This window comes from Pezoporus flaviventris, unplaced genomic scaffold, assembly GCF_033815535.1.
Source record: "Pezoporus flaviventris isolate CSIRO_AGI_PZ_B2104156 unplaced genomic scaffold, CSIRO_AGI_Pfla_v1 ptg000016l, whole genome shotgun sequence".
Taxonomy (NCBI): Eukaryota; Metazoa; Chordata; class Aves; order Psittaciformes; family Psittacidae; genus Pezoporus; species Pezoporus flaviventris.
In genome coordinates, this window is record NW_026892564.1 from 839,055 (window position 1) to 960,950 (window position 121,896).

General features: G+C 36.2%; 1 protein-coding gene across 4 annotated transcripts; it reads right to left on the minus strand.

The window, feature by feature from the left end:
• Positions 1-5,819: 5,819 nt before the first annotated feature.
• CFAP54 (cilia and flagella associated protein 54) lies at positions 5,820-120,339 on the minus strand. Of its 4 annotated transcripts, XM_061454555.1 has the most exons (69): positions 120,089-120,339; positions 114,769-114,874; positions 110,324-110,470; positions 108,023-108,194; positions 106,168-106,226; positions 105,186-105,329; positions 103,327-103,440; positions 103,126-103,227; positions 96,829-97,027; positions 95,661-95,744; positions 94,390-94,502; positions 94,047-94,219; positions 93,317-93,398; positions 91,202-91,336; positions 90,368-90,518; positions 88,419-88,477; positions 86,472-86,600; positions 85,643-85,790; positions 84,872-84,949; positions 84,667-84,788; positions 82,748-82,921; positions 79,264-79,356; positions 76,696-76,881; positions 75,563-75,705; positions 72,975-73,122; positions 71,443-71,598; positions 69,726-69,848; positions 67,449-67,589; positions 66,044-66,140; positions 62,926-63,015; positions 61,707-61,833; positions 60,769-60,838; positions 59,528-59,652; positions 57,562-57,792; positions 57,028-57,161; positions 55,172-55,350; positions 54,237-54,464; positions 52,650-52,873; positions 52,419-52,554; positions 50,622-50,736; positions 49,434-49,583; positions 48,730-48,927; positions 47,660-47,747; positions 47,000-47,206; positions 46,017-46,083; positions 44,218-44,400; positions 41,957-42,043; positions 40,833-40,955; positions 38,345-38,398; positions 36,812-37,022; positions 36,353-36,459; positions 35,200-35,369; positions 30,303-30,405; positions 28,728-28,866; positions 27,619-27,776; positions 27,239-27,421; positions 25,875-26,001; positions 24,346-24,501; positions 23,683-23,791; positions 21,803-21,908; positions 20,957-21,049; positions 20,300-20,441; positions 18,459-18,659; positions 17,003-17,211; positions 13,953-14,102; positions 12,055-12,161; positions 11,076-11,265; positions 9,650-9,727; positions 5,820-6,354 (listed from the first exon to the last, which is right to left on the minus strand). In XM_061454555.1, exons 1-69 carry the CDS (start codon positions 120,244-120,246, stop codon positions 6,235-6,237), a joined length of 9,411 nt encoding a protein of 3,136 aa, XP_061310539.1. In that variant the 5' UTR covers positions 120,247-120,339; the 3' UTR covers positions 5,820-6,234. The 4 variants fall into 4 exon arrangements, with proteins under 4 accessions (XP_061310539.1, XP_061310542.1, XP_061310541.1 ...); XM_061454558.1 differs by lacking the exon at positions 95,661-95,744; XM_061454557.1 differs by lacking the exon at positions 9,650-9,727.
• Between the last annotated feature and the right edge of the window lie 1,557 nt (positions 120,340-121,896).

Genomic DNA, 121,896 nt, shown 5'->3' on the forward strand with positions numbered 1-121,896 from the left:
TCACAGCCCGACCCAACAGCCCCCGCGCGCCTCCGCGTCCCCCGGCGGCTACGGTGGCCGGGAGGGGAAAAGTAGCAGGCGGGCGGCGGCGGCGGCCTTTCTCGCTTGTTGGGACGTGCCCTGAGGCCATGCATGGCCGCGCCCGGGCAAGGACCTGGCGGGGGTCTGGCCTTGCCGAGCGGGCCTGCCGGAGGCACGGCCTGAGCCTGGGTGCCTGGATGGGGTGCCGGGTTTCCCGGCTTGGGCTTCTGGGGAGACGGGCACTGGCACCGAGCTCCCCCCCCCCCCCGGAAACTGCTGGGGAAGCGTGGAGCCGGGCACATGTTGGGCGACGAATCCATTCTGGTCTCCGCTATAGGACAGGTTTGAGTGGCACCGAGTGTGGTACCGGCCACGTCTTAAATCGTCACCTTGGAGGCAGGGGTGTGTGTTCAGTACTGAGTAAAAAGCATCCAGCACAGCCCACCCGGTCCTTATTCTTCACTGGGACATCTTGGTGGCACATCATATTAATTTATTAATTAAAATAGTATTATTAAATATTAGTTATATACGATATCAGTTATACCTATTGTAATTAATGCATTCCAAACAGAAGTTTCTGCTCTGAACCTGTCAGCTCAAGTCCATGGAATGGTTTGGGTTGGCAAGGACCTTAAGATCATCTAGTTCCAACCCCCCTGCCATGGGCAGGGACACCTCACACTAAACCATGTCACCCAAGGCTCTGTCCAACCTGGCTTTGAACACCACCAGGGATGGAGCATTCACAGCTTCCTTGGGCAACCCATTCCAGTGCCTCATCACCCTTACAGTAAAGAACTTCCTCCTTATATCCGATCTAAACTTCCCTGTTTAAGTTTGAACCCATTTTTAAGTACAGCATACTAACACACCTGTTTGTCACATACCCCGCTGCGCCCTTTGTGTTTACTTGCAGTAACAGCAAGTAACTGAAAATTGCAACATCTGTATCTTGACTTGGAATACAGCTGTTACTCTGGTCATGCGGAACTTTATAGAAGGAGTGGTTTTATTATTTTCATCTGGTAAAATAAAAGCACTTCCTCAAAGCTAATATGTATTTTCACTGCTTCTGCTTCCTAAAGCTAAGTAGAAAATTATTCCGTAGAAGATTGTCTTTAAAGGAATATTAGACATGAAATCTGTAGCAAAACTGTTTCTACAGAGATCTGGTTTCAAATAAGTCTTCACCTTGTGTACCCTCAGAATTGGTAGATCCGAGATACCCCTTTCACTTTCCTTTGCCAATGAAGTTTTGATTTCCCAAGTTCATTTAATTTCTAGTCTGTGTAAGTGAACTCAGAATCAGGGAAAAAAAAAAACTTCTTGTCATTCTTATACAAAATACCATTAGTATTTCCCTACAGCAAGGAGGTGCACATACTTATTGCATCTATTAATCCTTATTAACCAATCATTAGTCATTTTTAGATCATCTATTATTTGTTGTCTGAGTCTTAAGGGATCTACAGCATTCCTGAAAGTCTTGTACCCCCACTCCACTTTACTCGCCTGATTTGACTTTAAACCAAACGTTTTACTTCTAAGGCCAATACTCATTATTCTGTTCTATGTTCAGTACACTGAATGTAAAGCTTTTACTTTTCTGTAACATTATCCTCTAGCTTTTTTTCTTCTCACTGTGGAGTGTAGCTGTGTTTACAGGCAGGTAGATGAGTACCTGTCTTCCAAGCCCTGAAACCTTGAAGTTGAACAATTAATGATTTTCAGGTTTTTAAGTAAACATAACCAGCATTTTTTTTGCTTATTCTTTACCTCCTCAATTAAACCTAGGACTTCTGTTGCCATTTTTTATGCCAGTGACTGCAGTATTTCTTGTTGGTATTTATAAGAAATCACTGGAATACCTTGGTGTATCATCTTCGGGGAAGGCACCACAGCAAGAAGCCCAGTTCCTAAAGCAGAGTTGGTGCTGTTGTGGTGAAGGGTGAAGGCCGCCTGCGCAAGCCAGGGCATTCCAAGCAATTCCGCAAGGCTGTAATCGACAAAGTTCCCTGTGCTGACCTCCCCAGGCCTCGGCAAGGAGACACATGACTGCCAGGAAGCAAGGAGCTTTCCCTAGAACACTGCTGGGTTTTGGTGGCTGCTGAAACATTCTTTTCAATTCTGGATGTCTGGCCAGGAGCTAAACCCGCCCTGAGGGTGCACGACTCTTCACAAAGCTTCACCCTCCTTACAGCTGTCCTGAGCACAACTAGGAGAGACTACAGAGCCAGGCCCATCACCTTGCAATGACTTCTCATGTAGCATATGCTGGTTTTCCACTGTGTGACACTGAGATTTTTGTACTTTTTTTCCTTTGCACATTAAGTAGAATCCTAAATCATGTTGACATGGGAGACAAATGAGAATAATTCTAATTATCTCTGGGGTTTCAAAGTGGAAAATTAAATTGCAGTGGTAAATATTTGACTTCAGCACTTGCCTCTGGACCCTTTCACCCACTCTATTTTAAAGATTAACCCATGCTTCATATTTTGACTTCTCTCACTTGATGATGTACTTGGTATCTTTAACTCAAAGAAAATCTTTGGCAAACATAAATGGATCTCTTTGCTGGCTTAATTAGTTCAGCATATTAGCCTGTAATTCCAACAATTAATTCTAGTTCCATCATTATTCTTTTTAAAGATCTTTCTTCTTGGATTTCAGTGCAAATGGATTTGGAAACAAATGACTATCCCTTTTACATTCTGTCTCAATTGAATAACAACTTTCACAATAATTCCCTGCATCTTTCATTCAAGGATCTGAAAATATTTTCTAAATGTTGATGCAGAAAACTTCAAATACCTCACTGATGAGGGGATTACTGCTATCTTCAGATAAAGAAACTGAGGCATAGTGAGGCTAATTAGGAGGATTATTTTGTTAGATTGATGTCATCCAAAAACTGGATAAATAGTTAGGCAAACAGCAAATGAGCATGAATTGGAGCTGTAGTGGAATTTAAAACCCAGTAATATACAAAGGAATAAATCTGTGCAAAATTGCCAATTTCCACATCATAAAATTAATTTAACCAGCAATAATTTCAGTTTGCTACATATTTGTAGGCTTGAGACAAGTACCATGAGTGTCTTGAATATACAACTCTCTACCAAGGCAGCAATATAACTTAAAACCATATTGAAATAGTATTCGAAAAATGAAGTATTCTAAACCCCATTCAGACCTGTCAGCATTAAACTCCCTGTTCCATTTCAGTTTGAGCCTTAGCACATTCTCGATGATGCAGTTATTACTTACAGGACCAGAAGCCTTTTTTTGTTCTCAGGATGCTTACTTCATTCAGTTCACAGAACAGACAAAGCCAAAGAAATTTAAAAAAAAACCAAACCAACCACCTCTTTTTACTGTTTTTTAGTTCCCTGTAGGATCTTTCTCATCCCTCACCCAGGGGATGCACTGAAGATAAAATATCATTCATTTCAGAATCCTTTCAGTTTGTCTCCACAGTGCTGCTTCTCTCTCTCTATTTCCTTTCCCCATCCCACAGTTTATCAGATACCCATTCCTTTCACAGATGTGGAATAGAGAAATATTTCAGTTAAAATTTGAAAAGACTTGGTAAACATGCCAGTGGTTCAAAGCTGTCGAGGAGGCATGTAGCCCTTCGGTGGTGGTGTACAGGGCAGATCACTGAGCAGACCTTCATGTACATTTCAGACTGAAATCCAGAAAGGTGCCTTTCCCCTCTTCCTTTTTAATTTTGGAGACAGTGACACAGATGAGTCTTCTATAGAAATATAATTGAGCATGGTGCTGACACATATTTATTCTAGTCTCACATATTGAAAGCTTCAGTCTGCTTTGGTTGGAAAGGAAAAACCCACCCAAACTACTATAATACATAAACCAAGAAGCAATTTACTTTGCAATTAGGTGTATTATTTTTTTCTGTGCAATTACTGGAGACATTTAGATACGAGCTTCCTTTCTTACAGACAGATTTTAACTAAAGAGTTTAATTATATGCAAAAATAAAAATGCTTTCTTTTGAAACCTGAATTGAATACTGAATCCCATGTTTATGTTTTAGAGTAAAATCTGCTGCTATGGATACAGTGAGGTCAACATTTCAACATTATTATTTTACTGTGGTGTGTTAAGGGAGATGGGAGGATACTATTTTTGTTTCAACAAAAATATCTTAGAAAGTGTAATGTATTTTAAATGCATATGTAAAGGATTTTATTTAAGATTTCTCTTTCAAGTATAGGAATTATAACAAGGTCCAGACTGGCAGCACTGAAGAAACACCTCATCTGTAATAGAACTTTACTTCCATTTTCACCTGGTGCTATAGGGTGTTTTACGAATACTAATCAAGCTGCATAAAAGTCCTATGATAATCCTCAAGGTGACCCCAAAAATCAAAAGAAAGGTTTATACTTTTTACAAAGCACAAGGAAAGATTGCAATTTTCTACTTGTTCCTTGTAAAATTACTGATGTCAATTTTTATCTTTCCTGCTTTTTGAAGACCTGCAGAAGAATAAATTCTTTTAATTGAAAGAATGATACTACTAAGGAATATCTTCTCCAAACTGGCTGTTAGGCAGTTGAGTTAAATAACTATTCTAATTCAGTTTTAAAATTGTTGACAAATATGCCTTCCTTATCAGTTTCTCAGTTTTCACTTTCTTTTTTTTGTTGTATCATAATCCTTCTAGTTTTTCTACTACCTTCAGCACTCCAGAAAAGGCTACACAAAATAAAAAATAGCACAACTTCTAAAAAGCTGCACATAACACAAATAATGCATCCAGTCTTCTTTCTTATATAGGAATAAAGAACAGAAAATCTCACCCCATTTCTTTCTGCTACTGACAACGGTTAAGATAATTATGCTGAATCTTTTACCTCTCCCTCTCTCTCTCTCCATAGAGGAAACTTCATTGAATCGGGTAATATTTCTCTGAAAGCCCAAGCCAAGGTAAATCTGCAGTTTCCAAATAGCTCGAAATATTTTACTGTTGTATCACTGGGCTACAGCACAGGGAGGGACGGACTGAAGTGAAAGGGGCTTGCAGTTCAACCCAACTGTTTATTTTCCACCAAAACTGAGCCCAGGAATGGTTAACTATTCACTATTAAAATCCTGGTTATTCATGGCTACATAGAAGCATAGTTAATGACAGGACAATTTTCACAGGACACCTGCTCAAACATCCTGGGTGGTTTTTTGCTGTCTGTTGCAAACAAATTATTATAACTAGTGAAGGAGTGCCTGGCCTTGTGATGGGAGCAAAACCAGAGGGCATGAGCACTCTCTTATGCAGGCTTGTTAAACTATCTCACTTCTTTGTGTCAAATTCCCCATCTCTAACACTGGGACAAGCACATTACCTCAGGTGGCTGTTGTTAGGGCTCATTAGGGTTTTTTCAGCATTTTAAAATAGCATTTAAAGCATTGACAACATAAACAGAGGTTTTGTTAGCTTTTTAGAATGATGACCAAAAATGTTCTATACTGTATCAGGTTTATTTTTTTAAACTGGATTTGTTTGTTTGTTTGGTTTTGGTTTGGGTTTGGTTGTTGTTGTTTTTTGGGGTCTTTTTTTTTTTGGGGGGGGGGGGGGGGGTTGCTGGCTTTTTTTTCCCCTCCAGAAAAATGCTTTGAAATTATGAAGACATCTGAATGATCATTTTCACCCTCGACAACATGCATTGTGTTTAAGATACAAAATTCTGAAGTGCCAGTTTCCAAATAGAAGTGTAAAAGAGCAAACTCAGTGATGAGGCCGAAAAAGAAAATCATTCTCAACCTCAGAAATAAAACCAACTTTTAATAACTGCAAAAGCAATTAAATTGCTGATGAGAATAAAACCAGGGAAAAAGCAATATCTATTAGCAGATGCTGAAGGCTACAAGCCCATGCAGCTGTTCTAAACAATAAGAAACTACTGAAAAGCTAGAAAACCCCCAACAAACTCACTTAATTATAGATGATTGAGTAAATCAATTTTTTAAACCTCTTATTAAGGAACTACTTTTAATACACTCAATTCCTAAAAATGTATTTTAATTTTTTTAACTATTAATTTTAAATCATTAGAAATGAGATAAAAATGAAAATTATAAAACACAATACCCTAGTGTGATTAATGAGGTTGTTTCATTAACATAAGAAGTTAAGTCTAAATCTGTAGCACTCAGCAACTGATTAAACTGCAAAAACAGAATTTAGTGAAACAAAGAAATGATCCAATTGAAAATACTTTCTTCAGTTATTATACAGCCATTGGCAGGATCAAACATAGCTTCCAAACTTGCTATCGATTGCAAAGTAACATCAAATGGGATCTGGGAAAAAAAAAAAAAAAAGAAAGAAAACAGGAAAAAAATAACTATTAAGCTTATAGTTACCAAAAAAGTACATGTATACAAATATCTCCATATTAAAGCCAGATTTCTGACCTAAAGCCAACGAATAAGTTAGAAATATTAATTCCCTCAACTGAAATTTGTAGTTAATGAATCACAGAATCACAGAATGGCTGGGGTTGGAAGGGGCCACTGGAGGTCACCTAACCCAACCTCCCTGCTCAAGCAGGGTCTCCTGGAGCACATTAACTCAAGATTGTGCCCAGGCAGCTCTTGAGTATCCCCACTGAAAGAGACTCCACAACCTCTCTGGGTAACCTATTTCAATGCTCAGTCACCTAAATGATCTCTCACCCAGTCCTCCTCAAACAAGGGAAAGACTTCCTTTCTCCGGACCTTCTCTTGGGTCTCTTGGGTCAGGGATTCCTGAGGGCTGGCTTTAGCATTAAAGACTGAAGTAAAAAAGGCATTCATTATCTCTTCATTCTCTGCATCCTCTGTCACCATAGTCCCTGCTCCATTCAGTAGCAGGCCCACATTTTCCCTAGTTTTTCTCTTATTATTCATGTATTTGAAGAATTGTTTTTGACATCCTTAGTCAGATACAACTCCATGTCCATGGACATGGAGAACTATTGAGCTGATTTAGACACTAAGGAAAACTAAAGAAAGGGAAGCTTGGAACAAGCCATCTCGAGAGGTTAATTTTTAATGCAAGTATTTTATATATAAAACTAAAATTTAAGATTGGAACTTCCAGACAGTATACTTTATTATCTCCCTGAAGAAGATAACTATTCATGAAGTAGCTTTAAAAACAAGCCAGCTGATCAATTTTTATTCTTAAAAACATGAAGAGTCAGATAATTTTAAATGAATAATTCAATAAAAATGCACTTTTTCCACTTTCTGGATCAAAAGCACTGTAGAACACACAGACAGAAAAAAAAGAGAATCAAAGAAGAGTAGTTGGAAACATGATAGGAGTTAAAGTGTGACAGCTCAGAGAATGAGAAAACAAATATCATAAATTAGAACTGACTTTGTCCAATTAATTCACAAGAAGATGAGCAACAAAAAAGTGCATGTGGGGAAACATGATGTAAAGATACATAAAAGCAATGTATCTGCTGTCTTCTCCTGCATGTTTGAATACAGCGGAAATGTATTACCCTGTGGTATTTATAGTGCCACTTTGATCTTTCCACCTTTAGCCAAGAAGACTGGGTAATGCACACAAACAACTTGCTTGGAATTTTGGAAATACTACGTAGAAATATGCTATACATAATGAAGTGCTGAGCTGTCTGCAAGTCCTGTTGGCATCAGAGAAGAATGAAGATACTCAGTGTCTTGAAGGATTAGGCTTCCCTTGCTCAACTAAATATGCCATAGAATCTCATTTTGAAGTCTCTATCTGAAACTTTGTGATGAAAAGCCCATTGTTCCATCTGTTGAATCATTTTAGCTTGTTGTGGCATTTACGCTGAATAAAGCAGTGCAGTTAACATTGTATTCTTATTGAAAGTACAACACTAAATCTGCTCCTTCACTTTCATCGTAGACCCACAAATAGAAGCAGGCAAAGTGAAGAGGGATTCACAGGAATTTAAAACAGGTCCAGGAGACCCATGTGATTCTAGGAAAGCTGAGCTGTAGCTATCCCTAGGTATCTGTCAAATCTCTTACCATGTAAAATAGTTCTGTGGAACTGTGAAAAGTGTAGCTTTGGAGAATGAATGTGTCTGTATTTTTATGCATTGATAAATCCAGATTGAGTGATATGAAGGTCTGGGAGTCATTTAGGAGAGACCTTCAGGATGGATAACAAGGGGTAACAAGAATGGTGCAATATGCATAAAAGGGAAGTATGCACTCCTAGGTACCAGACTGCAGGATGCACAGGACAGCATTACAGATAGGCCACTACCCAAACTGTTCCCAGATAAAACTCAGGATTCTCTTGCAGCAGGAAGAGCTGTCTGACTGGAAGACTACAGTGTATGCCTTATGCATTATAATTCCATTGTGAACAATTACAGGCAAGATGTTTGAGGATTTGTGGTGAGGGGGAAGGGGGTATGATGTAGGATCATAGAATGGTTAGGGTCAGAAGGGACCTTAAGATCATCTAGTTCCAAATTCCCTGCCATGGACAGGGATGCCTCACCGTGTCGCCCAAGGCTCTGTCCAACCTGACCTTGAACAGTGCCAAGGCAGAGCTTTTACCACTTATTTGGGCAGTCTGTTCCAGTGCCTCACCACCCTCACACTAAAGAACTTCTTCCTTATACCTAACCTGAACTTCTGTTTAAGTTTAAACTCATTACCCCTTGTCCTATCACTACAGTCGCTGATGAAGAGTCCCTCTCCTGGATCCTTGTAGGCCCCGTTCAGATACTGGAAGGCTGCTATGAGGTCTCCATGCAGCCTTCTCTTCTCCAGGCTGAACAGCCTCAGTTTTCCCAGCCCTTGTTGAACTTCATGAAGTTGGCATTGGCCCACTTCTCAAACATGTCAAGGTCCCGTCAGATGGCATCCCTTCCCTCCAGGATATCCATCAATACACAGCTTAGTGTTATGGGCAAACTTCCTGAGGGCACACTCAATCCCACTGTCCATGTCACTGGGCAGTGTGTAACATGTCACAGTGGATTCGAAAATCTTCCTTGGAGTTCCTTGGGCCCTGGCAGCTGTGGTCCTTTCCTGATCCTCAGGGTGGCTGAGAACACTGGACACTATTGCTGCCTGCCATGGTTCCCATAGTCTCCTCTGGGATACTGACTACAATTTGGTAACAAGAATACAACAGCACAGACAAAAAAAATGGCATGCTATCTCTCAGGATATGTCATGGGCAAGGCAGAGAAAGCTAAAGAAAATGAAAAGAAAGCCTGAATAACTGTAAAATCACTGGTATGGAAGGAAATTACATTTGGCAATTGTACCATGGAAATTCACTACAGTCTGTGCAAACAATGACCAGAAAATGGTGCATAATCTAGATGAACCCATTGTGAGTGAGATTAATTTTTAACAGTTTTATATGTATAAAATGGTAATCCTAATGAACAGTGAAGATATTCATAGTTTTGCAATCATACACATTTGTATTTCATTTATAAACATGAAAAAATAAAACCCAAATGGAAAGCCCAACAATGTATGAAAAAAAATGGGCAGATAACATAACGCTATAATCCATGTTTTAGTTTAACTGAACAACTGTTTTACTTCAGAAAACAAATTTTTACTGTTAAGGAGAAGAGCATACCTCAGTTACTGGCAAGGACAAGGCTGGAACAATAGACAGGAGTGCTTTGACTTCAGATAAGCACTTTTTGGCCATTTCCTAGTAGTATAAAACAAGACAAATCTAATGTTGTACTATCAGTTTCCTCAGATAAACTAACAGATTATTCCTTAGCTTTACAACATTTTTCAGAACAATCAAGTTTTAGGTTATTTTAATTGAATTTACCACAAAATAAACCTTAGCTGATGAATATAAATTTTCTGCAACACAAATAGCTGGGTTTGCTATACAAACACAAATGCCCTAACCTTGCAGTTTCAACTGAGGCAAAATTGCCCCTGGTGCAAGTATTAAATCCAGTGAGTGAGCATACTTTTGCTATGTGTTTACTAAAAATGTTATAAATAAACACTTTGATGATGATATTTATATGTGCATAATGCATGGCATGTGAATTTTACTAGCATTCTAAACATTGTTTTTCCAATTACTGACGTATATTAATGAAAGTTTGAGCAAAACCCTTCAGGTAATCAGAAGAACCCACTAAAGGATGGCTCTGTCTACCCTCTTGAAAACACTGTGATTGGCCAAAACATTGTTTGTTCTCCAAGCTGGTCAAAATACAGCCTTGTAATAATGGCACAGTGCACAATTGTCACTGGTTCACAGCATCCATCAGACAAAATGACAGCCTCTACATCATTAATCATTTCATATAATAGATATAAAGAGAATCCTGTCATATGATAAATGTCTCCCACTTTGAAAATAAACGTCTATTTTGCCTTGGCATTTATCAAGCAGCAGTTATGCTGTGGCAACATTCTATTCCAATGACATTATCTCAAACAGACCACATGGAAAATTCTGAAATTACCTCTTTTGTGTGTGTGTATGTGGGGGGAAGTTATTTGGTTGTGGACCATATGCAGCCTTGCTAATAAAAAGAAAAGAGGAAGGTGGCATAGAGAAAATGAAAATAAATTCACTGCCAGTTTTAGTCCTGTCTCAATAACGTTATTAGAAGGTTCCTATTTCAGAAACCGTCACTGCCCATTTTGTATTGGAGATGTGCAAATGATTTTTAAAAAGCACTTTTGGGTTGATCACCATACTAATTTAACACTCTGCCAAGCATTTCCAGATGGGGATTATTTTAAATTAGGCATCAATTTTCAAATCTACTTGAAGATGCAGCCTTTATTTTCAAGTGGAAGGTTGAAGATGCCTGACATTTTTGTAAAGTGACAAGCAATATACAAGGAAAAGAAAGAGTTAAATATTAAATGAAAAGTGAAAATACTTCAACAGTGCTTGAAAGGGGTGAGGGAATTTTAATCTTTTATGTTTGCCTTCTAAGTTACCTGTCATCATTTATTTCACCAAACAGACATCTTGAATAAAGTCAGACATATTTAAGAACAGAGCTGTTCTCACTTACTTCTGTTTTTTCATCAAGATGCACTTTTGTAAAATTCATTTTGGGGGGTTTTGAAGGAGTTGTTTCCAAAGTTTCACTTTGTTCAAGGAAACATGTGGGTTCTGAAGCCGAAGACAAGCTGTTAGAACTTTGCATCAACACCTCAACTTGCTGCTTCAGATTAGATAGTTCCCTCCGTAAGCAAATAATTCTGAAAGAAGAGAAGATTTTTCATTGTTGCTGTTATAAAATAACAATATTTGATGTTTGAGGGTTATAATTAAACTGACCTCGCTTTTATTACATATTATGTTCTACATTTTCTTTCAAGACTAAACTCATAAATTTACAAAAAGAAGTTTTCCATTAAAGACAGTGGAAATATGTAATGCATTCACTTTTTGCATTAAAAATTAAAAGAAGAAGTATTTTCAGAATGCCTTGTTAGGAAAAGATTTTCTCATCCAACCAGCACAAGGGTGGCAGGGTCTCCAACTTTTCTTGCCCCTTTATTCCTTCCCCTCCATCTGATTAGCATTTCCAAAAGTTCTGAGGCTAGATGAATGACAAGGAAGATGTAATGGAAAATGTCACAGGATATAAAAGCAAAGTCTAAGTCTAGGATAAAACTAAGAAACATTTTTGCATGCTCAGAGTTGTAATATGGGATGGAGATTGTAGCTGATCCAGTGAGAGGATGGGAATGACTGCTGGGGTTGCTTCTTACATTTGCTAGCGTTCTCTTAAGTTTCTATGCCAGTGTAATGTAATGAGCCTATTTTACTCAGTTCTTTAAGAATCAAAACTAAAATGATCATGTACTGAAAAGGCATATGTTGGATGGGTTTAATGCTGTGTACAACACCTTAGAGTTTTTATAGTGAAGAACCTCTGAAAAGCAAAAATGAATGTTTTTAAGGATTCACAGCTTTTTAAGTCAAGTGGTTGACTGATCTTTAAGATACCATGAAATAAGAGGATAAAGTCAGTGATTATTTACCTAGACAATGGAATCCACAAGTGGCCGGAAAATATAGACATTGAACTGAAATTCTTGATGTCACTAATCTTGACAGGCTCTGTATTATAAGCATAAAGCAGCAAAACCTGTAAAAGAGATGGAATCAGTGAGCTGTAATGCAGTAAGGTATCTGTCATAGACCTGAGCTATTTCATTTATACTAGATTACAGTAACTATCAAATACAGTGTACTGATGAAGACTTAGATAACTGACCTTCCAAAAACTGGAGAGTGTGGACTCACATGAATTTGTGATATCATCAGTTTTAATAGGTTTTTAAGCAATTTAATTATGGTAAAAAAATTTATATGGTTAAAAATTTAATTATATATATTTTATATATATATAATTATATATATATATTATATATATAATTATACAATTATACAGAGTCACCATCAAAATCCCAGTGTTATCCTGATCCTGGTCAATCAATTCCACTTATGCTCATGTGTAGAGTTCTAACTTCAGGTAGGCTGAATTTCCCAAGGCCCTGTGTAGTTACTTAAATGTGCTATATGGCCTTGTGCGTGGCTGTCCTCATACTAGGTTTAAATCACATAACTCACCAATCTAAAAAAGCTGTATCGATATAAGAGCACAAGAAAATGAAATTGAATGTTCTCATCTTTCACTGAAATAGTTTTCTATTATGATTGAAAATATGCTTCTTTGAATAATTTGACTACATGGAGAATGTCAAGAGTACAGCATTCATGTATTACATGTTTTCATGAGTTCTCTCTGCATCTAAGGATCTGTAAGGTCATGATAAAGTAACCTGCAAAACTATATTGAGAAGTATCTTATATGCACTAATTTCACAGGGCTTCTATCATAGAATCACAGAATCACAGAATGGTTCTGGGGTTGGAAAGTATATTACAATCATATAGTTCCAACCCCCCCTGCCATGGGCAGGGACACCTCCCACTAGACCAGGCTGCTCAAGGTCCTGGCCTTGTACACTGCCACAAATGGAGCATTCACAACTTCCTTGGGCAGCCTGTTCCAGTGCCCCACCACCCACACAGTAAAGAATTTCTTCCTTATATCTAAGCTTTATCTCCCCTGTTTAAGTTTGAAGCCATTATCCCTTTTCCTGTCACCTGAACTTCTGTTTAAGTTTAAACTCATTACCCCTTGTCCTATCACTACAGTCCCTGATGAAGAGTCCCTCTCCTGGATCCTTGCAGGCCCCCTTCAGATACTGGAAGGCTGCTATGAGGTCTCCACGCAGCTTTCTCTTTTATAGGCTTACTAATAGAGAAGAAAATGGTCTAGTAGAAAATTTGATACTGATCTGATCTGCCCAAAAATTTGGAGACCATGAATTTCTACTGCAGTAGCAGAAATTTTACATACATGCTGTTCCCTTGTTTTAAAATAAATTCCATGTTTTAGTCTGCTGCCTTTTTCTGTTGCTCAGATCTCTCTCATCTTTCATGTTTAGTCTGACTTTTTAGAGAAATGAAGTTTACAAGATCCCATTTTCCCTGTATAAATATATCTTTAATTTTCCAACAGTTTCCCACCAAATAACATTGTTTGAATGCATCTATCAGTTCTAACCAGACTTAACAAAGTGGAGGTCTTAAAGACATCATGAATCTGCAGCGGGTGTAAATACAACATGGCCTGGAAGCATTATATGGTCAACAAAGTATTTCTTTGGTCTGCCACCAAAAAAACTGTCCAAAACCCCTGCATTCTGTTTGTCCTGCATACCAGGTTTGCAGCACAGCTGTTGTCCAGTTTGCCAATCAGCATATGTATAATTCAATTAAAAAGCTGATCAGTCATAACACAAATATTCTTTGGAAATGAGACTTTATTTGTTCCAATACCTAAGGAACTGTTTTGGTGCAGTTATACCTTAGTCTCTGTATGGTTGGATGGCTTTGCCAGAGAAGGAATGTACCACTGAATGTTAATTTCCTTATTTGGAGCATTTGCTGCCCTACTCTCCATCTGATGCTCTGCTTCTGCAATGACAGAAGCTGGAGAAGATATTCCTGGAGACACCTGAAACAGGAGAGGATTTTGAGTTGTATTTTTTCTAGTGTAACATGCCAAATCTGTTATAATCTAGTGTCTACTAGAATCAGTATGACTTTCACACCCACATAAATGCATGCTTATTTAGGTAAATGGGTAATTTTAAAAGGTGCCAGGATGCAAGTTAATGCTTTTCAAAATTCACGAGACATTTCAAAGGTAATGCAAAGGACCTCTGGGCTGACTTAGAGACACCTACAGTAAGAACAATTGTTACCTTTGACTTATCTTCCTTATGGCATTACTTTTTCTGCTGAAAGACAATATTTGACATGCTGACCACACAAAATGTAGTGCTGAAAAAGTAATTTTTTGGCTACACATAATGATAATTAAAATAGTAATTGGAATGTTAAACTAATGCTTTATTTATATTTACCTATTTGTTTTCTTATTAGCTGTGCAACTAACAAAGGGTGATACCTAACTATTCATCAAATAGTTCCTGTTTGGCTGTCATTTACCAGGGAAGTAATGGAGAAATATTGTAAACCAAGATCTACTCATAAATAACAGCTTTTATTAAAAAAAATAAAATATTTGATTTAAAAGCTGAGCAGTGCCATACTTTTCCTACTTTTTCAAGTGTTAAGTATTTCTGCAAAGAGCAGAGAAGTTCAGAGTGACAACGTGGGGCAATGCTGAAGTATATGAAAACGTTGTTAATGTCTCCATGACTGGTTCCAAAATGTGGGCTGCCTGGGCAGTTAGTTCAATTTTGAATGTTCATTGCTGAAAAAAGCTGGAGAATTTTAACCACTTCATTTTCAGAAACTACTGCTCATGACAGAACACTAAACCCAGGTGGTGGATTTTTCACAGTGTCATAATCTTACTTGTAAAGCCAGTTCCCATCTCACATCAAAATATAGAAGTGAAGATAAATCTGAAGTCATGAATGGTGAAGTCATGCATTTGAACATAAGGATATTCTTCTAAAGGACAATTAACTGGGGATGATCCATGCCACAGACTCAAAACACTGAAGCAGTGATAACAGCAGCCATAACCTGTGGTATGCCATGAGGTATGCATGGCTCACCCATCCACTACAAGGATCTTCTACATTCAGGATCTTTAGTTTGGCAATGAATCACCCACTACCCTGCTAGCATGGAATGTGAACAGAATTATGAGAAAGCACATATATGGAGGTGGGGATAATTGAATTTATTCCATGCCTCTGAACTAGAGCTTTTAAAAGTGCATTTTATGATATATATTTCTTTCTAAAACCTGTAGTATGTTTTCTTTTTCACTAAACTGCATCTTTCGTTATTTACATTATAATGAATCTTCTTGAGGAAGGATATTACAACTCCTGTTGGCAAACTGGAGGGTTGCTGAATGAAGTACAAAAATATTTATCTATTCAACTTTCTCAAAAGCCTGAAAACAACAAACTGTCTTAGTTGTTTCCAGTACTATGTACTATCATGAAGTAGTATACAAAAACAAGCATGCAAAATGCAACAGGGCACACAGAGCTGAAAAATACTTCAAGATTCAAAAATAGAATTACAAAGACATGTGCAAGTGAAACAACCTTTTACATAAAAATCATTCTTTCAAAAACTGTAACTGTACTGTTAAAAATCCTAGTATCAAATTACAGTAACATTTTTAAAATAACACAGCCTTCTGAATAAAGCTTCTAAAAATGTTGTGATAAAAATCAGTGAAGCTTAGAATAAAAAAAAAATAAGAGCTTTATGCTTGTTAGCTGTCTGCAACAGTGAAGCTAACACATGATTATGCAGCTTGCACCCGTCATGAATATGACAGTGAGCTCTGAAGCTTATTATTCTAGGACAGTGTAATACTAATTATGTCCAAAAAAGACTAGACAGAGTAAAATAATTTTTGATATACGATGGCTTCTATAAATGTCACATACCATATATTTACAATTTTTTCAGCATCACAGTCAGCTCTTTGTTGGGAAATGAGTAATGATATGCTGTCCAACATGGCAGAAAGTTCACCAACTCTAGAAGAGCTACTTTCACAAAAGTATTTTAATTCATTTTTATAAGATATCAAGTTCTCACTCCTCAGGGCTCCCCTGTATCTATCTAATACTGAACATAACAGGTAAAAGATAAACCATAGAGAGTAACCAGCCACTTTAATTTTTTATTATTAGGATAATTATTAATGTGAGAAGTGGAATGGAGAAACTTTGAAGAGAATTATTTTTACATTGGATCTTCAAAGACAAATTTCATTCAAAATTCAAAACATATTGCAGGGTCACAGTAGACTCCAGAATTCCAAATCAAGATTTCTCTGAGTAATATAGTGTGAGCTGCCTATATTTGAAACCTCAAACAGGCTGTTTGCAAGCCAGAGATCTGAAAAGATTAATTTTCTAGGCAGCTGACAGTCAGTGAAAAAAATTGGCACACACCAAGTTTGAGGAAATATAGATTATCTGTTTTTTAAAAATCATTATAGGCCAAATTAGTAATACAGATACTATACATACAAATGACATTGGGAGGACATTTTTTGGTATGAAACATGGAGATCTACAGGATTAAAAGCCTCAGTCCTATCAAATAACACAGCCAACTTAATTAACTAACAAAATCTTCTTAAATATCATTCTGCCTAATATTTTAGGGTCTATATACACTGGGAATGGGATAGAGAGAATTTTTGCAGGAATGACTTAACACAAGGATATTTGCATTTGCTATGACCCTCACTGCTTCCTCAGGATTTTGGGTTTGCACCGATCCTTTGCATAATGAATTTCATTCTTCTATAGGGTCCTCAGAAATCTCACCATTGGAACTAGCAAAAATCTGAGTGAAATGCAAGTATAATACATATTTTTGAAACATCAGAAAAGAAACAAGTACCTTTGAAGAATCAGCTGGCCTATCAAGTGGCAATTCTACATCATGTAACTCTTCTGGGAAGTTCTCAAGACAACACACTGAATAATGAACCAAATGCTTTTTAAGAAAGGAATGCATTTCTGCTATGCGTAGAACAATCCCTGTGTCAAAAACAGAACTAAGGTGTCCATCTCTTGCAGAAAATGATCCAGGTCCTGAGTCAGGGGCAGCTTTGAAAAGAGATTTTTATTACATTATCATCTGCCATTAAAAAGTAAAGTTTCTACCGCTACTCAACATTCACAGATTTTGAAAGTGTAGTATAATATGTAAGTCTATTCAGTATCAAATAAATGCATTTCCAACAAGCATACTGATTGTTCTTAAATATTACAAGGTTATGCTGTTTGCATTGCAGTTTTTCAGACTGGAGATCTGATTAGGAAACAAGCTCTGTCTAGGTGTTATAAACAAGTATAAAATGATAGGTGCAGTTTCAAGGTTTTGATACTTGAATTTGGATGTATAATCAGCAGCATATTCATTAGATGTCTAACCCCCCATTAGAATAAATGCATATTTATTCAATACAGTCAAAAGAAGTTTTAAGAACTCTTAAATCTCTAATTTAGACAGCTAGTAGCTGATCAGTTGAGTTGCTCCATAGGCTCCATGACTGGTTAACTTCAGCTGAGATACACATGTACATTTTGACACCTACTTGTAGTTACTTTACTGTACTTATAGTTCTGTAGTAAGGTAGAATTCTTCAGTTTCATTTGTTGCTGCAAGGAAAAAAAGCCAAGCTTTTCTGAAATTACTACTTTCAGATGCCAGGTTTTCTCTCTAGGCAGCACCTGTATGCAGTCTAGTTCTGTTCTCATCTATAAGGTCATCATTTGTATATACAGCAGCTGGCCATCAGATGTAGATGGATAGTATTAGGGCCCTGAAATCCATGTATTCTTACTCTGCTTGAAAGGTCCTATCCATTACCATCTTTTGTTTACAGTGAAATAAACCAAGTATGTACATAACATCTGGGGTTTTAGTCAAAACATATTCAATAATGCTCAGACTTCCCATTTACACTACACTGAATTCTCATAAACAGGACTCCAAACTGAACAGATTTCTTTCTGATGTGACTTAAGTCTGATGTACCTAGAACTAAAAATAAATATAGATTATGACTATTTTTTTAATGCTTCAGATATAGTGAAAGAAATTAAGTTTTGAGAGATGTTTTTCTGGTAGCATGATGGCTTATAAATAATTATTAAAAAAGTTATTATCTTCACTTCCAGCACTTGTAAACTGACATAAAATCAATCTTGATTTCAGTAATTTTTTCGCATTTATACAAATTAAAGGAACTCAAAATGAGACTATCTCAGACGATAGCCTTTGTTCTTGTTGGCCCCAAGAACAATAACTTATCTATGGCAGTTTTCTAGAAGAAAGAAAAAAATCATACCAAATAGAAGATTTGTATTATAAAGTCTTTTTAAATAGTTGTGGTAGCGAACTAAGTGAATCCATGTTATCGTCTCTTTCTTCTGTCTGGCCTTGGTGGCAAGACTTTCTGTTCCTTCACTTTGGCTCTGCTTGTCTTCTATGATTTGCTCGGTTTCAGTAGAAAATGCTTTGGGACTTTCAGAAATAACATTATATCCATCTGCAAATCCAATAACAGTTCAACATTAGACATTAAGAGAATGGTTGCATTTCAAAAGCTATTTCTGCATTGTGTTGGAGTTGACTAATCTGTAATTAAAAATGTAGCTTGTGAACCTCGTTTTAGTTAAGAGGAAAATTCTTTCTATTCTGCTTTAATATTAGTTGAACTGGTAAAGAAATTATTTCTCAAGGCTGTTTTTTAAGAAGCTAGAAGGGGTGGAGAGCAAGGTGCTCTCTCTTGCTCTTTGAATTTAGACTAAACCCCTTATTTCTATATATTGTTCAATAGCAGATATTTACTAAATGGAAACTGTAGTAACAGTTTCCCAACGACAACAGTTAAACTTCCTAATTATTTATAGGGAGTTACGTACTCTGCAATGTTTTTTGTTAGCTTCAAACCAGCCCCTTCTAGATATTAAGGACATTATTAAGCACATTAAGCACAATGAAATGTTTTCTTAAGTATGGACTTTAAAAATTAATGTTTGGTTGCTGGGGTTTTTGTGTTGTCTAAAAGTTACATTTATGAAAAAGAGGAAAATATATCAGTAATAATCACTATTCATTTTTCTTTTCACTGCATTAGTACACGGCTCCTCAAAAGCCTATACAATTCTCATTCCAAACTGGACAAACATTATGTTACAGTAATTCCTAATAGTAAACTTCCAGAAAGTAATTATGTGTGCTTCTACAAAATCTGAATGCCCCCATTATTCCTGATATTTAACTGTCAATTGTAAAACCAGAATTCGTTAAAATGGCCACATTGTTTATAGATGAAATTTAAACAATGTGTTTCACAAATGGTTTTACAGAAAATATTTAGCATGCTGTGCTGATAATTTCCATTTCAATTTATCTTTATATATTTTGGCCTAGTATTGCTTTCCTACATTCTCTATTCTTTTTTGCATTGCCTAACAGAACTATCAGGAAAAACACCTGCTGCATTTGCTAAAAGAAAAAATGATCTGTAATTACAAGCAAATGGAGCTAGTACAAAACAATCAGATTGATGGAAAGTCTTAGCATATAACACTTGTTCTCATAAACCAATCAAGACACATATGTTTGAACACTGTACAGTAAGCTGACATTGCTCAGCTTTGCCAGCAACAGATTGCAGAGCAATTCAATCTTTGTCAGTCACTTGGGATAACTGAAATTAAGCCACTAAACCAAAATTTTATCACCAAATTAATGGTTCCCAGTTTAGACACAGATATTGTGTCTTAGTGTTTATATAACATCTGGTAAACAATATCCCAGAATTCCTAGTTCGACTGGTTTATTTTTAAATCAAAAGCTTCCATTTCATCAACCCCGTTAGATGTAAAATAAATGCAAAAGTTGGAAACAAACTAGGCAAAGGCAAAGTTCTACCAAGCTAATGGAAGCATCTCTAGATGTTAATCCATTGGATAGGAAAAACAGTGATTTTTTTATTATTATTATATAGACTTTGAATTTTAGAATACAGTATCCAGGCAGATAACTTACTTTGCTTTTACTTTCTAAATTTGACTTATAAATTTTCATAAATGAAAATTATATATTAAAGGTATTACTAAGTTACATGACATATATAATTTATTAGTTAATGTTCAAATATTACTAAATATAAAGGAATACCAGACAAAAAATCTCTGTATGAAGCAAGAAGATCCATAGAAGCAAATTCTGGGATTTTCTGTTGCACTGTATCCTTCATGCTGTGTTCTTTAATACTCTTCATTCCAATTAATAGCTGAGAATCAAGTACAGCTTCACTGACCTAAAAATAATACTTATTTTATTCAGAACCAGTTCATTACAATATTTACGTAGATCTTAAAGTCTGAGAATAGTAAAATGGTGACAAAAAATTAATTAACTCCATATACCATATTTTTAAAAGTCAGGAAAATACCCTATTTCTCTTTGACATATAGTACATACTAAAATAAATCATTACTGCTGACAGCTTAATTATTGCATAAATGATTTCAAATCAGATATCCTCATCTGGATGCCACTGCTATCTACCAGCATGTCAAATACATGTATAGACATATCAGGCAGGGTGCTCTTTTATTTGCACTGAATCAAACAGAGCCAGATCTGTCCAAGAGAGATTAAATGTACTACTCAGACCATGTAAATTTTAATTTCCTCAAATAAGACCCATGCCAAAAAATTCAGGAAACCTTAATTCTCGTTCTTGTTTGCATTGTCTTGTTTGCTTGTGTAAGTAGCATGAGATAAAATTCAAATAAAATAAAAATTACCTCTTTAGAATATTATACCAACCTGTGTAGCTGCTCTTACTGCAATCCAGGCTTGTATTTTGTAGCCTTCTGATTTTGGAAACTCCTCAGGAGAAAAAAGCTCTCCAGAAGAGATCTAAAATTATACATCAGTTCATAATTAGGATTCTAACTGTATTATGGTAAAATATATTTTAAATACAGAAAAAAAAATCCTTCTACTTACAGTATTATTGTTTTATTTGCAAGTTATAAAAATAAGCACTGATTGTAAATCTATGATTAATTGCTAAAATTGAAAAATATTATCCATAGCATATTACTTGACTGCTACTTGTAAATATTCTCAGAGCAGCTTAAACTATACTCAATACTGTACACAGTTTTGCTATAATTTTCCATTTTCTGGAATCTTAATTACCTCTTATGTTACACATTATACTTTGAATCTATAGCTTGTAGCCACTTCAGCGTGGCTTTTATATTCCTCATGCTGTCATACAGATTTGTACTAAAAACTTCAAATCTGGTAAAGTATAAATATTGGCACTTAAAAATCAGTCCTGAATGATGTTTTCTTTGCAGGGTACAAATTAATTAGTACATAATCAGAAATGAAAGCACTGTTGGTTCTGTTTCTTATTATTTTATACAGAAAATATATTAAATGTCATCATTCAATGCAATAAACATGAAAAATAACATCAACCAAGACAAAATTCTTCTGTTCTACTATACGATTTCTTTGTGTGATTTTTCTGGTAGGATTTTCAGCATCAGTATGATTTATAAGTCACTATAAGTAGAAGTTTGGCAAGATACACGATGTTTTAACAGAAATATACTTCCTGCTTTGAAGAGGCAACTACCCAAAAGATAGAAAACATACGTTTGATTTGGAAGGCACCATCTTATCTGTAGGTGACACATCCTCGTTATTTGCGGCAAAATGCAAATATAATAGTGCTATTTCAAGGTATGATCTTCTTATTAACCTTTAAGAAACAACACACAGATCAATCATTGTTACTATCAAAGTACGCACTGCAATGATACAGACTCCTGCATAAGACTAGACAGTCTCACCAAATAAATCATTCATTCAGCCCTCATCATCTACTTAAAGTGTATGTCAAATGTAAGTTGCATTATGTGCAACAAATATTCCATGAATAAATAGCAAATGTTTAGTAAGAAAACTGTAATTCTGCAAGGGAAATGATCTTTCTGTACAGAATCTGTACAAGTTCCTCTTCCTTCTTCAAGTTAAGGTATATACCCATTGACCTCATTTCCCTGAAACCTGTGTGGCTGAAATTGGATATGGGTTTTCAGTCAAGCTCTTTCAAGAATGAGTGAAAATATATACAGTGATCCGCTCCAACAAGTCCATGTCTTTCCTGTACTGAGTACTCCAGAGCTGAATGCAGTACTCCAGGTGGGTTCTTACCAGAGCGGAGTAGAGGGGCAGAATTACTTTCATCAAATTGCTAAAAAACACTACATCTGGAGAACTTCTCTGTCATTTCTATTCCCTATAGGTTTATAAAATCCTTTTTATGCAGGCTCCTCCTGGCTTTGGAGATCTCTCCAGATCTCCCCTATGAATTAGCTTTCCTAAGTGTAGCAACTAACTCCTGCTCATGTAATTACTATTATTGACAGAGTCATATTGCACAAACTTGACTGTTTACATAGTACAATAAATTCCAGCTTTGGTATGATTTGTGCAAAGCAAAATGCAAAAGCCAAAGAGTGCTGCACAGTTCAAAATAAGGCAAACTAAATGGGAGGATAGTGAGTTCCGGACTTGGTGACAATTTAGTTACCTTTCTAGTCCTGCTAACAATAAAGGATTTGAGACATGAAGAAACAACTTTAATTAAATAATCCCATAGATACCAGAGAAGATAAGGATGTTCAGTTCTCTAAAATAAGAAAGCCAAGGTCCATTGATGTTGCTGTACGTTCTTTTAGGAAAACAGTAGCAAATTAAATAAGTGTAGCAAATTAAACTTGCAAAACATCACCACAGTCCATTTCTGTACTATCTTCCATCATGCTGACTGTTTGTAGAGGTTTATTACTGTGCTACTGCTTCTGCGTTCAGAGTTCTGGTTCATTAACTTAAGTAACAGAATACCCAAACAAGCAATGTAAATTGCTGCCTTTACACTGTCTGTAACCAGACATGGCACATTAGTCATTAAGACTGGTCAAGAAACTAAAAAACTGAAGTCCACTGTATCAAAGTTGCTTGACAGAATTTATTGGCTGGCTTGGCTCAGCTCTTCAGGCATCTACACTGATAACTAATGCCAAAGTCACTGTCCTGCTATCTGTTACAAACACATTTTCTATGCTCCTTCTGCCTCTGTTCTTCTGACTGTTTCAGGCTGCTAACCTTTTCAAGCTGGATTTCTATTATCTGGAAGGGTGCAGACCACAGCTCATCTTCTGAAAGATGAATAAAATCCCTGCTTAATTGATAACTCTGTTCCTGGTGTTGACAGAGAGGGCACAAATTTGGAAATAGAACAGACAGCTATAACTTTGTATCCTCTAAAATGTGCTTTTAAATATTCTCAGCATTTGTTTTAAATAAGAGAATAAATAAGTAGCTCTTCTATACTGCCATAGAAGAAAAATGTCCAGAACATAAAAGATGCTTCATAATAGAATTCCCACACCAAATCTCAGAAAATGGTCAAAAACCTATATTAATTTGTGATTAAAATTATTTTGTAAGTTATATAGCTAGTTTCTTACTCAAATTTTTGATCATGTTGCTGGCTGAGTTTTATAGCTTCCATCAGGGTTTCAACAGCTCGAGATGACTTGTTATTGCTTGCTTCAGCTATCTGGCGTTCTACCTTACCTAAGAAAGACATAGAAAGCAGATTTGCAAGGGGTTTTTTATATTTTTTAAGACCCAACATGTTTTTTACCTCCAGAAAAGCTGAACAACTTAGTGTATTACCTATTCTCTTCCCAATAAGCAAAATGTTTTCTGGCTTGTTAAAAGGTAATGCATGATGCTTGAATAGCAAATCACTTCATAGCTAAAATAATCAGCCTTTGGAATCATAATGACTCCTAAGATGTAGTGATCCTAACTAGTAGACCACTGTAACTAGAAGACCGCTGTACATGGAGGAGTCAATGTACAGGCACAGTCCTGTTCTGTGCTGCACTATGCTGCACATACAGTATAGCCATCAGGTGGGAGAAGTTCTGCTGCAGGTTTGCAATTATTTGTTGCATAATGCATCCTGAACTATGCTGCTGTGATATTAAACACAAGCAAGAGAGGGTGAGAAATATCCCATTCTGTTCTATTTTTACAGTAAAATGTCTCCTTTTTAAGAGAGGCCACATGCATTAACGCTGCCTAGGAAGACTATCATGATGTACAAACAGGGTTTTATTTACCTATCTGAAAAAGAAGTTCAGCTTCCAGATCTATTCTTTCAGTTGCAGATGCTCTGCAAAGCTTCAATGCTGATTCTAAATGTTTGAGAGCACCTAGCCATTGCAGTGGGTCTCCTCTTGCAGGTGTACAAGCTACTTTTTCAGCTAATTTGTGTCCTAAGGAAAAGAAAATTAGAAAAAAAAAAAAGGGACAATTCTCAGTAAATTATTTAATAGAAAACCAATTTATGCAAAAAGAAGCAACTTTCTTAGAGCAAATACTGTTAAAGTATTTTCTGTTACAAACCAATTCTCAAAAATCCGAGTGATTGATGGATATAAATACAGAGCTATAATGTTGTTTCACTATTTCACAAACTATCTGGAAAGAGAAGCAATAAACCACTTTATAACTCTATTTGACCTGGCAGTTGCAGGCAAAACCTAACCTCTCTGAGCATTTCTAAATTCCTTCTGTGCTAACCAGTTCTAAAGGCATCTTTGATGCATTGTATCCCTCTTGTACCACACTCCCAAATATTCATCTGCATTCACAGCATCTTCCTAAAAATGTGGATTCTGAAACAGGAACTGGTCAAACGTGGCCAATACTATGAGTAAGGCTGGCCATGCCTGCACTGATAAGCAGTAAAGCACAATGAGAGCGGATCTCTAGAGCAAACCAGCTGATGACCAGACAGCCACAGCAGATTCATTTCAGACTATTTATTTTGGACTACCTTTATTCTAGTCCTAAGGGGTGAATAAAAAGTAACAGTTGGGGTGCACCAATATGCTCCTCCCAGAGCATATATTCCTGAAAAAAGTCAGAGCACTCTGAGGATGCTCCACAATGCAAACCAAAGTGCAGTAAGTGATTTCTAGATTTTTTTATTCCATTATAACTTAGATACACACCTAATTAAGTTTAGCAGAACGAACGTTGAGGCAATATCCCTTTCCCTATATTTGCTATACAGCAACAAATCTCAGACAGATCTTAAAAGTTTTTCTTATGTTACTATTCAGCATATTTCCAAGTTTCTATATAAAGAAACGTTAGCAAGAAAAGTTATTAAAGGCTAACAACCATAACAGACACTATTTATTCTGTTGGGATAAATAATTATTACCACTATTCCATGGTGATTGGTAAATACTAAATCATTAGTTAGTTCCCATGTAACTGCTTCCAGAGAGATGGAACTTATACAGGAAGTTTTCACAGAATGAACATTTTGTACATAAGCTGGCAAAGTATTGTTAACTTTCACTTTTCAAAAATTAAATTTACCATTAATTTTAGCAAGCTATAACATACATATTTAAGCCTTTGTTGATCACAGTTCCTGAAAGAATTGTACCTTGCTTACACACATTGCATAGAGCTGAACAGCCATCTATTCTTAGTTTTTGAAATATTTTAGTTGTGTAACAAAAATTATTTATTACATCCTTTAATAGTTTTCATGATCAGTTTATCTGCTGTTGCATAAAATATGAGTGAAAAGTAATGAAAAAATAAAATTAATGACTTGCATTTTTCTTACCTATTCTCATTTTGACTTTAGCTAACAAGTTCATGTGTGGCAAGTAGATATTTTTTGTAGGTAGGACCAGGCAAGTCAAGGTACTGTCATCTATTTGCTGTTCAATGGGTACTCCACAAACAAAAATCTATGAAAAGAGTATACTTTGTAAAATCAAATTGCAGACAGCAAATCAAATAGCAGCTTAACAAAGTAAGTTAGGCATGGCAAAAACCTGGAACTCAAATGAGTCTTGTAAAAGAGCATTAGAAAAGGGCTTGAAACTCCCAAACTCATTTACTTCAGTTTGTACTTGTCTTCTTTGCAGAGGAGTTTGGTAACAAATGAGTAATTTCAATGAACATTTGATCAAATTTATCCATGTTAGGCTTTGGTTTCTAAAATCAAACTCCCTCAAATCAGTCTTTAAACAATAGATCTCCCAGGTAACCTGAGCCATCAAAAGAAATTGTCATTTCTCCAAAGAAATCTGACATCCAACAAAGGCCAGGAAAAAAAAAACATTTATGAAACAGTCAAATTTTCATTCATGGAAATAAGGTGGTGGGGACCTGCTGTAAAATGTTAAATCGCTTGAAGGCTAGTAAGTCTCACAAGTGGATTTCTGATATTCAGGTTATTCACATGATTCTTTATTAGCTGGGTAAACAAATATTTCAATGGATTAAACTTCTGTATTAGGAAATATAAGGAAAGAATTTGATTCAAAAGCTTTTCTTCATAAACTGTATCAAGAACTAGTAAAGACTGCAGAAGTGTATGTCTATTTTTGGATCACCAAATAGGTAAATGGTTTTACCATACAGTCTCCTCACAGATTCCATGTCTTTAGATTTGCTTTTTTATTGCATATATAAATTTTTACATGGAAATAATTTCTTCATACTTATTACAACAATCTGTCAATATAAAACATCATAAACAATAGGCTGCTTTATGTAGACTTTCTAATTCAAATTATTCTAAGTTAAGATACAATTTTATGAGATGTGTGTCCTCCTTGAGGTGCTGAGTATAAATATATCCCACATTTCAAATAGGAAAAGGGAGTGTTCCACATCTCTTTAAAAGTTGAACTATGTATTCCAGTTATCACATACGGAGGTACATTTTGCAAGTATTCAGTATGTTCAACTTGTATGAAAATACCAGACTACATACATGAGTATGCATGATGAATATGCATAAATAAATTTGTCAAGATTAATTACTTCTTTTTAATTACTACTCTTTAATTACTATGTAATCTAGGGAAAACTGATCAGTTAAAAGGAATAGCCCTTTTTAATAAATCACTAAAATAGTTTCCGGAATAGATAATTGAGAATTTGCAAATGCTGTGTAAATCACCAACATATACTCACTGCTTTAATGGTAAGCTTGTGTGCCAAAATTAGTAAGTTTAATGGTTCCATTGTAGAAGAGCAATGTTCTGTATCTTCTGTTTGCAGTGTTAGTATGTCTGCCAGCAGAAGCATACTTTTCACAAGAGTCAAAGACGCTGGAGGGGAAATTAATTTATCCTCTTGGAGTAAACTGATGATACTCTGTTTGGACATGGACAACATAAACCAAAGCAGTTACTACTTTTGCTGTCTATTTATGAGGACAAATCACACAAAGTGAAAAAAAACATCTATTTTAGAGTCCCTATTTCAAGCTTATTTAATGCTGGCGTCAGCTGTTCTGACTACATGAAAAATACTGCAAAGAAAAGCAAACAATTTCTCCTTTGTGCTCAAACCTCCACAAGAAGTTTAATGTCTGCCACAGGACGTTTTTCTTGCAGGTCAAGAATAGCAGCTTGCACCATCATTTCAGCCTGAGTCTCAGTATCACCAAAGGCTTCTGACTCTAGTATTACTTCTTTTAGCACACCTCTGCGTTCAGCCACATAATTTTCTAAAATAAGAGAATATATGAATAGTAAAAATTCAATAGAAAGACTTGGCAGTTTCTTCTACCATGCTTAAGAAGTTACTTTCATACTAAAACTTTACAGAAAACCTGACATTATAAATTCCAAATTTACTACTTCATTAATCCTGTGCCAAATTTACTTCAAAATGAAAGGAAAAAACCCTTGGTTTTTAAACTTCACTTGGTTTAAATTCATCCAAGTGCATTCTTTATATTTAAGCCACCAGCATAACTAATTAGATTTTGTAGATCAGATGCCATTCTCACCCATAAAAAATATTCTACATATTCACAAATCTGATCTTAGTTATTTCAAAATAGTAACAGTGTTCACAGGAATTATCCAGAAAAGATTAAACAAGAGTTTGGCTATAGAGCTAAACTGTGATTTTGATACTTATGTGAGCATCAAAGTTAATACTAAGTTCATAGAACTAAGGAATTAAAAACACGTCATTCATACTCAAGCTGCAATATTGCATTTTTAGTATCTCACTAAAATTCTAAAAAAAAAAAAAGGGATCTAGAACATTTTTAGAACATATAGGAACATTTCATGTATTAGAGATATAAAAAGTGAAAAAAAAACCCTTCAGAGACCTTTGAAACTGGAAGCATGTAGCAACAGTGTTTTTTAAAACAAGCATACTTAATTACATCAGAATGTTTGAAACTTTTCACGCAAGTGATTTATCGAAAGTAATGATCATTAAATGAAAAGTAATACAATGCTTTGCATTACATGCTCTAGGGAGAGTTTGCACTCAGAAATGTATTTTCCTTATTGCATTAGCTTAATTTAATACAAATCACTGCTCAGTGATAATACAGCCCAGAATTAATGTTAATATTTTATTTTTTAATGAATAAGAATTGTTTCTGAATTTGCCAGGATCTAAATTTACCAAAGGTCTAAACCAAAAATGGTAATACCTTCCATATCACCAATACCATGTATCTGCGCTACTAGTGCAGTCACTAACGTTGTACGACACCTTAGCCATAGATGTACATTTATACGATCTTGTGCTGTTACATTGTGAGGCAGTCGAATGTCTTTGATGTAAGAGTCCTAATAATTTTCGAAAGCAAGAGAAATGTTACTTTCTAAGTCAAGTATTCTGCTACAAACAAATCAACAGGGCAGCATCAGTCCAAAATAAATTCAATTAATACAAATATATCACAAATAATAACATCATTATAACCAGAAGTTTATTTGAAGGACAGATACATATTTTTTTAACAACTGGAGGCCATTTATTATTCAACTTTTAACGTATAGGAAAAAAACAATTGCAGCAAATTAAAATTAAACCAGTTTTTATGAGAGGCCCCATGAATATATCCATATACTGTATGTGTCATGGAGAATAATTCTAGCAGTTTGGACTTTAGTCCTCTCAAGCAGGAGCATTACACAAAACTCTAAGGCACATAAAATGTCTAATTGTAGAGTAGGATCAATACCAAGTTCTGGTACCTCACTGGTGATTAGAAATAAAAAATTAATGTTTTATTTCTAGTTTTTAGTATTTTGAATGATTAACGTATAGTACTGGGAGTGTTTGGAAGAATGCTCAACTCTCTGTGCCATCATCACGTATTATAAATGCAGAATTTATACAGAATATAAAAATAGTCCTATTACCAAAATTTTACAGTCTATGTTTGAAAGATTTGTTCCACCAAGCACTAAATGGACAGTGCACAAGCTGTGTTGTACTTATACAAAAAAAATCATTGCTTGCATTGATGCGAATGAGAAAAAAAAATAATTGCTATAACTCAGTTACTGGATACATGGCAGTCCCAAGAAAATGTAGGAGCAAGTGAAGAAAGACAGAAGACCTTGATAAGCAATAAGACAAAATAATTAAGCTGCATTCAGGAAAGTCTAGTTTCATGCATGTCATAAAATCTGGCCTCACTGCTCAATTGCTTTGTTCATGTAAGTCAGTTTGATCTGCTGTGTGCTCAAGAATAAATGCATGGTATATTGCATATTTGCTTTCCAAAGTATACGTTGGTATCCCTATGTTTTAGACAGCAGAAGTCAGCTGAAATCTTGCTAAATTTGGAACACAGCAGTGATGTGAACAGCAATGGTTGCTGTCCTCTTTGAATGAGGATACTCTTATGTATGTTTTCAATCAGAAAAAGAAAAATACCTTAACTGAAGAATACTAAATTTCCACCTTATAGCTATTTTTTCTACTTTCTTTTTGCTTATGGAGAGTTAAAAGATTCCCATTGTTGCCAATTGAGAGTGTACGAATAAAAAATGTAATTCCAAACCATATGTAATTAAAATGATGATTACAGACATATTAAATATACTATAGGCAAGCAGATATCTAAAATACGTCAATTTTCTCCCCAGGTTAATGGTAATCACATAATGCAGATGGCTGCTATGTTCTAGTAGCATTCTGGAAAACACTCCGCACTCCGTGCAAGACTTCATATACTAAGAAGAAACAGTTTAATACAAATATCGACACATACCAAACACCGTTTTTCATCATTTTCTTCTTTAAAATGTGTCTCTTCTGTCCTAAAAATTTCTGCATCTTGAAGAAGTCGAATTGCAGAAAAAGCCAAAGCAGCACTGTGACACAGAATGACATTATCAAAAAATACTAACTACATTTGCCATTTTGTGCTTTTATAATGATACATACTTCATTTCTGACTAAGAGATGTCTTTCAGCAGTTACCAATTTTTGCTTCAGTAGAACAAAAAAAAAAAAATGCATTTGGATTGTATCCTGAATCTGTAGACACTGCAGTATGAAATTGAGAAAACAGCAGTAAAAGTTTTGCAAATAGCAGACATAACCTGATAATAATGGATAAACCAAAATATATCCTATCCTGTTGGAGCAATTAGAACTCTACTATGACTTTGAGTTACGTATATCTGCCTTCAAGAATGGGCTTTTAGAAATTAGAATATATAAAAATAATTCAAATGACAAAATATTAGGAGAGTTCTGTACCTAATCCACAACTAGAGAGGTAAGAAAACATGTTCCTTAAAGCCTTTCCAGGTTATATGCTAATCCTTCTGTTAAAACCACATGATAAAGTACACAAATGATCTTAGTAAACACCATCAACCAAAAACTGAACTAGATGCCATCCTGGCAAAACCTCATCAGTAAGAAATAATATGGCACTGACTCTCTGCCCCCCACCCCCAGTCATAAATCCTTTTCTGGAATTTGCTCCCAACAGCATCTAGAAAGATACAGACGCTATTAGGTCTGGTGCAGCATTCAACCACACATTTCAAAAAATTGTGAGTTGGGATCTTAAAACATTGTCAGGTTTCTTAAAATATTATCTAATAGTTTGGGTTTTTTTCTTTTTAAAGCATTCAGATACACTGTAAAATTTTCATGACATTTATAAAAATGTATATTTATAACAGCAAACCTTGTGAATGCAATTATATTCATTATATGAAGACACTTGCAAAACCAACATATTGAGAAGATCCTTTTCACAAGAGGATTTGTTGCTCAAAGAACACACTACTTGAAATAGAACTGCCAACACCAATGTCTCAGGTCTGTTTTCCATCTCTAATTGTACATTTTCCCTTACATCTCTACTTTCCTACCTCTTCTCTGAAAATTTTTTGGGCTTGGGTTTGGTTGGTTTTTTGTTTTGTTTTGTTTTTTACAATCCTACTTATTCTCTACCCACTGAAACGTGTTCCTAATAATGCAGAAGTAGTGTAGGGTATCCCTAGCTCACCTCTTAAAAGATTTTTCCTCAGGTCAATTGTTAAAAGTCTATAACCAATATTCCTATCTATGCTGCTCTTTTACATGGAGAGACTCTTTACATGAAGACTGGCTGCTCTGAAGCACAAAGAAAAAATAATTTATGAACACCTTAAGTCCGTTTTACACTGACAGAACACTGTAAAGAGTTTTTAATGCAAGAAAGATGCAGTCTCTGTGAATTTACTGCTGTTGAGATGTTCTAGACTAATTGCTGTAAACGCAGAGTTCTTGATTCATGCTCAAAGTCAGAACATGAGCTGCACTACTCTGAAATTACTCACATTATTCTGCCAACATATATCTAAGCACAGGATGGATAACCTCCAGAGATGAGGGTAGTTAAAGTCTTCCTGTCATTTCTGATTCTAGCCTGCTTGCTTGTTTTGTGATGTAGACCTGGATGGATTACACCAATTCAGCAGAGATATACCCCAAAGTAACAATGAGAACCAAAACCGTTAATATCTTGCCTTTCAGCTCTCAGAATTCAATCCTTATGAATCTCCTTCATCATCCCTTTACCTCAGTTTTATTCCACAAAATGAAACCAGAATCAATCAATGTTGAATTTGATGATAACTTTCTCTCTAACAGTGGAAAAGACAAAACAAAATTTGCTTATAAAAGCAAAACAACAGTAAGGATAATGCAACGAAATATCCCCACTGCATTTTCATTCTTTTTATTAAGAAGAGTTTTCCCCTGAAACCAGGCATCAATGTTAAATTTACAGAAAAAACTGACATTTTTCAAAAGATTGTTTGGGATGCTATGGCCTAATGTTTCTCAAATAATTTGGAGAAGGTGCAGCACCCAAGAGTATATACAGCCTTTTAAGAATTATTAACCTAACTTCCTGAGCACCACTGCCTCCAGTTAACTGCTGTTGTCAACATTTAGCAGTTCTGAAAATTAGGCCACTTTCACCTACATGCTTACATATAAATGACATGAATAAAATGTAGACCACAAACCCAAATATTCATATATGTATTGCTTTAAGCAGTAATGTGTTCATATAAGCAAACAAGCACATATTTGGGTAATTAGAAAGCTCATATACTTAGGGGGGGGCACCATGCAAGTAGTCTCCTTGAGATCAACAGAATTAGTCCTATATGTAAAATTATTCTGGGCACAAATTTTTTTGCAAGACAGAAGCTGTAATGTAGAAGCTTCCCTTGATGAAATTTTTGTGACCCTCTTCTGCTGTCAACAAGAGTGATGTGTCTATATATTTCCCTTGACAAAATACATATCCTTTTATCAGCTGAATCAGAAAGTGACAAGATGATCAAAATAGGAAAGTACAGCTGACTATAACAATTTCACCACTAAGTCATTTGCCAAAGGAAAAAAATGATGAATTTCTGTAATAACATGCAAAGTTTGATTTCTAGGCTGGCAGGCAGGAAACATTCAGCTGTCTGAAGGAATGTTTCATTTGTATCTAAGGCAGATATATCAGCAGTGTCCATGGATGGCAGGGCAATAAAATTGTAAAATAGGTTAAAAAAATCCCAACCAACCAACCCTTTTTTTTGTTTGTTGGTGTTTTTTTTTCCTGCCACTCTTAATATAAAAGGCCCCTTAAACACCTATCAAAAATTTCAATGTTCTCAAAAATGATCCATAAAATGCTTGACATCCACTGGAACCCGTGATACTCTAAGAAAGTTTCTTCAATCTGAGACAATTTATAAACCAAAAGAGAAGCTAAACTCTAGATGCAACTGCATGTCAAAAAGAAGGGTGCTGTACTGAAGATGGCTTGCATACTGGAACGCATTTAGCAGGAAGAGAAAGTTTTGGTGTGAACTCTACTAATATGGGTTTTAAAAAGCATAGTATCAAGGTAAACTGGGTTTGTACACAGGATATTTCATAAATCTGCATACTAGTCCTTAGTTACTAACGTGATCATTTTATTAAATCCACATGGCACTGGAAAGCACAATGAGGTCACTGTCCAGTGATTTGTTTTTTTCTTTGCCAAATTTATAGCAAATTAATTTAATTCAAAAGGCATTGAAATAGATTAATATTTCAAGATGAGAAATGTCCACAAAGAGCCTACAAGTTCTTGTTTCACATCTTCACTAATGACATTACTTTGAAATTATTACAGTCCTAATACCTGAACTTTGGGGAAACTTCTACTTTTTAAAATAACTTGAACAAACCCTGAGTGAAAGACAATACTGCAGTACTATTTTCAGTTCAGTAGTCTATACAGCACTTTGAACCTCTTGCTCTTGTCATTTTGCTTCTTTATAGCTGTGCCATAGCAGCTAAAAGGAGATTGTGCTGTTTAAAGGCTATCTGATTTGGAGGTTTGTTTATTCACCTAAGACAGCTGGGAGAAGGAAGATAGTTTGCTTTTGACATAGAAGAAAACATTTCTATCTTTTAATTGGGTAAAAGGAAACAAAACACTGCTACAGGTGGGCCTGCTGAATCACCTACAACTTCATCACCTACATACCTTGATTTAAGAATGTTACAGAAAACTTCACCAGTATTCCAACAATAAGAAATGTTAATTTTGCTTTTTGCTTGGCACTTATTATAATGTAAGATTTAATGTAACACTTTTGGTGTGTTTAGTCAGACCTAACAATAGTTACAAATACTGACTGCAGTCTACCTAATCACAATATAGTCTGGTGACAGTGTTACCAAGGCTGTGTGCTGCATCTCTAGTTAACAACTTGTACCCTCAAAGATTTTTCAACCTAATAAAATATTAGATAAAAAGAGGTTGACACTAATAAAAATTATGTAGTGTTAGACTTTTATCCTTCCAACAGAAATTAATTTAAAATTACAAATATGCTAAACAGAAGAATCCTCCTAGCTAAAAGATCAAAACTATGTTCAGAATTTAACATCTATGAACAGTTAATATATTTCTGTGCATCACATATATTCAAAGAACAGCACAACTGTAATTTCATGAAGTTCTCTGAAAGAATTCAGAACCTCAAAAAAATCACAGAATTTGGAAATTGCAATTGGGAGAAAATATCTGGCAGATCATGTAAATACAACAGTATTTTAGACATTATCACTAACAATATGCCTCCTAAAAAAATATTTTCTAATACGTTAAAAGTTACATTTTACATTTTAATTTGACACCAATAAGTACATCAAGAAGAAATGTTCTTTTAGGATAGTAACATGGGCATTCTAGAATAAAGTAGAATACAGTAGTTCAAAGATAATATCAGTGCTCTGCTGTACACTTAAAAGTATAAAAAATGCATTATCTAACATATCCAGATTTTACTTTAACACAAACAGTGAACATTGCAGCTTATTCTTGGTTTTTTGTATACTATATCAAAAATCCCACCACACAGAGAAATCACAGACCAATAATTGATGATCTTTTAAAAAGTAAAACAAAGTAGTAATAAAAAATGAAATGCCAGTGTAACTTACATTTGTAGATATACTATTGGGGTTGTTATGGCTGGTTACTAAGATTTAGAATATTAATGCAGACATAAGGATTCAAAGAAAAAATGCTGATTTTTTTTTTTTTTTTTTAATCTTTGGTAGTCAAGGGTGTGCAAGATAAAGTTGTTTTTAATATTACTTACCTGAAAGCTGCTTGATGCCATTGCTGAGAAATAGCAGCAAGCTCAAGTTTGGCCTCCAGAAGAACCTCTAAATCTTCAGCAGAACACTGAGATACCTCCCCGTCATATTTGTCATGTATGTTCTGCACAAGATGGCTAAGACTTTCTTCAGCTTCTGTCAGTAGAATCCCCTAGAGAATAAAACAACATTGTATGATTAAAAAAAATAATGAAAGGGATAAAAAAAAATTCTTCAAAGGTATTTTATTCAGATTTTTACAATATGCCTTTTCTATAAATAGCAGGAGGGATTAATTTTGCCTTTTTTCAGGTTTAGAGATTCAATGTATTGAAAGTAGCAACATCTTAACTGCCCCTGCACTATTACAATTTAGCTTTACCACATATTTTAGGGCTTATAAATATTACATGATAATTTTCCATTCTTCATTCTTATCTTGTAGCTATACTTGATAATTTTGTACTATACTTCTTACTATACTTAGTAATTATAAACAATACAATACACTATTAAAATAAAACATTAAAGATGCTGTAAGTATATTCTTTTCTACCTATATTTTGATAGATCCTTGAGTGAGGTATGTATCCTGAAAATTCAACTGTAATTTACGGTCTGTCTAACAAACAAAGCTGTAAGAAGCTGAGAACAGCACCAACCAAACCCCCTTCAAACAAAGAAGCTAATAAGATGGGGTTATATTTTCTCCAAAATAAAGTATCAGAAAGAGAAACATGAAAACATCTCAGACATTTCACATAAATAGGCAATGGTTTTCCATTTTTTTTTTGTAGAGCACACTGTTCATCAAAAAGTCTCTGATGTTCTCCTACACCACCGTCTGAAAGATTATTTTACCTTGAAATCCCATTCAGTCTTTTCCCTTGTTGTTGAAACAGTCATACCAAGACCTGACTGTGACATTTCCCATGGAGACTGTTTGAAAAACTGCAGCAAATCACCAAGACTTGATGTGTGGCTAGTAAGATTACAGTCAGATTAGAAACAGAAATGTCAAGTCCTCTTATTCATGCCATTCTCCCATCATAATTTCTGTTATATTGAAAGCATTAGCAATGTGTTTGGAACAAACTCAAGTTTCTTAATCACTTTTCATAAAATAAAAAAAAAAAGAAAAAAAAGGCAAATTACCTTCAGCATGGCCATATTTAATTCATCTTTACAGTCAAGAAGCTGCATCATTGTGCTGTTTTGCTCCTGTTGTCTTGAATTCTTATCAGCATTCTTACCAGCATCACCTGTCAAATACATTTCAGATGAAATTTCAGATAACAGATGCAGAGCCAAACCGTTCTCAGATACTCTTCATATTTGAAGAACATGCCCTTTTCTCTCTATTTATAATTTGGACTTTCAATATCAAAATAAATGAGGAAGAATGGAATACAGTTCTAATGATATTTGGGATATTCGCTAAAAAAAAAACCAAAACCTTGAAAAATCTCAGTACTTATTATTTCAATAATGACTGATTTTTCTATCAACATTTAATATGAATATTGTTTGTAATATGAAAACTTCATGCATATGCAGTTAAAAGTGGAAACAAGTTGTAGAAGAAATGCACTTTTCCACCACCCTTATAATTACCTTTTGATGCTGTAATTGTGCTTGGCTCCTTCAGCTTGTCGGTATCAGCAAAATAGATGTGTTTTTCCACTTTTTCAGGTATATTATTTATTGTGGCAGAAAGGCAAATAATGAAATGCATTTTGGCTAAGGTTAGTTTATTCATTGTGTTTTGGTTGCACAGTGGCACAATTGTTAAAGACAGATTCCGATTAAATATGTCCTCCAGCACCTACAAGAAAGTTAACAATTGGGACTATCTGAAATGACATATTTTACACTTTTCTTGTTCAAAGTATATTCTGCCTCTATTAATAATTATGTTTATCAACAATTAATATGAATATTAGTAATATGCTCTTAGTCATAATGGATAGGTTGCTCTTTTCCTTTCCAAACTTCATTCACCCCTTAGTAGAATATGCTACAGTCCCAAGTGATCAGTTTTCCAGTAGAAGGTGCACCTTTGGAATTATAGATATTACTCTGCGAGTTCTAGTTTTCTGCAGTGTCCATAGCACTCTTTGAGCTAAGGTGGTCATAAAAATATGTAGGTAAATCTATAGTTAAGAAATCTCAACTCAAAGAAAAGTCTGTTGTTATAATTCACCCTAACTTGAAAGAGTAAGCAAGGAGAACTTGTATCAGAACCCCTCTAGCGTTTTCCATAGGATCCTTTTGTTATTTATTATAGCATCCTTGCTTCATCTTGAGTTTAATATTCTCACTTTAAATTTATGAATTTAGAAGTTGAAGGTCTAGACAGCTTTGCAAAATCATAAGGAGACCAATAAGAGCCCCATATAGACTGTGAAGTGTTGAAATCAAAAGCTCAACTTCAGAATAAATCTGAAACTGGTGAGATCAAAAGCTGTCAAGATAGACATCTCATTTCTGTTTTCTAATATAAATTGTTGTAGGAGACACACAAGATTACTGTAAACAAAAGAGAGAAAAGCAGAGGCGGAAAGGGGAAGGAAAAGGAGGAGAAAAGAATGCTGGTTCTTTTTTACTTTATCAATTTATTTTAATGGTACAGTTTCTTTTCCACATCCTATTACAGTTTAGCCCTACTGGCTCAATGAATTCATTTAGGAATATGTGATTTTAATTAAAATGAGAAATGACTCACCTTTACAGACTCACTTTTTTGTTTTTTTTAGCTCCCCAGAAATGGGCTGAACCCCAATCTAAATTAGGACAAATCTATGAAGACAGCTCTGATTGATAGGAATTACAAGGCTAGATAACGCATTTTTCTCAGTATTTTAGCAGGATAAACACCAGACCTTACAAATCATGACAAAACCTGAATAATTCAACTAGCATGTTTTGCACAAAGTCATAGATTGGTATATATTAGGTCTCACATCTGCCTTGAGACATAAAATTTAAATTTTAGGAATTGGTAAACTGCTGAGGAGAATGTTTTCTATTTACTGTTTTTTACTAATAACAGGTGTATTGTCTGAACTAAATAATCTCTAACTGATGTCAGATAAATAAATATATATATCTAGCATAATTTTTTTAGCTCTTTCAGATTTTTTTTACCTGTAAATTTGTAACAGTCAGGAGAGATTCTGAGGAGTCGAATTTCTGTAAGGCCTGTAAAATGGACAAACCAAAAAATATGTATTGTGTTACAATATGAGTATAAAATAAGTGAGTTAGCAGAGCAGTGGACAAGTATAGTGCATTTCCAACTCTACTTTGAGGGCTCTAAAAATACCAACAATTACTTGGCTTCTACAAGCTTTACCTGAACCACAACCTGAGACCCAAAACTAATCTCACACCTTCTATACTACTCAGTAGAATTCTTCAACTTAAAGCAAGGCAAGAAAAAGACATAAACCAACAAAAGTCCTATTCCAAATTTTAGGAGCTCTATGGACAGCAACCATCAATTGCCTTTATGTTCTTTATTTCTAATTGTGGACTTAGCACATGCCTCCTCTGCTGTTCACCAGAGCACAAATCTGTAAATGGAATGGAAATAAGAGCTACAAGTCAAGAGGAACTTGAGACCTCAGCCTCCTTGAGGGCTCTTAAAAAAAAATATTTCTTCACTTATATGTGTTCCCATTTTCTGAAACCTGACCCTAATTCCAGTCCTTACTCAAAATCCCTTTACCTTTTCATCAAGAGAAAAATCAGTCAACTGAGAAGAAGGAAAAAGCCGGAGGTAAAGATAATTTCCAGCCTTTCTTATAACTGGGAGCCCTACATACAACTGTCACTTGGGTTCTACATGATTTTTATTAAGTCTTTTATTAATTCTATACTCCAGATTTAGCCCTCTGTCATCTCTGTCACTCCCTGGAAGATGAGTCCTTCTTATTCTGAGAGCTATTCAAAAGTCCAGCAAGCACTTAGCTTCTAGATGTGTCACACCAGAGACCTAATGTTGCACCTCCTCTGCTATTCACGTGAACCCAGTTAGAAGAAGACAAGTGACAAATCAACCAGACCTCATCCTAACTCTATGAGCAAAATAGGCCTTAAAAATGCATTTTAATCTGGCTAGCATCAGTAAGGAGTAAATGCATTCTGCTGTAGCCATGAAGAGGGAAGCTTTGCAGAATCAGCCCCAGTGAGGATGCTAATAACTCTTGTGCCAAAAATGCTGCGGCTGCTCTGTGCTGGTTTTAGCCATTATGAGGCTGCAATGTAGGGACAGTCAGGCCTTGGGGCAGCTAGAAACTCCCTCTCAGGGTTTGGTGAGGTAGGAGGGGGGAAATCAGCTCATTAAACTCAATTTTCTCTGTAGTGCCAGCTTCACTGTCTACAATATAGAGTAAGGGAAGCAAATGTGAAGTCATGGAGGTGGAATTCCCCTTTCAACATCAGCCTGTAATTATCACCCGATTAGAAATATCATCCTATTGCATGTACAGAATGTGGCTTTACAGTCAAGTTAAACCCTACTGTCAAAAGGGATGTCCCTACCTATCCCACTAGTGCTCTACTGTTCTGTCATGCTGGCACACGTACTTTGTCATGGAGTGACACCTACCCAAAAGCATCACTCATAATTGGGAATTTGATGGCATACAGCCAGCAGTAACTCATTAGGTTATTTTGGTATGTGCTTGGAAAATAAGAAAAGCTATGTAATTGTTATGGGGGAGGCTTGCCCAATAGCTCTGGACTATATCTGCCTGCACAGGTATGTTCTCAGGTAAGACAAACAAGCCCAGGTCAATTGTTAATAGCTTCATAACCTTGTAGCACATTAGTGATCAAAGGTGAGATTACTGCTTGGCTTTACGTATGGAGAAGATTGAAATGATTGATCTGCGCTGATGTGACTATCAAGGCTCTGAGGTTGCCAATATCTCTTACTGCCCAGCATCTCCTGGGGTTGCCCCCACCTTGCCCAGGTCTCAGGACCCTATTTCAGGCCCCTGGGGCATCAGCCCCTGCCCAGCAACACCACAACAGCGCTGGTCTCCAGCTCCCTACAGCCCTGCCCTGCCACAGGCCCCTGAAGCCAGGCCCACCCATGGGCTCAGATCCTGGCCCAGCCTCAGACAGATCCCATGGCCTTGGCAGCCATCCTGGGGCTGAGCCTCCTCACCAGCCCTGATCACAACATCCACCTGCAGGAAGATGTCCCAGCAGAGCCTCAGCCTGTCCATGGCCCCAGAGAGGTGAGTCATGCCCTGGGCTGGGGTTACCCCAGCTGCCCCTCAGCTACTGTGCCCCTGGCTGGGGTGGTGGGAATTTTGCCATTAATGGGACAAGAAATCTATCCATACTTTTTATGTCTACATATAAAATCACGCATTATTTTTTCAACAGTATATTTGTCATTACTCACTGTGTAAAACAGACAGCATGTCCATTTCAATATTTATTTTTGTTCCTTTTGTTCAATGAGAGGAATTAATGTCACTTCAATACCTATTATTTGACCTGCCTATTGAAAGAAATTTAGGAATTTTCCAGGAATGTGTAATAACTTGCAGGAGTATGTACAGTTTAATGAACAGAACTGAATATTAATAGTTTGATGTTGTACTTTACTGGTGTTTACCATTATTTGTTCAATTATTCTGTATCCTGCAGGTATTTTCCATGGAATTCTCTCTCCACAGTTAAGCAAAGACAGTTCATGAAAGGCCTCCGTAAAAAATCCTAGATCTGTCAGTACTTTAATCTGTGAAAAAATAACAGAGCCTTTTATTTAAATAATTTTCAGTTATACCATTTGCTCAAAAAAAAAAAAAAATTCAAATATTAATTTTCAAGCAGATTTGGCTTCTAGAGCAGTACATTGATGGAGAACATTCTTTCATGGAAACAAACCTTTTGCATTTTATTGTTAATAAGTGAAATGTCAAAGACCAGTGTTTCACTTTTAAAAACAAAAATGAGCAAAAAGAAAGAAAAACATATTTTTTAAAAAACTTGCTCCTGACAAAGGAAACTTCATACATTTGGCTAGAGATTTGAGTATTAGTCCAAGATCAGCCCCTTATCAAAATCTGTTTCACAGATTGCACTCATCTTACTCTCATAGTACTCAGTTACTCTCCCTAACCATATTAGCATTTCCTGAAAATATCTAAACCCAATAATATATTGACTGTTACTACAAGTTAGATTCCTTAAAAAACAAAACAAAACCAAACCAACAAGAAAACATTAGTGAAATGACAAAAGTCTGTTCCCAGAAATCTGCCAACCTAGTTCCACACTGATATTGACAAAAAAATCCAGAAGTGAACATTGTGAACAAAATATCATTAATGTTCTGCTCTTAAAATAACATTTAAAAGATTGGTGGAACAAGATAAAAAATGCCAGGTACGAAGTTTGGATCTAAGAGGGATAACCTTATTGCAATATCTTTAAGGAGAATGCTTGTTAAAACGAGAGTAGGAAGAAATGATGGAAGTACTTAACAGTCTCTGTTAGACATTAACATTAAAACTGTATAAATAACCATATATTCTACTAAAACTAAGAATATAAATAATTGCATTTAAAAAGTAGTCCTATTCTACAATCTATTGTGCTAAGAACAGCTAAACTTTAAAGCACTGCTTTTCATAGTAGTGTTATAGGAAGAAATATTTAATCAACTACATTTAACAAGTAAATGAAAAGTTTATTTGAAATGCAATATGCTGCAATAAACAAAAAAAGTTTGATTACCTTGAAGATTCTTCCTTCAATAGATTTAACTGGGTCCTTACAAATCTCAGAAACAATGTATTGGTATAATGTGAACAATGGTAAGATCTGTAAGAAAATATTAGGTCATCTAGCTATAAACATCATAAAGGGTACAATTATAGAAACATACATTGCGATTATTCATCACAAATCTAGAGCTAATATAGGAGTACTGCTTTCACTGCCACATACCACCACTATTTCTGTTACGCTCTATGAAGGATGAATGTGTAAAGTTCTTCATCTGGCTAAAGCTAAGCCCTTAAACTATCTTTTATGTGATTCACAATGCAGAAAGTAAAGTTTCCCCAAATTATTCTGTGTTTGAGGTGAGGTTTTTTTACTACACCATTAGTGAGTAAACCTACTAGAAAGATCTTGATATAAGGGATTTCTAAAAGTGCATTTTGACGCCATATTTTTTTCATTATAAGTAACAGAATAATAGAACTCTGTAAGCTTTATAAAATAAACACAATGAAGTTCTGCAACTAAGTGAAACGATACCAGTGGTAAAATAAACTGATGGTGATGAGGTTTATTGACAAATTCACTTGCATTCATTCCAAATTGTAAGTTTTTGTAGGGGCAACTAACAAAACCATTTTATAGCTGAGTTCTAGTATAGTATACAAACACTGCAATTATTATTATATAATATTTCAGTAGAGTCCTTCCTAATAGACATATGTGTGTACTGAAAATGAAAGAACTTCCAGAATTTAATTACTGTTCAGCTTTTACATTTTTCCTCACTTTAAAATGTCCTCAAGCCTGGAAAATGCTAACAACATTGCTACTTTTTTGTCAAATGCAGTTTTAGTTTTCATAAAGTAGCTTAATGCTCCTGAGTCTGGATTACAAATGCTTGAGGCAAATGTTTTAATTGTACCCATACAGCTTCCAACTGGTATTTGAAGTAGTCCAACAAAATTAGTCTTTGAAATCTTATTTTTAATAAAACTTGAATCTCGATGTGTTTTGATTTAAATGTCAAATCAACTTAGTGCCCACTATCCAAAACACTCCCACACATTAAGAGTTCAGTGGAGATGAAGCTCTCATCCTGCTGAAACTGCAATTGCTTTGATCTTGATCTACGACCTGGATCTATATTCTACTAGTACAAGTGCAGAAAGAATCAAAACTGCGCATGGCCACATGAAGCAAGCAGTCAAATTAAGTGTCCCTGCCTCCAGGTAACTGTCTACTCCCTGATCCCACTTGATCTCCCATAGTAAGGGCATTTAGACAAAGCTTAGTAGCAAAATGAACTCCAATAAAGCAGGATGGGAAGAAGCAACAACAGGAGGGAAAACAGACAGTTAACCTGAAGTTCCAGAAGAAATCAATCCAAGAAATGGCTTGCTGACAGAAAAGGGGTAGTATCTTCCTGCCTCCTCCTCTCCTACTCCTCTCTAATCCCTCTTCTATCTATACCCCCTAACCTTTTCTTGTTCCCCTGCTGCCAACCACACAATCTTTTCCCCTGCTCCTTTCAGGACCTTTTCATAAGTGGATTCAACTCATTAAAGGAGGAGAAAACTACTTTTTCTGCTGGGGAGTTTTCTGTTATGCAACTAGGAGAGTTCACTTACACAGGTATAACAATCGCCTGACATGAAAATCTGTCAGAACATACAGGACCAAGCAGGAACAGAGGTAGAACTGCAACTTTTTCAATACTAATAAGCAATTCAGTCTATTTATTCCAATGTACAGCACTGCACCTTTGAAAGAAGTTGGGTTGACGTGGAAGTAGTCAGTCATTAAACAGAGGAAATATGCACATGATCAACATAAGAGGGAAGCATAAAAACACACCATACTAAGCAATAAGAGGACATGAGAAGTAGAAAGGCAGAAGGGGCTTTTATTTATCAAATGTGCAAGTAAAATTATTGAAAGCATTCTGGACATACTGCATTTAAAGAAATTCTCAGTCCAGTGTACTTCAAACTGTATATAATAGGAAATTTCCTCTAAAATGCCTAAGTTAAGTATGTATAATACAGGATGACCATGTATTGTCATCCCCTGAATAAAAAAGTACCCCAAATATTCTAAAAACTATAGGCAGCAAGATATTTGTTGCCTCTATCTCAGTGCCACAGAACCTAACCATACAGTTATGTTGCTAGAGTTTCAGAGTTATCTAATAAGTACTAATAAGTACACCAAAAAAAAAGAAAGACTTGATGTTTCAAAATTCATTTCCAGAGTGTAAAAACAATACTTACGATTAAATTTTGTTTTGCACAATGTAGTTCAAACATAAGGAAATTCAGGCTTGCAACCACAGTAGAGATATCACCTCTGTAGCGATCGGAGAACAAGTCAATACCAGGAATAAGCATATTTGTTTCATACTGTGCAAAGTCACAGTCAGATGTTGGATGTGGAAGAGAAGCTCTAAACAAGGTCTGAAAGTAATAATGATTAACTAATTGTGAAAAGATGTATAGGCATTACTGAAACACTATAGAAGTCCAATCCTTGAGACTCAAATTATTTCATAAATGAAACTTTGTCAATGTCGTAAGTATTCAGTTGTTTGCAGACAAAACCGTGAAAAATCTTTTTAGAAAAAAGGGCTTTATGTGTGAACTTGATGGAGGGAAAAAAACAGGCTGTAAATAGGCTAAGGACAGTATTTCATAGAACAAGCAAAAGAAAAAAACTAATCCAGGTGTAGAAAAATAACCAGGAAAAATAATCCTCAGCAAGTACTCCTCAGGACTTTAAGGGAGTAACTTCAATGTTCCTACTTTAAAAAGGGAGGAGTGCTGACATTGTCTCTGATATTGGATATTCCTTCCCAATTGTGTTTAGCTTGTAATTAGCAATGATATGCTAGAGAAAAGTGCATCTACATAGTCAGGGCTAAGATACTAACAAGCCTAAATCCTGTACAAGAGGTGGAAAAATAAGGCTATAAAATCTTTCTAAATCAAGGAACAAATTATGGCCTTCATCTTCGCAAGGTACAGTGACAGTAATTTATTATATTTTTCAAGACACTCACCCTGCAACTGCTCCTATCCCAATTAATATCAAACCCGCTTCAGTCAAGTCACAATTATTTCTACCGCTACATGACTGGAACAAATGCTTACTACTATTTCTGTCAAAATGAGGAATAAAAATCATTCAGCTTTATATCACCATCAATTACAGTGCTAGAAGCTAGTAAAAATTCTCCTTTACCTTTTTTTCTTCAACTTGTTCTCCCTTTGCTGAATTTAGCAAGGTTTTAAACGTGGCCTAGCACAGGTCATACATCCACAGCCATGGCTGGCACAAGATGCTTAGAAAATGACATTGGTTTGTTCTGGAAAAAGCCAATTAACTTCCTGCTGCTGCACTGGGATGAGTAAGCATTGATCCCAGTGGAGTATGACTGGCAGAAGACTGGCAGAATACTTGCAGTTCTTTTTCCTGTATCACTTTTGATACCGGTGTCTTCAAACTTCCTTTCAAGAGTTTGGCTTCTGATAGCTCACAAACAACTTTAATAATCTTATATTCTTTGAAAATGAAACTGAATCATTTTGACTATCCTCTATTTTTAGAGCACACTTCTAATAGACATGAGATTTTAGTATTGCAAAACAATATTTTTAATGCTAAAAAAAGATTTAAAAACTTCTTTTTCTAAAGAGGCTGTTCTCCTGATTGAAAATTTATTTGTGACAGAGAGCACTCTGCTATTGTGGATGCCATCCAGCTCTTCCTGAGCAGAACGCTTCAAGAGAACAAAAATATATTTGACTGCCAAATATTTTAGCCATCTTCATTTTCCAGTATTTTATTATTTCTCTTAGACACTAGCCTTTCATTGAAGTGATAATCTTTAGGCTATAATACAGGAATAATATTAAAAAACAGAGAATAAATACATCTAATGTGCATAAATTGTCAACTACCTCTGGTCCCCAGTTTTCCTTCTCAACCAAAATGAAAAAGAGAAATATTTTAATAGAGTGTTACTGAGATTTAAATTTTAGAAGCAATTCATCAACTGAAATTGTATTCTTACCTTAAAAAGTACAGCAGAAAAATAGCAGTATTTGGTTCTTAAGCTTATCTTTGATGTTGCTATATACCTGAAGTACAACAAATAATAAGAAATATGAATGCAAAAGATGAATAAGGAATATGAAATATCAATATAAATTATTCAAACTCCTTTTTATCTCATATAATAATACCAACACAGTCTAGATGGTTTTGATATTGGAAAACAACTGCCTGTTCTGTAGACTTGTGCTCAGTCATGCCATGCAAAGAAAGAAGCATCTAACCAAAGACATACCTATGCAAAGGGAGTTGTCTAGATGCTAATGCTTTCAAAGCTCCCTTGGCTCACAGATATTTCACAGTGTTATTAATATGACCTGCTTCTCAGGTAAGACAGTTTACTCAGTTGAAGCTCTGCCTTTTCATGGGTATAACACTTCTAAGGTCATTTAGAGCTGGCTTAGATATTTCTAAATTTTATATTTTGTACATTTCTGTATTGTACATCCATAGTGTTTTACCAGCAGTCAAGGAGTACTGGACAAAAATATGCATGGATGGTAGACTTTAATACAGTAATTCAAATTTCATTTAGTTGTAATTCACCAGAAAATGAGTACTTTAGGCAGTAAATCTGCCCTCAAGATAGATTAATATTTAATATGTGCAATGACTTGGGAGATGTGATATTTTGATTGAAAATCAATATGACTGTAAAATCCTTGCACTTCTGACTTTTTATCATTTTGTTTTATTTCAGTGATCTCTCCATATAATATACAGCTGCAATTAGGATCAAAGATGAGCATTCAAGAAAAGGGAACACGCAATGTTATCCAAAAGAGAAACTTTCTTCCTGAAAGGAAAAATTCCTCTGCTTTTGAGAAGTCTTTTTTATAGCAACTTCTTAGTGTTTTTAAATTAAGTTCAAGTTGCACAATGTCCTGGATGAGTAATTTGTTTAAAATATGAAAGAAATATATATACAGATAAAATACTTACTGAGCTATCTTAGCCACTAAAACTGCTGCATGTAAACATCCCCAAATTCCAGCCTGAGAAAGAAATTTCTGACTAATATCAGTCAATCTTCCATCTGTAAAGCAGTCTGTAGCATTTTTTGGAAAACATAACTCTTGCCAGTTGCTAAGAGCATCAGCAATGTTGAGTGTTTCATCAAGGGCTTGACACCAATATTTAAAAGCAGCTCTGTAACATATGAAAAACATTCTCATCATATTGCTGACATTTTCCAAAGTGGCAGATAAGATTTGCTTCATTTTACCTTTATTGCCTGAGATATAACTAATTCTGATTAGGTCAAAACCTGAAATATATTTTCCACAGTACAAAGAGATATCATTCCTGGTCAGCAGACTTACTGGGACTTAAACTAAAATGAAATTGTCAAGCAACAGATATTACTTCTTAAAAAAACACTGAGATGCTTAATTTTTGCTTAATTGTAATTAGGTAGATAAGAATTATAAACAATTCTAGAAAAAAACAGAGCCTCTCAATACATAGTTAATAGTGAGTTAGGTGAGAAAAGTTATATGGACTTAAGGACAGCACAAGAACTTACAAAACAGTTGAAGGGTATATGAAGGCCAATTAAAAGATAACAAAACTATGCTCTTTTTTGATTCAATAAATACGTACTTTTTGTTTCCAACATAAAAGTGAAGATTTCCAAGTTCGTGTAGAGCCTGAACCTTAAGGTCTCTTTGTTTGTTTATTTCAAGGATGCCTGTTATTTATTTTTAACCAATTAGAAAAAAAAAAATAACATCACATCATTAAATCAGTTACTAAATTTTGAACAAATGTTGCATGAGAAGCAGACATGCATTCAGATTTAATTCAGTGCATGAATATTTTTGAAAGGTTTATTATGCTTATATATTTGCCTTCAAATATACAATTTCTTATTTCTACTAACTTTAAAAGCAAGAGTAGGATGTATATACGGACCTGTTTACCTAAGCTTTTGTATTTTGGTTGGGTTTTTTTTTTTTTCAGATCCCTTAAATTTCTTCATCTCCAAGAAATAAATTGGGAAGCAGACCACTGGCCCTGCTAAACCACACTGCCTGCATACAGCATAGTAGCACTGTCTGGCTCATTCCTGGATCCCTTACATCAAATGAAACCACTTACAGCATCTATTGACCTGCTACACTTCACCTATTTTGTCATACAGCAAAAAAGGTAATAGTGTTGAGCTGTAACCATATGAGTAAAGGCATACTAGAATGTAAGATGGAAGCCAAGCAACTAGATCTCATATTCAAATGCACAGAATCTGAAAGGTCTGTTTGCTAGAGAAAAACAAACAAACAAACAGCAAAATAAAACCCACAAAAAACCAAACAAAAAACAAATCCAAAACCACAACAAAACCAAACTACAACAAAACCAAAAACCTATCATGGAATTAAAATGAAATCGGTAAACATTACAGCAGATTTTTAATTTTGGTATTAATCAGTACAACATCACTGAAGTAATGCTTTTCCGTAAAATGAGATAACTCTAGAGGTTATGAACCAGGTAGTGGCTTGTTTAGAATCTAATGCATGTTTCCTGAATCGACAGAAACAAGGCTGTGTATTTTGGAAACCAGCTTTCAGATAGTTACAGCTATGTGACAGAGGAAAATAACACTGGAATAAGATAGGCAGCATGATATTACCTCTCAGCTGTAAAAAGAAATTCAGGGAAAAAATTACCAATTGTTTGTTCATAGGAAGTGATAATTAGTGAAAGATGTGTGTGTGGTATTGGTTTACTCTCAACCCTACTGGAAAAATGAAATTTTTCTTGAGAAAGGTCACATGGTGTTGGTAGATACATCACTTCAGCTCCTGCATCAAATTCCAGCCTTTTCCTTGAAGAGATTTTACTGCTGATTGCTCTTCCAGGTTTTTCTAGAGCAGAAAAGTGATTTTTATGGTAAGTTAGGAAAAGGAACATACTATTTTCTATACCACATTACTTAAAAAAAATATGCATTTCCTGTGTATCCTGGTTTTATCTGGTTTCCTATGCTATTTTTCTCTCTGTGTGTCTCCTGATTAAACTCACTGGATGTAACTCATTGGTCAGTGCAACCAAATAAATATATGAACTCCGTTAGAAAAAATAAACTTGGTAAGATCTGCCAGTCAGTCCTCTGACAGAGGTTTGGTTCTCACAGACAAATGACATAGCTGCATGAAAAAATTTTATTATCCAGCCATTAGACACAAATCATAGGAAATCAGACTCAGAGCCTGTGTGCTTACAGAACTTCATATATAACTTTATATTGTTTTTTCCGGATTGTCAATAACAACTAAAACTTGAATTTAAAAAAATCTATTCCTTTCACTCTTTGTTATTTGAACTGCATATACACTTTATTAAGTGAGAAACACTTCAATAAATAACTTACCTTGTGTGTATGCAAGAAATAATGAAAGTAGTTTTCTGCTGTGTCTCAGTGCTCTGCTGTGATAGTTAGCTTTTTGTAGACTTTCTCTAAAACATTTCAGTGTATCGTTCACATCAAGAGGTACAGAAACTAGGGCTTTCGCTGTACTCACTAAAAGGAATTAATACAGAGAACAATTCTGCATTACATAAACATAATTTTTAAGAAATCACCCTGGAACACATATATTTGAACAATTTCAGATCTTCAAAAAACCTAAAATATATTAATATAATTGTCACCTTTGTTACCTGTTGGATTATGAATTAAAGCAAAGGTATTAACAGGTACACTTCTGAGCATTTATATGTTTTTCAGTGTTACATTTTACTTGTCATGTGATATCTATATTCCTTGAATTCCATTTGCACTGGGCATGCCTAAGCTCAGCTCTCCGCTTTGAATTCTGGTTTCTGAAGGCTGGGAAAAAGACTTTCAGTGCAACTGCTGATCCTATTCACCACAATACCATAGTTCCTATGTACCAAACCCGTGAGTTGGCATGCTCTCTCCACTGACTGCATAATATTACCTACTTTCTTACACGCAGCATTATCTACTTTTTCACAATATTCCTCAGCTGAATTTGACACAAACCCTTGTGTTCAATGCATCGATATATCTGTGATAGGAGGAACTATGCTTTATGAACTTCCATTAACTACTATAACATCTTAATTCTGACTGTAAACAACTGTTGGTAATAGAGGTGTTTTGCTACCTTACAGTTCACTTCAGTTTTTATATTGATTCTACTATAACAGTGGAGGTTCGGTTAACTTCTGGATATATTGCTGGATAGCCAACAATACCAGTGGAAAACTGAACCAAGACCACCAAGCTCCCTCAGCATACTCTAAGTCAACTGGCTTTTGGATGACAACTGCTCTTCTCTGTTTTCAGATACAGTCTGAATATAGTTGGAAAGGTCTTAACAACATTACTACCCACCCAAAATATCAGTAATAATAATTTGAAGAGAAGACTGAGTTTCTATTAAAAGAGACAGATTATAGTAGCAGTGCAAGATCTATGATAAAGAGAAAAAAAAAAGCCAAACTCAAACCAAAACAAAAATATCCAGTATGAAAAAAAAAAAGTAAGGGTTTAGAAGAAAAGAGAATTCATGATACTGAAATGTGCTCTGACCTGCATAGTCATTTTTCATCTCAGGGTAGAAAAAGCATCCAGGAAAAATCTGTTCACTAGCAGAATTGGCAACAGGCAGCAGTATTTTCTGCCCTATGTAGTTTCTGCAATTCATCTAAAAAGCAAGTTTTGTTACATGATAATTGAATAACATTCGGAAAATCAAAGTCTGGTGCTTAAAGTTAAGTATCTAAATAGCCAGTCATGAAAAAAGAGGACTAATTTACAAAGACATCAATGACCCATAACTAGTACTCTTGTCACTAAGAGGTGAAACATTCAGAACACCTAAACATTAGATATAATCCATAAATATTTAGATGTTTCTGTATTAAACTTGTATCTTATTTGGTACTTGAAAAAATCATGAGCAATTCGTTGATGTTCAGCAAATATTCTGCCTTTCTTTGTCTGGATAAATGCATGCTTGCAAGGAACCTGCCAGTGTAAGTATGCCTGAAGAGCACTCTGCCTGTGAAGTACAATGTAACGCTGCATAGGGATATATAAACAGCTTTATGCAAGTAACAGCAGCAGACTAACCCTGTCAGATAAGCAAACTTCTATAAAGGGCTAATCCAGCAGAGACATTTTATTTTGCTAATGTAGCTACATCACTTCAGAGGCAGAAGAGCCAATTCAGAGCTAGTTTTAGGCTCTCTGAATGGCACTGCATTATGGAAATTTAGCCATACCCTCCGAATTTCTAACTTGACGTCTTTTTTGAACAATCCTTATTACTATTAACAAATGGTAGTCTTTATAAATTGTCTTTCAAAACCTTGAATACTCTTCCACCACATTGCTCAGATTACAGTGGTGTGTGGCAGTTTGTCACACTGCCCTCTTTTTTTAGACAGTGACTATGTTCTGAATGGCACGGCCTGAAAGAAGTCATCAGGAAACAGCCTTAAAGAGAGACAAGACAGAGCCCATCAGCTGCCCTTCGCAAGCCAGGACCGCTTTCTGAGTTCCTGGGCAGCAGTGGGCTGTCCCTAAGTAAGGCAGTGGCTGCTGAACCCCATGTTCCTGTTCAGAACAAACCTGTTTGGAATTTCAAATCCACTTTCTCCCCCTTCTCCTTCAAGTCCTGTGTTTATATTAGTAATAGAAACATATTAAAAATCTCAACCATGCAACTGACTTCAGCAAAACCTTTTAGAAATAAACCTTAGGATAAAAAAATTATATATAAAAAAACCAAACACAAAAACCACCCACAAACCAAAAATCCTAATATTTAATCGCTAATTCCATTTAAAAATTCTAAATGGCAATGTCACTAAATACATAGAGCCATAGTTTTTAATGAGAGGAACTTGCTGAGCAGCTTCAGGGTTTTCTGCTGGTGATCATGTTTTTCACATTTTTTATTGGTATTGTCAGTATTCGGGTTGATTAACTTTGGTCTCTAAGAGCAATGTTCCAATGCAGACACAAGCAATCTCTTTGTATTTCATTTTAATTACTCACAAAGATTTCTCAATATCCAAATAAAAGTTTTCAGGTTAAGAGTGGTGTTAAGAACAAACATAAAATTAGATTTAGGCTCATAATACGAAACAGGTACATTATGTATGAAGAAATGTTCCCTGGGTCACCAAGTCTAGACCTTTGCTGCTGCTGGAATCATGTCATATAAGCCTTTTCATGCACTTCAATCAATTATGTCCATTAATTTATTATAATTTACTATTTGCGAACATTATGAAAACCATGTTAATCTAATCAGTGAAAGTACTTCTCCACATTTATTTTATATTGAGTCAGCACCCAAAAAATAAATCTGTGGTTCACCTTATCTGCATTATTAGAGAGATATTTTATGAAATTGGGTTCATGGCTGTTCAAGCCACTGAACTGCTGTATCCTTTCCAGCAGCTGCCTCTGAGCATACACCAGCAGTGGACTCACTTGTTCTGTGTATCTCTCACTGAAAAAAAAAAGTATAGTAATTAAGCAAAGAAATGGTTATATTTAACTATATAGTGTTTCTTCTTAGGTTTTATTAGAGTTGGTGTGACTTACTGTGTAAGTACATTGAATTGTACAGCTATGTGTACCAGTGCTTCCCACTTCTTCATTTTATATAATAATTCTATTGTTTTAAGAATCAGATTACATATCCATTTCAAGTCAACCACATTCACATCATCCAGGGGAGACTGTGGATGGAGATCAGAACCGCCATTTTCATCCATAATACCTCCTAAACAACTGGGAATGCAGAAGTCTCCTTCAGGATCCACAATCTACAGGAAAGAAATATTATTCTACGTGTTATTTTCAAATTTGTTTTTAAGACAAATTGTAGAATCGTATAATAGTTAGGGTTGAAAAGGACCTTAAGACAATCTAGTTCTAATCCCCCTGCCATGGGCAGGGACACTTTCCACTAGACCAGGTTGCTCAAAGCCCCATCCAACCTGGCCTTGAACACTGCCAGGGATGGAGTATTCACCATGTCCTTGGGTAACCTATTCCAGTGCCTCACCACAGTAAAGAACTTCTTCCTTACATCTAACCTGAACTTTCCCTGTTTAAGTTTAAACCCATTAACCTCTTTTATATGGGTCTGAATCATGGGTTATCTACCATTATCACCTGCGACTCCTCGAATGCTTTCATCAGTGCTGCCTCGGTACAATTCTAAACATTCATTGGACTGACTATGCATCAAATATTACTGGGCTTAAACAGGCAGGGGTCACCAGTATCGAAGCTATATTGCTGAAATTGCAGCTGCGCTGGGCAGGGCACGTCTCTAGGATGAAGGATCACTGCCTCCCTAAGATTGTGTTTTATGGTGAACTTGCCACTGGTTGCTGCAAGAGAAGTGCCCCAAAGAAGAGATATAAGGACTCCATGAAACAATACCTTAGCCTTGGCCATATTGACTACCAACAGTGGTCCACCTTGGCCTCCAATTGGGAGACATGGAGACACACCATACATAATGCCGTTGTCTCCTTTGAGAACACATGCGGAACTAGTCTCAAGGAGAAAAGACAACGTAGAAAGAATCACGCCCCGCCTATGCCACCCAAGAGACCTTCTGTTTGGCTTTTTGCAGCTGGATTTGCCTATCCCACATTGGCCTTTTTAGTCATCAGTGTGCTTGTAGTAAGTGTGGGTAAAGCCCTTCCCAAATCTTCGTCCACGAAGTCAAGCCATGACAGTGACAATCCCTGATGAAGACTCCCTCTCTGGCATCCCTGTAGGCCCCCTTCAGATACTGGAAGGCTGCTATGAGGTCTCCACTCAGCTTCTCTTCTCCAGGCTGAACAGCCCCAACTTCCTCAGCCTGTCTTCATATAGGAGATGCTCCAGCCCCCTGGTCATCCTTGTGGCCCTCCTCTGGAATTGTTCCAACAACTCCGTGTCCTTCTCATGTTCAGGACACCAGAATTGCACGCAGTACTCCAAGTGGGGTCTCACAACAGCAGAGTAAAAGGGCAGAATCAAATTATAAAGATTAGAAAATACTATAATCCTCTAAAAACTTGTTACAGAGAATAACTTGGAGATACCAGAATATAATGCAAGAGAAAGAAGTGTCTCCACTGAAGATGTGACAATAAAGAGTATACTTGTCTCAATAAAAATATTTTTTACCTTAAGAGACGTGCTTGCTTGTAGTTCAGTTATCATATCAATGATCATGTCTGATGCCAAATAAAAAGGGAACCAGATGGTGTTCCTAAGGAAATCTCTGGTAATGGGAAATGTATCCATTTGGGAATGTAAAGGGTTAGCAATGAACTGTAATTCTTGAGTATAGTTCCAAAGTTCACGACAAGCATTTTGAAGCAATGTCCAGTGGCCACCACGGTGAGCAAGAACCTGTGTGTAGCATTCAAAATATACTTTGGAAATACAGAAATGTAAATCTTCATTCTTTTATTGAGAAGTTTAGGAATAAATAATCTTTCAAAATTACAGTCTATGGATCTTTCTTAATAACAGATCATTCAATATTTCAGTTTATATAAAGCATTATAGAACCTTAATTTGAAATTTTTCATAGTAGCATTAATTTATAACTGAATCTAATTGTTGCTTTTGGTATGAGAATGAAAAATTAGAATTAATTCACACCACATATGCATTTGTTTTTACTCAGTTTTAGAAAAGTATGTGGCAAGAGTAGTCAGTATTTCCTTTCAATCCCTGTATATGCTACTGAGGCATTCACTGTAAAGGGACCTGTAAAAAGACCTGTAAAGGGAAGGGTAAGTCTGCAAGTACTTTCAAAAAGATTTAATAAACACGCGAAAGAAAGTTAAAAAGAGTAAATAAATAAAAAAACCCACAACATTTATATGAATTATTATATGTTGGATAGAAATACACATGATGACAGGGGATATGCCTGACTTTTCACACATTGTACTCGGATGTTTTGCAGAAGATGAGAAATCCTTGCTTTTTCCCACTGAAGCTTTTTTTAAGCTTCTGAAGTGTGGGGGGGTTTTAGCATAGAAAATAGTAAGTATTGTAATGCAATGCTTATTACTAAGTAAAATGTTTAATAAGAAAGCACATCTTACCACTGCTTTTTTTAAATGCAAAAAGATTTTTGCAAAATGCTCCAATAAAATGGTATTTGTCAGGAACTGGTTGCATTCTCTGGGGGAACAAGAGACAGATGTTTCTGTATCTGTGGTTTGAGTTTGAGGAGTATTTGTTCCACTTATTTTAATGCTGGGCTTAAAAGATTTATCTCTACCTGAAAGCAAAAAGTTTAATGGTTAAAACCAAGTTAAAGTTCTCAAAAAAAGAAAATATTATCAGCCAGCTAGGATGTTTCTATGGTGGCTAAATACTTACATGTTAGGAAATGCCAATGTTAAGGTTATCATATTTATAAGGTTATGATATTTAAAATATAAGATGCTTTTACTTAAGCAGTGAGAGAAGCAGAGATAAAAAATACTTTGAGCAAAATAATAATGTGTACCAAATAATTTTCAGCCTCAAAGGAAAACGCAACCCTCATGGAAGTTAAGTTTTAGGAAGAAATCACCATGTGGCAAGCTGCCAAGAATCTTTCTGAAACAGAGACCTCTTAAAAGGAGAAGTAAGAAAGAAAGGAAGATTTCTATCAAATTCTGTGGTCTGTGTAGAATTGCTTCATAATTTCATTCAAACCAAATATCTTCCAAGAGGAAACACAAAAGTTCGTGGTAATGGCATACAGTAATATCTTTACAAAGAAGCTAATTACAAACTAAAGTATTTGACTCGATGGCAAACTAAACTCTTCATGAAATTAATTCATTCAGAATTGCTGCAAAAGCCAGGTGGTAGTGCACAGGGTTTTAAGTAGTTTTCAGCAGCTTTCTGTGACTCTTCTCAGTGACTTGCAACCATAAAGATAAAAGAGTATAACTAGAAGCCAGCTGTTGCAAAGAGAGCAAGTAAATGCAACTGCTAGTTTTTGTCATGCCTCCTTGGAAACTGCAAAGAGGAGGATTGATTCCTACCTAAGGAAATCCTACAAGGAACGATAGGAGAATTTTGCTCTCTACAACTATGGCAAGAATGAATTCCCTGAGGTGCTATTAAAAGGACGAGGGCCTGAGATTTCTTCTTGAATTTATGGTGGCTAGGCAGACTACCTGCATCACCAACATCTAAGGTAATGAAAGTCTTACATTTCACAGTTCCCACAAACAGGAGCCTGTTGCCTCCTGTTGAAACCTCAAAGGATGTTACTGAAAATAGCTGGGATAATAGAACAGACAAATGTGAAAGACAGAAAACTGAAGTACAAGTGGTAGAAGACAAAAAGTTGATCCTGAGGTAGCCTCCACCACAGGAGAACATTAAGGAGCAAGCAGTAGAGAAGAAAACCTAAACTATTCTACTTAAAATTTGAGAGATAATAAATAAACATCAGCCTATAATTTTAAGAAAGCCTGAATGACCCAAGAAATTATTGACCTGTTAGAAAATCTAAAGGAAGCTATAGACCAATTAACAGCCATAGAAACTTATAAAAATTATCACTGCATTTAGAATAACCTGGAATATTATCAATTTAATAGGTCTAGGTAGCATGGCTTCTGCAAACCAAAAGCTAATATCATTAATTTATTAGAAGTTATAAACTCATTACTAAAGTATAGGATAAAGAATAAATACTAGATTAAAAGCAAATAATACAATAAACAATGCTCAGAGTTATTATAAATGACCCATTAGTGACTATGACTTGGTTTATGTTAGGTATGCCAAAAAGATAAAATAGAAGGGGCACTTCCGAAATTCAGAAACATCTTCTCTTTAAATTGGTATGAGTATTTTTCCAAAGTTGATGTGGAGAATTAATGATAGGGGCTAAGACAGAAAATAAGAGAAAGTTGAAACTAATTCCAGTTATGCACCCATTAAAAGTTCTTACCAATTTGTTCTTTGGTCATTCCTGACTCTATAATTACAGAAGGAGTTGGTGTTATGCTGTTCTCTACAGCTTCTCCCACCACTATCGTGCCACAATTATTTAATGAGAATATTTCAGGATCCAAAATACTGTAACTGCAGAATGGGAGAAATATAAGAAAGTACAATAAAAACCCCAGATATAATATCAAAATTAATTTCAGTATGCATACAATAAATTCAGTTTCTCAAACGTGAGTTTTGATTATGTTTTAGCAGCTTTAGGAGTGACAAATAATGAACGGTGGTCAAAAGTTACAAGTAACCAAAAAATAGCACCGTATATTATATTTCAGAACTTTCAGGCGACCAATCAAGTGAGCAATCAAAGATGTGTGTGTCACTGGCCAAAATTTGTTACATATTAAATCAGTTTGCATTGGAAAGATGAACTGTTCATATGATAAACTGACTGTAATTCATATCTGTTTGCATTAATTACAATAACACAATAAACTATATTAATAGCAATCAATGATAATGCAGCAATATATACCTGTCCAGATGCTGTGAACCAAAAATTCCAATGTTGCATTGCTCTTCCAGATTTTTTTTAAATAAACTGTAGTGTGCAACTGCCAGATAGATATTCATCTGAGACCTCCAGGGCATCTCTTCAAGACACATGTGACGAAACTTCTTTTTTTCTAAGTAATTACTCACAATTGGTTTCAGCAGTACCACTAAGGTGTGACGAGCTGCTTTTTGCAACTCTTTCTTGCATTTCCTAAACCAAAGTATATGAAGTAACAAAATATGAACCTGTGTTTTCTTGAAGCTCTAGAAAAGAAAATTATGGTAAACATACACAGAAGTATCCCACTGCATCTCCACAGACTTGCATTCACTCAGAAGAATAAGACATATTTCTAGTAAAAGTATATTTTCTGCAGTCAAGAAAAGAAATTGTGCTTTCCCTATTGTAAGCGCATTTATAACACACTAAATCCTATCTTAAATTTTACCAACTTCAATGAGATGTTTGACTTAGTACTTAGAAAAAGTTCAGGTCTGTGTTTGAAGTTATTTGTACCTGAATCATCCACACAGATTATTATAACAAATACAATGTGTTTCAGTCTATTCAGGAGATGGCCATTCTACTATTACACTATAAATTTGGATCATTATTTTTATTGCTGTGTTTTGGCAACTAATCACCCTCAATGTGAAGAAAACATTTTATTTCAGACTTGGATGCCTGGCTTTAATTTGCAGACAGATTATTTTATGTTTCATTGCTAGATCAAGCAATTCTGTATTACTTGGCACACATACCATGCTAAAGTCAAATCAGATCTCATTTTTAGTTTTTTATGAACTGTAAGCTGATACCTTAAACAATCTAAATTATTTTTTGTTGCCTGTTTTCCACCTTTAAAATGTGGGCAGAAAGTATACCATATATTATACAGCAATGTTATTATGTAGGATATGAAAGAGTAGCTGAAAAGACAAAAAGCCCAGGATAAATTAAACATCCCATTTCACTGGAAGCCATGAAAGTGATGTTAAGGTGTTTTTTTCTGTCGACAAGGAAAAATTGACTGTTTAGGTAAATCTTTAGTATTCAGTACAGTTTGAATATTCTGGGGTGCTCCAGAATATCTCACAGAATGGATATGATCCCTCAGTGTTATGGTTTAGTGGTGGTCTTGGCAGTTCTGGGGTAATGGTTGGACTTGATGATCTTAAAGGTCCTTTCCAACCCCGTTGATTCTATGATTCTACATTTAGAAAATAGTATATGGAAGACTTTTTTGAGGTTCCTTATACAAACACTTCCAGAACCAGCTATGCGATTGCATGTATTCAGGTATTTCTAGTTTTCCACTTGTTAAACGCTGGAAACATAAGTAACCAAAGCACCAGGTAATGAATATGATAAATTCATTTAGGTCAGAAGGTACCATTATTAGCGAGTTAACCAAATATATATAATTATCCGCCAAAAGAAGACATGAATTTTCATTTGTTTCTATCAAGAAACAGTTTTCTGAAGTTACAGAACAGATAAACCAAAAAGACTAGCAAAAGCACGGCAAAAATCACTCTGAAATTACCTGAGCATCAGGAAGAAATAAACATTCTTTGTAAACTATCTAACAGAGAAGACCCCCTAACACAGTTTGAAAAGCATTGCAGTACACAGATTGACACAGCTTTTCCACCATGATGAATCAACATGCTCAAACTAACACAACTGAAATAAAGTCTTTGATTATGAAGAGAAAAACTTCAAAATCTTCAACAGTTATTCTCTTAATTAGAAATAAGACTGATTTTGTTCTCTTGAGTGGAAGCCAATTTTATACCAAATTAAAACAGAAAAGTAAATGGACTGTGCACAAATTCATCCCTTTGATAGAAAAAAGTTTCATAATAGACACTTGATTGTAAACTAAATCGCGGCCAAAGTATTTTGGTTCTGTATATAAACCTGACAACATATGCTCATTTACCTTTGTGCTTCTGGAGATTTCTCTATGCTTGGATGTTTCATGAAATACTGTCTAAGGGTCTCTCCTTTTTGAGTAGGACTCAAAGGTTTTTTTCCTGGTTTCTTCAAAGTTGATTCTCCTGGTTTCTTTGAGATATTTGCCAAAATAAGACAGCAAAAGAAATATTTAACATTCCAGTAAACTTTACAATTTTTCTGGGGGATGTCAAATGCCTGATACTAAGAAGACAACCAGGTCCCCAGGTTCTTTCTTTCATACGCCAGTGTTTTTCATCTCAAAAATGGTAGTTCTTTTTCTATTATTATAAATAGTAAAACTTTGCAATACAAAAAATGAGACAGAAAACATTTTCCCTAATCTATTTCAGATGCTAGCAGTATTACAGCATTACTAGAGGGTTATAAGTGAGAAAGCTCTTCCTCCAAAACAATACAAATCCATTAAGATTATTCTTTCCAATAAAAGCAAAAGATATTAAAATAGTTCTGAACATAACCCTTTATTGTGCAATTAGAATATCTGCACAAAGAGTTAATCATGAACAACTACTCATAAGAAAGTGTAAGGACAACATATTGTATAAACTGAACTGGCCTCCTTTTCTTAATGTGACAGTACCCAAGGCATTTCTTATTAATACATTGAGTTTTTAATGGCAGCTGAGGAAAGGCAAGTTTTCATTGATTTTTGGAATGCATTACTCTGACACATCTCAAATTCCTCATAGTTGTCTTTAAAATAAATCGCACGCCAAATTTTCTTCCTGGTTTTAGGAGTGCAGAGGTGAGCTGAGGATTACAGTTTGTATCCCAACTTAATAATAATTATGCATGTGGGACTTTTTACAAAGTAGGGATAGTACAATGGCACTAAACTGAACAAGGGGAGATTTAGATTAGGTATTAGGAAAAAAATTCTTCCCTGTGAGTGAGACACTGGCACAGGTTGGCCACAGAAGTTGTGGCTGCCCCATCCCTGGAAGCATTCAAAGCCAGGTTGGACAGGGCTTGGAGCTACCTGGTCTAGTGGAAGGTGTCCCTGACTGTGGCAGGGGGGCTGGAACTAGATGACCTTTAAGGTCCCTTCCAACCCAAAGCATTCATGATTCTATGACTCTTTGTCTCTTGCTGAGATTTTTATGAGACAGTGTTTAAAAATTTATTTTAATGCTTATGGTATTGTTGTTCAGTAAAGACGTGACTCCTTGAAAATAAAGCTCACTTTCTGAAACACTAACTCACTTCAGTGTCTTTCGGAGAACCTTTTCCTTGTGTTGAAACTCCATTGACACAGAGAAGTTGGTCGTTCCTCCTGACAAACAAATAATATCTTGATCATCATCACCATCATGATAAACTCCTTTCATAGTTAACAGGTTATCTTTGGGAATAGGTAGGGCATATGCAATCTCTATTTCATTGGGAGTTTTAAATTCAGCAGGTTTTCTTTCCTATTACACCTTCAGAAAATAGGAAGTGCTCATTTTCAATGTGTATTTCAGAAGTCTGAATTTACAGGTAACAACTATCTCACCTTCCCATCTCCTAGTAAAACATAACAGTTTTCTTCATTACACAAAATCTACTCTGGAATTCTTCAAAGAACTTCTTCATGTCCAATTTTTTTGGTCTCCTGTAACAGCAGTTCTGGTTACCTATGTCTCCTTTTCATTATTTGCCTTTCAAAGTTTAGAAATACTGGCGTGTAGTTTTTACAGTTATAGTTAAATTTCTTTGGGATCCTTTTAGGTAAGTGTCTACAATTTGGTTCCACTTATCTTTTCAGTATAGAAGGTTTTTTTAGACACTGCAGTAGGCCCTGATCAGTTTGCTTTTGATTTAACCAGGCATACTAACTTAACCTTCTGCCTCATAATAATATTGCAAATGGACATATTACTAACTGGTGTCTCTGAAAAGGAAAATCCTGGAAATCACTGGTGGTAGAAAAGACTTTCAAGCAAACACAGCCATGGGCGAAGTCTCCATGTACGATGAGGTCACAGTACAGTATTTTCTGCCGGTATATAATCCTTGCTGCTCATGGAACTTCTGAAGACTAAGAGCCATGGAAATAGCTCCAGATGGGTCTTCTACCAGGTATAGTTTACAGTTTCTGCTATAACTGTGACACTGGTGAACCTAAGTAACAGTTTTCACTAGTACTATAAGAGATCTACCTTTTCAAGTACACTTCCACATCTTCTGCCCATTCCAGAACACACTGAAACTTCTCTTCGTTCAGGATTTTATGCAAAACTTGAACAAAGAACTCAAGAAAACGTGAACTGTTTCTGAATTTTATCACTGCAATAAAGTAACAAATAATTAACACAGGTTTTGTACTTACGCTGTTGAGGTTTCTGAATTCAGCTATAATTACAGTTTCAAAGCACACATTTATATCACATTGCACGCTGATGAAGAGGCATACTGATACTAAAATCAGGTCATGATACACAGTAGTAGTTGTTAAATACTTACTGTGAGTGGGCAACCAGAATCAAAAGTTTATTCTATTTACACTCTTATAATGAAAAAATTCTAGGAACTGAGAAACCAGGTTGGGAACTACTTTTGTACCATGCAGTATGTAGTGCAAAAATACAACAATACCTAATTGTACATATGCCTGAAACCCTGAAGAAAAAAATAAAGCAAGTATAACAAAGTAACTGCATCCTATTCACTTAGGTTGCCCTTCTCAGTGACAGTCACATTAATATTCGAGCATCACATAGATCTCATTGCAGCAGCGGAGCTGCTAGATTTCAGGCAGCTTTGTCATTGTTTGGAAACTGCTTTTACTGTTTGGCTGTCTTCAAATTTTTTACCATCAAGAAATAACAAGTATTTATGCTATCTGAAAACTACACTAATATTACAGGCTAGGCTGTAAAATACCACTGTGATTTTGAGCACTGGTATTAAACATAAGACAGTAGCAAAGTCCACATACCAGAATTTTAAATCCTATTTCAAAAATATAAGTGTACTCGGATTTTTGTGAATTCCTCTTGCAGTAACATAATTTCTTGTGGCATTTCAATTTAAAAAAAAATTCCACAAAACAGAATCTTTGAAATTTGCTACTTCTTTTAAAATGAGCTCATTCTTAAGGTTATTAGAAAATTAAAGTTGTTCTAATTATTTAATATATTAATATTTTATATAAGTAACATCAGCATCTAAAATAATTTGTTGCAAGTATTTCAAACACTTCTAAATGTGCCTACATAAGAATTTTTTAAGCTTTGTTTTACTTGATTTTGTATATTTGAGAACAAAATCAAAAGAGAGTTTCAAAGAGCTTATTCCAAGCAAGAATTAGATAGCTTTACTGGCAAGTTTCTGAAGTAAAGAAGCCTTTACAAATAAAGCATACACCAATTATCCTACCTTCTTGATAAGCCCTTGTTGATGTCCAACATGAAATTACAGGGTGGAGTAACAGAGGATCTTCCTTTCCTGTAAGCTGCAATCCATGAGCTATATCAATAACCAAATTAAATCCATTATGACAAGCAGTGAAAATGTGCAATGAAAGCTCTACCTGGAATAGCAAATGAAGGCTCTGAAAATCCTTCTTTAGCACACTTTGCTTTTAAATATCTCACTGTCATCCAGAGAGAAATTCAAATGCTTTTAATTTTAACATAAGGAGCCATGTCACTTAAATAATGAAGAGCTTATGGATGTGACTGATGAACTAGGTACTAGACTAATGATCAGGGGTCTAACAAAAGTCTAACAAAGGATGTGCAGTGAGGACATGTCCAAAATGTATTTAAAGCTACACAGCATGAACTGAACATGATGCTATGAGTGGCTAGTGCTTACATACATGCTTGGCATACAGATAGCATGAGTAGGCAAAGGAATATTTTTTTTCTTCACCTAAATATTTATATAAATGTATGTATACAAATGTAATTCTATTCTATAAATAATATAGTAGATATAGATGCAAATAATATATACAACATATAGACACAAATAATATATATATTATATAGGAGAACAATAACTTGGATTCCAGCTTCAAAGAGTTAAACACAGCAGTGTTACCAGCTGATAAGCACCAGAATGATGTTACATGTCCTAGCTGATATTTTGCCTTAATAAAGAAACATGACCTAAAAATTGTCCTAGGCAAGTTCTGTGGGTGGTAAAGATCAATGCAGCTAGTCCCTGGAAAAAGCAAGGTTAAAAATGCACTCTGAAACAACCAGTTGTGATAGTGGATCAATAACTACACTCTTCAGTGGCAGCAGTCAGTTGAAGTCTGTTGAATGCAAATGATGTACAGTTAAGCATGACAGTCAGCAGGACAAGGAGATATCTCTTAAAATCTTTGTTTTAGGACAAGTCACACCTTTTGTTAGTACTCTGTCCTATTTGACAAGTTCAAAAATATATTGCCTCAAATGAGTGTTTTCACAAACAATAATACCTTGCAAATTTTTTTACATGGGAAAACATTTGACATTTCAGAATTTAAATTGCACTGTGTATAAAATAGTTTGGGGTTTTTTTCAGTTTCTCATGAAAGAGGCAGATGCAGCTCTTTTCCATTTTTCTTGTAGACAATCACCAATGGAATGCTAAATGTTGATCCACTTTTAAGGATTTCCTATAACAATTTTTTTCCACAATATTTTTAACATCATGCCCTGCACATTGTCCGAAATCACTTATACATATTTGTAAGGGCTGCTGTAAGCTTTGTAATTTTGTTTTGCACAGCCTCAGCAAAAGACTCTTCTCCAATTTGTATCCCAAAACTTATTGACAAATATGCTATTTCAGAACAGAGCAGACTTCAACTGTCAAGTATTTGCCACTTAACTGAAAATGTGTTCTTCTCTAACTGATCAAGCCATTAATTTCAGTTTCTGTTAAGTAAGAATGGAACGTCATTTTATTAAGTTATCAATATAATTTTCAACTAACAGAATTCATTCATTCTGAAACTTATACTACAGGAATGACAGCATCAATGTCAGCAGCAAAAAATGATCAATGCGCAGATGAATGGAATTTTTGTGTCACTCTTAAACCTCCTTATTCCAGGATTTTTTCTTCTTTCTCTTCTAAGACAAATGCATTACAGAGATGATGGACAATAAGTAGAACATGAGTCAATAGCATCTCCTTGTAGCAAAGACCAGCTGGATCAAAAACAGCATAGCCAGCCAGTCAGAGGAAATTACTATTCCGCTCTATTCAGCACTGGTGAGACCACACCTAGATTACTCTGTCTGGTTTTGAGCACTGTCGTAGAAGACACTGACATACTGGAGTAAGTCCAGTGAAGGATCACCAAGATGCTACAGAACTAGAGCCTATGACAAAGCAAGAAGTGGCTGAGAGAACTGGATTTATTTAGTGTAGAGAAGGCTTACAGGAGTCTATGCCTGCCTAATAGGAGGAATATAGAACATGGAAACAGACTGTCCTCATGGATAGCAGAAGAGGCAATAGACACAAGCTGGAAATTAGGAAATTTGAAATAGATATAAAGAAAAACTTTTTAACCATAAGGGTGGTCAACTAAGGCAGAAGTTGCCTGTAAAAATCACAAAACCTTTCTCCAGAGAGATTCAAAACTTGACTGAACAAGTCCCAGATCAACCTGATCTTATTGTACCTGTTTTGATCTGGGGGTTGGAATAAATACATTCCAGAAATGCCTTCCAAACCAAATTATTCTGTGATTCTATCCAGGCACCAAGCAGTACAAAATATCACGTAAATATAATGGAAAAAAGATCAGCAGTGGCTTTATGGTCTAAGTTCTAATCAAATATCCCTTACAAGTCATGCTTTTTAAGTTATCTAACCTTGGCAGAACTTTAGCCTGAAAATACTTGTGCTTAATCCAGACTCTAAGATATTTTAACTTTTATATATTCATATATTTATATATATTTATTAAGATAATTATTAAGATAATTTATTAAGTAATCAATGTGATTTTCAATTAACAGAATTCAAGAGAATTACAAGATAGTTAAATGCTAGTATGCATCAATACATATACATTCCTTCATAAAAAGGAAAAATTCTGTTAACTTTCCTCAGTAAGCCTTTTCTCCACTAAAATTTCCTGCAGTGGTCATTACTGCTACCACTGATAGGGACAGTAAGACATGCTATAAATGGGCAATGGTCTTTTCCACTACTTCTTCTGATTTAGGAAGATAAAACAAGCACAAATAACACGGAACCCAATTTACACAGATTCAGAAAATGTACATACTTGAAGAAGAGAACAAAAATGACCATTCCTTTCTAAGAATGACTGTTTCGGAAGAAATTATGAAAAACAGTAATAAAAAGTCATTACACACATTGCTACCACACATATATATGACTGAAATTATTATTTTGGTTGCTTTAGCATGGAAGGTATACGAAATAAAAGTACTTCTTAAGTAAATAACTTTTACAAATAAACCATAGAAAAGTCCATAGGAAAAAAAAAAGGTAAGAAGTGTTTTAATAGTACACCCACCTGGTTTTGTCAGTTTGAGGAGATGTGATTCAAGAGCATTTAGATTTTCTGTTGCTTTTTTCATTGCAGCTAAATGGGATGTCTTTGCAGAAGTGGTCTGAAATAACCAATACTTAGTTATGAAAACTTAGCTTTTACCTAACTAAAACCAGTGGTTCAACAGTGGAGTTTAGTCTAGATCCCAAGTCTTCTAAATCTGTATCTGATAAATTCATCAGCATTGTTTTATTTTCTTTTAAAGTGAAATAAAACAGACGTTCATGAATTTTTTGGTACATCTTCAAAAAACTGGCCATGCTTCATTCTTGATTATCTCTAAGGGAGTAAGTGAAGTTGCTCTGCCGCCAAACAGATTTTTAGGGAAGTCCCACATGCTACGATAACATACTTGAACAGATTGTTTGACAAAATATGTTGGTTTCCAGAAAAAAAATAATTTTATGTGGATTATTTACTGCCTACAGAAATTAAAATCTTCCTTTGGAAAGAAAGTTCTTTTTTTTTTTTTTTTCACTTCAGTGAGAATGTAATTTCTCAGTCAGCCCTACTTGGCTCAAGATATTAAATTGTTCCTGTGATCTTAGATTCCTTGCAATTTTTTGATATGAACTTTTGAGTAGCTAACAAACTCAGCAATAAACAGGGAAGAAAATTTTATTCTGGATCCTACAAATTTTCTTACAGAAACTCTTCCATGTAAGCTAATTGACTTTTTGTCCCTCTCTTTAATACATCTCAGTTTCATGCTCACATTGCTTCCTTTCTTCATCTCCCACTATTGCTACTTTCCTCTCTTTTTCAAATCTCCTCTCCAGTAAAACATCTTCTAAAATTATTTAAAGAAAAATCAGACAGAAAAGCATGGAGAATCAACACTTTACTCTGATTTCAAGTTGCAGGAAATCCTCACAACCTCCTGCATCTCTGTAATTTAAGTATTAAGGTCTTAGAGGTTGAAAGTACTTCCTACACTGGGAAATATTATTCAGTCTACACAATTGTTAATTTACTCTCTTATTAGGACTCAGTTTCAAGCAGCTGCTATACAAACTGAGAGGTTAAGTTTCTTCATTATTTGGGATATTTTTGCTCTTCTTTAGTTACACAATTTCTTATTTTTTTTTTTTTATCTAATAAAGCATTCCTAGAAACTATATGTGAAAATCCGTTAGGGATGCTTGTCTAGATATATGCAGGACCCTCATGGCTGTGCAATATTTGCTAACCACTCTCCAACACAATGAGACCCTGTTCCCACTGCAATCTGCAACTGGAACTCTAATTCTACAAGGAAACTCTTATACCATACAATCACTTCTAAAATAAAAACTTTAAAAATGTACTCTTCAAAAAAACCCGAATACAATATTTGGCTAAAAGAAAGAGTAAAAATCAGAGCAATTACTTTAAATTCTTTGTCGTAGTGTGATCCTTCAGTTTTCATAGCTCCTGACAGGCAGAGTGAGGTTGGTGAGCAATTCAGTAACTTTTTCCCGTAGTTAACAATAATTACTGCTAGTTCATATTCTTTCCATGAACGCAGTACCTATTAAAGAATCATCCATTATATGTTGTTGTTTTACATAACATGTAATGTTTCATTATTGTCTACTTATAATTGTCAAAATGCATGAATATTATGAATAGAAATTAATTACTCAATATTTAAGTTTCTTTTCATAAAAAAAAAACAGCACTATAGGCCTTGTAAAATAATTGGAATTGCAGAAATTTCATCTATGTTTCTACTTCTGCTTAACCTATCCTTCAGAGAATAGAAAGATTTAAACAGAAGTATCTATTGCTGTGATTGACATTCTTCCTGTTCTCAGGCAGTACTGCTATCAAAGAATATAAAGGGCAACTAAATGATCCTCATTTACTTCTCTGGTATCAAGTGCACATTTGAAAATCCCAACTGTATTAGTGAAAGAAGTGGTGAAATTTATTTTTTAAATTCTGATATTTATAAATGAACAGCATAAGGAATGTTTTTATATGGCTTTATCTTCTTTAGATAGAGCTCTAAAGGCCAAAGTGCTTCTACTATGTGCAAGATAACTTAATGTTAGGTTATTTGCCTCTGGGATACAAAATAAGTATATAGATTATTTCAGGATAAATGTAGCACATGGCATGACTGTAATTCAGCGGAAAACCATACACCATGGATTAATCAGAAGCATTTGCAATGCACTTATTCTGGTTGCTGTTCTGTATGCTATCCTATTGAAATGCTATCTCCAAGGTAAAAAAAATCATCAGTACCAGCAGACAGCCATTTCACTGGGGAATCCAGCAACAAATGAACACTAGATCAAGGTTTAAAGATTTTTAATAGGCTTTATCGGCCTTGATAGCCTTCACTTGCGCCCTCCCGCCACAGGCCAGGAGCTCCCTTTCAGCCTAACATCCCTGCCAGGTCCTGTGTGACAGGAATGCTGGTCTCCAGCATGCTCCAAGCAACACCTGGGCCTGGCAGTGCATTCACTGGTCTGGACATCTGACCCATGGACTGACTCCTAAGCTTGACCTCAGACTGCTCCCATCACTATGGAAATAGACCGCTGGGCTGTGTCTGACCCTAGCTACCCTCACTAGACCTGATCCTGACCTGTGTATTGACTTCCCAGCTTCAGCTCGGACCAGCCTCATCACAACGAACTCACCCAATGATTTACACCCCCAGTTGAACCTGACTGCCAGATGCTGCTCTGCCAGCCACAGCATTGCCCTTGGCTCCCAGCTTCCCAGCCCTCACCATGCCCTGACACTGCCCTCACAGCCATGAAATAACTGATTGATACAAAGAAAATGACATCACTGGAGCTTAAAATACTCATCTCTATGAAAAGAATGAAAACTGGGTCTTCTTGCAGTGCACTTTTAAGGATATTTGGTACTGATTTGGTCTTGTGAGGTGAGCACAGAGATCCAGCTGCTATAAAAACCAGGGTGAGGGATCACCAGCACAGGGGGATCCCTCAAAGCATTAGGCACAGCTCAGCTTCAGTATGAGCTCATAGCCAAGGTGTACTCAAACCTGGAGAAAAGCATCCTACATTTATCATGGCAGGTACATTTATCATCTAGCATGTCTCCATACCTGAGATAAAAATCCTACCATTGCTGTGTTTCTCCTAATCTCACTAAACAGATTGGGTATCTGAATCGTAAATTTAATCTGCAGATATGTGTTACTGCTAAAAGTCAAGGTGTTTATGTACCTGCTGCATGTGGGACTGAATAATATAAAGTCTCTTGTATCTAATTAGCAAGTAAGACAGATATGGTATTCTGATTAGAACTACAAATATGGCCTATTTGGAGTAAATAAACTTGTAAATTTCTATATTACATATAGGCCTTATTAAAAATAGTAGTACCTTAAATGTAAAAATAACCAAATTATATAAAACTCAGATTTCATGTCGCAGACTAATAGTTACAGCCTATCTTCTGAACAAACGAAAGTTCTCAATTCTATTAAAAAGTCAAAATGTCATTCTATAAAATGCACTGAAAGATACTAACAAATATTTCTGTATTCTTACCATTTAAGAATACCACTTCTCTAAGATATCACTCTGTAGGCCAGTGTGCTATACTTTTTTTTCTTATTCTCTAAATGACACGAGCTGTACCTTAAATCAAGCTATAGGCACAACAACACACACCATACCTTTGCTGTATAAAACGAAGTACAAGCTATCATATGCTGCATACTTTCATAACATCCTGCCTGCGTCCTCTGCAAAGTAGCACTTGGAATTTCTTGAAGGACAGCCAAGCACTTAATGAGGATCTGCAAATACAAGGGTTAAAACGAAGTTTGGAGTCTGCAACACATTTACAAACTTGTATCTCTGTGTGATGCATTGTATTTGATGTCGAACTTCAAAAATACATAGAAATCTAACGGATAGGACAAAATGTTAGCTCTATGAAAGCCAATAATAAAAATTCCATTGAATTTAACAGTGTCAAGATTTCAACCACAGCCCATTGGAATAAATTACATGTTCACACGAAATCACAGATAATTTTATTTTTTTTTGCTGATTTAATTAATGTGAAATCAAAGAATGCTTAATTCAGTGAAATGACATCCTCCTAGTAGAGGACTGCCTAAAAATACATTGAGCTGGTCAGAATTTTAAATGAAAGAAAAGGTTTCCAGTATGTTCTAAAAATAGAAGATTTCTTTCCCCCATTTTTGTCTATCAGACATGAAAATAACACTTGACTAAATTATTCTTCCCTTTAAATAGGAAATCTGAAACATGAGCCATTTCCAGTGGCCAGCTGTGTCTTTAGCAGGTGATCTCAGACAACTTCTTAAGTGAGAGACTACCCCTGTATACAAATAGATCTATTGTTTTTTTCCTAAAAACTTCTCAGGGCCCTGAATGCCCCAATAGTAATTCCCTGAGCAGGCTCACTTCGGGCTTCTCTCACACCTTCTCCCCAGGGGCCCAGGAGCCCCAGCTAAGGTCAGGCACAATCCTTCTTTCCCTGCTTCAGCTGTGGTATAGTTGTGCTGGTCTTCAGTCCTGTCTCCCAGACAATGGATCTGTTGTAGCTTTGTCTCCAGTCTCTAGCTCCAACTCCTGAAGCTCCTGCTTTTTCCTCCTAGATGGACCATAGGCTAGCCCAGTAACTTCACTTGCTCTGAACTCTCACTGGATCCTCTTATCAACACCTTGTTCTGTCTGCCATGTTCAAATGCTGCTAATCTGTGCCCTTCCTGCACTGCAGTCATCTCATCCTACATCATAAGGCAAACATGCTCCTACTGCTGCTTCCTGAAAAACTACATAATTATAGGTGGAAATCTGCATATTTCTACTGTATCATTATTGAATCTAAAAACCCCCACATTTGCTGCTTCAGAAATGTTAGGATAGGATTCAGGTACTCTGTTTTCAAAAAGAAGTTGTTTGCTTCTAGAAAGGAGCACATGACTGAAAACTAAAGACTGCATTATCAAAATATTGAATAGCCTTCTTATTTAAGATAAAAACTGTATATGAAGCAGACATTCCAAAAAAAGCCATAAGCAAATGCTGCTTTTCTTTCCTCAAAATTGCCATCTGCGTATAGCATTCAAGTAGAAGTTATTTTAAAAATACCAACAAATCTTCCTGAAGAAAAAATTGGTATTCTGCAGCTACTTTAGCATATCTAAAAGCAGAATCTGTACACCTTACATGGAACACATGCCCATTGTGAACATATAAAATCATAAAAGGCTTTTCTTTCAGAAAGTGCTACTTTTCAGAAGCTACTAAGAACTCAAAGCCTAGATATTTAGCTCTCCCACTCCACTCTAAGTTTAATTTGAATCACTGTAACTGCAGGACTTGGATGCCAGGTGCTTTGCCTTAAAATGCTCTCACCTGAACTACTGGCACTGAAGAAATCTTGTGATAAATAATTGGAGCAAGGAGACCATAACATTGCACAACAGACTGTAGGGTGTAACTTGCATCATTCAACCAATTGCTAAGCTCAATTGCCACAGTCAATCTTTCACATTCTGCTAATCTAGCAACCTGTAGAAGAAAAACACATTTTGATTCAAATATAAATTATGTTGGTTTAAATCATTTGAGAGTGAAAGAAGACACATTATTGCAGTTTAAAAAGCAGTGTAAGGAGCAAGTAAGAAGAAAGTTTAAAAATGAATTTACATTGACACCTGCTAGAAGTATATGAAGAAAACCAACATTATACATGATTCTAAAGGAAATCACCTAATTGTGCCCTCTGAATTTGCCCATATAAACTACAAAGCCCAGTTAATAACCTCAACCTGTGTGGAGAGAAAATTTCACATACTAAACTCTCAGACTAGGTGAGGGAAGGATAAATACTCCCTCCTTTCCCTTCCAGCTATCTGCTGAAGTTCTTGCATGTGTTAGCAAACCCAGTAAAGTCACTGAGTAATCGCCTACTTGGATTTTTACAAGACAAGTATTTCAGCCAAGAAAGAGTGAAATAGGAATGTAAAACTACAGAAGCTTGACTATCCAAAGAAAAAATAAAGCTTTTCTGTCATTAACATGCCATTATCCTATAAGAAAGTCTGAAATAAGATAAAAGAAGCTTAGTATATTAAAATTAATATAAGCTAGAATGCCTACATTAATAAAATATATATGTATTAAATAGCAGAAATTTTTAAAATTAAAAATCCAAGATACATCTTAGGAGGACAAAAATAACAACTATTATAATTAATACTTAAATTGTAGTCTACCACCACTGAAGTGAAGGAAAATCCTTCCTCAGTTGGAAACAGTGGGCTTTGGATTAGACAATAACTCATTCAGAAACCATCTTCCCAGCAGGATACAAAATAACCAACAGCTACTCAAATTCTTTAGAAAGGAAGACCAGATAACTCACAGAAAATTAAGTATTCTGTAAACAGGACTCCTACATTGCAACATTTATACTGCAATGATGAAATAAAGCTGATCAAAAAGTAAAATCAAATCACAGAATTGTGGAATGGTTTGGGTTGGAAAGGACCTTAAGATCATCTAGTTCCAACCCCCTTGCCATGGGCAAGGACACCTCACACTAGACCATGTTGCCCAAGGCTCTGTCCAGCCTGGCCTTGAACTCTGCCAGGGATGGAGCATTCGCCATGTCTTTGGGCAACCCATTCCAGTGCCTCACCACCCTCACAGTAAAGAACTTCTTCCTTATGTCTGTCTTGAACTTCTCTTGTGTAAGTTTGAACCCATTACCCCTTGTTCCAACACTGCAGTCCCTGATGAAGACTCCCTTTCTGGCATCCCTATAGGCCCCCTTCAAATACTTAGAAGGCTGCTATGAGGTCTCCACACAGCCTTCTCTTCTCCAGGCTGAACAGCCCCAACTTTCTCAGCCTGTCCAGCATGTTATTTTAAGACACACATACTTGTTCCTTATAAAGTATCTCATGGGAACAGATGGAATCACAGAAGAGTGCTCGTTCCATGACACTAATGTCACAAACAACAAGTATACTCCTCAGAAAGAGTTTCAAGGTAATAAGAGAATTCTGAGATAGAGCTTCAAAACGTAACCTACAAAATAAAAAAGCAAAAGAATGGTAAAAGCATGTTAATGATGATTCAGATATCACATGCCTGAAACTGGACAAAAAGCCTTACTGTTGCTACTTCTGGAAATAAGATTTATATATAAACCTGAAAAAAATGCTTAACATTTCTAATATAAATAAAAGGGATAAAGACTCCTTTTCAAACTTTTTGTCCACCTTCTACAATCCTAAGACAGCTTTTCCTTAGTTGTTTCTTCTAATTTCAAAGTAAGTAAAACTTAGTTTGAAAACTTGCGGTGCTACAGCTTATTTAATTGTCTCCTTACATACAGCCTTTTTCTGTACCCCAACAATGATGCAAGCAATTGTGAAGACCATTACTAAGTATTAGTAACAGACTCCTTTCCATCACTGGTTTCCTGTATTACAAGTCTCAAAACAATCTGTTTTCTTCTGCATGCTTTTTTGTTGTTAGTGAGTTTTCTTTCTTGTTTGGTTTTCCTTCCCTAGGGATAGGGAGGCATTGCATTTTTTTTAAATATTGTAACAGGAAAAGTCCTATAATTTTAAAGCATAAGAAACAAGTTCCTCCTTCTCATCGGCTGCATTTCCTAAAAGAGACTGAAACTCAAAAAAAAAAAAAAAAAGATATGAAATAGACACATTCACATAACTTGACATTACCAAGACATCAACAGGCCTTCCGGCTGAAAACAAGAGGTTTTCTTTCCTTCCAGCTCCCTCTACTGTCTCTTTAAGTCCTATGCACTTTCAAACTAGCCTATCTAATTTCTCGGTATCGATCAGTAAAACTGAAACTGCCTCATTTCAGGTCTGATACCGCAGCTTTGAGAATCTTCCATAAAAGTTATTAAAAAAAAAAATGCCTCTTGAGCTGTATGTGCTTAAAAAAAAAAAAAGAACTGCTTAGGAAAAAAGATTAAGAAAACACAAGTGGGAAAAAAAACCAAGCACAGTGACCACACTTGCATTCCTGCTTTCCTGCCTAGGCCAGGGGTAGATTTAAAACATCCACATACTCACGAAATAGGATTCTCTAGTGATTATCTGCCTGCATCAATGCAAGCCACAGGCTTCCTGTAAGTCCCAAATGTTCTTATGGCATCTAACACCAAGACCCCTGGTAAATTTATATGCCTAGTATCAGATGCATAGTGGCACTTGAAGAACAGAGAGGATACACACTAGTGGCCTGGCTGAGCCCCAGATAACAAGTATGCTTAGACACATTACTTTCTCCTGTAGCAGGATTCAAGGCACACACAAGCCTACATAACCTGCTTGTGTCCAAACAGCATTACCATGAGAAAACGGTGGGCTCTGAGGCAACTATATCAAAACAATATAGAGTAGATGCTAGCTACATTACATGTCTCAGAATAGCTGATTACCAATTATTCTATCTGTAAAGTGGAAATGAAAGTATATTGAAAAAGCTTTTAGAAAATCCCCATAATATCTATTTCTTGAAATAGTTATATTATTTCTTCTTTAATTCTTGAAATATTCAAGAACTATTAATACACATGCAAGAAGATTCCTGCTTGTCACTATGGTTGCAAGACTATTCCAATCTGTTAAACTGAAATGAAGATGATGAAAAACTTGCTCATCCCTCTTCAACAAACTTGCCAAAACTTTCCTAAGGAAAGGATTAATCTAAAAAGAATTCCACACAAGTGAAGGTGATGATTTGTGTTCAGTTATGTTGGATGTTAACTCATTATCAAATTATAAGCAGTTGACTAACATTTACAATAATTTATTATTACAGTATTTCATGTCTACTATTTTATACAATTGTCTTTCTTTTATCAGGGAATTAATTAAGTTTTGATTTATTTTTGCATTTGGATCTACTGAATTTCAGTAAATGCAACCACAAAATTCCTAGCTGGGATTTGTCATAACAAAAAACCTATAATATTATGGTTGAACATTTGAAATTTATTTACAAATGGATTAATCTGAAATACCTCTTCCAAAGTACTCCAGCATATTCAAAGATTATTAACAGATTTAAATAGCCATTCAAAAACAAAATTACCAAGTTATTTATGTATTTTTGGTGGTGTTCTGGACAAAATTTTCAGAGTTTGTGAATTTTACTGCCCCCTTAGTTGGCAAGTCAAGAACCCAATGCATATAACATATTTCACATATGAAAATGAATCATACAGAATTAATAGCCACTTCATAAATATTCCAAACTATCTTCAGAAAAATATCACCATCAAAAATTAGGTGTATAAATAACATCAGTCCATAAATAACAGAAATTCTCTGCTAATTAAAAAACACCAGATTTTTAAAACACATTTCACACCCTTTTTTTTTCCAGACTGTTTTTCATATTGCAAGTCTGAACAAAATTTCACAGCCTGGTACTCGTTAAAATAAAACGTGCATACCTATAATTAACTATTTTCTAAATTTGTTACCTGTTTTCAGCTATAGTCAAATTACTACTTGCAGAAATAACAGCTGCATTGGCAGGCAGTGGAGAAGAATGTGAAACAAAATAATTCCACATTGGTGAAAATGCCTCCCTGGCTAATGTGTAGTTGCCCGTCTGATAGGCTACCTACAAAAAAAATTTAAAAGAGAAAACCAAACAAGTTTCCATGTTCATCAAATAACCAAGCCAAATATGATTATAGTATAAAAAAAGTGTTTTAAACCAACAACTTGTAAATTTACATTTCTCAAAGAATATTCTGACATATTTGAATAAAACACATGTAGTAGCAATCTGATTCTACCAATATTAGTTTGCCTTCAGAATTAGCATCAGGGAAGGCAAAGGAGTTTCTTGACTGCTAACCAAAGATGTAACAGCCCTGTGTGGAATACTTTATAGGTATTGTGCTGCATTTTTTGAAAACGTATTATTTCATTTACGTTCATTTGACTTTTGCTAATACTGCAGAATGCCCTGCTGCTCTGTATAATGGGATGTAAACGGAGCTGCCCAAGTAGGCAAAAGCTTGCGTGGATGTCTCCTCCTTTGGAAAATTTTAGGAAATCTTCTAACTATTCCCCACGATCTGATCTATAGAGGTAGACAATTTCATTTTTCCCCATGCTACAATCTGGTTTAAATCTTTTTCATTAAGAATAGTGAAAAATAAGATAAAGGTCTGACAGAGCCTTTGTGGTCTTCCACAGGACAGTACAAAAATGATTTCAATAAGAAAACGACTGGATCTGCTACCTGGTAAGTTCAATCACATTTTTCATCCCATACTGTAATGACTAATAAGATGATTACTAGCATTTTGTCTCAATCACAAAAATTAAAAAATAAATTATAAAAATGAAGAAAGAAGTTAAATGCAGACCAAAAAACAGGAACAGGGATAAGAAAACTAGCTGAGAGATATCTTTCTCCTTAAGTTAAGAAGAGAGTCACTCAAATATACCATTTGTTACATTAAAACTGTGATTTGTGCCTATCAAGCTTTTGTCAAGAAAGGCTTGAGTTTTTATCAGAAGGATTTTTAAATCTACCAGTGAAAACAAGTAATTAAATCATATTAAAGTATATGTTTATTATCAAAGACTCTAATCCTACCTGAGTTAGATAGGCTCGAACAGTAGTAACAGAAAGAGGTTGATAGGCAAGGATTGGCTTAGTCATTTCCCCAATAGCATCACCAATAAGTTTTCCATCAGAAGAATATGCTGCAACTGCAAATATGTATTTCTCATTGGGTTCTAAGCCTTGTATTTCCAAGAGGCTTTTCCCATCAGCTGGTATCTACCAATAAAAATATTTTATGGTTACATACACTGTGCATATCAAAAACAAATTGCAAATTCTAAACTTTTATTGTTAAATATATTATTTAATGGTCATGAATACAATCAAAGTACAACATGCATTAACAGACATATCATGTTTCCATGTCATATTAGGTTCTTGAAGACAATGAGAAAATAATCAAATGACAGGAAAAAAACTATTGGTTTTCTCTGGAATGCAGTTGACTATACAGAGCACATAACCTAAGAGAACAGTTAAGTACCAGGACCTGGAATTTCTCTAAGACATGTTTGTCCATTTGCACATGCATAACACAAGTGTGCATGCTTGCAGTCATTCAGCTGGAAACATTCTAGCCCTGACCTGTCCTTCTACAGAAAGAACATACAGCTCTCCTTCACACACACCACATGCGTTAGCTATGGGCAGAGGATGTCTCAGGTCCTCTCAGCATCATTAACATAACTCTAGAGTTTGTAAAAGAAGCAACGTATTTTCATGATCTTCTCCTCATTTTTCCTTCAAATAATTCTCTAGCTGCATTTTGACTTCACAGCTCACTCTTGACAGGCTTTTCCACCTTCCCCTGCATAACCAGGACAACTTAATTTAAAGGAAACTTTCAGTCTTGAAACAAGAAAACTGACACAGTGACTGAAGCATAACCTAAGAAACAAGATCATTGTAATGTAGCATCAACACAGTGCTCTTACTCAAATACTGTCTGGTCTTCATAAGCAGACCTCTGAACAACAGAAATCCCTTCAATTGCTGGGGATGAACCAGAAGATCAGAAATTAGTGTAAGACAGTCTGAGGTGTCCTTTTAGAGAAAGCTTTTTTCATGTTGATAGGTTGACAGATCATCCTACCACCAAGAATTCTAAACCTTTTTCATAGAGCAGGCAGACAGAAACTTTGTCTTCATATCAGTATTTTGCAAAAGCATATCCCATATCCTAAAGCAACCAGAAATTCCATTACTAAGGCATATGAATAACCGCAGATCTGCACAATTCTCATGCCTGCCAGAGCTAGGACAGTCAGTGGCTTGGATGGATTGCAGCAAGTTCACAGTATGAACAGCTAGCAGTGAGGTGTAAGTCTCCAATAAAACACTTAATCCACCTGGAGCAGGAAAGTATATTGAAACTAGCTCACTGAACATCTCAGGAAGCTTGATTCTCTGGATTTGATAACAATATAAAGAATAACATCAAAGCCTCTATTGCCAGTAGCTACACATACCTCTTCTTATAAACCTTCTTTCTGGGGGAGGAAATGGGGGAACAGGCACAAAGGGAAAGATTTCCACTCCATCACCAAAGAAAAGTCTATCAGTGTCAGTATAAAGCTTGCTCATAAAACCAGGAAAGCTTGAAACATTGAGTAAAAGAGGTTGAGGTCATTATTCTGGTCACAGTGCAAAACAGAGACCTGCCCTGAAAAGAGGAGAACTCTTCATGAAGAAGATTTCCAGATATGAAAATGATCACTCAGGTCTGAGATTATGGTAAAACTTTACTGAAGAGGATGTGCTAAAGCTTAAAGCTAAAGCTTAAAGCTCCTTTCTTAAAACCCAAATTGCAGCATATTTGGATGGATTGTGGTCATTTTCACCAAAGGAAGAAAACTACACTAATGAAAACAAACCAACCAACCAAACACACAAAACATAAACAATACAAAACCCACAAATTCAGAAAATAAAACATCAAATTGTAATAGAGAAATAATATAAAAGAGTATTCAGACAGTCACATGATCAGTCATAAGTAATCAAAGATGTGAGTGATCATTTGTCATACTGTATGTTCACAGCATGAAAGGGAAAGAGCATGAATTTAGAACTCAATCATGTCTGAACAGGAAGATTATTGAAGGAGTTAGATTACCATGTTGTCAGAATTAAGGAAAGTAAGGTCTTGTTAAGAAGAAATAGCTGATAGAAATTACACAATTAAGAAAAATATAAAATTTTATATCTGCTTAGAATTTCTGCCTTTTTTTAAAATCCCTGGAAAGTACTGTCTGAGGCACACTTTATAAATACGTCACATAATTTGTTTTCCTTTTATAATTCTTAGACATTGCTCAAATAACAGAGTTACAACACAAGGGATAGAGACTTGTCTAACATGAAACTTTTGAATAATTTAATTAGCCATTCAAAAAAAAGGTTCCTAGAACTTTTGGGGCGTTTTGGTATGCCTTCAGCCTAGCAAAATTTCAGTTGGTTAAAACAAAGATCAAAAAGTTTGTCAAAGGCTTAGCCAGTTACTTGATTAAAAAAAGATGCCAGAAGTATACATTGAGAAAGTTGGGGTTTTTTTGAAGGGAGAGAGAATGACCTAGAGGAGTTTTACCTCTGTCTTACCTGTTCTCCTGCATTTTGAAGTTTATCATTATTTAACCTTACTTTCACATTACTTCCTCCTGCTACAGAGCCAAAAATACTGTACCACGAAACCTTTGAAGAAAATGAGAACAAAATGAGTTGATACATAATAGTATTTCCGACTTTTGCTTATGTACAATGTACTAATTTTGTGGAAATGGCCTCTGAAAAAAATCCCAAACTTAGGTAGAAAAACATACAGCCTAACTGCATTATAAACATTAATTAATTGATTTAGCTGGACAACTGGATGTACCACAATGCCAATTAAAGCAGATGATTCTCCATTATGCTATCTCCTAACTTGAGCTACCCTATACTTCAAACCTATCCCAAAGCATAGACTCTACAGGTCATCCTGTAGATTTAAACTCATCTAGGTTCATTATTTGATCCTTGCAATCAGGACATCAGGATCTGATTCAGCAAATGACATGAGGACATATCCCTAAAAGCAGGCAACAGAAATGCAGATATTATGTAATGCAGTAATATTTCCTAAACAAACCATGGTTTTAGTTCGTATTGAAATCAGTGGTTCTTTTAATGCCACTGAGCTTCTGATACTCTCATTGGGCATATCATCTACACTTTCAATATCTTTAACCAAGGAAGAATGTGATCATGCAGTCCTGGATCACTGCTCAGTCATGTCCAGTAAGATCAAACATGAAAAGTAATTTTTATTTCATCTCTGCAGAATTGGGAAGATGAATTTCAGTAAATTACACATATTACACTTGTGTTAAACTTCTGCTAAAAAATGTACTAACTATTTTACTTTCAGTAGACAGTTAAACAGACCTGAGGTTTGGCAGATTAAGTCATTTTTCAACACATAAAAATTCTGTACAGCTATAATATTTTTCTTGTAATACACGTTTTTTCTTGCAGTGAATCCTGACTTTTTCAGAAGGAGGTATTGAAATAGATTATTTTCAGCAAATGAGCAATTTAAAGATGAGAAAATTTTAGCAACTTTGACTTCCATTACAAGAACTATGTCTGTCCAATTAAATCCTAAGTATCCATTTATCCTAAGCAGCTAATTAAATCCTAAGTACCCGGTTAGTAAATTCTGAGAGAAAATTGCAAGACTAATAATAGCATTGCGCTATCTAGTGGCCAAATATGTTACATTAGCTCAACTGTACTGAATGAAATGAAACAGATGAACTATTGTTCTTTAAAGAATTTATTGTTTTAAAATTTAATGTTCATTAGGAATAAAAATTAAGAACTTTTACCCAATTAATTTATTTTGCATTTCCTAATCAAACTGCAATAAAACTGCAAGTTATAAAAGCACTGTTCACAGAAACATTCTTACCACATTTAATACAATTTGAGTTTCTACTGGGTTTAAGCACATTATTTTGAAGAAGCTTGCAAAATCACCATGAAATCCACCTGCAGGGTGGCAATAAGTGGACCACTGCAGTGGACTATCCTGGGACCTGCCCTGTTTAATATCTTTAGCAAAGACCTGAGGAAAAAAAAATGAGCACACACTCGCCAGGTTTGAAGATGATGCCAAATTGAGGGCAGGATTGCTATTCAGGGGGATCTAGAATGTCCAGAGGAATGGGCCAACAGGAACCTCATGAATTTTAACAAAGGCAAATACAAAGTCTTGCACCTGGGAAGGAAGAATCCCTTGCAAGGACACAGGCTGGTAGGCTGGAGAGCAGCACAAAAGGATGTGGGAGTCATGTTAGACATCAAGCTGAACGTGAGCCAGTGGTGTGTCTGGCAGCAAAGCAGCTTCAAAGTATCTTGTACTGTATTAACAGGCATACAGTTAGGAGATTGAGGAATGTGATTATTCCCCTCTGCTCTGAACTTATTAAATTACATCTAGATACCATGGTCAGTTTCCCTCCTGCTCCCCATCATTATAAGAAATGTTGAACTAGAGAGATTATAGCAGAGGACCACCAAGATGGTTGGGAGCTGGAGCACTAGCCCTGCAAGAAGAGGCTGAGGGAGCTGGGCTGGAGAAGAGGTAGGGGAACCTAGCCTTGAATGCCTGCAAGCAAGTGATGAAGAAGATGTAGCCAGGCTTTTCACAGTAGCACGTGGTAGAAGGATGAAAAACAGCAGATGTAAATCAAAGCAAGAGAGATTCCAACTCTGCATAAGGAAAAAAGTTTGGCCTGTTGGAGCAGGTTGCCTAGAGAAGCTGTTCAGACTCCATCCTTGAAGGTTTTCAGGACTGACTGGATAAAGCCCTGAGCAGCACATTCTAATTTCACAGATGGCACAAAATTAATGGGATATAGAAACCTTTAGAATTTTAAGTAATGTTAATTTTGATTGCTTTGTAACAGTAGCAATGGAAAATTACTGAGGTGCATGATACACAAAAAAAAAAAAAAAAGAATATAGCTAGAGAACATACTGAGAATTCTTGTACAAGATAAACCATTGTAGTTGACGTAGTTTTAGGCCCTATGACCTTAGTACAAAATGAGTGTAAGAAAAACAGGCTAGAAGAACAGGATGCAATGATAAGGAGTACCTGGGAATGGCAGGTGTCCAGGATGGGCTGCAGCTAAGCTAACTGATAAGTAGAAGGACAGGAGGATTATTATGTCTGTGGTGTTAACAAACCAATTAAGCTGGTATAAGCATCTACTGCGTGTGCTTCAAAGGCTGCCAGAAGTGATGAAGATTGTTGGAAAAAGTAAATGACCCTCAGAGACCACCACCACAATTTTGTACGCATGCGAGGAACTTTCTGGAAAAATTATGTAATCCATACGTAGCCTCATGACTATGTATGTATGCCCAGGGACTATATAAGGACAGCTTGTGTAGCAATACGGGGATACATGTTAGGAGGAGCTATCCCCCGTGTCTCCCAGTGCCACAATAAAGAATACCTGCTTGTCAACTTGAAAACTTTGCTGGTGAGTTTGTTCCTGGAGTTACCTCTGAATCACAGCCAACCCTACTTTGAGCAGAAGGTTGGATTAGAGACTTCTCCTAAAATACCTTATGACTTGAGTAGTTCCATGATTCTGTATGTTTAACAGAAAGTAGGTTTTTCTACTTGAACTATGGCACTTCAGCACTTCATTAACAGAGTCTTTAGTGTGGTAACTTCTTGCATCACATGATGCAACATCCTTGTATTGCTTCAGAGGGTAACTAGGAGTATGCCAGCCTCTAAATGAGAGAATGAGCTTTCAACAAGTAGAATAAATATTATATGACAGAAGCATCAAGGAACATGAAGCATGAGACGAAGAAAGTGTCATGCAAATGTGAAGATCAAAGCAGTGAGTCACAATTGACTCACAGAGGTCAAAAAAAAAGAGCATACTTAATTAAGTCAGAATAAAATAATCTGTTCAAGAACAACAGATAAGAGTGTAATGAGATAGTGCTGTTGAAACAACTTTTGCTTGCTTGCGTATTGTTTAGTTATTTCTTACACACTCATAATGAAAAACATTACCTGAATATCTGAAGAGAACGGGGCTGGTTTAAATGTCATGCAGCGATGTGATCTAGAAAGTAATAGAGGAGGAGGAGGAGTCCTGTTTTTTTTCTTGCTGCTCATAGCTTCTTTGAGACTGTGATACAATGCACTTTGTTCGGCTTCAACTTGCTCAATGAAAGTTAGTGCTTCCTATGATTTAAATTAAAACAAAAGAGAAAGCTATTGAACCACAACAATCCAACAGATTTAACACATACAAATGATATTCAAAATGATCTTACAAAAATTCACTGCTATGTAGAAAACTTATGGATTTTCATATCATCTTACATCCTAAATTAGGATTAATGGTATTTTGTGTAAGCCTTACATAGGCAGATTAATTTCAAGATGCATAAGTCTGAAAGATAAACAGGTCATTCAGTTTATTCAGGACAGTCCTATAAACTTGGTCTGTTCTCATACATTTACAAGGCTATATGAACAACCATATCAGCCTAGATCACAGATTGAATAAACCTTGTATGTCATGTCTAAAAATGACCAAAAACTAGCCATAGATTTATAATGAAACAGGGAGCTGAGGCTTAATAAAGTCTTAATTACACTACATAGCTAATCATTTGCACAGGCCCTCACTTCACCCCAATTCCTTCCCCTCCCACTGCTTTAGGTTAGGGCTGTATCCACCCGAGTGGGAAATGTTCAAGGAAAGACACTAGATAAAGAGCAAGACATGGAGCGACTTTCCCTCACATAACCACTCAACTTCTAAAATTGGCAACTGGAAACTTCATTGCTTCCTTAAAAGGTGTACAGTAGAAAAGACCAGAAGATACAAGTAATTCTATACAGACTTCTTGGATGTTCTACAATAAAAAAGGCAAAACTCTCAACACAGAAGCATGAAAATAAAGGCATGGATTTGCTCTTTATGAAATGAGCACTGTTCAGCTCAAGGAGGATAATTATTTGTCCTGGGTTCAGCAGTAGCAGTCATTTTTCTCCTTCTTAGTAGCTGGTGCAGTGCTGTGTTTTTGCCTGAGAACAATGCTGATAACAGCAATGTTTTTAGTTGTTGCTAAGTCATGTTTACTCTGACCAAGGACTTTCTGAGTCGCATGCTCTGCCACGGAGGAGGAGAAGCTGGGAGGAAGCAGAGACAGGACACCTGACCCCAGCTAGCCAAAGAGGTATTCCATACCACAGCATGTCATGCCTAGTATATAAACTGAGGGCAGTTACCTGGAAGGGCTAGATCCCTGCTTGGGTAGGGCTGGGTATCAGTCAGCAGGTGGTGAGCGGTTGTATTCGCTTCCCTTGTTATTCCCCTTATCATAATTATTATTATTGGTGGTAGCAGCAGTGGTTTTGTGTTATACCTTAGTTACTGGACTGTTCTTCTTTCAGCCCATGGGAGTTGCATTCTTTCAATTCTCCTCCCCATCCCTCTGGGAGCCAGGGGAGGAAAGGAGGGAGTGAGCGAGAGGCCGCATGGTTCTGGGCAGCCGGCTAGGCTTAAACCATGACATTATTTGAGCATATAATTAAAATATGCTGAAAAATAGGATGTTGAAGGTTGCAATAGGAAGAAGAAAAACTGCATGACATTTTGGCAAGGCATAGGTTCATAACTGCAAAGTCCAGGTGATTAGGTGTAGAACGAAGATCAGATCTTCTTTCAGATTTTCTGCAATCTTCATGTGTGCACAAAATTTTTGGGATGTGCTCTTTCATTGTTTTAAGTCACTTCATTCTGTCATCATAACGCAACTTCTCAGGGAAAATTTGACAATAGAAGTTGCAAAACACCTGATGTCCCTCAAGTTCCTTCCATTTGTCTTATTTTTTAAGGAGTATTCCAAGTCTTAATTGCACAAAACATGAAAAACTGTGATAAAGAATTTTTACCATAAGTTGTTTTTTTTTTTTACCTCTAGTAGCTGCCTTTGGGAAGAACTGGTTAACTCTTTAGGGAACTTCTGTACAGCCTTTTGCATCAAAAAGATTGCTCTGGACAGCTTATTCTTTTTTATTTTTTCCATTAAAAATTCCTCTGTAAGAAGGATATTTTAAGAGATTTATAAAACAGCAGCAATAATTTACTGTACTTCTAGAATCTTAATTAATAAGCCTTACCTGTTAAATAATGTAAATCTTTAATATCCTTCACACAAAACTTGCTAGACTTATGATTTCCATCATTCTTTTGGGCATCTATGTGGGAAGGAAATCCTAAGTTATTTATAGTTCTCTTGAGAAAATTTGAGTGAGAGGGGTTAATGTGTAATTTTGTAGTAAACCTCTGCTCCATCTCATGTTCTTTTCTTTGTTTCAAGCAGAATTTCTTGGACTGATTGTACCACTAGTTACACTAACACCACAGGAAAAGAGGGATCTTGTGTTTGATCACAGGGAGCAATGCACATGGAAGCTCTGTAGTGTCAAATACTAGCTAGAAACATAGGAATGGAGACCAAGTAGAGTTGGTTTGGTCTTTTTGGTCTGCTGACTGGGAAGAGATAAGGACAACTTCACAGGAGTAGAAATTCAAATTAAAATATTCAAGCCATTCTCCACAGAGAAAATTAGCATTACAGAAAAAAAGAAAATCTGCAGTGCATCCCCCAGTTCTCCAATACTGGCACTGTAATAGTTAATATTATAACAGAAAAACAACAAACTGTCTAGGAACCAAATTCAGTCATTGTTAGCAAAGTTTAACTCGCATTGATTGAGCAGAGGTTAGAGGCTAGTATCGTGGTAAATCTAGATTCTGCAAATTCAGTATATTATTTCTGTGCTCCCAACATCAGCTCCTCTACAGAAAGAAGATACTCCTTTATTTCTTAGTATTACAAAATATATTAACTAAGGACTCTAATCAAGCTATGAAAATAATTTACGTACCTTGTGTCATTTTAAGAAGTTTCACAGCTACTCGATGTTGAGCCTGAATGAGCTCCAAGTGTAAATCCATTGCAAAAGTATCACCTGTTCCCATGTTATTATTAGCACATCCCAAAATAGAATTCAAATTCTGATCATTTGAGTCCACCTGATAAATAAGAGAGGCAATTAAGCAAACAGAAACTTTTCTTACTTAACTTACTATATTGATATTGACATTCATATTATTATTTCAGTAAATTGACAAAATGCTGAAATTTGTCATATCTGTGTAATACGCAGTCATTCCAGAAAGCATGGAAGGAGAATGACCAGAGAAAGCATGAATTGTGGACAAAGAAAATTTGACAAAACCTGAGAATCAGTAGGAAACGGGATTAATAATCAATGTGAAACTGCAGAAAAATTTGGTTTATTGTGTTACCATTCTACAAAAAATAAAGATCATGTTGGTGTAGAGTGATATTTAGAAAATCTGAACAACCTTCAACAGCAAAAATTAATTTTAATAAAATTGCAACCAATAAACATGAAAGAGGTTTCTGGTTTTATTTTATTAGATAAAGCTACAAATTATAATTATTTCCAAAAGAAAATGGCAACGAAACCCTAATAGAGTTTATAGTTTATTGCTGAAAGAGAAAAATGCTATTTCTGCTACACATAGATTTATTTTTTTTCAATTCTTTTCTCACATGGGGCAGAAAGATGACGTACATTTGATAATGCAAAGTTCCTAAGTATGACAAAAATACAAGTTTTGTCTCATCAAAATCCAATATATTATTTATAGATCTCATTGCAGTGTAATTTTTTGCAGACTTTTTACCTTTGTACAGCAGTTGTCAAATATCGACTTCCCATCTGGTAGAAGGGTCATTAAGTGAGATGTGTTCATTCCATCAATTGCTTTTTCAAGAATTTCATAAGCAATTTGTAATTGTTCTGTAGAACTTTTCTGATGTGAAAACACACAGAAACATATTTTATTTGATAGTAGCATTGAAAGTTATAATGTGGACTATCAAAAGTAAAGTGCTATTATTTTTAACTGTTGCAGTTTAAATTCTGTCAAGTAATCTTTCCATAAGCACCGCTCCCCATGCTTTCATATACCAGTATCAGTGTTTTAAACTTCAATTATTTTAATTAATTTAGAATTGATTTTCCTTTGTCTCTCAAAAACAATTTACTAACTCAAAGAGTCAGCTTATAGAAGAATGAAGCTGAACTTACAAGAATTGAGTTGACAAACACTGTTTTTCACAAGCAGTTTTTCAGTGTTCAATTAGATGCTGTTAAGAAAAACTAGGTTTTTATAAAACAATACATTTAAGTAGAATGTTGCTGAATTAAAAATTCTACATGTGTGTAAACATTAAGACAGGGTGTCCTGCCTTCATCTGTAACAGTTATTATTCTCCCTCCCAATAGCTGGTGCAGTGCTGTGCTTCGGCTTGAGTCTGAGAACAATGCTGGTAACACATCACTGTTATAGTTGTTGCTCAATAATTCTTACTCCGATCAAGGACTTTTGAGTCTGATGCTTTGCCGGTGAGGAGGGGCATGAGAAGCCAGGAGGAAGCAGAAACAGGACACCGGATCCAAACTAGCCAAAGGGGTATTCCATACCACAGCCTGTCATGCCCAGTATATAAACTGGGGGGAGTTACAGGGAAAGGATTGATCACTGCCTGGGTCAAGCTGGGTATCGGTCAGTGCGTGGTTAGCAATTGTATTGTGCATCACTTGTGTTCTCTGAGTGGTTTTTTTTTGGTTGTTATTATTGTTTTCTATTATTATCAGTATTGTTATTGTTGGTATTATTTCTATTACCATTAGGATTAAAGTTTACAGGGTTGTCGTGGTTTAAACCCTAGCCAGACAGCTTGTTCACTCACTCCCAGTGAGTGGTGCCAGGCTGAGAGCAATCGAGGCCCCCCCCCCACCCCTCCCCACCAGGGCTCTCCCCTTCCCCGCTCCCGGAGGAACGGGGAGGAGGATCGAAAGAGTGCAACTCCTACAGGTTGAGACAAGAACAGTCCAGCAACCAATGTACAACACAAATCACCACCGCTACTACCAACAACAACAGTGATAAAAGAAAATAACAAGGGAAGGGAATACAGTACCACCGGCCAAGAAACGAGTCCCACCCAGAAGCCCGTGTCCTTCAGGGTAACTCCCAGTTACCCCCCACCCCGGGCATGACGTGCTGTGGTATGGAATACCTCTTTGGCTAGCCTGGGTCAGGCACCCCGTCTCTGCTTCCTCACGGCTTCCCCTCCTCCCTGGCAGAGCATGAGCCTCACAAAGTCCTTGGTCAGGGTAAACATCACGTAGCAACTGAGAACATCAGTATCACCAGCACTGTTCCCAGGCTGGAAGTCAAAACACAGCACTGCACCAGCTACCACGAAGGAGAAACATGACTGCTACTGCTGAACCCAGGACAAGGGTCTTTAAAAAAATGTACAATTAAACCATTTAAAGCTTATACTATACATGGGTATAAAAAAAGTGTACAGTAGAAATCAGCATGATGATGCTGGAAACAAAAAGTTTCAAAGTAAACTTTTTCCATATCACAGATTATTAAAAAAGATTACAGGAAAATTTTCAGATTTTATTTCATTTGGAAAAAAAAGAATCTGTTTTTTTCCTCTGCACTGGCATGATGGTGTGAAACTCAGCTGTATAAAACTAAATACAGAGCAGAAATAAGTTCTTATGCTATTCAGAAACATTGTATTAATATAAATAAATTAGACATTACCATCAGTATTTCAGGCATATCACAGGTTTCATCTTGCAAGACAGAGGCATTTCTTTTTCCTTATTTATAGGAAGAAAAATCAAAAAGTGAAAATGAAATATATTCAGACAATATTAGTACCATTTAATTAGCACTACTACTGGTTTTAGAGTTTAGCAATAATTCTGTTCTTCAGTACTTGACTAAGAGAGATAATGATATTGTTTCATGAAGAGCTTTTCAGAGTTTAAACATGATAGCTACGTATGTACGATTATACTAATTCAGTATGTGGTTATCCAATATTGTCGTATTTTTAAATGTACCCTATATTTCACAGTAATATTATATCCAAGCCAATGAAACTTGGACTCATTTTGTAGTTCCTCACATTGTTGTAGCATTCATACTAACTTTCCATTTTTAAATCAATTCAAATCTATTGTTATCTATTTCATAGTGGTTTCAATGCTAATTTAACTTATGTGAGAATTTCAAAATATATGAGGTAATATTCTTCTGAGATATACTATTTCAATTTAATAGTCCTTGAAAAGGTATTATCATCCTTTTAACATTCATTTTGGTTGTTTAAATTATTTTTTATTATAAGGAGTGCATCCAGAATTGTGTTTTCCTTTCCAAAACAAGAGGGAGCAGCCCAAACAGAGGAAGCAGTTTCTTTGTTCTTGGTTACAGCCCACTAGCCTGTCAAAATTTTATTTCTTTGCTGAAATAAACTTGATTTTTGCCCTCTCAGACGGACAACCAATTCTTGTACTCCTTGTGCCACTTTTGCCTGTTTATTTCTGCTTGTTCATTGTCTCTTTCTCATAAATAAGAAAATTTCTATTTAGTCAGTATTCGTTCATTTGGGGGTTGGAACTAGATGATCTTAACATCCTTTCCAACCCTAACTATCCTATGATTCTGTGATTCGGTAAAAAGACTCTTCTCAGCATGAATAGGTGCTTGATTGGCTATTTATCACCCTGTTTTGACCAGTGGCTCCTATCTATTCAGCCTTTTTTCCTCCAAAAAGACATATTTACCCTGAATTTAATTAATAATTTAATTGCAGTGATACTACACTGAGGATTCATCCAATCTCCATCAGAACTGAATGGTTTTCATAACATCACAGAAAACAATACCTACTCTACCTTTTTAAAGAATAGTAACATGCTAATATTTTCTTACTTTCAAACAAACAAAAGGCATTTTCATCCTCTTCTGTTTCCAGATACACTCTAAAAGGGTCCTTAAAATCTACTTTCTAGTTACCATAAAACTTTTATGAGAGATATTACTCATATTTCATCTATATCTACATCAACATAGAACTTTTATATGTCTAAATATTCAGATTTTACAATATTCATCAGCTTTTGGAAGGAAATTTGTTTAATGTGATTGTGATTGCATTAAATTGTAATAATGGCAGCCAAGTTAAATTTCAAGGACAATTGAATTCCTATACAAAAATCAAGACTGGTGAGGATAAGTGATGCAAATTAATGACCCAATAAAAGCAAAGCTTTAGTATGATCTCAATAGTTCCCTCTTCTGTTTAGCCTACCACCAGTCAGTCAGCACTTGAATGCTCCAAATGACCCAAAGCGCATACTGCCTTCTACCCAGCCAACTTTTAAAGAACACATGAGTGATCTAAGGCTACTCTGAAGGGACTAAGAGACATATAGAAAACCTGAGGAGGTTGAGTTCATAAGAGACGTAATTCAAAATGGGGTTACTTCAGTAGAAGTGGAAATGCAAGAGAATAAGGCATAAAGCCTTTGAAAACCAGGGTTTCTTTTAGCTCTGATTATGGATGAAATTGCGTATACAAAAAAATTATTATATCATCTCAACAATTTCTTTACAATAACTTTTGAATATGTGCATTTGTCAAAGTTCCAATCTTGAAAGTCATTCTTGAGAGACAACAAAATTTTTATTGAAAGCTTTACCTGGTTTTGTCTTAGATTTACTTGCAGAATCAGCTATGTTTTCCAATATTGCGGTTAGATGTAAGGTTACCTCTGCAAGCATAACAACATTACTGTTTGCTATGCTGCTCTTTTGAATTACTTCATTTATTATCCAGAGTATATGAACCCACTAAAAATAGGGGAAACAAAATTAAAAAAAAAGCAAGACAGAGTTAAAACAAATTTTTGGAAAACATTTATATATTACAGAGGTAGATAGGGTTCTGCATTCATTCAAAGTTGTTTAAAAAGATTTACAAACATGACCATAACTAGTTTCTTCGATTTGGCTTCTTTTTTTTGAATGCCACCAGACTAAAATGCTGAGTTTATACTGCTCCAAAGAACATCCTCTCAGTCTCGGGAAAAGTTCAAGTAAGGCTGCGGCTCTATCCAGTGCGCCACACACTATACCCCATCTCCCTTCTCCTTGGCTGTAAGGTATTTTCACTTTGTTCAACCAGTCTAGTGTACTTTCTCGAAATATACTGGTATTTTCACCACAACACAACAAATGCTTCTTAGATCATGCCTGAATGCTTTCTCTATTTTAGCTTCTTTCCACCATGGTCCACTGACAGAGAATGGGTGACCTTACTGGGAAAAGGCTAAGAGGTGTTTTGATACTGGCATATGGAAACACAGTGTGTTCAAAGTGTACATGCAATTTATATTTCCAGTAAAGAAGATTTACTGCATTTTACCATGAGAAAATGTATTTAGACTGGATACCAACATTTTATCTTCACTTTACTATAACAGAATAGATTATACTATTTACTATAACAGAAATAGATTATAATAAAAGAGTACTTGGTAAGCTTTGTATTTGTAGATGTATTTCAAGTAGTCATTTCCACTCATCTGGATTTGCTCAAGTCCTGCTTTACACTTCTGCCACAAAAACATTATTACATGAACAAGTATTTCTTCATCAGGTTGGATATTCTGGAAAGAAAAAAACAGTGTAACTGTAGAAAGATGTACATAAACACTGTCAAAACAGTACATAACAGTTTCAAAGTGTTTCAAAGTAAATAAACTATTGTCATATTAAACTTTCCTATTAGGGTGACAACATTTTGAGAGTTTAAGTAATATTTTTTAAGAAGTAATTTCTGGTAGACCACCCAAGCTTTTCTTCTCCCAACAATACAAGTGGGTTTAGAAGTGAATAATTTTAACTATTTTTTTTATTAAAAGTAACATAGACAAGAAACACAGTGAGATGAAAATTACATGGAAGAGACAAGCAAATTAACTGTGAAATGTTATAATAGTCAGTACATTCTGGGGAAACTAAGTAATATAATTTAACAGGTTCGTTCTTTTTATCATAGTATTTCTTTTATTACAGTATTTAAATATTTGGAGAAGAAGATCTAAATTAGGAGGTTTCATTTTGCACATACAGAGTACTTCCATGACTGGTTGGTGCATCTCCAACAAAGGAGCAGTGATGAAAAACTTAAAAATCTAGAGAAAAGGTTGGAGTGCAATATGTTACAATGGAAAAATGTTAAAACACATCTGTACCTTGTGAAGAGAATATTTAACAAAGTCAAAACTCTATTCAATTAACCTGACAACACATTTTAAAAGGCAATAGTGTCCTTCTACACTTTGTTGGAGATCAAGGGAGATCAAGGATCAGTGCACATTTTAACACCATTAATATCAGAGTTGGACTAGCATCTCAGGTGGAATGAAACTCAAGCCTGCTATATCCTCACTAATGTGCGTATAAGATTTCAGCAATATTGTTATTGAGAAGTGGGGGAGAAAAAGACTGAAGAAAAAGTAAATCAAGATGGCTTTTGCCACTCATTTGGTGGCAGCAAGCTGTTAATTCCCTCAGCTATATCATCTAACTTCACCATCAGTGAATTCTCTGTTAATCAGGGGAGAATTTCTCTTTCTTTCCTGGGCAGATTAGGTAGCAAGGTGATTTGTGAAAAAGTGTAGGTGAATTAGGAGAGTTTAAATCCAGGTAACCTGCCACCATGATACAGTGGTCATGTAAAACTAATGAGAAATCAGTCTATCTAAAGGTATAACTACCTCACAGGCAAGATATTTTGACTAAAAATAATATCCTACAGCTAAAAATCTATGTGCCCCAATTATACACTGGAGCAATATTCAAATTACGTAAAAAAATTTTTGCAGTTAAGGCAGACAACATGTTAGCAGAATAGGCTTTTTTCTAAGGAAAAAAATGCAACAGTTTTTTGGGTCACAAAGTAATTTTATGTAAATGCTAGAGGAGACATTGTGCTATATTTTTTTTTCCCTTACAGTAGCAATTAAGGAAAATCTCAGTTTGAACAAGTAAGCTAAAAGTGGTTACTCTGGGAATAAACCATCAGATATATAATGGGATTATTCCTTAGCGGACACTTCGGCACAGAAAGTCCCACTCTCTACGGTTTGGTTGTTGCTACTGCTTGTTTGTTTGTTTGCAGTGAGAATTTACCTTAAATTGCTGGCATACTGCTCTGGAAAAAATTATCATTCCTCAGGGTAAGTGCTCCCATTTCTACAAATATTGCAGAAGTGTTTTCAACAGATGAGTATATTTGCCCTCCTAAATCTAATATATTTTAAAAAATTTAATCTCTGCTTGATTAGCTGAAATGTGCAATTAGCCCTATGGTCTGCCAAAGAGATTTAATCTCTCTTAAGCATTTTTAAAGTAGCCTGATTACATATCACTGATTTAAAAAAAAAAAAAAAAATTGAAACTACTATTTTAAAACAAAAGCAAAACCACAAATTGATTGAATTTCATAAGGTGGGGGTTTTTTTCATTTTTCATATTCTTGCAATTTGTTAACCATGCATCTGGTTCCTTTGGTCTTTGATTATGTGCATCCATTAGAGATTAAGTGATTCATTGAGAAGAAATGTCTCTAATTCTGTTATTACCTGCTTAGATGTGGAGACACAGGAAAATAGGGTTGTTGCCAAAGTGATAAGATCATGAGAAGGCTCTCCAGGCTTTAAGGAACTCCCTATACTCAATGTTTATTAAAAAAGGAAGAAAGGAAGGTAAGATGTTATTTCTATTTACAAACCTGTGCTTGAAAACATGAGTGAATTGACTTACGGATTTATGCCAGCAGATAATGTAGTCTAAGAAACAGTAAATACAAACAGGACAAATATTCCCAAGCTGATTCACTTTTGTGAAAAGTATGCATTTCTACTTTTGGAAAGAGAAAGATTTTGAGATATTTGCAGGTTTTTGGAACGTCATAAATTAAACTACAGTTGTTTTAAAAAGTTTTTCTTGCTTCAATGTAAAGAAATCTTACATAAATGAAGTGTAGGAACATAGAAATGAAAGTCAAAATGTTTACTTCACTTTTTTTCCTGAAAACCTTTCTGAAAACATCCATTCGTTTTACATCTTTGCATAGAACTTGATGTATGTTTAACATACATCCTGCATTTTCATACTTGAAGGAAATGGTATGAAGTCATGATTTGGCAAAAGAAAACTGGAGAGAATTCAATAGTGGCAGTTTCTCAATTGATTTTTTTTTTTTTTTTTTGGTCATAGAATACTGCATGCAGCATATTACATAGTTATTAAATAATAAACAAAATCTCTTGCAACAAAAATATTTGAAATGAAAACACAGCTGAACAACACTCACCCGTAAATGTTTGCTTCTTTTCAGAATGATCAGACATCTTAGCTTCTTTGGTATTACTTTCACTAACAGAAAAACCACGCTTAAATTTTCTTGGAAATCGTAAAGATTGCATCAGTGTAAGAAGTTTGAGCTCCATTTCAGCTTTTTTCCATGTTGGATCATCTTGAGCCTAATTGAGAAGGAAAAAAATAAAACAACCCACAAGCATCCCCCACCCCCCAAAAAAAAACACAAAAAAATCCAGTAGAAATTTGCCTTAAAAATATGTACTTGGAGTACTCTTCCTTACCCTGATAGGAAAAGACTACATACGGAATGTCTAAATAGCATCCATATTACCTGAAGAAAATTAACGACAAATTCAATAGCAGAAGCAAACACGTCCCATTTTTCATAGCTGTAAGCCAGTTTTATGAATTTCACAGCAGCACCTCCAGACACCCCATTTTCTCCTGCAGTGATGACAAAAATATTTTATCTGGATTTTATATATACATATAAGTGTATATATGTATGTGTATATATGTTTGTATACACACACTGTGGAGTTTCATTTAAGTTTAATTTAATTTAATAGTTTGGGCATTGATAAATACAAAGATGAAACTCCACATGTTTTTGAACAGTCAGCATAATCTTGAAGGATGTTTTAATAGCTCTACAAGATACAACCGCTTTATTATTTTGCTGCAATACCTATGCTTTAATGATGCATCTGCAATGTCCTGCTACATTCCAAAGAGGTTGTACTATTATTGATATTAATGTACCTGTAGAGAGAGCATCAAGATCTAGTTCTTTCTGTTGCAGGAAGAGCTTGAAACTTGGCTATCACCCCATAATGACCCTTCTTACCAGAAATCTAGTTTTAAAAAGATGCATAGAAAAATGAACAATTTCTTGGGAGATAGGTGAGCATTTCTCATTACTGTATCAGAAAAAGTGCATGTACACATAGGAAGTCTATTTTCTTACTCTTGAGGTTTATCCAAGCCATGGTAAAGCAGAAAAGAGATTTCCTCATCCTTGGAACTCTAAGCATGTGTCCTAGCTAATAAATTCATCAGGGTTCTGCATTCCTAAGAATATGCCACAGTCATTGTCATATCACCTGGGCACATTGTCACTTGGCTAACAGACATTAACAGTATTAACTTAGTAACAGGCAGCTGTTATTTTCCAAAGCAACGTAATGATCAGTCCAAGGATCTCAACAAGCTTACAACAGTCCTTCTGTTTACTGCATCCCACTTCTTTTCCATAAAATGTACCAGGACATCATCACAGAATTTGGCCTTTGAATGATTGTTTAGGGGCATTAACATTTCTAGATGAACTGTTATGCTGAGCATTATGTGATTACAATGTCCATATATTAATGTACGTTACTTAAAAAATACTTGTGTTAAGAAAATCGTAATGACACCTGTACATAATCCGTTTTGAATGTCTTAACATTATGCATATAAACAGGCATATCTCACGCAAAGAGGACAGTATTTTGCATTCCCTTTATGCATAGAACTGATACTAACATGAAAATTAACTCTGCTCACCAAGTGTTTGCATCATTAGGTACAGAATCCATTAACAATTCAAAGCTGGTTTACCTGTTAGTATCAGCTGCAGAAGGGTTGATGATGCATTAATTATATCAAAATTACTTCCTTGAACACCAGTACCGGTCACTCCACCTTTAATTTAGACAATCATTAAATCAGTTTATACTGTATTTAATTTGTTAGATTGCAATTAGCCAGTAATCATATCAAGAAAATACAATTCTGAAGTGTACTTAGTTCTCCATATGTTCTTTTATCAACAAAATATCCCTATACCTATGGCTATATTCAGTCCAGAGCTGAGTAAAAAAAAGTTTAGAAGGAATCGCTGCATCCAGTGTTTTTCTCAAGTTTTGAAATCTAACTTTGAGTGATTTTGGGGGGGGGGGGGGGAAACCAAAAAACAATATGAAACACCATGGTATGTTGATCTTGCCTGGCTTTCAGACTCCCTCCTAGCTGCTCTCTTACTCCCCCTCCTCAACAGGATAGGAGGATAAAAAAGGTGGAAAAGATTCAGATACAGACAGTTTAATATGTAAAGAAAAAACTGCACAAGCAAAGCAAAAAAAGAAATTTATTCACTATTTCCCATAGGTAGGCAAATATCCAGCCACTTCCTGGAAAGCACGTACTCAGGATGTCTAGCAGTTGCTTGGGAAGACAAACACCATAACCACTAATGTCCCCCCCAACCTCTCCCTTAGCCCCAGGTTTTACTGCTGAGCATAATGTCATATAGTATGGAATAGCCATTCGGTGAATTCAGGTAAGCTGTACTGGCTGTGTCCTTTCCCAGCCTCATGCACACCCCCTGTGCACTCGTCTTTGTGGGGAGGAGGGTTTGAGAGGCACAGCTCAGCATAGCCAAAACCCTGGTGTGTTACCAGTGCTGTTTTAGACACAAATGCAAAGCACAGCACTGTGTGGGCTGCTATGAAGAAAGTTAATTCCATTGTATTCAGAAAAAATAGGAAAAAAATAGTATAGATTTTTACTGCTATAATAGATAACAGAGATCGATCCAGATTTTTATCTTAAATTTTGTGAGGATAAGAAAGATTGCCTGCTTTTACAGGTGTTACGGTTAAAAATGAAATACATGCCTTTAGGCAAGCTCTTTATTTTACACCAAAGAAAAAAAAAATAAACAAAATGGAGGTCTGGGCTCCTCACCGAAATCCTTTACACCCTTTTAGCTACCATATGCCATTACCTGAGAGGATTTCCAGGCCTGCAAAAAACAGCTCTGCAATGACTTCACGAATTCCTATTTCATCTGGAAGAGGTGGAACAGGGTGACACACACCCCTGCTACTATCAGACAGAGCTTCGAGGATGGCAAGGAACTGAGCTGCAACACCGTCAAACATTTCTGTCAGCAGCTGTTCAGTTGTAGTGCGAGGCCATGACAACTAAGTAAGAAAAGGTAATGTAAGGCTTGTAATATCTCAACTGAGTTACAATAGAGCAAGACTTCTTTCAAAACAGTTTGCCACCAGAAAGTAAGTACACATTTAAAACAGAAAATAATATGCTGTAAAACATATTGTTGTTATGAATTTCATTCTTCAAAGGCACAGCAAAGACTCATGCTGAGTGGGTCCAGTACTTAAGAAGTGCCTTAATTTCATAGCAACCAGATGCAGTGATGCATGACATTTTACTTCAATAACAATTCAGTAGAAAATATGAGTGAGAGTATTAAGGCCATGTCGCATAAAGCCACCTAGATCTCTCCTTATAATGACACAGACTTGGCCACAAAGAGCCACATTCAACACAGAGAATCAGAGAAATATTAGGATGCTCAGCACTGCAGTGCAAACAAAGCACTCTCATATTCCCCCACTTGCACCTTTCAAACAGCATAATATAAAAATACAGAGCAAAACACACAAAAATATATTTGCACTATTGACAGCTAAGAAATCAATGACCTATATAAGAAAATATTTTAAAATTTTATTTCAGTGCTCTGTTTACATGGTTATCAAACCAGTAGCAGACATAAGCACTTTAAAAGGCTGCTCATAATCCATCAACATTTCATTTTATTTGGTGCTTTCCTAAATAAAAACACTTTAGATCGTTTGCTAGGCACATTTAACTAAACAAAAATTTGGCGATTTCCTTCTTTCCACATCCCTTACTTTGGCTTCCAAATTAATACTTACAGGCAAGCTCAGATGTGTACCTGATGAAAAAAGACCGGTCTATTTAATATCTAACAGCATTTAGAGTATAAAAGCTAACAGGTTATTTTTGTTTTCAAATAACTTCTATATAAGTGAGCACCATTAATATAAATATATATATATAGTTATATATAGTTATATAACTATCTGTCTTTTCCAAAGAAGGAAGAATTATTTCTGCTGAGAGTAAAATGAAACACAAAAGATAGTTAATATCGTATACTGATGAAGCAGCTTATCCTGGAAACCATTTTGATGCACATGAAGGACAATAAAAGTGTCAGAAGTAGGCAGCATGGATTCACAAAGGGAAAGTCTTACTTGACCTGCTTGATACACTTCCATGGTGGAAATCACCTGCCTGATAGACTTGGGGAAAACAGTGAATGTTGTCTACCTACATTTCAGTAAGGCCTTTGACAGTGTCTCCATAGCCCTCAGCAAGTTTACAGATGACACAAAACTGGGAGGAGTGGCTGATATACCAGAGGATCATGCTGCCAACCAAAGAGACCTCAACAGCTTGATAGGAACCTTATGTCATTCAGTAAGGAGAAACACAAAGTCCTGCACCTGGGAAGGAACAAACCCATGCACCGGTACCTGCAGGAGTACCAGTACCCAGATGGAAAGCAGCTTGGCAGAAAAAGTCTTAGAAGTCCTGGTGGACACCAGGTTGAACATAAGCCAGCAATGTGCTTTTGTAGTAAGGAAGGCTGACAGTACCCTGGCCTGCATTAGGCAAAGTATGGATAGCAGGTCAAGGCAGGGGATCCTTCACCTCTACTGGTGAGGCCACACCTCAACTACTGTGCCCAGTTTTGGGGCCCCTAGTACAAGAGAGACCTGGACATACTGAAGAGAGTCCAGCAAAAGGCCCTGAAGATGTTTAAGGAACCAGAAAGAATCTGTACTATGAGGAAAGGCTGAGAGAGCTGGGACTGTTCAACCTGGAGAAGACAAGGCTCAGGGGGATTTCCTCAATGTATATAAATACCGGGAGGGAGTGTGCAAAGAAGACAGAGACAAGCTTTTTTCAGTGGGGCCCAGTGGCGAGGCCAGAGGCAATGGGCACAAACTGAAATGTTTGAGGTTCCTTTTAAAGAGCAGGAAACATAGTTTCACTTTGAGGGTGACCAAGCACTGGCAGAGGTTACCCAGAAAGTTTGTGAAGTCTCCATCCTTGGAGATATTCAGAAGTCAACTGGGTGCAATGCTGGACAACTGGCTCTACATGGCCCTGCTTTAGCAGAGGGGCTGGACCAGATGACCTCCAGAGTTCCCTTCCAACCCCAGCCATTCTGTGATGCTCATTTTCCTAGCAAAGTAACTTCAAACCAAATTTTCAAGATTTTTCTAAATAAATATTATAATGATGTTTGCAGACTAGAAAATTTCAATGCAAACGATACTTTTTTTTTAAATAAGTTGTGTCATTGTATTCAAAATATCTTTTTCCCCACACTGCAGATTTTTATTTTCTGAGCCCAATCTAGTAATCAGATGTATGCAAGCAGAAAGCAATATATATCACATATGATTCAGGCTAAAAACAGGTTGCAGGTTTTGTTTAAATACCTTTGTTAAAGGCAGAATTACATGAATTTAATTACATTAATTACAGAATTAATTTACTACTAAAAATATTTTTGTATAAACATTTTCTTTCATGCTTAGAAAACAAACATATCGATGCTGAAGAACCTCAAAGTGAAAGCAAACAAGCTAAATAGACTAGCTTATTTCCATTTTTCAAGGTGATTTAAATACAAAAACAAATTCTACTGCATACATACTAGAAGACAAGGAAGAGCTTGTCTAGCTCCTTGCTAGTCTATGCATAATGTGCTCTGCAACATGCTGGACTGAGCTGTAAATACAGCTGTTCTACCTGTTATACTGCATTGGACATGTTCAATAATTAAAAAAAGAAAATGTTTTGAAAGTCAAAACATTAGGCAAAAACAAATGTCCTGTATATTTGCACTTACTTAATACTTACTAAACCTACAAAATATTCTGAAATAAGTATTAAACAGTGCTTTCAGATTTTACATCATTCAAGGAAACTTGTAAAACTGCAAAAGGCATGCAGAAACAAATATGAAAATTCAATATGGTTCCTTCTTAAATAAGGTAATGAAAACTGTTGTAGCACATTTTAGAAGTAAAAGACTTCAGGGTAGGTAAGAACAGTATAATTGTAAACTATTTGTTGTTAACTTGAGGCATTCAGCTTTGTTAGAATGTCAAAGAGACACTGCAGAACAATATCAATTACTGAAGATTCTTCAAGCTTCTGGAGATCTGATCCTGCTACGTGCCAGACACAGGTTCCTAGTAACAGGAGGGGTGCCTGATGAACAAGCACCCTATTTGAAAGCTGAGTTCCTAATGTCCTAAATGTTCAGCAAGACTTTTAGCTGATTATCATTCAGAAGACTTAAGTTGATTCTTCCAGAATCAACTGACCTAGAGAAAGCTGGCTGGAACCTTTATATGTGCAAACCACACACACTTGCACATATTGAGGTTTTGGCCCTGTCTTGGATAATGGACAATTTCCAGTAAGTGAGGTTTGGAATGGATCGGTTGTGGTGTCCACACAGCTGTGTAATATTAATTGCAATTCAAATCAATGATTTGAAACCAAAGTTTCAGATAATCTTTTAAAAAGCTTTGGTGAATAACTTCTGTAACAGAAGTGTTCAATACAGTCAGATCACATCTGCAACATATTGGTATAATTTTGTCCTGGGTTCAGCAGTAGCAGTCATTTTTTTCTCCTTCTGAGTAGCTGGTACAGTGCTGTGCTTGGAGCTGGAGTAGCTGCACTGTCTGTTGCTTTGCCCTCAGATCCAGGGACATTTTTTTTCCTTTTGAAGGGCTGGATAGTGTTGAACAAAGCCCTGTAAGCACAGGCCAAGCCCCAGCACGTTGCCGTGATTTGTCCATCCCTGGTATGGCCAGAATGACCACACACCTCATTTAAGTGTTTTACTAATTCTTCTGGATTTTGCAGTTGTTCAGTGGTGAAATTCCAAAGCACTGGAGGGGCCCACTGACCTAGGTACTTGCCCATACTATCCCACACACCCTGCCACTCATGGCTGTCCAGCCTCGGGGAAAATCTCTTGGTCCTCCGATATCATTGTCTAACCCCAGACAAGACCCAAACCTGACTCTGCTTAACTCTTGAAATCAGACAAAATGGTCATGGGCAAAGTACACTCTGTATGCATGCCAACATGGTAACCCCCATCACAATCAGCAAACAGGTCTCAAGGGTATTTAAAGGCCATTCAAAAACTTTGAAACTCTCAAACAATGCTGCAAACAGTCGGGGGGGGGGGGGGGGGGGGGGAGAAGTGCCAAGCTCTGCATCTGGGGAGGAATGCAACTGTACACATTGGAAATCAACTTTCAGAGTAACAGCAGTACGAAAAAAAGACCTGGTTGTTAAACTTGAGCCAGCAGTGTCTTGTCAAGAAGAACACAAAGTGCATAGGTTACACTAGGAGAAGTGTACAGCACACTGAGAAGTTATTTTCTTCCCTTTCTTGGAACTCATGAAGATCCACCTAGAGTACTATGTATGCTTTCAGGCTTCTCTGTGTAACAGGGATGTCAAGAAACAGGGTCCCATGGAAATCCATGGAGATACCAAAATGATTAGGGGCACAAAATGTAAAAGAATAGGTTGAGGAAGCCTTAGCTGGCAAAGAGAAGGCTCATGGGTGACCTAATAGCTATTCACAACTACTCGAAAAAGACTTAGTAAAGAAGCCAAACTCTTTTCTGAGTAGTATAACAGGTAGTAATGGCCACACTTTCAACTGGACTAGATGAGTTCAATTCAGGACTCCGAAAGCACTAGGAATGTCTTACAGATTGAGCAATGGGAAAAGTGTGTTAATTGGGAGGGTAGGGCGGTACTGGAAAAGGTTATCTAGACTGATTAGGGAAGCTCCTTCATTCAAGGTTGTGAAGATTGTTTGATCTATCTTGGCAAAAGTCATGCTTCAAATCAGAAGCTGGACTAAATGACTTCCAGAAGTCCCATGCAGCCAATATCTTTAGACCTATGATACTGCAACAGTAATTCTTCATAACATATTGTTTGCAAAATAAAATAATTTACTACATAAAACCAAACTATCTATAGTTAATCACCATCAGCTAACAGCATTACACAGAATAATGCTTTTTATGACAAGATGGTGTCACAAAGAGATCACAATCTTTTGCTTGCCCAGGTGCAAAGCATCCCAATCAGCAGGCAATGTTACTCAGTGAAAGAATGTGGCTTTGGGAGATTGCTGATTAGCACTTTCAGTCACTTCTCTCTGTCAGCTTCCTATAGAAAACTGCAGGAATTAAATTCATTTAAATCACATTTGCAAATAGTAGGAAAGAAGAACAACCTTCTGCCTATCACAAAGGGCACAACTGCTCAGACAGAAGCATCCCCTTTGGCACAATAAAATCAAAATGAAAACTTTCTATTCCATCTTTACAGTCCTGAATCTAGGAAGGGTCTTAAATCCAAAAGACTTATAAACCTATAACCAAAAATGGATCATACAATCTAAGTAACATGCACAACCATTACAAACCCACATAGTAGCATAATGGCATAAAGATAAACTCAACTTCCAAAGTCTGATATACTAAAGCTCGCATGCTGACCGAAAAAAGGGACAATGTACTCACAAAAAGCATTTTCTTTGCTTATTTATAATTCTTATCCCAATAGATTTTTTTTTTTTTATATGGGCTGTAAAGAATAAAAGGAAAGAGTGAAATTCGAAGAAATTCATTACTTTCTTAAAGGTCTACTCCATATCCTCGATGCCTTTCTCTAATTCATAGTAACCTGCAGAAAAGTAGTCTTCAATCTCTCAAGACTTAAGGGACTTCCCAATGTAAGCACAGAAAACTTTGAAAACATGGTTAACTTTTTTTCAAAGTACCCCTTTATCTACACAGTAATTTAGCAGAGCAGGATAAACTTAGGACTGCACACACTTGGTAAGAATTTGAACAATATTTCTCTTATTTTTAGTACTAAAATAGTTGATAATTATGGTTGAAAAGCTAGGAAAAATCAGTATTTTCCAAAGTAGTAATTACTTCATATTCCCTTTTTTCTAGTTTGTTCTGAATTTTAATAATAAATTATGTTAACTATGATATTGAAAGAGTAAATCTTTCTCCTTGTGAGTAACATCATTTGTGTTAAGCAAAATGATATCACATATTCATCACATGCAAATAGTAAACACAGAGATAATTATACAAAATGTTAGACTTACGTTTTTTGTTTCTTTCAGGGTAACTCTTAACTTAGGTCGAAAGTCAGTTTTTTGCTTTCTTCTGGGTTCATATACTGCTCTCTTGAATATCATTACTGACATCTGACATAAAGGGAGAAGTAAGTAAATAACTGTGTTATGTGTTCTGTTCATATAGATTGTAACTACTCTACCTGTTTATAATGAATTGAAGAATGATACCTTTACAGTGGCCTCTCTAAAAATCTTGTTTGTTTCTGAATTTTCCAGCGAAGAACTGAGAACTTCCAGTTGCTTCAGTTCATCAATTTTAATGAGACCACGCCGAGCAAATATCTGTCCAAAATGTTAGGGAAAAAACCCAAACAATTCTATTTTCATATTCTGTATGCCGGTATTTAATTTTAGAATCATAGAATCATAGAATAGTCAGGGTTGGAAAAGACCTTAAGATCCTCTAGTTCCAACCCCCCTGCCATCTCATTCTTGAATTCAGACAGCTGAAAACTGCTGCAGTGAATCATCAACAACTGAAAAAAAAAAAAAAACAAAAACAAAAACCTTTGTAAAACACCTATTGTATGTATTCATGAGGGCTGGCAACTACTTAATGCTAGAAATCTATGAGTATGATTATATTAAAGAGTGCTGTTGCATTTAACTTTGAAATGATTACTCATTGCTTCACTAAGGGGAAATCCTGCCTGACCCATTTGGTGGCCTTCTATGACAGGGCTACGGAACTGATGGACAGGGGTAGAGCAGCTGATGTCATCTACCTGGACTTGCGCAAAGCATTCAAAGCTGTCCCATATGACATCCTTGTCTCTAAATTGGAGAGACATCAATTTGATGGATGGACCACTCGGTGGATAAAGAACTGGCTGGATGGCCACACTCAAATAGTTGTGGTCAATGGCTCAGTGTACAGCTGGAGACCACTAACGAGTGGTGTCCCTCAGGGATCGGTGTTGGGACCAGTCTTGTTCAACACCTTTGTCCGTGACATGGACAGTGGGATTGAGTGCACCCTCAAGTTTGCTGATGACACCAAGCTGTGTGGTTTGGTTGATACCCTGGAGGGAAGGAATGCCATCCAGAGGGACCTTGACACACTTGTGAGGTGGGCTGATGCCAACTTCATGAAGTGAAACCATGCCAAGTGCAAAGTCCTACACCTGGGTCAGAGCAATCCCAGGCACAGCTACAGGTTGGGCAGAGAAGAGATTCAGAGCAGCCCTGTGGAGAAGGACTTGGGGGTGTTGGTTGATGAGAAAATGAACATGAGCTGGCTTCAGTGTGCACTTGAAGCCCAGAAAGCCAACCGCATCCTGGGCTGCATCAAAAGGAATGTAACACACAGGTCAAAGGAGGTGATCCTGCCCCTCTACTCTGCTCTTGTGAGACCTCACCTGGAGTATTGTGTGCAGTTCTGGTGTCCTCAACATAAAAAGGACATGAACTGTTGGAACAAGTCCAGAGGAGGGCCACGAGGATGATCAGGGGAGTGGAGTACCTCCCGTGTGAAGATAGGCTGAGAAAGTTGGGACTGTTCAGCCTGGAGAAGAGAAGGCTGCGTGGAGACCCCATAGCAGCCCTCCAGTATATGAAGGGGGGATATAGGGATGCTGGGGATGTTCATTAGGGACTGTAGTGACATGAAAAGGAGTAATAGGTTCAAACTTAAACAGGGGAAGTATAGACTGGATATAAGGAAGAAGTTCTTTACTGTAAGGGTGGTGAGGCACTGGAATGGGTTGCCCACGGAAGTTGTGAATGCTCCATCCCTGGCGGTGTTCAAGGCCAGGTTGGACAAAGCCTTGGGTGGTATGGTTTAGTGTGAGGTGTCCCTGCCCATGGCAGGGGGGTTGGAACTAGATGATCTTAAGGTCCTTTCCAACCCTAACTATTCTATGATTCTATGATTTACATGTGGAAACACACCTTCACTATGCAGTTAAATTTCGGAACACAGGCAGAACTCTAAATTCATATTATATGATAAGAGCAGGAATATTTAAATGAATATTCATTTCCCATTTGATTGCATCTGAAATGCTACGTATGGTAAATCAAGATACCTCTCCATGGATGCTGTCTTGACAATCAAAATAACACTGAGAAACTGCAGTATATAGGGTGGTTCTCCACGTCAAATAATGTATAGATAAGAGCGCAGTGGATGATTCCATACATACACTGGCCCACAGTAAGTATTCCAGGACCTGTATTGAAGAAATCCAGTTTCAAACTGAATGCATGTTAACCTATATAAATACACTTCCTATTACTGAAGGACACATAAAAAGACTTATCTCACGTGGTGGGACAAATTAAAAGGGAGAAAAAAAAAATCACAGAAATTGTATTAATTTAAACATGTTTTGTTGACTACAAAAAATTCCTCCTGCAATCCTCCTTAGTCCTAAATTAAGTCAACATACAGGTTTTTTGTCCTAAATTAAAGAATCTGAAATACCTACAATCGATCCACCTGTTTCATGTATAGCAAAAGCCTGAAAACATAAAAGGAGGTGCTAAATCACTTCTGATTTCAATATAATACATTCAAAGACAAAAAAAAATACATCCTTCCTGCTCAATGAAAGACTAATATAATAACAGATAAGAAAATTTCCTGGATTAAGGCCTAGTCAAACTGTGCTCAAGTTTTAGGAGAAGAAAGTACAGCTAAGACAAACAAAAATTACACTCACAGTTTAAAAAAAAAAAAAAAAAAAGGGCAGGGGGAAGGGAAAGGTCATTTTTATCAAGTATTTACAACTAAAAATCTAGCCACCAGGTGTCAGTACATTTCCACACTGTAAGAAACAAAAGACCAATTCCTGGGATTTGATACAGAACACTGAAACATATCCCATCTCAGCAAGATATTATGCTGGACTCCATTCCACAGCTGAGAAAGGAACAGAGTCATGAAGGCATGAGGGCTTAAAAAGCAGCCATTTTGCAGGCGATGAAGTGCTACTATTGACAATGACAATGAAATAGAAAAAGGGTACAGTGTTATGCAAAATACAGGTGCATTTTATTTTGCCATACCTTAGCAGACTGACCTATCATCATCAAATGTCTGCATATGGTGTAAATCTGAACAGTACCTGCAAAAGTAAATCAAAATTAATAAAACCTAGGTAAATTCTATAATCCCACATGAAACTGTTCTGCTAACAAACTGAAACTTTTTTTTTAATATCTGAGTTGTTATTTCCAGAGGCTAAAAAATAAACTAATTATTTTTCTATAATGACTTTCAAATTAGAGAAGATGAAGGCATTAAATTCTTGGATGATATTAGCTTAAAAAGTACCTACACAATGAAGTAGTATAATTAAAGAATGAAATCTTAAACATGCACTCTAGCATTTTTTTGTTAAGTAACAGATAGAGAGAAAAGTCTTATTTTTATATCCAAATGCCAGGCTCTTGTTAAAAAAAAAATTACCTCTCTTCACAGACCTTACCTTACATGATTCTTTTAAGTCTGTCATGGCACTGTCCTGGCAGACACCACCACTATTATGTGATATTAAGTATGATTGTGAAATGAAGAAAATTGATTGTGAATACTTTTCAAGAACATCAAAGTGACTTACAAATAAAATCCTGTCAGAAAAATATTTAATTTAGGCTATGTCACAACATTTCTTTTCAGAAATCAGCCCCAGAAATATAAAAGACATTGCAGTTCAAGGTGGGGTGTAATGGGGGAATCTCTCAGAAAGAGACACTGGTGGCAGCAAGAGGCACAATAATGTCAACTGCCATAGCTAGAAGAGTGTTATTATCCCAATAAGCAAGAATGGAGCAAGCATTAGGAAGATTTCTTTTTATCAGTCAAATGCGTAACAAGTCACTGAATTTATTGCCAGAAACTACAGAAAAATATTCAGGAACTGGGGAAAATCTGAGTTATTGACTACTTCTAATTAGATTAGATTATTGGCTAGGCTTGGTACAGAGATCTGTCCCACACACAGGTAGTGGGACTTAGGAATGGCAGGAGAGTATGTTTTGATTTTAATTCTTCTCCCATAGAAGCAGACAAACAAAAGCCACACCTCAAAAGTAGGGACTGAGGGCAACAGCATTCTCAGCAAAACAGAAGGATATGAACTTTGACCAGTTATAGCTTGGAGAAAGTAAAGTTTCCAACATTAAATTAAAAACACATCATCTCCCCAACTTACATTGCAGCAATTGACCATAGCACAACAAATCAGTAACAGCAGATTTTGACTAAATAACATTGCCTTTCAAAGCAGTATCAGAAAAATATAAAAAAAAAAAAAAAAATCTCTGTGTATCTAGTTCCTGAAAACTCCATTTTTCCTCTTTTTATTTTTTATTTAATTCAAGCATTTAAAAGTAGCACACTAAAATTATCTACAGAGATTTAAATTCTTGTATGACATGGGGTATTTTTTAAAAGTTTTATTAACTCTAGCCTTAAAGATCATTTAAAAAACACGAAGATGTAATGTCAGACAATCATTTTCTACTTTTATATCTGAAATCCTCTTTTCAACAAAAAACAAACTCATTAACATGAACATTTTATTGATAACAAAATCCTGAGAGTTTGGGGTTATTTTTACTCAAGGTTCATTCAGAAAATGCCCTCGTTATGCTCTTAGATTTCATTTTACTACTACATTCTAACCACAGCAATGGTGAAAAAGCTGTTACTTTTTCAACAGATCACCTGGAAAAGGCATACAATGTGAAAACTTCAATTTAAAAATCCCTTATTTAAAAAAAAAATAAAATTGCCAAAATCCCTACTGTGATGGAAGAGTAGCTAGAGATTTATTCATGACCTTTAGGTTGACCTTAAAGAATAAAGTTTCCCTCCACAAATTTGCTTAGCAAAGGAATGTAAAAAAGCCTGTGGTACCATTGTAGATTAGCCAACACAAATTTTCCTGAGGTAGCGCCACTTGCATAATGAGTCGTATTGAGGACAAGACACTGAAGCAAGTCTTCAGGGACTCTTGATTCTGAAGATTTCTGTCACTGCTGCAAACCATCTGATAAATGCAAACATTTCTTTCTTGCAAAGCATGGAACTAAAATACATGGAAACATACATAACATTAATCTACATAGTTCAAATACATGCATGTATCAGTTTCCCATCAGCGAAGTACAACAAATTGGTGAATACAAAAAGATCAAGTATCCAGGAAAACAAAACAAACAAAAACAACAACAACAAAAAACCAGCTTGACATTGAAAGGCACATTGAAATATGGAGAAAGTGCTAAAGCTTTAAGATTGCTGTACCATTAGCCTCAGTCAGTTTCCACTGTATCACAGGATGCAAATAAACCTAGTGCACTAGGGCTGTTGAAAGGGCCCTAGGCAGAAACTATGAGCAAGGCATTAAACTGATATTCAAAGAATCTGACTTTAATCCTTAGCTTCTCTGTAGATGCTTGCTGTAAACTAAGGCAAGGCTTAACTTCTCTGCGCTTTACTTCTCCATCTGTATCACAGATACCTTATTTCTCACTCTCATCCATTGCTTTTCTTTTCTACAGACGCATTCTTCCTTCTTTTCCTTGTAATACCTAACATGAGGTGATCTCAGTCTTGCCTGGAGTGCAGTATCATGTGAGCAAACCAATATGTGATAAAAAGATCTAAGTGGGACACAGCCAGTCAGTACCTATCAACATCTCAGAAAACTACTAACCTGATAATATTTGAAATGATATTCTTTTTTGCAGTAAATTCACTGAAACTGGAAATTTCAAGTCTTGAAATAACTTTGATTTCCTCCTTTGATTTTTCCTTTTGATTAAAAATCAGAAGATAGTCACAGAAACCTGCCTTTAAATGTAATAATTTGGCATATTATCATTATCAACTTCCAGTTGTAGAGATTATTGTCAAACTAGATTTCATATACAAAAATCTAGGGGTATCTCAGTGTCTCAAGGCCAAGTGCTAGAACAGGCATTTTAGTATAGATGATAACATGTGGCACTAGGACTGATTCAAGGTCTAGGCAGACAAATAGAAAACAGGAGAAACCATCTCTGGAACTTCAAATTTACTTATTAAATATATTTATATATTTATACAAATTTATATAAAAATATTTATTAAACATGCAAAAAATAAAATGGATTAACATAGTCTTTGATCATATTCTCTCTAGGAAGCTGAACTATGTTTGAAAAACAAAAAATAATATAAAAAGAGTATCTCTTCTAACATGACATCTGCTTCTAGCTTTTAAGCAAACTTCTTTTTTCTCCTCACTAAACACCTATTTACAATCTAACTCTGACTAGAGGAATATGAATTTGATTAGCTCAATACAGAGGAGATCCCTACAGTTTCTTTTTGTTGTTTTGGATCACAGTATAATTTGCATTAGCTTATTTTGAAATAATCACCCCATACTGAAAATACAGCTTCTCAGCAAAGAATTGCTTAAGGTAAAATCTAACATACAGACTACACCTACAGAAACACTTTCCTCCATGGATAACAAATGATAAATTGCAAGCCCATACCTTGATAGGCAATTAACACAAAAGAATGCCAACATACTCTTGAGGTTACTCAGCTTCACAGAGCTTAGAGTACTGCCAAAACTATTACTGAATAGTTCTGCCTCTTTGTTCACAGTGAGCAAATAAGCTATTGATAGTCACGCAATGACACTTTTTACTATGTCATGAGCTTTTTTTACATGCCATATTTTTGCACATTTATGGTCCAAATTGCAGTACAATGTTTTAATTCTCTTGTACTCTGTCCTGTTCTTGGATCACACCATACAGAAATTTCTGCAGTTGCAGGACACCTATCAAAATTTTACCCATATCCTGATTCTAAGAGTGGTTAACAGCAACTGTTTCAGAGCAAAAACTGCTGTAAACAATTACAGAACAACACAGTTAGAAAGAGTTGTCTTTTTAACATTAAGTTGATAGTAGTTGGCTTACGCCACCAAAGCGTAAGCACTTAAATCCCCCTAAAAACATGCAACAACTCTGGATGTTCATACCATACACATGGCTGTTAAATATCAGTACAATCCATATCAACAAACTACTGAAGATTAGTTAATATTAATTAGCATAGAGTATATCTGTGGAAGATAAAATAGGCTACTTATTTTGAATCTATGAATGTCTTAGACCAAACCCCCCACCCACCCCAAACAAGCAAACAACCTACCGTAAGAGCTGCTTTTCTGTCTTTGAAACCATTTGGAAAAAAGGTGGATTTAAATTGATGTACATCATCTGTCATATCATCAAGGTGCACAGAAATGAACTGTTGAAGATATCTTCCATAGCACTGTAGAAGTGCCATCTTATACTCCTGAAGAATAAATAATGTTCTTTTTCTAGCTTGTATAATACATTTCTATTTCTATAAAACATGTTATTTTTTATTATCTTTATATTAAAAAGTATCAATGCGAAAGAGCAGCAGGAAGTAAAACACTAAAGTTTCATACAAACATTCCACCATGTAATTTCAAACGTGAACACTCACCATATGAAAGGCTGAAGTGCTTTAAAGAAGACCTTGTGGTTTGGGAGTTTCTGTTTAGTTTAATCATAAAGATGACATATCATAGAACAATTGTAAAGTATAATCCTGGGCTAATGTAATAAACTCAAAGGGTTCCTGGAATGTCCTGCAGCTTTGCAACAGTAATGATAATGATACTATACTTCTGAGAAAAGTAGAAAAGTACTTCATAACGTAGAGCTTTATAAATCATATGTACTTCTCTTTGCCCTCTTTCTCTGATGTCAAAGCCATTTTTTTATAAAAGCAAAGAGGAAGAGAAAAGGAAGAAAACAATGAACTAAAAAAGAATGAAACAAGTGACAACCTGAATTTACATATGGCCAAGAAGTCAGCATTAATAGACCAGAAATTGTCACTGGATCTTTAAGAACTGTTAACAAACAGGATGTTGAGCTTTATGTCTCATTCAAAATAGAGCTCTGCAGCAGCATATTGAGCCACTCTTAACATCATGCTGAGACTATGGTTCAGCTCTGACTCAGATCTGGAAGTGCCATTTACTGAATCACCTTCTCCACTTCCTGCAGCAAAGATTATCTGGAGGCTTCTCTACCAACTTCACTAATTCTAGTGCACACACACATCAGCTGTGATAAATTCTGAGGGGAAAAGTAACTAATTTGTATTCATACATATCTTTCATATTTAATCACAGAAAATTTGAAAGTATTTCCTTGTATTCACTTTTTCAATATAAATTCCTACTACCATGTAACACCCTGAATTTTTAATCATCTGAGGAGTCTAACTCACATGGCCCTATTGTCCTCTTTGCTGTGTGAAAGCAGCAACCATATACAGAAACTTTTACTTTCCATGGACAGCCATGGACAGCCAGTCACTTGTGTAACCTAGTACTATGATTCAGGCTGTTATAACTCTTAGAATCCAAAGTCATGGATTGGAATACCATTAAGCTAGTTACTAATTATTAAAAAAAAAAAAAAAAAAAAAAAAAAAAAAGAGGTAATTTCTCTCCCAAGCAGTTCAAAATAAACGTATACGATCAGAGATAACAAGCAGATACAGGCAGAGAAGGAGGGATAAAAAATGAGTCAGTAATGATCAGTATGGTGACTAATGGGCTAACTAATTTCCAGATAGATGACATAATGAATTTAGGTGTGTCCATCCAGCCAGCAGATGTATAATAGGAAGGCATCTAAAGTGAGAAGGCATTAAAAAATAAGAGGACAGAAAGTTAAGTTGCTGCATACCCATTGACTACTCATATTCAATAGTTCATTTTTCAAGACTAGGCATCATTAAGTATCATATAACAAAGATAGATTAAAATTTAAAATAATCACCAGTAGTTTTTCCACACCAGGGTATTTATGGCATAGCATCTACCCCAGCTAACACAGAACTTGGTGTTACAACCCATTCATCTTTCCAGCAATACATTAACTAACATCCTTCTCATAATGGTTTTTTTTTCATTTTCTCAGGGGAAAAAACTGAGGGAATGAAAACTAGGCTTGTAAAGTTAAAGCAATGCTCTTAAACATGGGAGTTCCAAAGAGACCTCATTTCAAAGTTTTAGGCTGGCCATCAAAACAATTTTTTCAATTATATTGAAAGCTTTACTGTAGAAAACCACCTTACACTAGAGGACTGATGTTGCAAGCATTAGTCTTTACTCAGCATTCTAGATTGTTTTTAGGCAGTCCATGGTGAAGTCACTAAGCACCTTTAATGTAAGTGCCAAATTACATCCGAGTTGTGCTATGAGAAGCCAATGAAAAGTACAGAGAGCAGTTTGATATGTTTGAAATAGCCTGAGTATGCTGTGAGAGAAGAAGTTCCCAGGCCCTGAAAGTTTTATGTCATATTCCAAGCAGTTCCTACGGCCCAGAAGCTATGAAAACTTGAGGAAACATGAATGAAAATGCCTAGGTAATGAAGGGCCTATTAACAATGCAGTTATTCAAGCCTCCTTAAGAATCTCTGTTAGTATTCCTAAACCTACACCATGAGCTTACGCCTTCAGTTATAATGTTGTTGACTTTTCCATATGCATTCTTCAACCTAACAGTGAGTATTAAGTGCTGCTGAAATTCAGCTTGCTGATCTTTATGCAGAAGGCAGGCCACTTTTGCAGAATGCTTTAGGGCAGATGCAGTGAAGGAAATATAAGACTCTGTAACATCTGCCTGACACTCATACTGTCGCCATAGTCTTTGGAAAAGCTCACCTAGTAGCCACATATATACACTTTCCATACATAGCATGAATAGTATAAATAGCATTTGTCCTTTCTGTATTCCATACATGAAGGACATGAAAGTGGAAGAACAGTTTCACGAGATGTGTTCCTGCAAAGGATGGTCCCTCAAACTATCTTGATACATTTCCACTTATACCCTCTTCTTTTCTAGGGAAAAGAGGGAGTCTAATAGTGCCACATGCTGCACAGAATGAAAAAGGGTGAAAACGGGTGACAATTGGCATTTAACTGCTTTCCTAAAGCTAAAGTTAACAGACTGCTCTTAAAAAAATATTTTAACTTTAAAAACAATTTTAATTATCTGTTTTTCTTTCCAGGGGAGGAGGCATGTTGAAATTCAATATTCCTATTCTGAAAAAAAACATGAACTTGGTCTAGCCGATTAATTTTTATTATGATTATGTTCAAAAACTAAGTAGAAGTTACAGAAACCTTTCCAAAAGCATGGAAGAATTCTACTGATTATAGACCTTCAGAAAATTTTGTGCTATAAATATAATTTTTCTATTACAATCAACTTTTTATAAAACTAATATCAAAAATCTATGTCTGAAATAGGCCTGAAAGACTAAAGGACATGGTTAAAATGTATACTTGACTACCTCAGAACACAGACGGACTAAACAGCCAGAGTTTTAAGCTAGGAAATTATTATTGACCAAATAAGTATCTTCTAATATTTTTGTGGCAAAAAGTAGAAAAAGCCACTGATGTATCATTCTATGATTCTATGATTTCAAACACGAAATAACGTTAAGCGGATAGCATCTATTTAGGAGCTGTCCCTTACTCTAGTTTATGCTAATTCTCTACAAACTTTAAGTGTATTTTCTCAAGCAACTTCTCAAGTACTGCACCTTCATAATAAAATAGCCTATAATTCTGTAATGCTTCAACATTTCTGCTTCATAACTGTATCACTTAGGACCACACACCCTTCTTCAATCTTAATAGGAATGACTTGCAACTAGCTTTCAACTGTACATCTTTGACCTGCTCCTGAGTGTTGTCTGGTAATTACCCTTGAAAGCCCCAGATTTTACAACATGATCTTCTGACACAAATATCACCAAGGTAATAAGTGGCACACCTTTGAGAGCTTACTTTCCAGTAGACACAAAGGACAATTATTATGTATGAATATAACACAAACCCAGCCTTACTGAGCAAGACCAATAGTCACTAGCCCAGTATCCCAACAGTAGCCAGTAACAGATGACTAAGTAAGAGTATAAAAATAGAGTTATCATGTAGTGAAACACACTCCCAATACTCTCAAAGTCTTCAATAGCCTAGCTCCTGAATCTTTTTCAGTTGTGATTTACCTTTTCTGGGGCGACAAGAACAGCACAGAGAATTCAAGGTACAGGAGCATCATTGATATATGAGCTGTGTGATGTGTAATTGCACTCTGGGTTTTGCTCTCGGTTCCTCTCCTGACAACTCTTTGCATTCAATTCATATTTGGTTAACTGAGCATAGAGTTGACATTTCAGCAGAACAAACCACCACTGCTCTATCATCATCAATTTGTAGTTAAGCAGCATCTGAAGGCACAGACAGACACTGTACTCTGTCAAACAAATATTAAAGACGGTTTCTGGGGTATTTAAAAAGGCTATGGGTGCACAGAAAATACAGATATAAAAAAAAAATATTTAAAAATCAGGGCAATTTTACAATAATAAGAAAGAGATCCAAACCACCAACTCTCACTGGAATTATTTTGTAAAAGCTTTTACTACTTTCTAAATAGTTTCCAGTAAAATATGATTAAAAATTAAAGTAGCATAGAAACATAATAAAATAAAGACTGTGATGGAGCCTTTTCTGTTTTCATATTACTTACTTTGATCTGAGCAAGGGAATCACCAACTTTCAGAAGTTTTTCATTGTAATACCATTCTGGCAATCGAGGCTTATATTTGATCCAAATATTAAACAAAGTATTTGCTCTAAAAAAGATACAAGAGAAAAGGTTTCAGATTAAACTGGCAGAAGACCTGCCTTAACAAGTAAACAAATCAGGAAAACTTCAAGTTGTGAAAACCCCTTTCTTCCAAATCTGTTTGAACCTCTACATATTTCAAAACAAGTGATCATGAAAACTGGATTTAACAGGCAGCCAAGGACATTTCTGGGTTTCATTTCTGTCACTAGTTCTTATCACACATTTAAAATGGGATGAATTTTCTCCTGTGTAAATTCTTATTAAAATGTCTTAGTATTAATCCCCTTGCATTGTTCAAATACGGTGACAAGTAAAAAATCTGTCCCACCTTTCAGCCAGTTATTTGAGTGGCTCTGCTTGAAGAAGCAATTTGCCATTTTAAAGAAACTCAGTGAAATGCAGCTCACAATGATTATTGCCTGGAAACTACAAATGTTAAGAGCAGGAACAAAGATGACAAAACAACAATGCATGTCAGGTAACAGCAAACTTGGGAACAGGTAGCCATGGAATAAGCCATAGGTCCATATAGAGCTATGGTGTACAGAGCTATAGGGCTCATGGTTATAGACCTATACCATGAATCACAAAAGAAGAAAGTCATTAGAAAGCCTCTAGCATGAACTGCATTTGGCATGAAATGCTCAGAAATTTTAAATCATGTAGGGTAGGATTCAGAGAGAAAAAAATGATACATTTGTTACATAGATTTAAACGCGATAGTTGCAATGTTCTTCTGTTGCCTCTGCCTGTTATTCCAGCCACAGTAGTCCTAAAGGATGACTGTGTGACAAGTTACTTATTTGGCTGAACCAGTAAGCCTCCCATAAATGGTAACTGCTTGTAAGCAGTCTGCCTTCTCTGTAGAGGAACTGACTACATCATGGCAATATTACAGTCCTTACTGACTGTTGACTGTTGGTCTAGTGCTCTCAATGTACACCTTTTTCCACCCTCAACTTCTTTCAGAAAGCTATATTCAAACTGAACAAACAATAATTGATCAGGCAGACTGACAAGCAGAACTGGAGTTTTCAGAAAAGAATCCTTTTATTGAATTATTAGTAGCATTGAGAGTGTTCACGGTGCCAGGTGTCTCTTACATTTATTCTCTTAACAAGTCACTTGTAGAGAAACCTCAGCAAAGAGTGCCTTGTGAAACCACAACAGTTAAATTATTCATAGGTAGCAGTTTATAAGGAAGGAAAACAACTGAAGAGAGAGGAATTAATGTTTGAAAATAACATTCTAGCTGAGTTCTCACATGTAAACCTTATGCTTATTAATGTGAGGTAGCTGGAACTTCTCAACCTTTTAAGACAGTGATGGTAGACCAGAATGCAAGACACTTTCTTAAACTGTTTTCTAACATTCAGGAACTTGGAACCCATTTTCACAGTCTTCCAGACAGCTCTTCATTTTAGCTTATAAGAAGACTCACAATAAAAAAAAGAACAACAAGTAACATGATTTTTTGCATACAGAAATCTGCAAGCCACCTTCACATTTCAAGATGAAACAAATGGCTGTATAAGAAACCTGCCAAAAGGATCTTTACACCAAAGAACTGCAACAATCATAAACCTTTTTTTTCTAGAAGTATCGTCTCAGCACAATTCTTAGTTCTTGAAAGTAAGCAGCAAAGAAATAAGCAGGACATTCTAGAGGTTTATCCTAAAGGAAAAATGCAGTAACAGCACAAACTAGGCCAAAAGAAACAATCTGAATAAAACGTTCTGAGGCGCTATGTTTTTAAAGGAAACCATAGCCCAGTCTGATGAAGAGCACCTTCCAAATAGGCAATGAGTCCCTCCTAGCCCATCCATAAGCAATTAACAGCCTGGGTGGCCACTGACTTCTTATACTGAGAGAAGTATCCCACTCTAGTTAGTAGGGAGAAATCTGCAAAGAGGCTCCAAAGTGAAGGAATCTGTTGGGCATCTGAGCAGTGCTCCTTTGGACTTGGAAGAAGCTTACTTCCAGAGTCCAAGAGGATTGATGGATACTACAGGGTGGGGAGGAGGGAGAAAGAAGAAAACAAAAAAAAAAATTGTAATTAATCAGGTTGTAAGGCTGTAAAGTAACTATGGTAAGAATTGTGAAAAGGTCTGGAAGGAGAGACTAATAAACTTCTTTCAGACTGATCAGCTGGCAAGTCACCAGTAAAGGTCATTTTCATTTTTTTATTTTGAACACTTGAGATTCTTAGATGTAAAAAACAAGTAACAAACCTGTAATAAACTAGTTTAGTGAAATAGTGACGAATCTGAGTAGACTTTCAACTGCAATGCAAAGGATAAGGTAAACCATCTCTTCTACAAGGCCATGACCAACTACAAGTGATTTCATCGCACAGGAATTCTTCTTTCACACAAAGTAGGAGAGTGAGATACTTCCCAAACAGCTCATCAGCCTTTCCTTTAAACAGGCTGTAGGACACCAGCATTAACAAGTTAAGCAAGTGAATTCTTAAAAAAATACTGGGTTGCTGCATCTCAGAGGTTAAGTTTCTTTATTTCCAACCACTCTATGAATATTTTCTTTCTCCCTAAGGTGAACCCATAATAGCATGCACAGGATAAGGCCCACATGGCTACACTTAAGGATAAAAAGTCTTTACTACAGGTAGTAAAGGATTCTCTGATACTGATCAAAAGAAGTCTTACTAAATAAGGGTAGTTAAACCACACGAGACAAAATCACTAGTTCAATGTAATCCTTTGATGGTCTGATTGCAAAAAAAGAAAATAGGGTAAAACAACTTCTTGTTTAGTTGAGGAAAAAATACTTTTGATTGCTACTTCTTCTGATTGAAAATATTCATGATTACAGTACAGGGCAGGTCCTCAGTAATTTTTCTTACATTGGAACATTGTAAGTGCCTAAATTATGGCCTTACTGTTGACTTATCAACACCAAAGACTGACAGCATTGAAGGAATAAAGCTGACAATTTTCTTTTTCTAAACTAAACATACTTGCCATGTGGAAGCTGGTGTTCTTGCTCCTTGAATAACAGGAACACTTTGATCTCAACCCATACCAGGAAAAGTAGCTTGACAAATGACACAGCAAGAGGTCTTTAGAGCATTTAGGAAAGCATCTGCAACAGCCATTACCTTCAGAAATTCATAGGAACAACTAGACTAAGGCTGGTTCTGTAAGCAGCACACACCCCAATTTTGAGTTATCAAACAATGAGAGGCAAGGGAGAAACAACCCTGAAATTTCACATCACGAATAAATACTCATGACTTTCCTAGCTGCCTGAACACATGCTAGTAATCAGAACTCCAGTCTTCTTCTACCGCCATACTGCCCTATACAAATGAAGAATGCCAGAGGATGCAGAGCTACTGGGAGCTTTATGTTATGCAATGTTCTCAATGCCCTGTAATTTTGGTATGGATCATCATTACCAGTGACTTCTAGGATCAAGATACACGTAGCATCAGTCCTCATCTCCATGATGAACACTGCAGAATTCTTTGGATGAGAAAATGCTCTCATGCCAACCAAGTTATGTGTGGACATGTCACATCTTCAAAATACCGGTTTGAGTAAGACACAGCCTATTCAGGCCAAAACACTCCAGAGGGCATAGTAAAGAAAAGCTTTGAGATCGTGATCACAGAAACTGGTAACTTAGGTATGACATTGCAAACATATCAGATGCAGAATGCCCAACTTCCAACAATAAGATACAATGAATGTGTACAAGATAGAACGGATGTGTTCATTATCAGTAATTCTGGAGGCATCTAAAGCAGCTGGGTGGTGTTCCTTCATCTAAGGGGACTAGAGAGAACAACTTTCAAAGTAAGAATACAGATCAGCTAAAGCAAAATAAGTTCTGAAGCTAAGAAAGGCTTAAAAGTAGCAAAGCACTGAAGCTGCTGAAGCAACATAAAAAGCCATACTGAGATTCAAACCACTAGAGGTAAAAGCCTAGACCTGATGATGAACATACCACATAAACAAATTAGAAATCCAGGCTGCTTAGATAAGGAAAGATCTCCAGTGCAGACAAAAGCTTGGCTGCAGAATCTGAGTACCTCCTGAAATGTCTACAGCTCCTTTAGAGAAGTGTCACTTGTGAACTACATCTAGGAAAGCTCTGAGTGAAACAGGTAAGGGTAGAAGCTGCATCCAAGTGAGCTAACCATGCTGTAACCTAACTCCAGTGCTGTTCTTGAATGAAATTTTGATAAGCTTGGAAACTTTATTTTTTTTTTTAAGACCTGTAAATTTAGAGCACCACTCAGATAATAAAATAGAAAATCAACCACGTACCTTAAAAAAATATTTGAACTCTTACCTCTTAATGTACCTAAATGCAGTAGGGAGAGCTACATGAGAAATGCACAGTCTATGAAAGACATATGCATGCACTATGAATCATACACAAATGCCAGTTGCTCTATCTTAACTGCATTACAAAATCTAGATTTATGCATACCCAGTTATATGCATGTATGCGAGCAAACAAATACGCACAATTATATTTGCCATATGTTCTGCCTGCATCAATGTGTATAAAGATATACCAACATAGACATAGACATATGCACAAGAAGAGCTGTGTGGTGTTATCCTCACGTAGCCCTACTGGAAAGGAGTGCATCTTTTAAAGGCATGTACGTGCCCACAAGTTTTCACCCTCACACGCAGCAAGTAGCACATGTTGGTGGGCTGCCAGTTGCTCCAGCACTGAGAAGGGATTTTCCTCCTGGAAAGCTCAGGCAGCTCCAACACAGCCAACAGTGGTGCTGCCAAATTCCGCATCACCTTGTGGTTTTCCCCTAAAGCATTAGCTTCTAGGAAGTGCAGAAAAAGGAGGCGTTCAGATGTTGGGGGTTTAAAAAACAAACAAACAAACAAACAAATAAAAGAAACGGATTGCCGGTGTTTTGGCACACTGCCGGAGAAGCTGAGGCAGGTGATGAAGCGCTCCCCAGGCCAGAGGGAGCGGGAGGGAAGGGACTCTGTGGGATGCGGCTTGAGGAGAGAGCTGGGAAGGAGGAAAAGGGCAGGAGGTCCCCGCGACGGGAGGGGAAGACCTGCAGGGAGCCGGCGCGGAGGGACCCCATGGGGGGCCGCAGGGTAGGGGCTGAAGGCGGAGAGCGGTAGAGGAAGGGGTGTTTGAGGCAGGGGCAGGTGGGACCGGCGAGTGGCTCCCGGATCGGGGAGCGACGAGGGGGCGGAGGCGCAGCCCCTACCCGTGGCGGTGCAGGTTGTGCTGCTGCGGCTTTGCGCCCGCGCCTCGCAGCCGCCGGAGGAAGCCCAGGACGTCCCGCAGCTCGGCCTCGAATCTGTCCACCACCGGGTTTCCCGGCGCCACGGCCCCGAAGAAAGAGGCCGGTGGGGGCTGCGCCATGCTCCGATCCGGCCGCGTCAGGAACGCGCAGCGTCGCCAAGCAACGGCCTCGGGCAACGCCGGGACCGAGAGGCGGCGGCGGCCGTGGAGGCCCCTGGGCCTCTGAAAGCTCCCCGCTGAAACCCCGTTCCGGGAGGGGCAGCGGGGGGACGCAGTCTGACTTCGTCCCTGGGGAGGAGATCCTCGGCTCGGGGGTCGGGGGTAGCCGCCGGGGGGCTAGTGAGGGGGCTCGCACAGCTAGAAGGGTACGAGCAGCCAGTCCTCGCACGTCTCTCCAGCAGGTTTTCCTTGAGCTTTCTCCCTCCGAGGCAGGTGAAGAATCTTCGGGGCACCGTCCACCACAGCAGCTAGGACAGTTGCTAGCACAAGGCGTTGCGGTATCGAGTTTGTTTGCAGTGCAAAGGCTGCTGCGGGCAGCTGGGACAAGGCCAGGAGGTCCCCTGAGGGACAGTTCTTCAATAACCTGTTCACCAGCAGTGTCGTTTTGAACTTACTGACTGCATCACTGTGTGACTACAGATAAAAGAATAAAGTGTGTTAACCCTCTAAATGTTCTATCTATTGTACCACTACGAGGGTGGTGAGACACTGGAACAGGTTATTCAGAGAAGCTGTGGATGACCCACCTCTGGCAGTGTTCAAGGCCAGGTTGGACGGGGCTTTGAGCAACCTGGTTTAGTGGAAGGTGTTCCTGCCCATGGCAGGGGGTTGGAACTGGATGAGCTTTAAGGTCCCTTCCAACCCAAATCATTCTGTGATTCTGCAATTCTATTAAAAAACAATGCGGCAAGCTAGGAAACAACCAGGCTGTATTTATCGATGTTATAGGAAGTGGCCACAGAAACCTATTTGTTTTCAAGTTCTTTATATACATTAATATAAAGGGGTTGGGACTGGATGTGAAGGAAACTAGCTATGTTGGCATGTTCATTGTCATGATGAGCAAAAGGAACAGCATAATTGAAAACATTAAAGTGAAAGCTTGGAGATTCAGTGAGTGAGCAATGAATCCTGGCAGCCAGGGCCAGTTGGAAGCAGTTTCTTGACACTGAATGGAAAAGGATCCATAGGGAGGAGTAAAGTGAAGAAGTACCTGAAAAGTGCATCCACGTAATTCACAGGTGATAGTAAAGGAACTATACTTTGAACAGCGGGAGACATGCAACATTGGCATGCTGAATGATGGGAATCAGAAAATAACTGCATTAGCCAGGCCAGGGAAATGATGTGGGAATCATTTAGATACTATGGGGAATATGCAAAAATTTTAATTCATTTATGACTAATGTGTCTGACTCATCTGACACACTGATTTTGTATTGTTACCTGCTGGGAGCTGTGTGGTTCTATCACCCAGCAGGTCTTGCGGGACTAGGATAGGGGTTAGCAGGAAAGTGATTTTTATGTGTGAAGATAATTCCTACCCATTTAGGTGAGAGCCAATGGCTGAGCACAAGAGGGAGCAGGTTCCTCAGATTTCTGTGGAAGCTGTAGAAAATGAAGCCTGCATTGAAGAGACATAGCACAAAGGTCCTGGGATGTAGAAATAGCTGGGTACAGAGATAAATTTTACAAGACAACTGAAATACGAGAACTTGGGCTGGATAGCAAGTACTGCTACATTTAAGATTTTGCCAGTGCTTTGCCACG

Bases quoted from the DNA above. Each gene is read 5' to 3' on its own strand.
- CFAP54 (XM_061454555.1), bottom strand. From the start codon at position 120,246: ATGGCGCAGCCCCCACCGGCCTCTTTCTTCGGGGCCGTGGCGCCGGGA. The intron at 108,195-110,323 runs GTAGGTTGTTTG...CATGTATTTTAG, and splicing joins ACAGAAAAGCAGCTCTTACG to TTCCATGCTTTGCAAGAAAG. The intron at 42,044-44,217 runs GTAAGTATTGTT...ATTTTCTTACAG, and splicing joins GTGCAAAACAAAATTTAATC to ATCTTACCATTGTTCACATT.